The sequence below is a fragment of the Gasterosteus aculeatus genome, chromosome 17, assembly GCF_964276395.1.
Source record: "Gasterosteus aculeatus chromosome 17, fGasAcu3.hap1.1, whole genome shotgun sequence".
NCBI lineage: Eukaryota > Metazoa > Chordata > Actinopteri > Perciformes > Gasterosteidae > Gasterosteus > Gasterosteus aculeatus.
This window is the reverse complement of record NC_135705.1, coordinates 16,411,418-16,554,114: the sequence shown is the minus strand read 5'-3', so window position 1 is coordinate 16,554,114 and position 142,697 is coordinate 16,411,418. Positions and strand designations below refer to the sequence as shown.

The 142,697-nt window shown below is 44.1% G+C and overlaps 6 protein-coding genes, 2 long non-coding RNA genes and 4 other non-coding genes across 17 annotated transcripts; 8 read left to right on the top strand and 4 right to left on the bottom strand.

The window, feature by feature from the left end:
- Positions 1-6,847: 6,847 nt before the first annotated feature.
- LOC144388961 (uncharacterized) lies at positions 6,848-9,900 on the bottom strand. The gene has a single exon (XM_078092351.1). It carries the CDS (start codon positions 9,750-9,752, stop codon positions 7,755-7,757), a length of 1,998 nt encoding a protein of 665 aa, XP_077948477.1. The 5' UTR covers positions 9,753-9,900; the 3' UTR covers positions 6,848-7,754.
- Positions 9,901-10,412: 512 nt separating this feature from the next.
- LOC144388960 (uncharacterized) lies at positions 10,413-12,837 on the bottom strand. The gene is made up of 2 exons (XR_013453229.1): positions 10,654-12,837; positions 10,413-10,545 (listed from the first exon to the last, which is right to left on the bottom strand). It is a non-coding gene; the product is annotated as an uncharacterized LOC144388960 (long non-coding RNA).
- A 2,744-nt stretch (positions 12,838-15,581) lies between these two features.
- On the bottom strand, positions 15,582-42,584 carry fgd5a (FYVE, RhoGEF and PH domain containing 5a). 2 transcript variants are annotated; one of them, XM_040203883.2, is made up of 21 exons: positions 42,291-42,584; positions 37,867-40,591; positions 32,375-32,492; positions 31,366-31,424; positions 31,003-31,033; positions 28,194-28,348; positions 27,543-27,699; positions 23,748-23,838; positions 23,287-23,337; positions 23,027-23,085; positions 22,289-22,360; positions 22,070-22,138; positions 19,825-19,908; positions 19,655-19,734; positions 19,449-19,545; positions 18,911-19,048; positions 18,690-18,792; positions 18,439-18,575; positions 17,796-17,924; positions 17,339-17,490; positions 15,582-17,111 (listed from the first exon to the last, which is right to left on the bottom strand). In XM_040203883.2, exons 1-21 carry the CDS (start codon positions 42,298-42,300, stop codon positions 17,075-17,077), a joined length of 4,554 nt encoding a protein of 1,517 aa, XP_040059817.2. In that variant the 5' UTR covers positions 42,301-42,584; the 3' UTR covers positions 15,582-17,074. The 2 variants fall into 2 exon arrangements, with proteins under 2 accessions (XP_040059817.2, XP_040059818.2); XM_040203884.2 differs by having other exon boundaries at positions 17,823-17,924.
- trnae-cuc (transfer RNA glutamic acid (anticodon CUC)) lies at positions 18,180-18,251 on the top strand. The gene has a single exon. It is a non-coding gene; the product is annotated as a tRNA-Glu (tRNA).
- A 14,197-nt stretch (positions 42,585-56,781) lies between the features above and the next one.
- Positions 56,782-57,949, bottom strand: LOC120835095 (uncharacterized). The gene is made up of 2 exons (XR_005714538.2): positions 57,664-57,949; positions 56,782-57,021 (listed from the first exon to the last, which is right to left on the bottom strand). It is a non-coding gene; the product is annotated as an uncharacterized LOC120835095 (long non-coding RNA).
- Positions 57,950-59,461: 1,512 nt separating this feature from the next.
- uba3 (ubiquitin-like modifier activating enzyme 3) lies at positions 59,462-65,020 on the top strand. 4 transcript variants are annotated; one of them, XM_040203660.2, is made up of 18 exons: positions 59,607-59,720; positions 59,842-59,877; positions 60,563-60,683; positions 60,770-60,850; positions 60,945-61,027; positions 61,141-61,221; positions 61,443-61,486; positions 61,809-61,873; positions 62,205-62,360; positions 62,468-62,570; positions 62,696-62,809; positions 63,441-63,494; positions 63,621-63,657; positions 63,754-63,835; positions 63,925-64,025; positions 64,158-64,221; positions 64,333-64,387; positions 64,481-65,020. In XM_040203660.2, exons 1-18 carry the CDS (start codon positions 59,701-59,703, stop codon positions 64,567-64,569), a joined length of 1,386 nt encoding a protein of 461 aa, XP_040059594.1. In that variant the 5' UTR covers positions 59,607-59,700; the 3' UTR covers positions 64,570-65,020. The 4 variants fall into 4 exon arrangements, with proteins under 4 accessions (XP_040059595.1, XP_040059594.1, XP_077948476.1 ...); XM_078092350.1 differs by having other exon boundaries at positions 59,639-59,720; positions 59,842-60,202; XM_040203661.2 differs by lacking the exon at positions 59,842-59,877 and having other exon boundaries at positions 59,462-59,720.
- Positions 65,021-65,314: 294 nt separating this feature from the next.
- On the top strand, positions 65,315-73,356 carry tmf1 (TATA element modulatory factor 1). The gene is made up of 17 exons (XM_040203657.2): positions 65,315-65,960; positions 66,065-67,428; positions 67,953-68,056; positions 68,388-68,514; positions 68,625-68,730; positions 69,060-69,202; positions 69,366-69,532; positions 69,881-70,037; positions 70,503-70,595; positions 70,722-70,878; positions 70,957-71,149; positions 71,534-71,603; positions 71,687-71,779; positions 71,883-72,005; positions 72,100-72,258; positions 72,415-72,540; positions 72,625-73,356. Exons 1-17 carry the CDS (start codon positions 65,825-65,827, stop codon positions 72,763-72,765), a joined length of 3,459 nt encoding a protein of 1,152 aa, XP_040059591.2. The 5' UTR covers positions 65,315-65,824; the 3' UTR covers positions 72,766-73,356.
- Positions 73,357-73,876: 520 nt separating this feature from the next.
- On the top strand, positions 73,877-84,796 carry eogt (EGF domain-specific O-linked N-acetylglucosamine (GlcNAc) transferase). 2 transcript variants are annotated; one of them, XM_040204776.2, is made up of 17 exons: positions 73,883-73,961; positions 74,087-74,228; positions 75,126-75,378; positions 75,669-75,769; positions 75,964-76,072; positions 76,284-76,378; positions 76,456-76,560; positions 77,296-77,402; positions 77,920-78,023; positions 78,726-78,818; positions 78,991-79,062; positions 79,792-79,878; positions 82,171-82,239; positions 82,548-82,609; positions 82,771-82,890; positions 83,268-83,370; positions 83,636-84,796. In XM_040204776.2, the coding sequence occupies exons 3-17, from the start codon at positions 75,175-75,177 to the stop codon at positions 83,780-83,782; spliced, it is 1,578 nt and encodes a 525-aa protein (XP_040060710.1). In that variant the 5' UTR covers positions 73,883-73,961; positions 74,087-74,228; positions 75,126-75,174; the 3' UTR covers positions 83,783-84,796. The 2 variants fall into 2 exon arrangements, with proteins under 2 accessions (XP_040060711.1, XP_040060710.1); XM_040204777.2 differs by lacking the exon at positions 74,087-74,228 and having other exon boundaries at positions 73,877-73,961.
- On the top strand, positions 77,180-77,252 carry trnar-acg (transfer RNA arginine (anticodon ACG)). The gene has a single exon. It is a non-coding gene; the product is annotated as a tRNA-Arg (tRNA).
- Positions 80,007-80,078, top strand: trnae-cuc (transfer RNA glutamic acid (anticodon CUC)). Its single transcript has one exon. It is a non-coding gene; the product is annotated as a tRNA-Glu (tRNA).
- trnae-cuc (transfer RNA glutamic acid (anticodon CUC)) lies at positions 80,415-80,486 on the top strand. The gene has a single exon. It is a non-coding gene; the product is annotated as a tRNA-Glu (tRNA).
- Positions 84,797-87,838: 3,042 nt separating the features above from the next.
- tafa4b (TAFA chemokine like family member 4b) lies at positions 87,839-122,336 on the top strand. The gene is made up of 6 exons (XM_040204963.2): positions 87,839-88,349; positions 99,245-99,388; positions 100,412-100,527; positions 109,144-109,299; positions 119,042-119,166; positions 121,311-122,336. The coding sequence occupies exons 3-6, from the start codon at positions 100,413-100,415 to the stop codon at positions 121,320-121,322; spliced, it is 408 nt and encodes a 135-aa protein (XP_040060897.1). The 5' UTR covers positions 87,839-88,349; positions 99,245-99,388; position 100,412; the 3' UTR covers positions 121,323-122,336.
- The last annotated feature ends 20,361 nt before the right edge of the window (positions 122,337-142,697 follow it).

Here is a 142,697-nt window from a genome sequence, read left to right as displayed (position 1 = left end):
CTGTCTCAAAAAGAAGAAAAAAAACAACCTTCCATCAAGAGACCTGCCACAGATCAACTCTGCCTTTCTCAGTCTGTCCTCATTTACGTCTTCTTCTCTCATTCGCCTTCCTGCACTTCTCTTTCCTGGAAACTGCTAACAAGAAGGTCATCAAAGTGACTTTCCTCTACAGCGCGGATGAAAGAGCATCTACGTGTGTTGCCTCTGGTTTGAAATGTTTCGCGCTGGAATATCAGAATGCCTGTGATACTTCCTGTCGCGTCCGTTCCTTTTCTATACTGTGGCTGATACTTGTCCTCTATTGTCTTACATATTTGACATTCGCTCTCCTGGGAGCTTTAGAGCACTGTGTGAGAAGAGAGATCAACCCTCACCTCAGCCTGGTATTGTATTTTATTATTGCATTGAGACAGGATTTGGAGATTAGGCTCCTTTGACATTACCTGCGTACAGTGAGTATTACTGTCTTATCACACCCTGTTTGCGTTTCCTATTTATTACTTATAATGATCTCAGTTTTATTCTGAACTTTATTGGCACTCAAGTAGTTTATGAAATGAAACTCAGGCCCTCTATCTTGAATTCCTTATCGCCCTCCTGGATGTGGATTTGAAAGTTTCTGAGCGTGTCCAAGGAGAAGTGCTCCCTTTTCTATTTTAAGAGGTCCTTTTCTTACAATTTGCAGAGACACTGAAATTGAATGCTATTGATCCGTACAAGCAGGCAGTTACCTCATCTCTGGTTCCCTGTCGGCGGAGGGGGGAGGTTTTGTGAATGTGAGTAAGAGACCATGTGACGGAGTTCATCCTCAAGAGGAGAAGTGGACCAAGGTGTCTTTAACTTTTAGATGCCTGAGGGAAATGAACAAATTCCCCATGTTACAATGCCTTTCTCACTTCCGTTTCTCTTTTGGTACTTCCAGGGAGTATTGGGTCACTGACGCTCCTGGGATCATGTATTTAGAACAACCCCAATCTTCCTATTTTCTGTTCTTCCTCTCTATTTGACGTGCACCCACTTCACATTCACTCATCTAATTGAAAATGATCTTCAGGTTTTAACCTCTGTATCCAGTAATCTCAGCAAACACGCCGCTCCATATCCTTTCTTTCTACACATTATTTTAAAATCAAATACCAGTTTTTCAATTTTTCAAAAAGCTTGGCTAATAAATTAAAGCCACGTCCTTTTCCTTTTCTCTTGTGAGCGCTTCCATCAGGCCTTCTGTGGTTAACTCGCTCATTAATGTTGCATCCGTTGAAAAGAAATAGAGCTTCTATACTTCTTAAATGCCTTTTCTTTGTCTTTAAATATGAATGCGAGCACTGCCTTCTTTATTGCGCTGTGCGACTTGGTTGCTCCAGCTTAGGGGACATTTCTTTGTATTACTAAGTCACTTATCTGAGATTGCTCGTATTGCCCAGGAATCTGACCAGAGAACAGAAGCACTCACACTGGTTGATGCTGCTGTTATTTATTGCTAGTTTGCTTTAGCTCTTGCGTGCCCTCCTGTCTTTGGTAGGTTTGACCTGATCAAACTCTTTTTTTTCTTTCTCTTCTGAGGCAAAGCAAACTTGAATCATTGAAACTCTCAGCAGACTGTGACGGTTCCCTGATTAGGGTGACAAAGTGGTTGTTGTTTTGCATTTTGAGGAGTTTCTACTGAGGGCAAGCAACCTTTTGAGGTTGATTTGAACATTTTTAATTTAAAAAAAATGGCCTTTAACTGTTGCTCATGTGACCGGGCAAATGATGTGCCTGGACGCAATGAAACAATGCCACTCTGGGACTTTCACCCAGAGAATACCACAAAGGAATAAAGGTTCTTATTTGTTCAAGAAAGGGGAGCAGAGAAGTAAATTTCTAAAATAACAGTCTCCGTTGAAAAATAAGGCTTTTATTACAAAAATATCTTCTCTATGCTAAAAAAAATGATGTCACTATACTGCAGTGTTTTTACCAGCACAAGGTGACTGTATCAGGGAGGCCCAAAGGAGTGGGGAAGTGAAGGGGAAAGGGGCCACCACCAGGTACCAGAAAGGAAAAGTCACAAATATAAAACATGCCAAATAAACTTAAAAAATGAGGAAGCCCTCCACCTAGTGGACCACCACCTATAGACCTATGACCAGCCCACCTGTACTGGTATTGAGAGGACCTCATTTTAGGACCCACTCCAGTTGGTTTACAAAAGGAAAAGAAAACAAATAAAAAATTAAACACCAACTTGTCTAGGAAGAAAACAAATTTACTATTGAAGTCAAAATACTAGCATAAACGAGGTTACCGTAAATACAAAATACAAAATATATTTGCAAAAGGGGGAAAAAACAGCAGTGGCTAGAGTTCAGCTACCACCAAAAGCAGACATCACTTCCCCGTTCCTGGAAATTGCCCACTGTACAGCCACACATGGCGAGTGCGGCCCGGATGGGGTGGGAGCTCTATGACTAGTCCCCTTTAGCGTTCAGTCCTGCACCTTGACTAGCTGTAGTCATTCCTGAGACCAGTGTGGAGCTGGGAATACCTGGGGCAAACCCTACATTTAGAGGAAACCAGGAAGTAATCTGGCCTCACTAATCACTAATTAGAGTGGTGTGGGCAAACAGGTAGAGGGAGGGGGAGCTCTACCCATCACACTCACACAGGGCAAAATATGTCACGGTTTGGGTTTGTTTCCTGTTTTATTTTGTAGTTTTCTGCCTCTTGTGTCTCTGGGTTACTTCACTTCCTGCCTTGTCCTCTCATCCCCTGTGTTTGTCTCTCGTGTTCCCACCTGTGTTCAATCACCTGCACCTCCCCAGTGTATTTAAGCGTGTCTTTTGTCCCTTGTCGCGTCATTGAATGTTCTAGGTGGACGGCTTGCCTGTTCCTGGTCCCCGTCTGCGTTTTGCCCCTCGGCAGTTTGATTTTGGAATTAATAAAGTAAGTTTTCTTGCGTCTGCGTTGAGTCCTGGCTCCACCTACCCCGTTCGTGACAAAAATACATCTTTCTTTTCGTTTTTGAATGAATGAAGGAAAATGAAGGACTGTGCCGTGTGAGTGTGTTTATTTCCACGCGTGATGCCGTTTGAAGATATGAAGCTACTTTCTCTGCAGGAGAGCAACTCAAGAGCTGATTCAAAGACATCTTCCAGTTTCCAAACATGTTGAGCTCAGCCAGCTGTCAGCCTGCGTAGCAGCAGCAGCCCAGTGTCCAAAAACACTGAAAGGGAGCAAAATGTTTTCTCCCCGAGAGGCGGCCCTGCATTCAGCTATGTGACATCGGCTCCCGTCAGTTCAAAAGGAGGGAGCGAGGCGTCAGCAGGCAGTCAATGCCACCATACACGGATCACAATTAGTTACAACAACGAGAGATCTTTGAGCATGCAGCTATGACTACCTCCCCCAAAACATGATACAAAATGGAGGATTAACTGTAGGGGGAACAAGAGGTGTGCGCTCACTCACGAATGGACTCACCCACAAACTCACACTCGGACTAGGTCGCATAATCCTCCTTTCGGGGGTGATGGTACTGGCTCATTATATTTAAATGTCTCAGTAAGGATCCTCGTGAGCCTACTATCTGCTACAATGATATTCCATCATGGCTGCTACGTAATGCTAATCTAACATTCAACACGAGGGATGAAACTACCTTTATGCGTACTGATATATACTTCATATATTTTGGGGTGAAATGTTGACACAATGATGGACACCAGCATCCCATAACGCCATGAACAATACACAGTACAAGAATCTGGTTGCAACAATAAACACCTTACGTCTCTTAGATATCTACATATATATATGTATTGAAAGTCACAATAGTTCACTTTAAGTACACTGGAACAAAATGGTTTTTTTATAGATTCATGAATAGAAGTTACTGACACCTCAACTCAGTAGAGAGAAATGAAGAGTGACATCAACTCTTCCTTTGAAGCTTGATAAATGTAGATTGGTATTGTGTTATAGATGTTGCGAGAAGTTGGAAATGGATACAGTGCCATGATTAATGATTCAATAAAGCTTCCTCCACAGTGGAGAAAAAGGCTGTCAAGGTACAAACCATCCCTTCTATTGAATAAAACTGCAAAAGTGATCATAATCAGAAAATATCATCTTCTCTCAAGGTGTCAACATGTGTCCTGATTTATTTTGTTAATTCCTTTCTGGCTGCACACAGCAGTAAAACCCCAAAACTTGTTCTTTCTAAAAGTTACAAGACAGGGCCCATCTGCGTCGTAATTGCTCAGGCTGCCGTGTCTGCTCACTTTGTAGCATTCAACGAGAATACAAATATATATTCTATATATATTATCTATATATATATTCTGTATTCGCGGAGACGGTTGGGATTAGTAGACAATTACAAAATGCACAATGCTTCTTTTATATTGCCACAAGAGAACAGATGGGATGAAGACATCTACTCTGAACAGAAGCTCTGACTCTGGGATCCCAAGGCGTGCCCAGGCCAGTGCAGAGAAATAATCTCCCCACCTAGTCCTGGGTCTTCCCCGGGGCCTCTTCCCAGCTGGCCGTGCCTGGAATACGTCCCTAGGCAACACGTAGACTGGATGAGCATACTGGATGAGCATACTCCCAAGCCCCCTCCATGATCCTGGAAACAGTAAAGAGCTGGTCCGTCGTTCCATGACCAGGACGAAAAACGCATTGTTCCTCTTCAATCCTTGGTTCGACTATCGGCCGAACCCTCCTTTTCAGTACCTTGGAGAAGACTTTACCCGGGAAGCTGAGTAGTGTGATACCCCTGTAATTGATACACACTCTCTGGTCCCCCTTTTTGAAGAAGGGTACCACCACCCCGGTCTGCCACTCTTTTGGCACTGTCCCAGACTTCCACGCAATGTTGAAGAGGTGTGTCATCCAAGACAGCCCCCGAAAACCCATTGCTTTTAGCATCTCTGCACGGATCTCATCAATCCCTGGGGCTTTGCCACTGTTTGACTACCTCAGTGACCTCCACCAGGCAAATTGACGATGATCCCTCCTCCGCCTCCAGCTCCGTCTCTACCAAAGAGGGCGTAGTAGTTGGATTCAGGAGTTCCTCAAAGTGTTCCTTCCACCGCCCGATGACCTCCTCAGTCGCGGTCAGCAGGGTCCCATCCTTACTGTACACAGCTTGGATGGTTCCCCGCTTCCCCCTCCTGAGGTGCCGGATGGTCTTCCAGAAGCACTTTGTTGCCGACCGAAAGTCCTTCTCCATAGTTACCCCGAACTCCTCCCATACTCGCTGCTTTGCCTCCATCACGACAGAGGCTGCTGCCCTTCGAGCCTGTCGGTACACTGCAACTGCCTCCGGAGTCCCACCGGATATCATAACCCGGAAGACCTCCTTCTTCAGTCGGACGGCTTCCCTGACCACCTGTGTCCACCACGGGGTTCGAGGGTTACCGCCCCATGATGCAGCTAAGACCTTGAGGCCACAACTCACTGCCGCGGCTTCAGCAATGGAGGTTTTGAGCATACACCACTCTGGTTCAATGTCCCCTACCTCCACAGGAATGTGAGAGAAGCTCCGTCGGAGGTGTGAGTTGAAAATCTTTTGGACCAGGGCCTCCTCCAGACATTCCCAGTTCACCCTCACTACACACTTTGGTTTACCGGGTCTGTCCCGAGTCTTCCCCCATCCTCTGACCCAGCTCACAACCAGATGGTGATCATCTTCATCATTGACAGCTCTGCCCCTCTCTTTACCCGAGTGTCCAGAACATGCGGCCTTAGATCAGACGATACGATTACAAAATAGGTCATTGATCTTTGGCCTAGGGTACACTGTACACTTATGAACATCCTTATGTCCAGAGGAGAATAGAGTCCATCCCCTATCCAGGAATGTGGTTCCAGACCCGAGGCTGTGCGTAGAGGTAAGCCCCACCAGATCCAACTGATAACGCTCCACCTGCCGCACAAGCTCAGGCTCCTTCGCCCCCAGAGAGGTTACGTTCCACGTCCCCAGAGACAGCATCTGCCGCCCACACTGTAAAATGTAATAAGTTGACTTTACTTGAAAAAAGTCAGGAAACCGATTGCCTCAACATTTCTAAGTAAAGTCGCTCATTAATTTTAAGTTGTTAATACTGAAAATAAGTGAGTTTAGGCAACTCATGTAACTGCAGTAAACATTAGTATAGTTAACTTAAAATGATTATGTTGACAATAAATAAGTCAATTCAGACAACTTAAAGATCTGAGTTATATTAAGTAAACAGTACTAATAAGAAAAAGTTAACTTTACTAATCCAACTATTCACTTTACTAAGAAATAATCAGGAAACCGATTGCCTTAAAACTTTCAAGTGAGCTGAACTAGAAACTGTAAGCTTCGAAAACAAAGACAGAACAGTTATAATGCAATGACAAAGTTTATTTTTAAGGAAGTTCCTCACACATTATCTTAAATGAAAATTGGGTTTATTTGAATCAAAGTGTTGTCTTGTGGATCTGGCCACAGTTTCTCATCTACATCACAATGGATGTTTTCATTAGCCAAACATCTTGTAAAAAATCTGACACCTGACACTGGCAATGGCATTGGCATTGGCATGAAGCCATGCTTGCACCATTTGAGCTTGGTGGAACCTAACATTGTCCCACACGATGACATCGGTCACACCATCAGCTCTACAGACCTGATCTAGCTCATCAAGGAAGGTTACAAGGAGAGCTGCATTATATGAACCAAAGGGAGCCCTGCGCCCTGCAACACCATCTTGGTGTTGGCGGAAATGGACAAGTAATTACAAGGCCTGCAGCATGGTCTGAAAAAGTGGTACATGGGACTGTAGAAACAGTGTGATAGAGAATAGAAATAGAGAGATAGAGAGAACAGATAATGTAGTCCAAAAGGTTTATTGTTGGACCATACGATCCACGACTTTATGGGCGGGCGGTGTATGTGTGTGTGTGTGTGTCTGTGTATGTATGTATGTATGTGTGTGTGTGTGTGTGTGTGTGTGTCTGTGTCGTTATGTATGTGTGTGTGTCTGTGTATGTATGTGTGTGTCTGTGTATGTATGTGTGTCTGTCTGTAGGTGTGTGTCTGTATGTATGTATGTGTGTGTCTGTGTCTGTATGTGTGTGTGTGTGTGTGTGTGTGTCTGTGTCTGTGTCTGTGTATGTATGTGTGTGTCTGTGTCTGTGTATGTCTGTCTGTCTGTATGTGTGTGTCTGTATGTATGAGTGTGTGTCTCTGTCTGTCTGTCTGTATGTGTGTGTGTGTGTGTGTCTGTATCTGTGTCTGTATGTATGTGTGTCTGTATGTATGTATGTATGTCTGTATGTATGTGTGTGTGTCTGTATGTATGTATGTCTGTCTGTCTGTATGTGTGTGTCTGTATGTATGTATGTGTGTGTGTGTGTGTGTGTGTCTGTGTCGGTATGCATGTGTGTGTGTGTCTGTGTATGTATGTGTGTCTGTCTGTCTGTAGGTGTGTGTCTGTATGTATGTATGTGTGTGTCTGTATGTGTGTGTGTGTGTGTGTCTGTATGTATGTATGTGTGTGTGTGTCTGTGTATGTATGTGTGTGTCTGTGTATGTCTGTCTGTCTGTCTGTATGTGTGTGTCTGTATGTATGTGTGTGTGTCTGTGTCTGTCTGTCTGTATGTGTGTGTGTGTGTGTCTGTGTCTGTATGTATGTGTGTGTGTCTGTATGTATGTATGTATGTATGTCTGTGTATGTATGTGTGAGTCTGTGTCTGTATGTGTGTGTGTGTGTGTGTGTGTGTCTGGTGTTAAAACATTAGACTGCAGGATTCCTGCCGAAACCAATGGAACGTTTGAATTTCTTCCAGTATGAGAGTTTCACTTTCTTCTTTCCCTCAGAGTCTTTCAGCACGTCCACGTTTGGTGAGTGGTGGAGGTTCTCCTCAGTCTGGCTGGTCTCGGCATTGGTCTCCTGCTCCTTGTTGGTTGAGGCCAGTGGTTCGTTCAGGCCTTCCAGGTGTTTAAAATATGTCTTCTTCTCAGAGGCGTCGTCCTCCAAGGTCTGGATCTGTTTCTTCATGTGGTGAACCAGAAGGTCCTTCTCTGCCATCAGCTGTTTTGTGGCTTCCAAGTCCTTCGACATACTTTTTACTTCAATCTTTAACTCCATTTCATGGCCCTGTTTGGTCTGAAGTTGTTCTTTCAGGTCCTCCAGGTCTTTGAAATGTGTCTTGTCATTCGCAGACAAGTTGTCTTTCAGGGTGTTGATGTCGAACTCCAGTGCCACCACCTTCTTTTGGAGAGCCTCCTTTTCGCTGATTTTGTCCGTGTTCTCTTCTTTGAGCTGGCTGAGTTGTGTTCTCAGGTTCTGACTGACCTCCTCCTCAGCGTGGAGCTTGGTGGTATGAGCCAGGATACTTGAGACGTGTTTATGTTTCAGGTCGTTCAAGAATTTTACACCATCCTTTTCTGTTTCAGAGGCGTTGTTTTTAAGGGTGATGATTTCAAACTCCAGTGCCACCACCTTCTTTTGGAGAGCCTCCTTCTCGCTGATTTTGTCCGCGTGCTCTTCTTCGTGGATCTGGTTGGACTTAAGCTGAAGCTTCAGCTGCTCAAGTTCGTCAAGGAGAGTTTGTTTTTCCTCCGACATACTTTTTACTTCAATCTTTAACTCCATTTCATGGCCCTGTTTGGTCTGAAGTTGTTCTTTCAGGTCCTCCAGGTCTTTGAAATGTGTCTTGTCATTCTCAGACAAGTTGTCTTTCAGGGTGTTGATGTCGAACTCCAGTGCCACCACCTTCTTTTGGAGAGCCTCCGTTTCGCTGATTTTGTCCGCGTTCTCTTCTTTGAGCTGACTGAGTTGTGTTCTCAGGGCCTGACTGACCTCCTCCTCAGCGTGGAGCTTGGTGGTATGAGCCAGGATACTTGAGACGTGTTTATGTTTCAGGTCGTTCAAGAATTTTACACCATTCTTTTCTGTTTTAGAGGCGTTGTTTTTAAGGGTGATGATTTCAAACTCCAGTGCCACCACCTTCTTTTCAAGAGCCTCCTTCTCGCTGATTTTGTCCGCGTGCTCTTCTTCGTGGATCTGGTTGGACTTAAGCTGAAGTTTCAGCTGCTCAAGTTCGTCAAGGAGAGTTTGTTTTTCCTCCGACATACTTTTTACTTCAATCTTTAACTCCATTTCATGGCCCTGTTTGGTCTGAAGTTGTTCTTTCAGGTCCTCCAGGTCTTTGAAATGTGTCTTGTCATTCTCAGACAAGTTGTCTTTCAGGGTGTTGATGTCGAACTCCAGTGCCACCACCTTCTTTTCAAGAGCCTCCTTCTCGCTGATTTTGTCCGCGTGCTCTTCTTCGTGGATCTGGTTGGACTTAAGCTGAAGTTTCAGCTGCTCAAGTTCGTCAAGGAGAGTTTGTTTTTCCTCCCTTTCGAGCTGAAGCTGTGATGAGAACTTATGCTCAAGGATTACATAAGATGTTTTCATGTTCTCATATTCCATTTGAAGGTCCTTCTTCTTTTTAGTCTTGATAGTGGTGCGAGCCTGGCTAGCAATCCCGAAGGTGATCATGGTCTCCGGGTTACTGGCCCTCTTGAGTCTCTCCATCTCGTCACGGGTGGCTTTCTCCCTGTTGATGAACATCTCTTTCAGGCCCTTTTGGCGGGCCAGCTCCTCTCTGCACTCCTGTAGTTGTTGGAACACAGAGCTGCTTGCGTTGGTGTCTGGGCCGGCTTGGACAGAGCAATTCTGCTGCCTTGCTTGGCCCTGGTTCCAACGGGGGCCAGGGCGCCTCATGTGGTCTCTACTGTACTGCATTTCTTAATTACTTAGACAAGTATAAAATGATCTTCTATAAATGCCGTTAGTAACTGATAATCAGTTGTGAAAAAGTCCTTTGAAATGGTTGGTTTCCGCAGAAGTTTACCTCTGTGAAAACTGTGCCTCTCAGTTGAACAGTCCGCTAAAAGTGATTTGGAATAAAGAGCTGGCCCTTATCTAAACTTTTGGTGATGTCATAACACCAAATTTGTCACATCTGCTTGGTGATTGGTTGTCAGGTAGCCATGGCAACCACTGTGTCATATCTGCTTTGATGTCCCTTGATCGTTGATTGGTTGTCAGGTAGCCATGGCAACCACTGTGTCATATCTGCTTTGATGTCCCTTGATCGTTGATTGGTTGTCAGGTAGCCATGGCAACCACTGTGTCATATCTGCTTTGATGTCCCTTGATCGGTTGTCAGATAGCCATGGCAACCACTATTTTTAAACGTGTCATTCATTTTTAGTCCTCAACTTTTCATTGGGGTTTTACTGAAATGTTTGTTTAAGGCAATCTGGATACTGTAATTCAACGTTGCAATTAGGATCAAATACGTGATGATTTCTCGAGTCAGTGTTCACACCAGGAATACACCAGTTTTATTTGTCACGAATCGTCCAGGACGGGAACCCAAAAGCAGACCACACGGAAGAATCAAAATAAAAGGTGGGTATTTATTATGCAAAAAAAAGGTGTGGGGAAGGTCTGGTCCGGTTGGGTGGTGATGAGTGGGGGCTGGAGTCGGGTCAACGGCTAGGCAGGGGAAAAGGGCGATCCAAGTGATGAGCTGTAGGCAGGGAAACAGGTTGCTGGTTAGTGATCCGGAAAAAAAACAGAAGCAAACAAACACTGAATCTTGACTAGACTAGACTCGAGTTTGGAGCAAAAACCGTACGTGGTACGCTAACAATCCGGCAGGGACTGGTTGTCTGGTCACGGCTTAAATGGTGAAGGGGATGGAAATCAGGACCGGGTGTGCAGGCAGCAGCAGGTGTCGATGGTTGAATAATTAGTCAGGATGTGTTTGGGGAAACTCAGAAAAAACAGGTTAGAGTGGCAATGTAACAAACCCGGTTCAGGAAGCTGAATTCCTGACATTATTTGTATATTCAGAAATTCAGATGTTTTAATCCAAGTTGCCTTGCTGCACATACCTACTGATAAAATTTTCTGCTAATCATTTTTATTCCATTGAATTACTTAACAAATCTAAGACAATCACGTTGCTGTTTATTATTTAAAAGCTTTTATTTGGGAAAGGTTTTGGTCCTTTACTATTCATTTGGGAATATTTGAATGTGAAGAACTGTAAAATATTCTTTACTATGTATATTAACTTTCAACATGTATAATGCACGATAAACACACCTATACAGTAATCCCTCGTTTATCGCGGGGGTTACGTTCCGAAAATGACCCGCGATAAGTGAAATCCGCGAAATAGAAAACTTTTTTTTTTTTTTACAATTAGCAACTATTACATGTATACAAATACAGTGACTCGCGTGTAGGCCGTTTCACTGCTCTTCAGACTGGGCCGCTGCATCCTGACTGCGCTCTGCAGTGTTCTCTTCTTCTGAAGCCCGCGGTGCAGGTGTGTTTGTTCGGGAGAAGAACATAGTGATAGGCAGCTGTTGTCGCTCTTTTTTCTTCTTTGCAAAAAGATCCTTGTACACCGACATGCCACCATCGATTACGTTGGAGAACTGTAATGAACGGCTCGGGAGTGAGTTTTTAGCGAATCAGAATGCAGAGCACAATGCACCAAAAAAAAAAAAATGCAATATGAAAATCCGCGAAATAGCGAATCCGCGATAAGTGAACCGCGAAGTGGCGAGGGATCACTGTACTTTACAATTGCCTCAGATAACTGTATAATAAGTTCTAAACACTGATTAGTATTCATAACGGCCTCCCACTTATTTATTTTTAGATTAGATTCAACTTTATTGTCATTGCACAGAGTACACTGAGACTACAAAATGCAGTTAAGCATCTAACCAGAAGTGCAAGAAAGCAGCTAAAGTGCAGACTATATATGTGGCATATATGAATAATAGGAATATGTAAAGTATGAAATATACATGGAGCAGTATATATAAATAAGATAACTGAAGAAATTAAATGATCTTTACAGAAGCATCCTCCTTGGTGCAATTTGTATTACTTTACTGTGATTTATTCACCGAGAAGGAGATTTCCACTGAAGCTGTTGGCAGTGTAGATCCTTACCATCTTCACAAATGTTGGAAAGATGAACTGGCCAGTGTTCTCCTCCACAATAATAATAACATACCACAATATACTGTTAGGGATTTAAGCAAGAAGTGCATCCCCAGTGGTGGAAATTATAATACATGTAGTAATGTTTAGTGTTAGAATTGTAGTTTGTTATTAGATATTAGTTATTACATTAGCATGTTAGATGAAGAGAGTGCACTATGAATCAAAACACAAAGTATAGTCATGTAAATCATATAAACACTGTACACAATAACATTCTTTCACAATGTAATGTTAAAACCTGGGGACGGATGCTAATAGCCGTCCTTTATGGATGTCTCCCAATTGTCTCCCGATTTTTCGAGGGCTTTTCCTTAACATTGGTCTTTTGTTCAAGTTGTGCTAGACAGCCATCTAACACAACTTAACCTTTCATTTCAATAACTGCAAATTAAACAAAAAAATAACCAGTGAACTTGTTTAATTTGTAGAACAATAAAACTGCTTCTTTCTCTGCTTGCCTGTATCTCTCCTCTCACCATTCATTAAACATGACAAGGCTTTGAAATCATGGATTTCGTAAGCCATCCTCCTGTCCAACCTCCCTGAAAACAGCCTTCTCATCCTCATGGGCCGCTTTAACGTCCAGACAGAAGTCATCCGACCTCTTACTCCTACTTTCTTCTTTTGCACTGTCACACAGTCCCTCTCCTCCAACTCACAAAGTCGGCAATCACCTTGAGTACATCTGCTTTACGTCTAACCTCACTGTAACTCCACTTCATGTCTCTGACCACTTCTTCATCTGCTACTCTCTCCCACTCTCTAACTAACGACCCCGCCCCATCGAACTGACTCTGTGATGGTTCGTCGCAACATCCGCTCCCTCTCTCCCTCCTCCGTTCTATCAGCTCTCCCCTCAACTGACTCCTTCTCACTCCTACCTCCGAACGCTGCCACAGAGACTCTCCCCTCAACTCTGTCCTCCTCTCTAGACTCTCGGTCCTCTTACGAACCGTTGCGTGCCGTGAGAGCCTGCCATGTGAGCATCGCAAAGGAAATGGCGTAAATATAAACAACCTGATGACCTGCTTGCGTTTCAATCTCTTCTCTCCTCTTTTTCTGCTTCTATCTCTGCTGCCAAAAGCTCTTTCTACCAATCTTGTCAGGAACAGTGTGTAGGCAGTGGCAGGACCTAAATGCAAACTTGACAACAAAAAGACTTTAATAGTCAAAATCAAAATGTGCCAAGGGGCAAACACGCAGACGGGGACTGGGGACTCATAAGACATTCAGGGCGTGCCATCCAGGCATAACATGTAATGACGCGACAAAGGACCCATGACACACAAGGCTTAAATACACTGGGAAGGTGCAGGTGATTGGACTCAGGTGGAAACAATCACACACAGCAGACAACCACAGGGGATGACAGGAGAAGGCAGGAAGTGAAGTAACCCGTGAGAAATCTAGAATTTTTTTGACCCCAAAAAGCTCTTTTCCATCTTCTCCAACCTCCTCGAACTCCACAGTCCTCCTCCCCGCTCCACCCTTCTTCCGTGAGACTTTGTCAACTAGCTTAGCTGACATACGCTCCCCTTTCTCAAACCCATCTCCTACTACTTGCAAAACAGTCCCACAGCATAAAACTACCACCACCGTGCTTGACGGTAGGCATGGTGTTCTTGGGGTTAAAGGCCTCACCTTTTGTCCTCCAAACATATTGCTGGGCATTGTGGCCAAACAGCTTGATTTTTGTTTCCTCTGACCACAGAACTTTCCTCCAGAAGGCCTTACCTTTGTCCATGTGATCAGCAGCAAACTTCAGTCGAGCCTTAAGGTGCCGCTTTTGGAGCAAGGGCTTCCTTCTTGCACGGCAGCCTCTCAGTCCATGGAGATGCAAAATACGCTTGACTGTGGACAGTGAGGTTCGTTGCTGGGGAGTCACTGACTCATATTCACAAATATATGAATTTAACAAAGTAGCATAAATTCACCATTCAACTGGCTGCTTACCCTTCGACTACTGCTTATGTTTCATATCCCATATCGTATATTCTTTTATAATACTGGGCAGATAAAATCAAGCGTTCTGATTGGTTGAGAGTGAGCCACGGCGTGTACTGAATTGAGCCATAATCTAATGGTACCTGTTTACATCAACCTGAGCGTTCATATCAGCGCGGTGAAATAACAGTTCGATTTTGCGCAATCGTTAGTTGTCATCAGTTTTTAGCTCGGTGGCGATCGACTACAAAAAGTCTGGAAACAGCGCAAATGAGCAGTTTTTGGAAACGCGAGCAACTGATTTAGGACAGCTTTTAGCCAAAGAGGATAATTCAGGTAGACGTCATGAGCCAAGTGAATGAATAAGACACACAAATTAATGTTGATCTCCTTGCTAATCATCAACCAACTTCTGGTGCTAGGCTAACAAACGTGAAGAAGAATTGGCCTAACCTTCTGGAAGAACATGTCTAAGACTTTGGTGTAAAAGTCCTCTTAAACTTCTTTTAGTTTCAAGAGTTTCTTTGTCTCAAAAGACATTATTGCTGTCGTCTTTGGTCGGTGCGATTATGCTTTTATCTAGCAGATGCGAACTATGCCACCAGTCTAATGCCTGAAGAAAAACAACAGCAGAACGAGCCCCCGTGCTCCCACACGCCCCCTTCAGGCAGGGAGAGGTACTGGCTCAAATCAGATTAGCGAGACTAACATACGTGAAATACGGGAGCCAGACTATGGGATGTGAGGACACGTGATAAAACCGTGTACAAACATTACATTGGTGACATATAGATACATAAATTGCATGTGCTCCAATTGAGCAAAAACATGAGAAGCTCAACCGGGTTTATGAGGGATTGCGCAATCCGAGAGGAGGCGCGTATTAGAACAGGAAAATACACAAATTCCGCAATTTTGACTATTACAATAATCGGATTGATTGGAATCTAATAATTACACTTCTATCACAAATCAGTGGACAAAGTGGACAGTGGAGTGCGGGCCACTCTTTTCGTGAACAAAAGTGTCTAATAGAGATGTAGAGCTGCGTGAATCTTAAACACAACCTGCAAAGAGACTGCACCTGGACATGCCCCACTTACACCAACATCGTTCCATTGTAGGCAAATGCTACATCAGTGTGATGAGAAAATCAACTAGCATGTCATCATCCATCTGTGCGCTATATTTGCAGCATAGAAGGGGACAACTCATATAGACAAATACACTTTGATACAGTATACAATAAATTATATAATCCCTCTCCTTCCCCATCCTATTTGTCTAAAGCTATAAATGTTTTTAAAACAACAATGACACAAGTTTCTATTGATTTTCCATTGAAACTGCTTGAATAATTAATACCTGTCATTTAAAGGTGAATGGTACAAAGTACTGCTGCCCCCTTCTGGATGAGAGAGGCATTGAACTAAACTGTGGACAATGGACACCAACAAATAGAGCTAGAGTTGTTATTTCAGCATCACCCCACAATTCATCACTTATACTAAGCTTATATTTAGTAATATATAATAAATAAACAGCCTCATGTTTAAGAACAGGAAGCACAGTACTGTACAAGGGGGTCGAGTACACTTTTCAAAGGAGTTTATTTCTATATGTATCTATATACACAAACATTTACAATGCACTATATGCAAGAGGTACAGTCCATTCAAACACTAAGAAATAGGTAGAAAAGCCAAATAGTATTTGATCAACTCATCTGTACTTACTGTAATAACGTAGTTTGACGTTGAAAGATCACATGTCGTACAGCCGGCGTCCAAATTTAGTAGATAAAGGCCTCTCGGCAGGTCATTCAGGAGATCTTATGCAGGTCGTAGTATTTCAAGCAGTAAAGAAAAGTGAAATTCCAAACAAGACGCCATGATGACCATGTGATTCCCTTTGAGTGCAGGTGTGATTTTATCCAGCAGTGTATGCACAGCATGAAAAGAGCAGTCATCGAAATGGCACAAAAGTATCTTCTCAGTGTAACTGAGACTGTTGCTCCAATCGGTGTTCATCCAAATGGTGAACTGTTGAAAATACTAGAGGTTATAGTAGACGCAAGTAGATAAAAAGCTAATGTTATCAAGGTATCTTCCGGTGATATGACAGTTGTACAGTACTTTGATAATATCAAGATGAAAAAAGGGGGACAGTTTCATTTCAGGCACATAATCAATTTGCAAATAGCACAGCACAACTGGAAGAAATCAATCGGCACTTAAGCACTGGATGCATTTTTTTTCAGACCCTACAGATTCAAATACAAAAAAGTATCTTTGAAAATGTTCATCCTTAGAAATACTGTCGAGTCATGCCAAATATTGTAGATTCGATATAATAGTAACATTGTGTAAAACTTCACAACCAATATAATGTACACACACTGGGATGATTAAAATGACATCTTACTCAGAACATCATGTAACAGCATTTCTAAACAAACCCTATAATTCACTTCATATCTGCAGTGTATGCTTCACAATATATATTCAGAATATTAATCATCTGAAATGGTGACCAATATTTTTTTGTTTTACTGGCTGCCAATACTACTAAAAAGCAAAGTTTGTTTGTGGTGTTATACCCATCAAACTAACAAAGGCTGTAACTGTTTCACGTATAAAAATCGAGCTGGCAATATTCTCCCGCGAACCACCAAAGAGTGGTTCAGTAGTCCAGTGGAACCTCAGGTTCAAGACACTGAAATAAAGCAAAGTTGAAGGAGTTGATTTTGAGAACTTGGTGAATAAAATGTTTTTTTTCTTCGAAGAAGCATTTGATGAAGGCGGAGGAGCTCTTCCTGCTCTCCACCTCGGCTGGAGCGATGTGACTCTTGGAGGTTTCAAATGTTGGGATCTTTCTCCAACGAGAGGTTCTTCACTCTCCCTTCATTCGTTTCCTTCTTTCACCGTCATTCCGTTGGGTCGCGGCCGTATCCGGTGATTAGACTTTCACGTAATATTCCACAAAACAGGTCAATGTGATGGTAGCAGCAGGTAGCCATGTTGTGCTCCACACAGGAGTTCTAGCAGTCACAGGCAGCAGGACGTGATCATTTCGCACTTTGGGCGCTACAAAACCGTGGCCTCCTCCATGGCATTGACCCATCTGAAACACAAGAAACGTGAGGTGGGTCTCGCGGATAGACACTGCTGCATGCGTTATAAGAACCGAAGGGGCCAGTGTTTGTGGAGCTTGAATCACACCAAAGTTCAGAGGTCATAACCTCTGCCGTGGTCCCCAAAATACAACACCGAATTACTTCATATCACACAGTTTCTCATTGCGATGACTGTCCCTTCAAAAAAATGATGAATGCACAAATGAATGCAAACCTGCGTGCTGTCTGTGGGTCGTCGGCCCTGAAGGTGTAATACAGAGTTTTCTTGTGGTAGAGATGGAATGTGTTGCTTTCCTCTCCCTCTGGCCTCTCTGTTAGTTTGACCGTGAAGCACTGCAGAGGAAGGCTCTCTGTAGCAACTTTATCCTGAAGAAACCAGAGTAAACACATCAATCACAAGTGTATACGTTAAATAAACACGTCAATCAAGTAGCAATATGTAAATCTCAAGCATAACACATTTCAAAAGCAGTGCAACACTCAAGAAGCCAAAAGAAACAGAAAGAGAGAGCACAGAGAATCCCTTCATTAGTCACTTGACGGTGTTCTGCCCTGGAGGAGAGGTTGAACAGTGGAAATGGGAGTGTTAAACAAAGGTTCAGAGGACAGGGTTCTGTCATTGGGTGTGCACGTGTTTTGGGGCTGGCGTGGGAGACTCTGTGCCCCCTCACCTCACGGGCCGTGAAGGTGTAGAGCACCTTGTCTTTGAGGAGGAACCACAGACGCTTCCACTTCCTCTTGCTCTTCTTCCGGCGCTGCAGGCTGCCGCTCATTGTGGCTCCCTCCACGGTAAGCGACACCTGGTGAAATGCATGAAAGATACAAACCTTAATTAATGAAGGCTGTCACCGGAATGTGGGTAAGTACTGAAAACTTCTAGCCCCCCAAAAAATGGAACCCAAACAAAACCCCGAAACTTCAACAAGAATGGAGAACAAGTTTAGTACATGTGTTTTTTATTACAGGTGCAGGATTGCTGTTGAAATGTGAAAAAATAGTGAACCCTAGTGGCAGGTCTTGATTTTTCAACAGTAGTATTCACTCCTTGGTGCAGGTCCCTGGTGGTCTAGTGGTTAGGATTCGGCGCTCTCACCGCCGCGGCCCGGGTTCGATTCCCGGTCAGGGAACGTATCCTTTAACTTAAACTGACTAACACCACTAATGTTGCACTGCGAACTAAAACTATAAAACCAGTAATTAATTAGCGAGTCTGCAGGGCTTTGCATTGTAATTAAAATCATTCCAGTATATTGTCAGTCTTGTCATTTGCTTGTTTGGGATGAAAAAGTGCTCCGGATGACACATTAACGCCACCTGGTTGAGAGCGGAGGAACTCTTCCTGCTCTTCCACAAGCTCGGTGGCTGCAGGCTCTGGAAGACAGCTGAGAGCGGACGGCTTGCCCGATGTGTCCGAGGACTGGAGCTTCCCCACGCCGCTGACACGCTGCCACCTACACACACACAGAAAGAGTTAATACCATTTCAAAGGGGAAGAGCAACACCATGAGGTTTTCCTTCCCGCTGTACTGCCCCAGGAGTGAGACACTACTAAAGCTGAGATTCACCTCTTTTCCTGAGCTCAGCATGGCAGTGGTCACAGACTTTGGCCACCCGGTCTTTAAGGTACTTCAGTGGGTACCTGTTCCTGGAACAAGCACGACACACCACCTGTTCACAGAGACAGAATTCAAAGATTTGCAACCAACGTTTCTTCCTTTCCGTTCTGCCTCCAGTCAAGGTCAGTGACACACAAACAAGTGACAGTGTTTTGTCGCGTGGGTCTGACCTTGCCGCAGGCGTTGCAGTGGTGTCGTCTCAGCGTGAGGCTGAAGTCAGAGGTGCAGTTCATGCACATCATCGCATGAGAAACTGGCACCAGCACGGGAGCAGCCTCGCCCAGGGCCATCCACAACTTCTCACGGGCCTGTGGACACATCTACTGCATTAGATGATGCGAGGACGGCGTTGACGTTTCATAAGCACGCGAAAGATTGGATTAAAACACAATTTCTCAATGTACGGCCCACTTTTTTGAGAGGGGACCAAGCATGAAACGCTATGATTTTGAGTCTTTGGCGTTTTTATTAGTAGCATTCTGAAAATACAGACGAGATGCAGAAACAAAGACACATTTTTCAAACAGAAATACTTATTCTGAAGACAGCATTAACTTATTGTCCTCACACCAAAGGGCAAACTTCCCATCATCGTCTTCGAGCTCTGAGTTTAGGTGATCTCATTGACTATAGGTGCATTGTGTGATTGATAATTAAGTGTGGTGTTTTGATGGCAGTGTTTAGCATCCATTTCTTTACTTTTCTTACCTCACTGCAGGGTCCACCAAACGTACAGAGGCCTGCAGCATGGTCTGCGATGGCTCGACTCAGAGTGTGGAACCAGTCCTCCCTCTCTACCACCGAGCTGAAGACGGAAGCAGACAAACTATCACACCCGATCGAGAGCCCTGGTAAAGTCACAGACAAATTCACACAGATATATCCCGAGGTTATGTGGGTCATCCGATGCTCACCTTGCTGAGAGTGTTATCGTGATGTCGGACACCTCGATCTTAAGACAGTTCAGCACGTTGTCTAGAACCGGTTTGCTCACCTGTGTTTGAGGGGCGAAAAACGCGTCACAGGTCAGCCTAAAGACACTGATGATGTTGGAGATGGTCAGAGAAGAGTTAAATCAATGTACCTTCATCCCAGACAGAGACAACGTGTTCTTAAGCCTGTATTTCCCATCCTGCTGAGGGTAGGTGTACAGCATTATGTCGTTCATCTGATCCAGAACGTAGAAAGAATATTATGTAAGATTCGAAAGGAACATAGAAGATAAATGTTAACGGTACAAATATTAGTGATATTTAAGAATGTAATACCCCCTAATTATCACCAGGTGGTGGTATTACCTTGAGATAAATATGTACACAACCACACCTCTTTGTTTGTTCTTGGTTTCTAGAAAGAAACTTTTCTGGGCCCAACTACTTTGTTCATGTTTCCTTTCACAGAGTTCCCACATCACGTCCGTGCAGCCCACCAGTGCAACATTCCCATGTAAGCACACGACAAAATAGGTGTTTATTTGGTTGTCAGACCCAAAGTATTGTGATCGCCTGAACACAGTGAGAACTCCATTGTGTTGTGAGAGGCATTTCGTTTCTTTCCAGACAAAAGAGGTGACATCATTGGTCACACCTAATGTGTGCTCTAAACATCCGGTGGGGCCGTTAAAGGCGGCATCCAGTAATTCTCCCCCCTGCTCCGGGCTCCTGGCGTCCCCTCGCCCTCCCAGGCTCCTCAGGCAACACTGAGAACCGGGACTGGGTGGAACCGGCAACAACACCAACAACAACAACACAAACGGCCGTGGTAACTGCTTCGCTCCCTCGACTGGACTCAAAGAACTCAAAGATTCCAAACCCACCCAAGTGCCGACTTAGTGTATTTCACAGGCGACCTTCCCAGATTACACACAATATGCACCTACTTGACCCCCCCGGTATCAAAGAGATTTAATTCAACCTTGACATTTCATCTTGTCCACTAACCTGTCACCTCAATCACCTGCCTCCTTCACTCATACTGCCTCTGGCAGCTGTTTTTACCTCCATCCTCCTTTAATCCCTTCCCTCACTCGTTCGCCCCGCTTGTCTTTCTTCCCCGAGCCCAGGCTTGTGACATGGCTTCAACTTCTCCCCGTCGCTTAGGTGAGTGATGGCTTTCATCTTCGTGTTGTCTGGTTTCTCTTTCCTTAAAAGCCCATAAATAACACCTGAAGCACTGAAGCCGTCAACTTCAAGGAAGCAAATGGCTTTATATCCCCGGATAGTCTCAATAGTATCAACCAGCAACCCTTTTTAGTTATGGCCAACTGCAATTCTGTTTAGAGGGACCGGGAGAATGATGAAAAAGAACAAATTGAAGAAAGATTGGAGAAAAGAAATCCATATCTTCACGCTATATTGTATTTGGATCAGCTGGAAGAAGCCAAAATCATAAACGCTGCTGCAGCGGATGTGCAGCTCCGGCATAATTCATAACATGAGACAGCACGGATTGCACATGGAACAATGGAGTGGGCTTCTCTATTTCAAATGATGTGTTTGTGTAGCAGCACCACCCCTCCCTCCTCCGCCACCTCCTCCTCCCCTGCATTCTACAGGGTGTCTGGCCTTCACTTTGCTGTCAGTCCCCTCCCAATACACAGGAAGCCGGCATCCAGTGACCCACACCAAACATCCTGTCAGGAAGTGGGGCCCTGGAAAACAAGTCCTGAGAGGGGAGGAGAGGAGTGTAGCGGAGGGGGAGGCCCTCTCTGGATAGGTGTGGTGCCAAGTGGAGGTCTCACAGTCTTGGCCTCGTGACCCCCGTCCTTCTCGCCCCTCCCAATTCCACCTACCTCACCGACCTCCACCCAACATTCCCACATATTTGCTTTAACGATATGGCAGGTGTTTTCTACTTGCCAGATTTAACAACCGTTTATACCTTTGTCATTCGCTAAGTTACGGTGTTCATCCAAATAGTGAACTTTATCTCCCTCAGAGATCCAATGCTTTACAGAGTTAACAACTGTGTGAGGTTACATTTTTGGGAAGTGGGTATAACTTAATGCAAACATGGAGTCTTGAACTCCCGTGCTTTAATCTTGTTTTTGAATTGGACACTTCAACGGATAATCTCAATGAATAGATGCATCAAGATAATACAGAACATGATGTGACAGTGAATGCTTTTTATCAACATAAATAAACGAACAATAAGATTACGAACAATAATAATTGATTGTTTGCTTTGAAACATGAGGGTGGCATGGGTCTTCTCACCAAAGAGAGCTGATGAACATGTTTCCAAAAGGGGGGAAACAGTTCAAAATCCTAAACGACAGCAAATACAGACCAATAACGTCTCTGACAGTGATATGGGAAGAATATTACCAGAAACAGGTGTCGTGGCTGCCTGCTTTTCCTCGAGACCTTCATGAGTGTGCCTTCTTTCACAAAAATCTGCCAAACGAAATAAAAATGTAGTAAAGTAAAAACAAACTGCAGTTTACACACACCATAATTTAGACGCCGTAAAGGCCTCCACATCCTGTTCTACAGATGGAACAACGTGTTTTTGCGACACAGTAACACAGGCCACATGGTGCTCACCCTTCCGGGCTTCAGGAGGTCCCTCTTGCCCCTCACGCTGTACTCTATGTGGACCAGACGCAGCAGGTTCTCCTGAGGGGGCAGAGAGAGCATGGAGATGGAAGGAGATTATCCAGTGATGGACGCAAGAGGAGACAAAGAATGAAACCGCCCCTGTTGGTTCGTGAATGAAAGGGAGGGAGACGGAAAGGGATGTGATACTGAAAACTGAATAAGGGAGGCGGGGGGGGAGATAAAGGGGAGCCTGTTTATCTGTCGGCCTGTGCGTGTGTATTTTGCCTCATGTGCACGGAAGAGGAAAAACACGATAACAGAGGCGAGAAAAGCTTTCTAAATGATCTCCATGAACAGCTCATCTTTGAGAGGGGGATGGGGGGGGAGGGGGGGGGTGTAAGTCATGTCCACCCTCACACTGCTCCCTTTGAAACGATACACCTGGGACTTTCTGGTGACATCATCTTTCCTACACCCAGGGCGAGGCACCCAAAGCTGCGGAGGCCGCCGCCAAAGACAGACGGACCTCCCCTTTACTCCAGCGCGTCGTTTAGAAGAAGGATTCACACGCGGTAGAACCTCGGCTGTCTACATTCTTCACGCTTGATCTCCATCCGAAATTTGCTCTTTCATTGCCGAACCAAATATAAAAGGGCACGCTGGGCCATGAATGGATAGAGACTCAACGGGAGCCAAACAGTCCGAATGTTCTGAACTCACGGAGCGTATCCAGAGTAAACTCACCCCCTGCCTCAGATTGTCATTGGCCTGGTCCGCCACCTCGGACACAATCACCAAGGCAGCTGCAACACAAACAGCGAGAGAAAGAGACAGATTTATGCGCAGCCCAATTCAATTAGGACACTCTGTGACTGTGACTCAACAAATAGGGTCTGATACATGTGGAGCAGCTGCAGTGAGTGTCAATATCGCTGTGACTGCTGAGCAAACATCACCGCCATGGCTGTGATTATTCATTTCTTGTTGTATTTTGCGGGGGTTACCTTGCGTGTCCTCGTATTCTTTTGAATCAGGAGAGAGGTTGTTTAGGTAATCTGGAGAAGACACAGGAAGATTGTGTGTGTAAATACCATTTCCATGCATTCGGCTCACATCTCTTGAAGCCTCGGGTAGAGAAATGAGAGGCCAAACAGGATTATAAAGCTACAAAATGAACAGACATGGGTGGGTCCCAAACCAAAAAGTAAATGTCTGTAAAAGCACTGTGGTGTTACGTCTAACTGTGCTTATGTGCTCTCGCGTTGTTGTATCTACCAATCAGAATTCTGAAGAGATCATTTCGCTCACTTTTATGTGCTATTTATGTGCTATTGTGGTTATTAGTTTGAGCCGTTATCAGTTTGCCATAATTGCTACTACTGGCCCTCAATGTCTGTTATTGATCAAAAACCGGCACGGACTTGCTTTAAAGATGACTGTGTGTGTCTGCGTGTATGTGTTTTACCTGTGAGTAGCATTCGATACTGGAGCACTCTGACAATAACCTGCAGCAGTTGGTGATTCAGCGGGACTTCAGCTTTCTCTGGGCTTCTTTTCTGCACACACACACACACATAAAGAAATCACCACTATACCTGGGTTACACAATGTCTGACAGATACTGTAAAGACCCTGATTCTATGCTTGAACGTGACACATTGTGTCCTGTTAAAAAAGGTTTTCGTATGTTTAAAAACTTTCCACTGAAAAAAAATGATAATGGCAAAATAAAAAAATAATAATCATTGTTATTTCCAATCCTCGGACCTCGCAGCGTCCCCGAACTGCACCCAGAAAAGCCCTACCCCGTGAAGGTCACCTACACAATATGCCGCTGCTGCAAGTCAAGGTTACAAGTGAACCATGGGGACGCTATCGGACTGGGTGACCTTCACACGTCTCTCCAGCACACAAAAACCCCTGAACAACTCCCATTCTTCCTCTCGCAGTAGTCATTTGCAGGTGAAAGGGGAAAGAAATCCGCACAATCAAAGAGAGCTTTAGAAAATCAATCAGGATCTAATTGTCTCTGACAGGTATTTATGCCCTGAGCGGTGGAGGAGCAACGAGGGACAGGGCGCACACACACACACACACACACACACACACACACACACACACACCGTCTTTTGTAATCCAATGAAGTCCTATCCTTCATTAGAGAGGCACAGATAGCCCCCTGCGGGAAAACAGCCGCTTCATCTTATTTACACTGCACACACACACACAAGAGCCCACGCAGCCACATTCACAAACACATACAATATATTATTGATGATGTGCCCCTCCACACAAGCTGACACAAACACGCACAGACACACACAGAGACCCTGGACTGGCGATGAGATAACACCGATGGCCTGTAAAGGGGAGGGACGAGTTAAACACACCAGCCTTTGTCTTTATTATCAGAATCTGGGGCGGAGGAGTCAAAAGTAAAACCGAGAGCCGGCGCTGCTTCTAATGAGCAGGCCTCGCGAACACTTCATGTACTTCTCTGTCGCAACGTCCTTTTTTCCCTTCGTCTTCGGTCTCCAGCAACAACCTCTGATTAGAGTTTCCTCCCTTCTCATGACTGTACGATCAAGTGCAATAATGACCAGCTCTCCATTATCATTCCCGCTTGGCTTCGGCACTTTCGTTCTCCTCAAGCGTCCCCTTGTAAATTGTCATTCAATTGAGACTCGTTCAGAGGAAGTGGCTTTCCAGAGATGGTAATTAGCGTGTGGTTTGTTTGGGTGAGAGAGCCAAATTGGAGGAGGAGAGAGGAGGGAGCGTGTGATGCCTCGTGCTGGGAGACACACACACAGACATGCACGGACAAACAGACACATCTTTCACACCCTGTCACAGCCAGCTGATTTTCTGCACACACACACACACACACACACACAGACGCACACACAGACACTGATCTAATTGGGGAGTTGTAAAAGAGGCTGCTTCTCTAATTAGCTTCTGTCTGCCTCATTGCCCAGCTGCCTTTACAACGCATTCCCTCCATTGCTCTCTCCCCCTATCGCTCTCTGTCCACCTGCCGTACAGCCGCCTCCTTCTGCGCTTCTCACACACAGAAAACACACAAAAACTTTGGACAAACGCCGGCATGAATATAAATCTATAAGATGTTGTGCTTTGAAAATATGTTTCATCTGTACATCCTTTTTTTTTTAATTCTAAAGAATTTTACAAGATCAACACAATTTGTGTAAGCGCATTCCCCTGCAAAACAATCAGACACCAGGACAACGAGGAGCAAAAAGGGACACACAATGGGACACACACACGGCACTCTGTTGGCCCATGTGTGTAGATGGTTGGGTAAACAAGCACCTGGCTGTGGAGATGAGGCTTTAAAGCCTGTAAGGGTCTAGCTGTGATCGGATCAGAGTCTGTGGCTACTTCATCACTGTCATCACCCCCGTCCACAATGAAATTACTATCACTTATACTTCGGGCCAGCGGAGGAGCAAGAGGGCAAGACGTGTTGAGGGAGCTAATGGCTTAAGTCTTGGAACAAAGCAAGATAATAAAATGGGAGCTATTGATGAAGAATTAACATTTTTCTTAAATTCACAAATTCACAATGAGTCAATTAAAATAGCCGAATCGGTACGTCCAGTCCTATGAAGTGTAACGACTTGTGAAGCGTCACACGGCCAACAGACAAAGGACCGCCGTTCTCTGAGCAGTAAATATGTGGTCCCATGACTCGTCCCTCGTCCCTCCTTCCCGCTCATTACAGTTGGGCTCACACACACCGTGTCATTCCCAAGGCAGCACTTCCATTCAACGCAGCATCCCTCTCTCACACAAACAAAGTCCAGGCCTCAAATAATACGTACACTTATGTGCAATATGGGAAAGGTAAATACAATCTGCAGTGTGGTGAGTCAGAAAAGGTTATTAAATGTGTCTTTGGGTGTTTCACGGGTGTGAGATGAATCACAGTCGTTACATGGACACAAAACAGACCAACACCAAAAAATAAACTTATATCCTTGAACAAGAGGATTCATCCTTTGCAAACCAAGCAGTTAATGGCTGCTCCAGATAGCAATTAGTGGTTTATGGTGTGAGAAAAGAGATATAATATCCACTTCATGAGGCTAAAATGAGGGGGCACATTATTGACTTAGATCGAGGCTATCAAGGGCCACATTGTTAGCTGACTTAGTTCAGGTGTGTGTAAGACACCAAAGGTCAGTGTGACGGTTTACAGTCTCCATCTTGCACCTCCACTCCCTCCTATTTACATTAGCTCCATTAACGTCTGGCGGAGCCAAAGCTTTGCTGCCGAAGGGCAGCTGCCTCTGAATATTCATGAGCAGAGACAGTTGGGTCCTTGTCCGCTAGGTTTTCTTATCAAACTGGAGACGCCTGGAACCATCGAGTCAGCCGCTCACGTGAAGCGTGCAACTCTTGATGTGTACATTCGGGAAGAAAGGTGCCGAGTTGAGCAGTTAAAGCTTTCTTTTAGTCTTTCTTAGCCTTACTTGGCGGTCTTACTCAGGGTGACCTGTGTGCCCGGCACAGTGGTTTTAAACTATGTTGATTGGTAATCAATTCCACAGAGCAAGACACAGCCGCATGAAATGAGAAATCTATTCGAGTAACTCTGAGGTCTTATCTATTGGCTCTCTTAATATCCTGTCTTTTGGATAAAAATAGTCAATTTCATTATTACCAGCTTGGACTGTGTCTCTCCTCCTCAACATCAGGATGAAGTGTCGTTCTGATCTGTGGGCGGCTTTAGAATGAGCTTTTGTGTGAATTTTAATCCCTGTACCAAAAAAAACACTTCACTTCTCCCCAGAGAGCAAAAAGGGATGAAGAGATCCACGCTGGACAAACGACGAGTAGTTGGTGTTGAGTGGATATAAAATATGCAAGCGTAAAGTGTAAAGGTCAGTTCCCTGGAGAGGGGCGGGAATGAAGGGGGTTCTGGAAAGGCCATTATATCCTTCGTGGAAGCTGGGTGACAAAATCGAAACAGCGAGTTGCTGAGAGAGTGCCAGGAAAATACCAGGTTCCTTCTCTGTTCCATGGAAACAAGCACAAGGCTTAACTTTCCCTCCACAAACAAAAGTGACCGTCAAAATACTTCCACCCAGCTACCATGTAAAGGGGGGATCTTTTGGCAATGATCAGGCTCTGAATCCAAGTGCGGTACGCTGAATAATAACAGGTAGAAACACAAAGGGCGGACCCAAAGAGTCTCTGTCCGCTCAGGTTTTAGTCTAACTACTCAGTGTTTTACCTCAAACGTCTTGACGATGTTGGCGAATGCTAAGTTCTCCCTGCAGCTCTCCTCCAGTAAGGACATGCTTCGATCATACTCTGAGATAAAGGTGTCAAACACCCCAAAGTCCTCCCGACGTGACAGGATCACGTCTACTACCCTTTGGCTCTCCTCCCTTCAAAGAAAGGACAATCAGAGATTTAGAACATTTTCTTTGAGTCATTTTCATGAAAACACAAAGTCTATGATACAACCCAATTCTCTGCAAATTGTGAGTTAAAGTTTACGAAAAAACGCTATTAACTGAGCTGTGCTATATTATGGTCCTTATGGATTATCGTCTGTGAGGATTGTGGAACAATTACGTAACGTTTAGAAATAACGTATTACTGCTTCCAAATACCGAAGGACTACCATGGATGTTTTACTTTAACATATTCAGAAATATTATGAATTATAATATTGGTTCCTCTCATATACAGGGCATTTGTTATATAAAATTAGCGTAGACATGGGAGTCTTACAGAATGTTTGATTCCTCTAAGAAACCAATTAGATGTTTATTTCCTAAAACATAAAACCATCCCATTAAAACAAAATCTAAATCCCACAACTGAAGTGTACAACAACGCTGGCCAAACCATCAGCAATATCTGTGGTGTTTCTTACCACCGACTGATGCGTTCCTCCAGCTCAGTGAGGATGCTGCTGTGGAGCGTGTAGACCTGGGGGAGCACGCCCAAGATCTCTCCTAACCTCTGCTCGTCCAGCACGGGCTCCCCGTCCTCGCCCACCGCCGCCTCTGCCACTGCAGACCTAAAGTCCTGCACAGGGGAGGGAAACAAGGATTTTAGAGCACAGCTTTTTAAGAAGACAGAAGTGTGGGGTGGAAGGGGGGAGGAACCAAGGGTATGGTCGGTTCATAGAAAGGAGGGAATGAGCAAGAGAACGAGACACGAAAGGCATATAGGAATGAGGAACGAAGAAATGAAAGGAAGGAAGGTCAGATCCTCCTAAACATCCTTACTGCCAGCCTCCCTTCAAATCACCTCAGCTTCTCCTCGCCGCTTTGGGCTCTGTCCAGGCATTCCGGAAAGGCGGGACACTGTTTGCACACGAGTTACACGCCAGGTGCTGTTTCATAAAAACCTTGGAACTCAATGACACAATGCTCATTTTGTACGCAGTATCCACTTATCATTTCTCTGGAGGCACAAGATGAAAAACTGACTCATCTAACTATGCCATGAATTCAGGTCCACTGAAGTCCATTCAGCACACATAAAACATAAGCAAAAGGCATGACTAGCTGCAGTGTCAGAGACTAAGAGGACTATCATGAGGAATTATAGCACATCGGGGACAAAAACAAGGGAAGAGGTCAATTTTCTACTCATAAAATCAAGACAAGAAATGGATAAAAGCAGGTGAATAGTGTCTCAAAATGCTTGAAGAAGTCTCTGTTTCCCCTTTGGGGCAAAGCTGTCTGGCAAATATGTATAAATATCTACACCTAAATAAATCTGTGTCTGCAGCCCAGATATGCGAGTTGTAAATAAAGAACATACATAAAACGAATGTTGACGGAAAGATAATGTGATGACATAGGGCACATCAGAACATACTGTTCATCATGCACAATCACTGCCGTGAGTTGAGGACAAGAAGAGTAACGGCTCTGCTCGGCTCGGTTTCCCAGGTGACACGCAGACAATCAGATCCTTCAACGAGAAAAGCTTTGCTCTCAATTTTGCCGGTCGACTCTCCGCCTTATCCCTATTTCCCTCACGTGAGGTTCACGAGGCAACACAGACACCATTTGGTCGAGCAGCAACTCGGCACAGAGAATCAGTTCAGAGGTCACGGGCTGCAAACAACAACAAAAAAAAAGAATTGTTCCGAGCCGCATATGTTGAATCTGTTGCGGGGAAAGTCCTTAGAAAGAAGAGCACGGCCTCCTTTCCTATGTCGAGACAGGGTCTGGAAATTCTTTGTATTCTTGTTATTCCTTATCAAACAATGGAACAATAGCCCCTATGTGCCTCTCACTTAACGCTGACCCCCCCCCCCAGTGTTTGTGCACGTTGAGCCGCTGGAGTGCTTGCCAGCTGAATTGCTCAGTTTCATGCTAATTATGACATCAGTCTGGATCAAACATGAACTCATACTGTACGTTGACACATCACGGTTATAAGACTCTATATGCATTATGCAACGGAATGATGACATTTGAAAGAGATGAAATTAGATGGTGTGGTAACACTGAGCAAGCCAAGGTCACTCAGATCTGTTACTATAAAAAATGAACTTGTTGGTTTAGGCTACACTATCAGAATGTCACTGATCCCCATATTGACTTACAACGGATGTTTCTCGCTGTGTTTTGGCATGCAGCACCTAATTAGTATAATTGAGCATCATGATGAGATTGCAGATTCATGAATATTAGAGCCGTCCATTGTATAATATTTGCATTACTTGCTGTTTAATGGCATCACATTAAGGAGTGGCTTTTGAAATGCACAGCAGGTGTTCATAAATCATGGTGAGGGGTACACGTACGGCATTCAGGTGAGTCCTTGTTGAAGGTTATACGGTTCAGGCTGACTGATGGGCTTCTCTGGGTTCAATGACTCGACCTGTCAGATTTCCACTGGCAACCATCATCTTAATAGCAACTCCGCCACGCCATTCTTTAAGAGCTGCTGCCCACCTGACCTCTCCTCTACGACTTTCCCTTCTAGTTAGAATTAATTAAATGCATTAGGTCTTTCAGTGACATTATGTTTTATTTTTGGTAAATATGCGTCTTTGTTCCTAACTTTGAATTTGGATCTTCTTCGGACAACCGGTGGTACCGGTGCCATGACAACCTTGAGAATCTTACCGCTGCTCACCTTTGCATTATCTGATACGCTTCTTAAATGAATGAAATAGAGGAGTATTGCTTGCAGTATTTTGTACTGTATAACAAAACTTTTACATTTCTTGGGGTTGTGTTAATCACAGAGCTTATTCCAGTCACCCAACCAAAAACACGTACCGTCAAACTGTCATCAGCAGTCCAAACGGGGATTTTATACCATGGAACCAATACAACCACTATACAAATTTCATGAGCCTGAACCTTTAGGTGGCAGTTCCCCAGAATTCAGTATCAGAGGACGTGTTTCGGTGTAGTAGAAGGACGCCACCAGCCACAGTGCCTGGTGAACGCACATTTTACAACTGACCACTACACAGTGCAACATGTCCGCTTTGTCACGACCAGGAAGTAGATCCTGCTGCAACAACACTGATAAACCTGAGCAGAGCCTTATAACAGGAGGGGGAGGAGGAGGAGACGGAGACAGAGACTAGGGAGCAGACGCACAGGAAATACGATGTTATCCGTGCGGTTTTCGAGAAGGTTTAATAAGCGAGAGACACATAATGCCAGCGCGACCCACTTCTGTGGTGTCGGCGGCGCTTTTCTCACCTGGTGAAGGTACTTGAGGGCGCTGACGTGGCTGCAAATACAGTGCAAAAAAACAAGATTTAATTACGTGGTGAAAAACAAATTTGCAGAGTTCTCCCCAAATAAGGTAATCTTTCTACTACACTCATGAAATGATCTAAATTATGCATGATGAGGAAAACGCTATCAGAAGTGAAGTGCGTAGCAGCGGCAATAAATTACACGAGGCGCTCGTGTAATTGGCTGTCAGTTACCCTGCACACACGATGAATTAGCCAAGGAGCAGGGGAGGTGCGTTTGGAAGGAATCGGAGATTAGATACAAAATCACTCGTTTGTAATAACACAAATGGCAAATGGGGAAACCCCAGCGGGGGACACTCACAGTCCTTCTGAGTCGACGAGCTCTTTGGCGACGTAGAACGCTCGGGACCGGCCATCAACCTGGGGGACGCCGAAAGATAAATGAACATGAGCTGATGCTTAAAAGCTCTCTGTACCTCTGAAATATGAATAGGAACCACTACGCAGCGGCCAAGAGCGCTGGCAAAAAAGCACATTCCCTTAGTTTTTAAGAATTTCTTATGTCAAAGTAAGACTGATTATTCCATTAAAGTACTGCATGGACATTACAGCTTTCTCCAACAGAGGACTTTTAAATGCAGTTAATTATGTATAAGAGGCTGTGTGTGTGTGTGTGTGTGTGTGTGTGTGTGTGTGTGTGTGTGTGTGTGTGTGTGTTTGTGGCGACAGCAATGCTGCCCATTGATTGGGAGGCTAATCACAGCGTTACAAAACATCCGGCCCAAAACATAACATTGAAGCCATTTGGGGGTTTACCAGCAAGGTTCCGCTTATTTGTTCCTATGTGAGGCATTTCACAAATGCTGCATCAAAAGGACGCTGACCCCCATTTCCTCAAGAATAAAAACGAGCAACCGTTCCATTTAACTAAACTGTTCCTGAGGCCAACTCAAGTTTCTCTTGTCTTCTTTCCTATGCTTTTATCTACATTTTATTGTGTTTTTTATTTTTTGGAGAAAAAACAAGATATACGCTTATCACTCAGCTGCTGTAAATGTCTGCCATCTACCGTGCGGTAAGTCTGAGGGGCGTGAGGAGATTCATTTCAACTAGCTTGATGTCTCTGGACCTGCGAGTCCTAACGCTCTCCCGAAGCAATGTAGAATGCGAATGCGAGCCATAGCTTTCATCTTCCACATGAGCGCAGTCATTTTCATTAGGCTTTGTCGCTCGCATGCCACGATGCCATTTTTACTCAATTTATTCCACAACAAGTGCACACAATCTAGGGCCAATGAGAGCATCATCGCAGCACCGTCCTTTGCTCGTGCTGAACTGTTGCAGTTGGGAGTCTGGGAGGCACATGTCACCTGTCTGTCATAGCTCTGCTCAGACTGCCCCTCTTCCTCCTCTGACGTCCGCCCGTGGTCCTCGTCCGCTGACAGCGCAGCAGAGACGGGGTTCATTGGGAAAGGCTCTGTGTAGGCACTGCCGAGAGAAGAAAAGGCAGCATGAACACAGCAAAACAGGACCAGTAAATATGAATACTGACACCATTTGGGCTTCAGCGCCTGGTTTAAATGTATGACACACTGACGACACTAATTCCAAATAGCAAATTTACGGTAAATCTCTGTAGCAGCGTGGTCCCAAAACACTGAGCAATAAGTCACCTGTGCTCTAAATATGCTCTCTTCCTGCGTGTGTCTCTGAACATTTCCACTTCTCACATGGCCTCCTCCAGTGGCCCGGGGTAATCCCTTCCATCATTAGTTCTTCTCACAGATGGCACAGTTGTGTTCGTACACTTGTAATCCTTTTGCTTCCTGCTGTACCTGAGGGGGACCCGCTGTAGGTCATTTCATATGTAATCCCTTTAAATGCACCTGTGGTAATTATTAATGTCCTCTGACCCACTGGGACCTATTCGGTGCGTTTGACCAAACTCACATTGCCACAATAATAACGGGATTACAGGTGCAGCTACAGGAGAGCTTTTCATATTTCGCAAAAAATGCAAAGGATGAATCGCAACGCCGTGTTCTCTGATTTGATTAAAACGATCAAAGACATTTTACACTTAATTGTGTCATTTTATCTATTTTTGATATAATATCCACAGAATTACAAACAATACAAAAACAACAAAATATATAATACTACTACTATACTACTACTATATCAAAAATATGGGGACTATCAAATGATTTACCAACTAACGGATGTTACTCTATGCATGAGTCCATTTATCGATCAAAAGAAACATAATAATCCGAGACATTCTTCCAATCAATATAATTATAATTATTGTTATTATTATATATTATTGTTTTTATGTTCTTTTTAAAGGAATGCCAAACTCTGTCTGGTTCCAACCTCTCAATTGTAAGAATGTGTATTTTTTGTGTATTTTAAAACTACTGTTTTATTAAAGTGAATATATTTGAGTTTTTGCATTCTGCGCAACAAAACAAGTACAATGAAGACGTCATGTAGGGCTTGGGGAAATGTGATGGTTGACATTCATTCAGGCCTTTTATAAATTGTAATGTCTGCTTGTCCTGATGTCTTAAACGGCTCCCTGTGTTTGGGTGTAGAGGGTCGACGGCTATTACAAAAGGTTAATAGAGTTACCCAGTGGACTTAATTTCCCTTCAGCAACAAACACACACTTAGAGAGACACCCATCAGCCCTACTGGGTGGGCTGGAGAAAGCACCTACAGGCTATTACTCATGGCTGACCTGAGAGCAGACAGATCAACCTGGTCTGGGCTTCTGGGGAATGTTCGGAGGCCTACAGACCTCCTACAAAACTCTTTTTTAAGGTCTGATTTATTCTGCGAAATTCCTTCATATGTTCAAGAAAAATGCACCACGGATTCTCACCTTCACCTTTTACCCGTGACCATCTACAGGGGAATGTCAGAAAACACGCCTTCTGTGCTGCAATGGAGGGTTGTGTCCCATTTATAATAATGGCTTCAAGAAAGGCACAAAAAACTGAATTGCTACAAATAACTGGATTGCAATAGTTTCCTCTTCAACATACCCGTACATATCCATTTTATTTGACAGAAAACAATAATGTCAAATGTATTCTGTGCCAATATAGCTAAATTCCTGTCATGAAATGCCAAATATAGTGCACATTTAGCTCCAGATGATAACGTTTCCATATTCAAATCTGTATATATGTTATAAGGTAATCCGGGGACCATTAAGGTAATTCTATTACTCCAGCAGATTGCAATGTCTTTTATAACATGGCAAAGTTAAATCTACTGTGTCAGATTCAGAGAAGGACACAAGGACTCTGTGAAAAACACCTGTATCCCACCATTCTCCCGTGAACTTGATGATGCCTGTAATAAGTTACTCAATTGAGCTCAACACTCAGTATTGAAATATATATTGGGTGCAATCAAAAGGGCCGTTTTTAAGTTGTAATGGCACTATTATAAGAAATAAGGAGAAGCTGAATAGGTCCATTAGCCTGCTAAATAGAAGATTGTGATACTGGTGGGTAGATGAAGAGATCGGGGCTAGTTTTAAATTGTTTTCCCCTTTTAGTGACGATCATCACACGTAGCCCGGGGCTGTCGTGCTGCTGCTTTTGCGGCAGCGTGTGATGAATTAATTTGTGAAGACGCTGTCAAATTCAACAACGTGCGATTCAGGGCCTCAAATGCAACCGCGTTGTAACCTCTGCACGCTCGTCCAACACACTGGAGGCATTCCTAACAAAAGGGAGCAACATTAACAGCAGACCTGGCATTCCTGGTGGTACCACACCTCCTCTTATTGTTCAAGGGAGAGTCTGTGGGAACCCCTACTCCTCCACGGTGACCCTCTTCTCCTCCCTATCTGTCCCCTCCCGTCTCCACCTCCCGTCTCCATCTCCATGCCTCCCGCCAGTGCCCCGCCCTCGCCCCGCATTTCCTGTAAACAGACTGGTGGGAAGCTCCTAGGCTGGACGCTTCCTCCCCGGGGATGACCTGGCAATGACCTCAGGGCGCATGGCACCAGGCCTGGCGAGCCAATGAAACGCCCTGTTCACTACCTCGCCACGCAGCCACCACCCAGTACAACAATGTACTTAAGATGGCTCCCTCATCACTACTAACGCTAACATAACAGTGGGGGAGGAGCTGTTTCAGAGGCCAACGCAGGGCTCTGTCATCACTCTGAATATATTTGTGTTGAAAATTACACCAAGGGGTGCATTATTTGCACATATTAATAGTATTCCACTGAACATATCACCATATCGGTGTTTATTACCAGGGACAACAACGCATCTACATTCTAGTTGTAAGTTTACCAATTACAAAGTTGACAATACACTAAATGGTCTCAAAGTTGATCACCATCACCAATCCTTTCTTTGCTAAAACGCCTCATTTGCTATACAAGGCGTGGGCAATTCTGCTGAGACTGCATAATCAGGAGGAGCCTCATCTTTGATAAAGCAGCACTAAGTTGTAGCTCAGTGTGCATGCGCATACAAATGGCTGGGTTTGAGATTAATCATTAGTGCGCCTGTTGTTTTTCCAATGTACACTGCTTGCTAATGAACGTTTCTTTGCGTACTCTGCATGCTTGTGCTGAAATAATGTCTGAAAGGTGCTATACTTTAATCACACAAAGTGGAAACAAGCACTGGGAATAGCAAAAATCTGCATCCTTTCCTCTGTGGGTCTAAACCAAGTTGTTGAATGCGTTCTCAATAAATCACTTCCATCATCAACGTATGGGACAGCGGCAAAGTCAAGCTTTGGACAGAGTTCATTGTAAGATGTACACACAGAGGCCGGGACACATCTACACTACACATGACTTGCATTGAGTGTATATACACACTCTCAAATAAACATAAAAAGCACAGTATAGACACACCAAAGAGCGGCCGTGGCAACAGAAGCGCCTCCGGGGGGAATGCGCCGAAGGCCACAGGATAGATAGGTTCTTTGCATCATTGTGAGTGGCGTGAGACTTCTACCACACAATGATCCACACCGATAACATCACTGGGAGAAAAAGAGCCCTCACTGAGGGAGCATTGTCTGGGAAATGGAAGGGTTTCAACCGTTGGGATGTGAAGTGTAAAGTGCACTGTAAATAAACAGGAAGGAATTCATGGTATAGTGGTTACTGCTGCACAGAATGACAGGGGAAGAGCGGCTTTGTGGGTGTGAACCGTTGTATAAATGATTTTAACTACAAGCTAAAACATTTTCGACCTGATGAAATAGTTATGTCACATAGAATATATATATACACATAGAATATAAAAGTGTAGCAGAAGAAGTAAAAACAAATGCAGAAGCATTTTGCTCCAAGATTATCTTAAGCCTTTCAAGCAGCTCTCGCTATTGGCCTGTCTCTTTGACTACACACAGGTCATCAAACACAACTATTTTATTTAGACTTGGGAAAGACTGTAGCCCGGAGTGGCTAAAGCTGAGGCCTGAGCTCAGGAGCGCGGTGATACTTCACTCTATCACACATTGCAGTAAATCCTGCGGCCCCTTTAGGGTCCAATGAAAGAGAAGCACTCGGGAGAGAGCTACTTTAATAAAAGCCCTCCTAAACTTAACAATAAGTGTCAGGTACAGGAGAGCAATTACACCAGAACTGCTCTTGCTCACTTTCTTCTGTTCTTACTTCACCTCCCCCTCCTTTATACTTTAAAGCTTTTCTCTCTGTGTTCTTAGTCTTCAGCACCTTCATATTAACACATCCCCTCCCTTTGCTGTCTCACAATTTTTTCATTCGTCGCCACCTCCTTGTGTGAAAAGAACTCCCCCATATTTCTTCACTTTTAATTGCAGCCCTTAATGACTTTCTCTAGTGTGAGGAGCAACCTGCGCTCAGCGAGCTGCGCATTCGCCCCGACCTGTTCTATCACCTCAGACTTTCACGGGAAGCAGCGGTAGCAGATGCGACCTCTTAATCCACCAAATGAAAAACAGGAGTAAGCTCTCCCACAAGCACTGTCCATCTTTCCAACGCCAGCGATGCCTGACACGGCAAGCTGCTCATCTCTCACTGAACAGTTTTCTACAAGAGGGAGATGAGATTCTACTCAGCCAGGGGCCCTGCGCTCTGCTGAGATACAGTGGGACAGCGTAGGAATATTCATTTGGGAAGGACGGGGGTCAAGATTGCCCTTCGGGTACCCAGTACCAGTCAAACGTTTGGACACACCTTCTCATCAATTGAATGAGAAGGTGTGTCCAGACTTCTATGGAGTATAAAGTGAACATGCAGCATATGCCGCTTGATTATTCATAGTCTTTAATCCTAGCATCTATGAGAAGATTAGCTGTAGCACCATTACATTGTAAACAAAAAACACATGTCAGCCTTATTATGTTGACGATCTAATCTAAGAAAACTGGAGACTTTCTGGAGTTTTCTTTAATGACATTTATGTAGATTCAATTGTGCAAATGTTATAATATGGTGAAAACGACCATTCCAGTTACCAGGTGCTGCAAGCTGATATATTCAATTTAAGCTTTAAATAGCGTGTTTTGTACAACACGTCCAAAACCCAAATGTGTTCAAGCATATTTTGACATTTGATGAGTCACGCAAGTTAACATTTAGCACCTTTGGTGTAAAATGGTTACAAACAACTATCTCCAGGTATTGTTATGGATGCTTCTGATTAACATGTATTAATGCGTAGGTGTCAGTACACCCAGATCTCAAAACCCAGGATATTGTCTGTATGGCTAGATACCACGAGAGTCACACATGAGGTAATGTAATATGTGCTTTTGAGCATGAGTGAATCCACCTTTTCAAGTGAACTTCAGAAGAAACATTTTTAATCTTACGGAGATCTTACTATACCTTTCAGTGTCGTCTTTTGATGTCTGGGTTATGCTGTCAATCCCAGGGAAACTGTTCATATCTACATAGCCGTCATTCTCATTGCAAGCGATAGTGGTGCGATTTGGGTCCTCAAAAAACTCGGTGACAGTGTGGGACCTGGTGGGTCTAGTTGGGATCTGAATGTTCTCATAGTCTGAGCTCATGGCCGGGATGTTTTCATAGTCTGATGTGTCGGCACTAGGGAAGGAGATGGAGCGGGGTTTGGTCAAAGGCAGCGGCATTGCGGAGCGCCGAGAACGCTCCTCGAAGGACTCAACTCTGGAGACACTCCTGCCATAAGCTTTGGGGTCACCTTTCCTCCTGTGGTGGTCTTTGTATAGGACAAAGGGGGATGGCAGTTCCATAGGGTGCTGCTGAGGGTTCACAATGCGGTTCGGAAGCTGAGGAGAGCTGCCGGTGCTTCTACGATCAAGCTCTATGACCCTCACGGGGCCGTGGTGGCTGGACTCTGAGGAAGAGCGAGAAGAGCGGACACTTCCATCGCTGAAACCCTTCGAATCTGTCTTCCTCTTGAACTTGAGCGCCAGGAAGCGCTTGAAGGAGGACTTCTTCTTTGTAGATATGTCATTGGGTTCATGCTGGATCAGGAGTGAGGGGGAACTCTTGGTGACTGGTCTTTTAGTTATGTATGCCAGCTCAAAAGGTGGTGGGATGTCCACAAGAGAAGTTGGCGTGGAAATGCCACTGGATGATTGATGGCTACGCTGGGAGAAGCTTCCAGAAGAGGTTATGACGCTTGGGAGAGAAAGGGTATCATCTTTCCTCTTCCTCCTAACGTCATCCTTCAGAGAGTGGTTGATCTCTGTAGGACTGGTCATGGTCAATGCTGGACCCTCTGCAGATTGGGAATAAAACAACAAACGTTGAGACTTCTGCGGTTGGCTGAGAGGTTCGTTGGTTTTATCTAAGGCCACTGTGCAGTAGTCATGAGTCTGATACTCCGTCCCAGTCTCCTCAGGTACAGTTTCTGGAACATAACCTGGAACTTTCCCAGAATAAGAGCGCGATCGCGTGACAATGGACTTCAGATCAATCGTCACAAAGTTCTCCCCTTCGGAGTCAAACCCTGCCTCCTCATATATATGCTCCTCGCTGTCTGAGTCTGTGTCCTCATTGTAAGGCACAATATGGCAGTCCAGTTCCTCAATGTCTTCTTCAAAGGCTTCCGTTGTGTGAGCAAACACCACCCGATTGGTGAGCTCCGGGGTGCGGCCCACATCAAGGTCTGATGGCACTGTGATGTTGCACAACCTGAGGCGAGGCTGGCAGCTTGTTCGCTGGCTGAGGAAGGCCTGCTCTCGTTTAGCCGTTCTCTCTTTCACACTTTTTCCTTTAATATGTTTCTTTTCCGTTTCTTCGTCTTCGTCATCATCACCTATCTCAACGTAATCTTCCGATGAGACACACTCCAGCTGCTTGTCCTCTGCTTGTAAGCAGAGGGAATCGTCAATATCTGCATACTCGTCTGCTGACTCGCTGTCCTTCGCTTTGTCTTTGTGCTGATTCAACTGCTCTGTCCCCTCCTCAATCTCACCCTGTTCTAAGAGGACCTGCTTATCCTCCAGCTTGTCCACGTCATCTGATGACACATAGAAAGGTTCCTGGTTAGAAGCACCTGCCGTTTGCAGTTCATCTGAGGGTTTTTCCTCTGTATCCTCCTGAACCCACTCTGGGTCGGCTGTGCCTGTAACATCTGGTGGAAGAGATTCGATAACCGAATAAGGCCCAAAAACATCCTCAGTGCTGGACGTGAATCGGAAACAGCCAGAGAGGTCCTTGGTGGCCCGTTCTGGTTGCCATACCTCTGTTTCAGCTGGGTCACATGACTCATATATATCACTGCCAACATCTGTGGGGCCAATCACATCGTAGGGATATTCCTCAGTTACAGTTGGAAGCACACTGAATCCAAATGCAAATCCTACGGCTTCCAACTCAGTCCCATCTGTCTGTAAACAGTGCACAAAGTCCTCTCTTTGTTCACTATCTGTTCCATTCTGTCCAGTATCATTGTCCTTATCACCCCGGCTGAGGGACTGTGGTGTTTTAAGGTTCTTTTCCTCTACATGTTTGGGTCCTGAAGAGTCACAAACTTGCCTTTTTGCTATACAACTTGGTTCCTCTTTTTCCTCCTCCTCTCCCATTTTATCCTCCATCTCAGCAGGATTGAGTAAAGGCGTTGATGTTCTCTCATTACCAGTGTCATCACCCACTTCAGACTGGATGAAGTTATTTTCAGTGTTTCCATCCTCAGGAATAGTAACATTAGAACAATCATCAGCTTTTACGGTGTGCTCAGAGTCAATGCTGTTGCCATCATTATCTAATATATCTACACCTTCTTCTGTTTTACAATTACTTTCTTCTTCTGCCAAGTAATCTTTGTCGTTGTCTTTGTGTCCGACGTCATTGACCTCATCCTCGCTTTTCCCCTCTTTGTCGTGGTTGTTTGTAGCCACTTCATGAAGATCTTCTGCCTCCCCATCAGAGTGGGCCAGGTCTCCATTACTTAGGCGCTGAGAGGGGCAGGACTCCCCTGGTGCATGGGGCTCACACAGGCGTCTGGGCTTTGGGGCGACAGCAGGTTTTGGAGCACACGGCCTGGACATCAGCTTGGAATGCACTTTGATGGTCAGGTGACTGCGAACCTTTGGTCGAGGGACTTGCAGTGTGTTTTGAAAATCTGTAAAAGGAGAGTCAAAGTTTATTTAAAAAGTAAGTAAACGATGCTTGATCATTATTAAACCTAACATCAATTTACACAATGGAAAAAGTAGGTCCTGCTTTGGTAGAGAATGCTGAGAGGGGGTCAGGTCATGTACAAAAGTCAGTGACATGCAGAATGCTGCAGGGGACATTATCAGCAGGAAAAACAACAGAGCCACAGCGTACTTAGAGGAGGAACAATAACATCTCCCTGTCTGGGAAATGAGGACATGCAGGTTGCAGAATTAACAAATCATAGCTAATTTCCATTAAAAACTGAAAGAGATGATTTTGTCATTGGTCCTTTTATTTCCTTCAACATACTCGATATTTAGAATGAAGCATTATTTAGCAGATTTAATCCGACATCAACATACCCTTATCCTTGTGTGTGTTGCTTTTGAAATTTGAACTCATCAAAGAGCACTTACACAATGTGAAATGGTCATGAAACACACCCAGTGCTGTAAGAAGTGTGTACACCCCTGTTCTCTTCCTGTTATTTCGTACCTGCCCTGACGCACATCCTTTTAAACCCTGAGTGCACTCTGTGTGTTTCTCTCCCTCTCACTGTCAACGGCTCTCTCTAACTCTCAGTCTAACATGAGCTTTTGAAGAAACTAACCGTATAGTTAGTTATACGTATTTGTCCTCCATCATTGTCATCATGTTCTTTCTTTTAATATTTCAAGGTTCATTAGGTGCCCCATTAGGAGCCTCATTGGACTCTGGACACAGGATGTCCATGGGCCCCCCATCAGTCTTCCATGAACTTCTCTAGGCGTGCAGATTTTTTCACAACACAAATGGACTTCCTTCTCGTCATTCTTCGACGATTCTCATGAACACACACGCATTTTCTTCTGAAAAGGTCTTTTGAGTGCGTCAAAGAACAACTGGAAGAGAAAACAAGGATCCCGGTCTGACAAAGCGCCCAACTGCAAACAACAGGATATGAATTATGCAACAAGAATTCAATTAAAATAAATGTTTAAAAACAAAGGAAGAGATAGACACTGGGGCCTTGGCTGTGCCAAACACACAGGATATCATTTTTTTTGATAATTTTCATGAAATGTCAGTGGTTGAATCTGAAAACCTGTCTAAAATGAAGTGGCTTCAGAACCAAACAAGACATGTCAAGTTTTTGAAAGCAATGTTTCCTCCAACAGAAATCACATACAATATAACTAATTTCAACTATTTTCACTGAATACATTCCAGGGCACTGCACTTGTAAAACTGACGTGCTATGTGTAATTTCCCAAACATGGATTATACTGTAATCCTAAAAACTAATCTCTGTACAAATTTCCCCGGTGGAGTCTTCCACGGAAAGCAACGTCATCCGATGCTATGGATTTAAATTCACTAAACATTTCTGAGTTCAGACTTCATCCCATATAGATTTTTGTAAAGCGAAAACTAACCACATCATTTCCACGAAAATTCCAGTACCTGTATGATCAGTCTGATATTTGATTTTACCTAAGGCGTGACCTGAACTGTAAATTAAGTTAGATCATTTTTTACGTGAAAGAGTAGGGAAATAAACAGATGTGTTTAAATTGTGATGATCCTGTCTAAATAATTAACATTTAACACAAAAACACTGTGAAACCGCTTAAAGTTTACTTTAAACATGAACACGACGTAAACATATATATAAAAACAACCTGTGTTCATTGTGGGGCATCATCATCCAATCATCCACGGGAGCCGACAGTTATCCTCATGTTTCCACACCGACCGCGTCGCTCCAAATGACGTCGAAACTTAATCCGCATATACAAAAAAAATTAAAAAATCAAGCAGAAAAGGAAGAATGTTTGAGTCTTGGTTTCAACATTGAGAGTCGGCTCGTGGAAGACGTCGGTGTTCGCGGAGTTGCAGTTGAGCTTTCAGCCGACGTGCATCATCTCCACTGCTCATGCACCGCTCCGCTGGTGCGCTCTTGTGTGGAAACGGGAGGTGCTGCTTAGCGCAGGACCAGCCTACAGCGCTGAGCGCGACCCCCCCCCCCCCCCCCCCCCACACACACACCCTCTCCCACCCTCTCTCCTCCTCCTCCTCCTCCTCCCTGTCTCTCTCTCTCTCTCTCTCTCTCTCTCTGTCACTATCGCAATGCACGGCGTAACATCTGGGGAATTGTTCATTCGCATCTGGTTATCTTCTGTTTTAGAACACTTCTCCACAGATGTGGGGTCAGAGTGCCACAATAGCAGTGGCACGCCTCGACGCCAAATCCACTCAGTGTGAGGGATTTTGACATAAGCCATGATTAATTCTGGGCATCAAATCTACGGTTGTGTTTTTGTACATCATTTTGTTAATTAGATCTTTGTGGAAAGGTGTTTATATGGAGGATTATACCGTTCGTCAGAGATTGAGAGCTCAGAGATTGAGCATATATCCTCCTTGGTGCTTCTTCGGCAGCCTCTGTATGTAGGCATATATATTTCCTGAAACATAGAGGTTCCCAAATACAATTTTTCTAGGACACCAAAGCTTTTGCTATTGGCAGGGCTTCCTGGCCCGGAATCTGTTGCATGATTGAATGAATGCAATTCTTTAAAAACCTCTCTCTTCATAACAGGAAACCGCTCTCCCTGTTTCCTGCACAACAGGCAACACTTCCTTAGCAACAGATGGGAAAGGTTGTTGGTGTTAACCCCTTAAGTAACCTCTGATGGATCTGATCGGGGCCAACGGTTCGGGGGAACAGACAAACCTTGACCAGGTTGAGCCTGGGACTCCATGTGGGCTTTCAAGGACAGAGGCACCTTGTGCAACACAGGGGGAGGCTGATCGTCTCCCACTTGGAGTCTTTCATCTGTCAGCTCCCCATGCACGATCGAACACCCGCACCTTGAAGGTCAAACAAAGTTGCAGACTTCTGGTGGAGTTTTCCAGCTGAGTTGAGTTGAAATGCAGAGACGCTCAACAGAAGTATGAGCTGCGCCGGAGCACCGCGGGGCTCTGCTCCTGGCTGCTGCAGCGGCAGACATCATGCACAGCGAAATTCCCACTCCAGGAATTTGGTGCAGGAAGAATGAAGCTCTGCTGCAGGTGCAGAGCTTCGGCGGACTCAAAGAGGTAGTTATAGATAGAGTTCATGTCACCATTACCGGATCTTGTCTTTGCAGTATCTCATTAAATGCTCAGTATAATGATGCCATTTCTAAATTATTAAGCATCTCACTAAAGAGGGTATTTAATGTGAAATCATTCGTGTTGAAGATGCGGCAAATGTGTTTGCTGCAGTAATTAAGCTGTTTATTTGTGTGGTTAGGATGCTGAATCATGTAGTTTTTTGCACCAAGAGAATGAAATCACTGTGAGTCGATTGTTTTGCTTCCACTTGTTACAATGGGAAACTGTAATTACCATTACGGAGTGTTGATGCCAAGACAGTTTTTAATGTGTCAGTAGTAGCACATTTATAGTGGCCATAAAGTCTTTTGTTTTTGAACTGCACGACTAAAGATAGCTCCAATCTGGACTTTTGGCTGTGCCAGATTCCCTCTCTCAAGAGTATTCCACTCACAATTGCTAAATACGACCTCTTTTTTTTTCAGTTTCATTTGTCAAAAATATGTTTTGCTTTTGCAGAGTGCGCAAATAGAACCTGTCAAGAGTATTGTGTCATGTGGCCGCAGAAAAGAATGGCTTGCAGAATAAATATCCCTCCAGATGTGGCACAGGCGGTCAAAACATGTTTTTTGGACAAAGTACTGAAAAATTTCCTGGACTGCCTGTGGTTGCGCGCCGTGTTTGTCACCCCACCTGGAACATGACTGGACTGGAGAAGAAAAAAGGGGAACGGAGACATTAGGAAAAACATGCTGTGCTAACTGGGGACAAACAGACTCCATCTCCCCTCCACTCGGCTGCACACGCAATGCCAAACAGGAAAGGGATCAGGGAAAGGGGTCAGCAACTTGTTCCCAGAGCCGAGGCAATCTATAAACACCTGCATTGCCAGCCGCTGGACACTGGACTCAATGGATGTGCTGAGTGTTTTTATTCCCCTCTGAGACTACAGCTATGTGACAGCACACATCAATGCGGCCGATTACTGGAATGCAAATGCAAATGTTTCGGCCCATCAGGACGTAACGTGTTCTTTAACGTATGTGGCAGCTTTGCAACAGAAAAAGGTTTCTGAGAAAATAAGGCACTAAATAAAACAGTTATGCAAAGTAGCTTTAGTTTAATAAGTTCAGGTATTGATGTGATACACAAGGGCAATCAGGCTTTCACTCTTTAAGGTGACCCAAAAACCTTTGTAATTGGACGGCAAAGCGCTTGACTGCTGTAACGGATCAAATCACTATTGGCATGTTTTATTGATCCCTAGTGGGGGGAACACAGCCCCGAGCTTTAGATTCTGAACAAGGAACTTTGGAGCAGAGGGTATGTATAAAAGTGGACAATAGAGAGCAGACTTTATATATTTTATATAAACTTTATATCACAAAACAACATCAACCGCTGGTGCCCACGAAACTCAAGCGTCTTTATGCAGAAAAACAGTTTTGCGTAACCTGAGAGAAACTAGAAAACCCTGTTGTCAGCACTGAATACTCCGATCTCCCAACAATATTAAGCAAGGATCCCCTCCCACCAAACCCCCCGGAGACACACACACACACACACACACACACACACACACACACACACACACACACACACACACACACACACACGCAGCTTTGAAAGTCAGCACTCCATCAAAAAGCAGCAAATACAGATTTGATTCCCCACAGGGCCTTCAGAACTCTACAAGAAATCAATGAAACCGACCCACATCATTGTTGTCATTTGAATAACAAAGACGCTGTGTCCTGGACGTGATATAATCACAATGTGGATTTCCCCGATGTCAACTGATCCAAATAATCGAGAGGTGTACCCATGGCTCATGTGATCACATACACGCCATTTCAGCAGAGCTGTTTGTGTTAAGGCCGTCCTATGAACCTAACCCAAGGTAAAATGCCCGCAGTTCTCCATTATAAAAAAACAAAGTACTGTTGCTCAGCAGTAAAAGGCCACGGCTACAATAGCTGTCACCCTGCCGTTAATTACCCACAAGTCAAAAGAGTAGGTCACACTCTGATAACGGATGAATTTTGTTATTCTTTTTCTTTTTTCGCCAAAGAGACAATCCACCGAACTGCACTGTAAAAACAATGATTTACTGATTCAATATAAAACTCCCAACGAAACACAGCATTTATGTGCTCTCCAAATTAAGCACAATGGCACAGTCAAAACATTTTGGCGTCAGAGATTAACGAGCGCTGTTGGGTCTTTTCATTGTGAGGGGCCGTTGAGTTAATGTGGTCCGTATCTATGAAGGGTTTTACCGTGTTCTATATTTACACAATCTCTGCGGTGTGTTTGTGTTTACCATTTTAATGGCCCTGAACACTCATGTCCCACGTGGCAATATAACACATATTTCCCACATGGAATCTGCTCTGAACAAGTGTGTGTGTCCATGTGAAGTGTGTGCTGTGCACAGGTTCTCCAAAGAAGCCCAGAGCCTGGATTTACTCCAGTGTTTTGCGACTGGGAGGATGCAGATCCTCCTGCTAACGAAACACACTTCTCTGCCAGAGCTGCTGTACAACTGTGGCTGTATTCAATTTTGTGTGACCTATGTAACAACATGCAAGAGAAGGAACATGTGCATTGAGCCCACGTGTAAGGCTGCGTCCACGATCATGCTGGAGTGCATTAATTCCTTTGTGATTCTTCATAGTTGAACAGTGAAATATGGACGTTGAAGGTATCACACAAATGAAAAACAAACACACAGACAAAATCAGAACAAGACCTCAGATAAATCAACACCATTCATTGTGAGCAATGTGCATAAATTGTGTGCGCTGCAAAAACAACGACACTCCCACGCACACATCACAGGAGAGAAAACATATCTGGGGGCTTTCCAACTTCTTCTGACAATGCATGTTTCATCACAGATATGGATGAGCGATGTGATGTCCGTGTGCATGTGTGTGTTCACTCAGCCCGGCTGTCCGCGCTCCCTGGATGGACGCACCAGAGTGTGTGGAAAACACAGATGGTTGTTGCTTTTGCTTCTTCCGCTAGACCTGTGTGACCTTTCACACAAAGATAACAGGGCAGTCTCTTATCCCCAGAACCCCCCCACCCCCCCTCACCCCTCCCTCCCCTCTCTTCCCTCCCCTCTCCTCCACTCCCACCAAAAAAAAAAAAAAAGCCGAGCCTGGCAGCTCAGACGGAGGACTTCCTCCCTTCGAGCTGTCTGATAGAACAATATCAACAGCCAGCACCACAAGCTCCCTCTTTGTGTCTCCACAGGCTTTTGTGTTGGAATGATTAAGTCTTTTCTAATCAAGACGACTTCATCAGACAGGAAATGAGAGATCTGCATGAAAATGAGATGTAGCCTTTGCAACAATGTGAGAACCCTTCTAACTCACTGGTCTTGTATATTTTGCTTGTCTATGCCTCGCAACACATGCGCTCTGATCATGCTGAAGTTTCAGCATATTTAAAATCAGATTTTTTTTTTTGTTTATTACAACATCATTTTCATACATCATTTTAGTACAGTTCATAAAAAATTTAAAAACAAAATGATACAAAGTAGTCCTCGTCTTGGGATCATTGTGCTGTATTTGTGCTCACGCTGTGCATCTCTGTACTGTGTCTCAGCTTCCCCACAGCAAGGGTAGATAATGACATTTTACTCCAGAGAGAAAATCATTTGATCACATATCTTAAAGGATGAGACTGCCCATGAAACAAAACTAACGAAAACTGATGAAGACTCAAACCAGATCTTTTCAAATGTGTCACAACATATGAAAACTCAATATATTCCATTAGCCGCTGCGCTCTGTAGGTTCAGAAAATGTTACTCCAATGGCAGTAATGAACCATTTCTTGAGGGTTATTTTTAGCTGTGGATCAATATACCTTTGAATTTAAAGTATTTTCAGCATCTAGACAGTGTAAGTGGGGATCACGGTGATGAAGTAACATGTCACCCAGTGCAACAGTGTCGCTCGCTGGTGTGTTTCTAGTTTTGTTGTTTTGGACGACAATGGAGCTCTATGGCACAGAGGAATAAGCTGTGCATACACAGACAGTACTTGTTAGTATAGTATCAATTAATTGTTGATTTTGTTCTGTTTTTTTGTTGACAATACAACATCACCAGACTTTTCTCACTTTTATCAGTTTTAATTTTGATCTTATTTCACTTTTAACTCCGGCTCATTTTGTCCCATATATTCATTGGGTGTTTGTTTTTGTCACCTTTCTGGATGTATGGCGTGCAATGAAACAAGAGCGGTCCAGCTGTCCTGTCTCTGGTCAGACACTTTGCTGAGGTGGTTAAAGCCAGGCTCTCATGTATTCTCATGCACAACCAGCCTCGAGGGAAGAAGGGTGTGGCGGAGGGAAGGATGCTTCATGCACAACCTGGTGGGTTTTCTACCGGCATCAGCACAAACAGCACGGTCAATTTTCATTTATGGAAGAAGCAAAACCACCAAAGTGTGTAATATGCTTTAGCGTGTATATTTGACTATGCGATTTAACACGTCAACAATGCGCAGGCCACAGTATTGCTCCGGTGTGGTTTAACTGTCTCTCGATGGGAAGCAGAAGAAAGGGTTTGCATTTATCTTTGGGTAATACGTGCACCAAGTGACGGGTGTCATTCCTAACGCTGCCAATCAGCAGCTATCACTCCTATTGAGAAGGTGTGTTTCCATGGCAACCTAGAGGTCAAAAGGGTCAACTCTCATACAATGGACCACAACCAATCGTTACTGTCGTCTCAACACATTGGCAGGGTCATATTGCCCGAGTTGTCATTATTTGGTGCAGCGAAAATCCCTCTTGCTCCGTCTCCTGGGACTCACTTTCTCTCCTCACCCCTCATTGACCCAGTGGCCATTGTCTCTAATGCTCACACTTGTTTTCTTGAGTGGGGTCTTGCTCTGTTGGATCATATTGGTTTATGAATTCAGCTGTGTGGCACCAGTGCACTAACCGAGATTTAAATGTCAGGTGATGGAGCCACTTAAAGTGTGAGTGGCTAACAAAGATATCCGGCTGTAGAGAAAGTGTGAAACATATCTGACTGTTATTGAGAAAAACATGTTGAAATAGCAATAACAATTCAGATTAAGCTAATGAAATGTGGCTTATTGGATCAACGAGATATGTGCAAACGACATTGCTGTCACTGGACTAAGTTAGCCAGCAGACTGTAATGAAACATTATGTCAGTAATGTCATTAAAACCTTCCCAGCTCTGTAGAATGTGTCACATTAAACTGATCTAAAGTTGGCATAAGGAGGACAATATTGCATGCCCCCCCCCCCCCATACCTCCCCTCCCCCTTGTTTGTATAGATCACTTGAAAATGTAGCTGTCTGAAACCAATAGTATAGTGAATGCAGGAAATTAAAAAAATATAACATTCAGAAGAGAACAAGCATCACTGCTCTTTCCACTGTAGCCAAAAATAGATCCCCACTGTGAAAAAATCTGTACCTTCAAGCAGTATGCACATTTTATGACCTCCATTACAAAGTTTGTGCAAACACAGACATAAACAGGCCATAAAAGCAGATATATCATCCTTAGGGGAACAAACCCACTATTGGATTACTGTTCTTCTCAGGATGGACATAAGCTTACTGTGCTAAACAAAGCCCTGCTCCCTTTAGCAGACAGACATTAGTATGTATTAGCATCAGTAATTTGAATTGTTGCCATGTTTTGATAACGTATTTGTGTGAGTTATGGATGTTACATTTAGGTGTTTATTTTTGCAGATGCTTTTTTCTGCCTTATTTTAATTGGTGCGTCTAATAAAGGTCGGCAGGTGCGTCTCTTATGATTATATGAAGGTTTGACGCATCGCCCCTTGAAAGGCATTCAGGAGTTAGTGCAGCGTTGATTTGAACGCAATTAGTATTAGCTATATTCTATTAGCTATATAGTATTTTAAACTTTATTTGATGACGAGATTTACAAATCCGTCCGCTATTTGGCTTTATATTTGTAAGCGCCTCGTCATCAAATTTATGATTTTATGATTTTTTAATTAATATTAAATTGTCCTTTTAAATGGGCTTGTTTTTAAATAAGAGGTGCATCTCTTTTATTTGGTTTGCTGCAGACTTTTTAAATCATTTAAGTAATTTTAGGCAGTGTTTTATATTGAGGTTGACTGTTTTTACTGTAGTGTTGTGATCCTGAGCGTAACCTATTATCTAGCTTTTAAATTAGTTTGTGTAAAACTGTGGCACACACAAGCTGCCTCACCGTTGGACACTTTTAGTTACACGTGCACAAGGAGGTGCTCCAGAATTATCCATAGCTGCCCTTTTCATTTCTCTAGAGGTCAAGGGTCGGGGTCGGCTTGGGTCCTTCAGCCGGCACAACTATCGTGTCAGTGAAATGAGATGTAATATGTGGCGGGTGGAGCGTCTTTTATCAAATCAATGCGTCCTCGCGGCAGACAGTGAGCCGCGGTGACGGGTGGGGAAATTAAGCTTTCGCTGTCCGCTGAGATGGAACAGGAGATGTCTCCGTCAGCTAGATAACAGCAGAGCCCCTGAGCTTCCTGCAGAGACTCTTATAGCGTCAATTATGAGACAGCCACATTTGCAGCAGTCGGCTGTACGCTACGGTAACTTCAGGCTAAAAGGGCTGCACATAAACAGGTAATTCCATTAGCCTGTTTTCAAGATTGAAGCATCAAATCTGATACAATCAAAGCACATTTGTGCAACAGATTTTTGTTTTGTTCAGCTGTCCTCACCTGCAGAAGACAAGGCGGTCACAATCTCATCTCCGATGTGCATCCATTAATGTGTGGAGTTGTAATGGGACAAAGTCACTACAAGGACAGAGCCAAACACTAACATGATTATGGTAATGACTGCCAAAAGCTCCACCTCTTGGTAGCAGGCAGATGCGCAACGAAAAGGCAATACCTAAGAATTAATCAAACGCATAAATAGCTGTGATGTCATTGACTTTCGCTTCTGACAGACAAGTGATTGGTGAATGTTGTTGATGCCTCCAAATGTATTAAATCACTGTGACGCGAGGAGTTGAAGGTGTGTGGCATTTGGCAGGCTACAATATAACATTGAGTTTTGGCCAACATTTAGTTCACACTCGTTCAGCTAATGTAATTAGCTGGAATCAAAATGTAACATGTTGCAGAAGATAATTCTACCGCCCAAATGGCCTGGTTCAATTTCAGATTAAACACGCCCAAGTGGTTCCCTTTGTGATGACTAATAGAGCGTCAATCATGCAACGTGGCACAGAGTCTAATCACGAGCGAATGTATTCAAAGAACAGTCGCTTTGCTTGTTAAAGGCTTTGACTAAATGTCCTCTGTCTTAGTTCTGTGTGTTAGTACAGGAGGACAGAGATTCGCCAGTGTAAAATGATGACTTAATATATATTAATATTAACTGAATACATGCAGTGATTACAGAATGAGCTGTATTATTAAGTAAGTAAGTAAACGCATATTATAACGGTACTTTACATGCCAGACTTTTTCCTACTAGTCCCGCACTGCTGAAGGGAGCAGCAGTCACCCGGACAAATGTCACGCCCCGACACCTCCTGTGAGCCACCAGCTTTTCACAGCAACATCCCACCTCAGCAAACACACGTAGTGATCTAATATACAGTACGTGTGATCACTCGAGCATGTGCTTAAATGCCAGTGCTCAGTACCACTTGTGCACAAGCACAGATGGTGCCCCCCCCCCCCCCCCTCCTCCTTTCCACTACCACTTTCCAACCCTCCTTTTCAGAAAATACACACGCTTGATTTATGTTCTACCCCATTAGCAACTTTCTCTTTTGCTCTTCTTCTATTCTTCTAATTGCTACAGTCTCTCACCTTTTCTGCTCTAACACACGGAGGAGAGAATTCTGCGAGCCGGTGTTGCCTCTTTGTGGGGCAGGAGTAAAGCGGTATCATGTGGAGGCAGGCTTTGAATCAAGAGACAAAGGAAATCCTGTGCAGATCCACCTGAGGCTGGACCAGCATGCAGGGTTGGCCCTTTGTCTGAGACCATGATATATATGCTTCATATAAACTGCAATGGAAATCTCTATTTCTGTTAATGTTACCGGTTTGAGGCAATAAGAAAAATCCAAATCCGCAATAAACAATGATCTCCTCCGTTTTACCCCCATTTATGTTTTTAATCGCTTTCCCTTCAACGCGTGGTGTGATTTCTCACCGCAGTATCAGCATGGGAAGAATATAACCGAGAAGCCTTATCACACAGTGGCTCAAGCATCCCCGTATTTCAGCAAGGACCTGCACCAACTGACACACACACATAAATATATAGCTACATATGCAGTATATACCTTGCATTATCACATAATAAAAATGGTAGTGGTACACTGGCTTGTTACCAATTGTCTTGAGGCAAGAGCAGTAGGCCTTTGTTTTTCTTTTCATACGGAGGCTTTAGTTCAACACCAAGACGTAGATGTGAGCAAGGAATCAACTGCTGGGGAACTTTTGGGATGGATCGAGCAAAACCACAAGATTGGCACCTGTGATATGCGTGAACACATAATAGCACTCTGTTGATTAATCATGCCCCTGACTTCCAATGTGTGTTGGATTTGTTTTTTCCCTCAACACCATAAAGGGGGGGGTTTTGTTGTGATTATTAGTAGAGAGGAATACTTATATAGCAATGATGGAGATGTATTGATCCTCCAACAACAGCCCACATGCTAAATCTCCATCGTGACAGCTGTGATTGAACACCGTACACATATTTGCCTGTGGGTTTTCTATGTGATGACTAAATCTGTGCCGATGGTCAGCGATTAGTGAAGAGTAGAAATGTGAACATAACGTTTTTTGCTGTTGACAGCCTTCTCATATACAAATTCATTATTCTTCAGAGGGTTAATACCTACACTGAATTAAATTGATCTGCTGAAAATGTAGCTTGATGCCAGGCATTTGTCCCCTGCTGTGTCCATCAATTAATTCATATTTACACAACCACAACTGCAGGAAGACAATGTGTAAAATACAAATAGATAAAAAAACTTCAGTGGGCTGTTTACAATGTGCTTGCTGGGACTTTAATGTATTAAGTAGAAATAAGTCGTCAGATTCTTCCTTCACCTTTACACAGTATAAAAGAATAAGAGGGATCTTTTAGCACATTTGGAGTATGATACAGTACTTGTTTAAGAATCAACACATGAGATGTGCATCAAGTATGTCAATTGCAAACTTCATCCAAAAAATTAAGCCATGCAGCTGAAGGACATGCATGACATGCATGTAGATGTCCCGCCCAGAAGAAGAGGAATTGACGGCACAGCAGCGAGACCTTCATGCCCAAATGAGACCAAAGCCTAAATTTTCTTTTTTCAGAAAAGCAAAAGCTCTTGTTTTGCTGTAAAGTTCATACATTCTTAATTACTGACTTGATTTTTGTTGCAAGACATTTGCTCTGTGTTTGCATAATAAAGACACAAATATACCTTCATACAGAACCCTTCACTACTTCTACAGGGGTTTATGAACTTAATGGATCTGCTTAATCTCATTTCCTTTTTCATTATTAATCTGTTCCTCGACAGCTGTTATCCAGAGGGGAAATCTGTTTCAAATTAATTATTTGATGTTGGCCACGCTGTTCATACTGCTAGCTGGACAGATAAAACCTCTCCAACGTGCCTCGTGCAGGAATTTCGCAACCAACTTCAAAAAAGAAGAATTAAAAATGAGAAAAATTCACAAAAATAAGAACTTTTGTGCTAAACATGGACTACCTGGCACATGATGCACACACAGCACTGACTAAAACTACAGCTGCGTACAAGCTGTTTCGGTAAAGCGGTAAATCCCCGTTAGATGAGGTGTAATGAGGGAGTGCTGGGCTCTGATCCCTTCCCGCCCCGGGCTTAATATGGTAATACCTGCCCCCACTACACCCCGGCCGTGGGCCGAGAACACGACCAGGATTTACTCTCTTTATTACGGAACATTACATTTCAATGGATATTTGGGTGGGTGAGTAGTACAAGCAGGTGAGTGTCAGGACCGGCAATCACTCGGGGTGATGCTGGGTGACAGTGACGTACGATGGAGAATAGAGGGGGTGCAGGTAGAGAGAGAAAGAGAGAGAGTAATCATTTGCTTGGTGATGATGAGGTGCCAGCTGGCCAGAGTTGAGAAAAGAAATGTGTGCAATATGCAGTGTGATCACTTCCATTGTGTCTAATTACTTTACCTTCACTGAAGTAGTTGCTCGGATCCAGGAACACGTCACGATGAAATGGGGATACCCAAAATGTTGACAATGAGTTATCAACGGCTAACAAATACTGAAAACATAAGTGTGTTCGATGAGAGCGGTGACAGTAAAACCTAAACTGTGAGTTAAGTGACTAAAATGCTCCATTGAGATAAATATTGATTACAGAAGCTTTTGCTGCATGTTTGTGAGTTTTACTGAATGATTACCAAAACTGCAAAAAAAATGATATCCACGTTGTAATAAAGCAAAGAACATTTAAAAGGCATCAGTCTTTTCATTTGAGGGATAAGAGGAATTCAAACTAGCTCAAGTTAGTCCACCACGGAAGTGTTAACAAGCAGTCACATCATATGATCATTATGGCTGTTTAATGGGGCGATACATTTGTAAGTGTATTCATAGAAACAATTATGACTCTACAGTGCAGGCTGCAGATGTACAGCAACCATAAAGATAAGAGGAAAACCCAATGAAAAATCTAATGTTTGATTAATGTGTGCAACGTCAACATGAGAAATGTTCTGCTAAAGTACTCCGCTGTTGTCAGTATGGTTGACCACTTTGTATGAATCATAGTGAAAAGTAAATAAAGAATGTTACTCTTTTCATTATGTGATTCAGTCGTGCTTTAAACACCCTCATGGCTGCATATAAAAATGAGTTATGGTTCAGCAGGAGAGACAACAGCATTACGAGGCAGCTATTTGAATAAACTATAATGCAACGCAATGGATTTTTTGTGACAGGGAAGCGTGCCTTCTCTTTGAGGTTTACAATGCAAATCTGACAAGCAGCTTGACTCTAAGGGCTGCTAGGCGCACTGCTGTTTATTTCTGGATTGAGGAAAGATTTCAGGATTCTTTATCTCCTGTGACTGTTTCATACAAATATCCCTTGTAAACATGTGAGTCCACTGACAGAGGAGATAAGTTAGTAGTATTTGTCGTCCTCTCGTTGGTTCAGAGGCCCAGTCATCCAGGCCTGCAGCCTCTCTGCTCATTCTCAATGGTGAGGAAGGATGTGCCCCACTTCCTAAAGCTCCACCCCGCGCCATGCTCTGCAGAGCAAAGAGGAGAACACAGGGCTGAGACGCTCTTTATGGGATAAACCTGAGGGTAGGACCAGCATGGACAGTCTCTATCAGAAATCATGGCTGTTTATAAGGTTGGTTGTGCCTTAACCCGAGTGACTTCAGGTTTGGTTGGTTTGATTTGCATTCGGTGCACTCGATGAAGCGAAACCAGCACAAATAAAACTAAATTCCCCGAATCAAAGTTCCTCCATCAATCCAATGATTAAAGAGTCATTGCTCTGCTGTATCACCTCAAAACGTACAGGATCAATGGGAGGTTTTGAGATTTTGATGGAAAAGGAAAATCTCATTCCCCGCGCCGCAGCCTCTGTCAAGAGCACGGATGAGAAATGGACCCTTGGGTTATGGCTCCACTCATTTCTACCCTGAGGTGACATTTGAGTGGTACTTGATGTGAGCATGGGGGTATTTGGGCTGACAGAGTGCTGCTGGCCTAGTGTACTTTTACTTTGTGCTTGTGCTAAATGCTAAAACACATTTTAGGAAAAAAAGGGAGCTTGCTGTTTGATATTTGCCATCTCTGTCGCGCTGCCTTGATGCAAAAATGTAACCTTGAGGAGGATGTTGTCTGCCACTTCATATCTAGGTGTGTTTTGGGTGGCTGCTGACAAACTGGATGTTGTCTTCACAATAAACAATGTCTCTTTTTAGAAAGGAGGGGACAATAGTGATAGAGGAACAGTAGGAATGGTCGAGCAGGAAGCATGCCGAGGAGGACAGGAAATAGGAAGCGCAAGCAGGAATAAACGTTGTTGAAATAGCCGCGGGGAAATTTCCGTTCACTGTCTTCAGGTTCCCCTGCGAGTCATTCCTCTGCTGTCCTTGAACGACACAGAGAGAGAGCCTCTCCCAAAGTCGGCCGATCTGATAGGCGGAGCATATCAAGGTCGATATTAACACTACAGTGATACAAGCCAGCAGAATGGAGACGTGGGGTCGTCCAATTATTGGTCTTGTGACATTTGAGCGGCTCGAGCAGTATGTGGACATAAGTCTGAGAGACAAAAGCATGAGAAAACAACACTGCTATCAGTCCGCTGTAGAGAATGGGACTGGACCGACAAACTGGTGGATATTCAAAAAAAGGTGCAGCTTTCAAGAATTGGGTTGAAACGTAAAGAAAGTAAAAAATGCATGCTATTTCTTGCCAGGAATTTGATCAGACATATGATCATGACATATCTGCACTCTAAACACAAAGGTGCTTCCGGCAGGTGGTTAGCTTAGCTTAGCGTGACAAAACTTACCTGTATTTTCCTGCCTTGTCTCTGTCTCACCAAACGTTATTTCTTTAGTTTACCCTATTTATTTGCCAGGGTTTATTTTAGGTTGTTGGAACTAATATCAATGCACATATAAAATGAAGATACATCAAAGTGCTTTTTTCATATTTTCAAATGTCCTTCTCCGTGAAACAATATTCACTAAGCAATGGACATGTTTTTATGTGAAATATAACCGCAGTGTTTGGGTCAAACTGTAACCTTTAATACACACTATTCAATGCAGAGGCTGCATTAGATGAACACACTGAGTTACACCATCTTCTGTGTGTGGGGAGTAACCAGGTGATGGACACATTCTTTTCAGGAATCAGGAACATTTATTGCCAAAATATGTTATATATATATATTACGAGGAACATGAGAATAATTTGACATGGCGGTTGATGCATAACATCAGACAGTAAGATAATAGACAACAAGACAGATGAGACAACATAGTGCAAGTAAATGTTTAATTTACAAATTTACAATAACAGATTCTAGAATAGACAATTTAAAAGTAAAAGATATGGATTTTGTGCAGGGAGAAGAGCCGAGGGGAAAGAATGCAGCCTTGATTATTAATGTCTAAATCATCTTCAACCATTGAAGGCAAAAAATAAAAGAAGGGCAAGTTCTCCACCCCTTTGGCAAGTGTCGGGCACAAATCGTCAGTGGGGCTCTGCCACACCCCTCCTGCAAAGAAGATGGATTTGTGTTGTAGTGATGTTGCAACAACCCTCCGTAAGATCTGGTCCGGCCTCTTCACTTAAGCGGCATGTGACATTTGCGGTTATAATAAACTTGGAATAAACACATTTTACAATGAATTTAAACCACTCAGCTTTGTGGTCTCTTAGTCAAACGAAAGGGATCGAGACAAACCAAAACCCACAGCCCCAAACCATGAAGCACATGGTTGCATTTCTGCATGAGACTTATTTATCGCTCTTCTTGGCAATAGGGAAACAAATACAGTCCAGGCAATTTCCTTTAAAGGTAGGCACATCCATCACATCTTAAATAATTTAATAAATACCCCACATGCTATAGGTCCTGCGTTAATAGAAAAAAAGTGAACAGAGTGAAATTTCTTCCCCCTGCAGGTTCAGACAGATGTGGGAAGCCTTTAGGTGCAAACCGTGACAAAACATAATGTAATAACATATAAGGATAAGAGACGAGGATGTGCTCAAACACACATACATTGGTGTCATATAGCAATGCAACACTGTTTAGTTGAGTGTATATGGAGTCTAATTGAATTTTGAGCAGTGGCTATAAATCACTGCAGCCCTAATCAAAGCACTACAACAGAGAAAGTCATCAATCACTTACTTCTGCACAACGCAACATCGGCCGGTAGCGTCTCCTTGTCTTCTGGCCGGGAAGCTCCGCTCTGCGCCTAACACGCCGCACATTGCTGACACATTATCATTAGCACAATCAACACCACTTTGGACGTCCTGACAGAGAGCCGTCAGATGGCAAATGGATATAGAGATATATGAGGCTGTTAATCTGACAAACTCTGATGACCATGTCGATGCATGCCAAACGAAAAAAGGTTTTCTCAGAGGATGGAAGGCTGGATGAGCAACAACAACAGCTCCTTTGAGGTTCTGCGTCTGAGCGAGGTGTCACACTGCAATGAAGCATTTCAAGTAATGGTTTATTTACCTCTGGACTCGTCAATCTCTGCGTGGACAAGCAAACTGTAGTTGGCTATGACGGATGGCAGAAAGCTGGGTCACCTCAAAGGCACGGCGGTGACATTCAGAGTGCCTGCTTGAGGTGGCGGAATGACAGATGGCATTTCAATGGAATCTGTAAAAATGTGTCAGCAATGGGGGATATTGTGACTTCTACCCTCATTCTGCCCTACTTTCGATTCAACACTTGATGGTTTAAAGACCTTTGAAATAATGCTTCAGGCAAAACCAATAAAGGAGAAATAGTTTGAAACTGAAATTTTCTGGGCACAATCAGACCTGCCGAAGTGCCCTTGAGTAATACTCCCAGAGCGATCCTCTTCATTTGATATATAACTGATATATTTTAGTGTCTTGATGAAATTTCATTTAATTTCCCTTTTGTTTAAAAAAAGAGCATATGTTAAAATGAAAGAGGACAAGACAGACGGAAGAAATAGAAAGTGAGAGAGAGGATGGCTGAGATGCCAGGCAGTCAGCTATGAAGGACATGGCCGCAGCAGTTATTTTTAGTTATCAGTTTTCGGAGCCTCTCAATCGGAACATCTCATTAAAAACCTGAAAAAAACCTTGATAATCCATCGAACCAGAAAGACTGTGGAAAGTAAAGCTTTATACTACCAGCCTGCTCCTACACAGAGGAAAACCCCCACACAGGATCCATAGCATTCCCAAATAATTTCAGAGCACCACTATGCAACCAGTGCATACATTCGGGTGACATTCGGTGACCTCTGCAAAAAGGTATCTCATTTATTTCCCATGATATCAGAGGAGTCGCAGACAGATGGAGGAATTAAGTTCATGTGCCCACATGGATGTCTCTTAAAATGCAAAGAAGCCTGTCCAAGGTGTATTAATCATTATATAATGAGAGATTGAAAACACCAAGATTCATTAGACCAATGTGGACACCGTAAATCAGATACGTGAGGGGGATGCACTCACTGGTCATTAAACCTAATAATAGGATCGAAATTTCATGTCTTATTGATGCTGTGCCTCATGCAGGCTTTCACAATAAATAAATCCAAAGCAATAAATCTGTGATAAAGTTTGTTACAAGTAACAGATATCGTCAACAACACACAAGAAGTCCCATTAATTAAATGAAATATTAAATGCATGATCGAGATACAGTTTGATCGTAAACAGGTTTTTATAGATAATCACTTAAGTTATAGGACCATATAGAGCAAAGCAATAACCAAGTAATTACTAATCGAGTCAATTTTTTAACTGGCTTTGATATAATTAAACTCACTTCTCTGATGTCTTACATTCCTACAAACATTACTATTTTTTATTGAAACTACAATCATGAAATTAATATTTGTGACAGAAGTACAGCGTAATACCTTGCAGTGCAGTAAAATAAAAGGTAAATGCTGCCACCTGTTGGATCGGTCTCTGCAGTGGACTGTTAACAATGCTGCCTTCAAAACTATCGGAAGTATCGCAATTCAGCTAGAACTACACAGCTAACGCCACATTTAAGTACATGCCTTTTATTTTCTCCACTGCCTAGCTACAAGTAGCAATTTCTCTGTGGGGATTAAATAATCTATATCAGCTCTTGGGACAATGTTGATATGATTGTACCTGAGGAGTTGCATTTACTACTGTTGACGTGTGGGCATTGAATGCACTGAAGTGGCCAAACATGGCGGACGCGGATGAGCCGTAAGTAGCTGCAGAAGAAACCAGCGAGAAACAGTCATTAACTGCCCGAAAGATGCTTTCAAATCTCTTTAACCTACGAAAGCACAGCATGAATGAACCTTCTGTTCTTCTCTCTTTTTAGGGAGAAGAAAAGGAGAGTAGTGGAGCTGACTGAGAAGTTAGTGATGAATTGGTAGAACTGGCGGCAGGTTTGAGGTTGCGAGGCAGGAGGAAGGTTAACGTTAGCTGTATGAAGAAGCTAATCTGATATAACTTACGTTATAAACAGTACAGTGACTCCGGGATAGGCTTGAAAAATACAGATCAGTGTGTCGTGAGTAGCTAACGCGTCTATACAGTAAAACATCGATGGTATCTTACACCTCTATGCAAAGTTAGAGGTTTTGACTCTGTTGACATGTTAGCTATTCACTTAGCCTAGCTGCCAGGAACTGTCCAGTCAAGGGGTTTAACGCGCTTGATTACCCGCAAAAGGCCAGAGGGTGAGAAACGCCCACATGTCAGACATATGCTATATGATTTATATGTTTTTCACGGAGCTGTTCAATAACACAATGTTCCCGACTTTAGAGCAGACACTACTAATGACTGACCTCAAAACACGAGTGCACGTTAACTAATTACTCCATGACCCGTTAATGTCGCCCTCACTATGTGACAGATAATCACAGTATTGTGTTTACATTTTGACTGATGATGTTCTTTTTTTAGCATGAGCCCAGTCAAAGAAGCTAGACGCGGTTTGTGTATTAGTATATCAAACAAAGCAACGTTATTCATGCTGTGAGCCATCAAATACTACAGATGTCACGTCCTGAATGTACTTGTGTTTTTGTCTGCAGGATGGTGGTCGATGGAGGCAGTGGACGTACCTGTGAGTGGGAGGGTCGGTGGAACCATGTCAAAAAGTTTCTGGAAAGGTCAGGACCCTTCACGCATCCTGACTTTGAACCCAGCACCGAGGTAACAATCATGCAAGATTTGTATTTGTCAACTGTGCCGACTTGCATTGCTTTAATACATGATGTCTTCGTCGCTTGTCACCGCAGTCATTGCAGTTTATGCTGGAAACCTGCAAAATCCTGGTCATTGGTGCTGGTGGTTTGGGATGTGAGCTGCTGAAAAACCTGGTAGGGTCACTATGGTATTTTAGAGATATTTGAAGGTGCAAGTTATGCTTTAATGAATGGCCAACACTTTGTTTCCGTTCATCTTGTGGCTCAGGCTTTATCGGGATTTCGCAACATTCATGTTGTTGACATGGACACCGTCGATGTGTCAAACCTGAATCGACAGTTTCTCTTCAGGTCAGAACAATTATGTGAAGGTTAAATGTAAATGATGTACCCGTATTATTCGATTAATGTTATGGCTGAAGCAATACTAATTTTCCGTTCTGCGTGGGTGTGATGTCGCACAGACCAGACGACGTAGGTCGACCCAAGGCGGACGTCGCAGCGGATTTCGTCAACAACCGCATACCTGGATGCTGTGTAGTCCCGTATCCTTTCGATCGAACAGCTATGGCAAGATTTTTGATGCTTGATATAACAAACAAACCACAATCCACGTGATTATATAGTGTAACATGTTGCACGCAGCTCAACCCATGTCAGAAAATCACCATTTAAGAATATCAAATGGACATTTCCTTAGTTGTTGAGTTGTGAAAGCCAGCGGACATTCTGTTCAAACTAAACTTCTCCTTAACACTTTGTGCAGACATTTTAAGAAAATTCAAGACATAGATGAAACATTCTATAGACGTAAGGAACACTAACACCTTTCCGTTTTCCAAATGTGGGGTTGGAGACTTTTTTTGTCACTTTATAATTCAGTTTAATGCATTAGTGCATGCCAAAATTTTTACTTGCAAATTGCTTGTCATTTTGGAGAATTCTTTGCCTTTACCAATTACTGCTTCACAGCACTCCTTACCGCTGATTACATCTCAAATAAGAACTGATGTGATTATTTTACATGATACAATATTACTAACTATGCATTTAGTTTTTGCATCATAAGATTGCTGCTTTGACTTTGCTTTAATCAAGTAGATTCAAATGAATGTTTCTGTCTTTCATCTAGAATTTCATATCATCGTCTGTGGACTGGACTCTATAGTTGCCAGAAGGTGGATGAATGGAATGCTGGTAAGTTTTTTTCCCATCATTGCAATCTCGCAATGTCACAGTACTTTTGTCTCATGACTTTGGCCAATAGTTTTGTTCCACTAAAGTGTTCTATGCAGAAATCACCTTCATTTAAAAAGGATAAAGCTGCACTATTCCCCACTGCTCTGTATATTGTGCACACACACACGCAAATGCGCGCACGCATGAGCACACTCACACTAGTGGTCAGAGATTGCACGCCGGAAAATGTGTCTGTGTCCCTCAGTTCGCATCTACCTACCTCCTCCCAAAAGCTGGAAACCTAGGGGAAAGTCTGCAGCCTGCATTGACCCCGTGTCTTCCTCTGCAGCTGTCTTTGCTGGTGTATGAGGATGGTGTCCTGGACCCACGTTCCATCGTTCCTTTAATTGACGGTGGGACGGAAGGCTTTAAAGGCAACGCCCGAGTCATCCTCCCTGGCATGACCGCCTGCATCGATTGCACCCTAGAGCTTTACCCTCCTCAGGTGAGATTTCTTCAACGTGGAATACTGTTTACTAAAACAATATGTGTTACAGAATTTTTTCCCGGTCAGTTTGTTACTAAAGGTAAACCGCTTTTTTTTTTTTGTAGATTAACTTCCCCATGTGTACAATAGCCTCGATGCCTCGTTTGCCAGAACATTGCGTCGAGTATGTCCGGATGCTGCTCTGGCCTAAAGAGATGCCCTTTGGAGGTACGAATCACACTGCGATTATCGTTTACGTTTGAAAGTGTTTGAAATGCTTAGAAGGAGCACTAAGACTGCTGACTTTAAAGACATTTCAAAACTTCTCTCTTGTGTGTGTGTGTGTGGATTAGATGGTGTCGTCCTGGATGGGGATGACCCAGAGCACATACAGTGGGTGTACCAAAGATCCCTGGAGAGGGCAGCGGATTTCAACATAACGGGAGTCACATACAGACTAACCCAGGGTGAGCACATCTAACCGAGCACTGCTGGTGTACTTGGAACTCCCGCTGAAAGACGAGTCCAAGTACGCAAGACAGCAAAGATTGTTGTCTAAATCAGTGGTCCCCAACCACCGGTCCGTGGGCCGTTTGGTACCGGGCCGCACCACAGAAAGCTTATATATATTTTTTTTCTGAAAAATGTTTTATTTTGAAAATTGACCGGATTTTCTCCCAATTATGTGCGCTCGTCCCTCTGACATATTCCCCACGGGTCACCAGGCGTTTTTCTTGTCCTTTTACCGTGCACGGCAGTTTCGCCGACCAGCGAACACAGAGCGCGCGACTACTTTTCCCCCCCCCCCCCCCCCCCCCGTCAGACCTTCTCGACCGGTCCGCGAAATATTGTCTGACATGAAAACGGTCCGTGATGTAAAAAAGGTTGGGGACTACTCCTCTAAATGATTCAGTAAATTTAATTCCTTGTACCCGTGTCTCTTGAGTACCGTTTGTTATGGTGCAAGAAGAATTTAAAAACAACGCTAGATTTTTGCGCTGCCCAGCAGATGCATATGCTTTTATATCATTGATTGTCCATCTTTAGAAGTACACAAAATGTATACAGTATTTTCTGTATTCTATTTCAATGTTGCAGGTGTTGTGAAGAGGATCATTCCCGCTGTAGCGTCTACAAATGCTGTCATAGCCGGTAAGTAGCTTGAATTGTGCAAGTGTGTCCGAGAGCTGTGGACCGTATGCACTGCCATTTTATAGTCAATCATTTATAGTTATAATATATATACACTGTTTTTTCCCCCTTGTTTCTTTTCCCCAGCTGCTTGTGCAACTGAGGTTTTCAAAATAGCCTCAAGGTAAGTTTTCATGTTGTGCTTGGCAGCCAAGTCAAGATCTGTAGGCACCATGTGTGCCTGTCATTATTTCCCTTAGTATTCCTTTGTCTTCTGCAGTGCCTATATACCGCTCAACAACTACATGGTCTTTAACGATGTTGATGGTCTGTACACCTACACCTTCGAAGCAGAACGGAAGGTTTGCCCTTTGGATTTCATCTGTATATTTGCCACGGTGAAACATTTGCTTGCTTGTAAAACCCATATTATTGTTCTCTTCTGATGCAGGAAAACTGTTCAGCCTGCAGCCAAGTACCTCTGAACTTGCACTTTTCTCCATCTTCCAAACTCCAGGAGATGTTGGACCACCTGACAGAGAGCGCTTCCCTGTAGGTCTAGTTGCCATATTAGGATTTATTACGGCGCTGTACCACCCTACTTAACTTCTGCCTGCTGGAAGATTTTTAGTTGTTTCTTAACAATTGCGGTCAACAACCAAATATATTGTATTTTTATTTCAGACAAATGAAATCACCTGCTATAACCGCAACAGTGGAAGGAAAGAACAAAACATTATATTTACAGGTAAAGGACTAATGGTTTCACTGTCTGTGTGTGTTTCTGTTATAGTTTTATATAATGAGGCAATCATTCACTTTTGGTTTGAGCTTACATTGAGTTGGTATTTTGTCTCAGTCTGTAGCTTCAATTGAACAGAGGACCCGTCCAAATCTGTCCAAAACCCTAAAGGGTGAGGTGCTTTATTTACTGAATGTGTTTCCTAGCAATGACTTTGAATATGATGTCTCACTGCTGTTCTGGACATGTTGTTGTTTTCTTTCAGACCTGGGGCTGACTGATGGACAGGAGTTGGCTGTAGCTGATGCCACCTCACCCCAAACCATGTTATTCAGACTCCGCTTTACCTCGTAGGATGAACTCAAGCACCCGCACAGCCAGTTGATGTCATTCTTTTTTCTTAGCCAACTATGAATGCAGCATATTTAAAATGGCCTAAAAACTGGAACAGTTTACAGTGTTTTAAGTCACAGTGTAAATGAGTATACATAATTTCATTGTTTTAATGTAATTATTGACTAATGTTTTGCACTGAAAAGCCAAAATCATAATTCATACCTTTGTATTTTCTTTTGGTGATACAGTACCTGCAAATGTTAAGGATTTCTGCAATAATGTGTTATCTGCACTATAACATAATGTGTGCTATATGCAAGCAAAGAGACAAAAATGGTTACTTTGGTAATTATTGTGTACATGTTCTGTTTTTGAATATTTATTTATCCCAAAAGTTTTTTTAGGTGCATAACCACTGCAGTGGTAGTGGACAGATAATAATAATAATAATAAAAATGCTTTTCCTAAAGGTTTTTTGTATTTGGTTTTTGTACTTGCATGAATTTGTGGGAATAAAAGTGCAATGAGTCTAGATTAACGTGTACAATTCAGGCTTCAAATAAGGTCAATTTAGCTTCTGATGCCGTTTGATTCCATCAATAATAACTGCATATGTTTAACGAAAGAAGGTTGAAACGCATTCATGCACGCATCCTTAATCACTCCTATTGACATCTTAAGTATTTTAGCAATTGAATATGCCCTTTTGTCACTCATTTGTATGCAGCAGCTCAGCCTTTAGTCTGACCAGTAGACCGGCTCCAAGGGGCCGTGACGTCACCCTGCTACGTGGAAAGGAAGTAGCGAGCAGGCTAAAGCTAACGGAGCGACAAGTTGAGAGGGACCAAAACAAACGATGACAGACGAGCAAAACGGACTAAAGAAGCCCTGACTGTTTTGCGCTTAGCTATTCTAGACACTGTGTTGGAGATAGCTGCATTTCTACGTGAGAAATGATGTGACAACGAGCGCCGAGCGGGCGGTCCGCGAGCTGTAACTAACTATCTGGGATTAATGTCGTCCCTTTAACGCGATGCGTTGGCTAACTCGCAGCGCTGCTAGGCGGCTAAGCGGTAGCTAGCTGTCAACAACGCTTTGCTGGACAGCACAACATATGGGATTTGCGAAGAATTGTTCTTACCATGCTATCGTAGATACTGACAAATGCCTTGACGGTATTAAGTGACTGTACTTTGTGTGCTAACGCCACGTTCCCCGTGAGATCCGTTTCGCAACTTGGCGATTGCTAGCCGACGTTAGCCCAACTGCCAAAATGAGTTGGTTCAACGCATCTCATCTGTCCAGCTTCGCCAAGCAAGCTTTAACGACAGCTCAGAAGTCCATCGACCGAGTCCTGGACATCAAGGAAGAGGACGGGTGGGGCGACACCGTGGTAATGCCCTTTGACGGTGAGTAGTGGTACACAAGGTGCTATTAGCCAATGCTGCCATATGCTAACGTTAACGTCGGATGACTGCAACAACCAGTTGTGAAAATGTATTTTTGTGTGCAGATGTCACCATGTCTGGGAAGCTGTCATTAAGCGGAGGATGGGGCATGTCGCAGTGGGAAGCGCCCCCCGAGGAAAAGACCGTCACTCCCCCTCCCTCCTCCGACGCCATCACCACGCCTGTGACTCGCACAGTCGTGGATGAATCCGAAAACTTTTTCAGTGCCTTTCTGCCTCTCGGTGATGGACATGGTGTCACCAACACCCAAGTGGTGTCTGCACCCCCTGCTAAGTCTCAAAGGCAACCTGAGGATGAGGAGGAGGAGGCGGAGGAGGAGGAGGAGGAGGAAGAGGGAAGGGAAAACAGCGAAGACTGTGTGGCACAACAAGAAGTGGAGACTCAAAAGTCAGCACCGGCTGACGAGAGTCGCGACAACCCGACACAAGTCGAGCCCGAGTCCTCGGCAAGTTACGCAGACGCCATCCTCCTGCAGCCCGTCTCTCCGTCGTCTCCCAGCGACCTCCCTTGTGACCCCGACGGCGACGAGAGCCTCGATAACTCAAGTGCTGCCGCTCCGGTTGCTCCAAACACAAAAATAGAGGAGTCGCAGACCGAGCAAGATGCCCCCGATTCTGCACGACCTGCGGCTGTCGCTTCTGAACCCGAGAGCTCTCCCCCTCCTGATCCTTCGCCCTCCCCGCCGTCTAAAGAAGTACTTGCAGAGCGTAAAGACTCAAAGGGGGAGGACCGTCAAAATGACACCCCCTCTCCACCAGTCAGCGCTTTCTCCTCAGGAACATCGACCACCAGTGACATTGAAGTGCTTGACCACGACTCCGTGTTGAGCGAAAGCTCGGCCAGCTCCAGACAAGAAACCGGGGAGGGCAAGGCCGGCCTTCACCTAATGCAGGGCTCCTTCCAGCTTCTCTCCGCCTCCACCTGTGGAGACTTCCCCCGTCTGGAGGACTATTCCAAACTCACGGAGAGCTGTGGCTCGTCCTCGGACGCGTTCGAGCGCATAGATTCGTTCAGCGTGCAGTCGTTGGACAGCCGGAGTGTCAGCGAGGTCAACTCGGATGATGAGATCCCCGGCAGCGGGACACTGGCGTCGGTCACCGCGGACCCTCCTCCTCCCTCGGTGTCGTCCGCTGTATGCCAGAAGCAGAGAGATGGTGGAGTGGTGGAGGGGGAAGAAGGGGAGGAAGAGGGCTTTACCGAAAGCATGAGGGAGCAGTCGCTGGATGAGATGGAGGAGAGTGGACGGAGTGCCACACCTGTCAACAGCGAGCCGCCTGAGGAGTTGACCGAACGGGAATCTGAGGCGGATTTAATTCCGTCCGCCCCCGGGGCTGAGGAACGGATCACTCAACCAATCACAGAGGAGATGAAAAGTGTTACGACAGTTCAGATTTTGGAGCTTCAAAAGGTAACGTGATCCTAGTCAGCCGACAATCAATTGTAAAAATGTGTTTGTATGTAAACAAAGAACATGGGGACATTTTAGTTTTTTATTTATTGACTACCTATAGTATGAGCTGTACATCCATGCCACACTCCAGAAAATAAATATAATATTTATATATGAAAAAATAACACATACTTTTTGGTAACAACTCCACTATGCAAAATCTCTGAAAAATAGTTTTGCTAAACTGTCACGTCACATTTCCATATCATCTTAGAACTCCTTCTGACTTGTCGTCCGGAGCAAGACTTTACATTTGACCCTTCTAATAGCTTCAATTGCATATTTTGCCATTTGGTTGAAGACAACTGAACAAATATATTAATATTATTTCCATTGGTCTATGAATTACTTACTTACAAAGAAGGCAACCATTAAACCTTCGCAGTATATGTGAATACAAACGCACTATCCTTTCATATTAACGGGCTCATCCGTGCAACTTTTGCTTTGAAACTAAATGAAACGTTGCCGGCGTGTCGTAGGTGATTGACGAGCTGTCGGGCCGCCTTGAGAAGAGAGAGTCTCAGCTGCTGGCAGTCAGCAAAGACAAAGCCAGACTGGAGGAGAAGTGTGACAATCTCAAAGAGTGAGTACACAAGTGGCTCTGTGAATGATGTTGATAAGAAAGCTGCTTTTACTCAGGTGCTAATGTTCTTGCTGACGAGGTAACGCAGCAACAAACGCAATGAGCTTGTAAATTAAGCTCCAATCATGTTTTAAATGGTCTTTATCTACATACCCTTTTCATGCATTTATGCAATTATCGTACCGACGCTGAAGAGATCGCGCTCAAAGTTTTAAGTGATGTTTTTACATCAAGTCCCAGTGATTGTCACAGGCTCGAAATAATGCACTCCTGCCGGATAATTCAAGGGTTGCATCGTTTATGACCGCTAATGACTCTGTTTATCCTCTAGTGAAGTGATAAGCCTGAAAGAGGAGAGCTTGATGGTTCCGTCGCTACAGAATGAGTTCACACAGCGCATCGCAGATGCAGAGAGGAAGGCTCAGCTGGCATGCAAAGAAAGGGACATAGCCAAGAAGGTAATTCGCATATTCCTGATCTGAGGCTCCATTCTCCCTCTACTATATAAGTCAATTGAGAATCCAGCATATTTTTCCGATGTCATAAACAACATGTCTCTATGCTACAGGAAATAAAAGGTCTGCGAGAAGAGCTTTCCACAAGACTTCACTCCAGTGATACATTGGAGATCATCAGAGAGAAGGAAGAGCAGATCAGAGGCCTTTTGGAAGAAGGTAAGACTCATTCATGTAGCAGATTATAATTCCGCTGTAATAAGCTGTACAGTCAAGTAAATGATCAACATAAAACTAAAGCTGCTTTTATTACATCAATTCATTTTAATACGGTGGAACAGGACTTACTCCTGAGAGACTTGTCGGTAATTATCTGACTGGGGTTATGAATTAATGGAAATTGTATTGCAAATGATATATCGGGGGAGAAATTCTGCTCACATCAATCTTGAAGCAGAAGAGTGTGGAAAGAATAGCTTGTCACTGATATAATGCTGAGCTATAGCAGGTTTCATCCCAGCATATGTGTCTATTGTTGTCACTTTAAGGCGAAAAGTTGTCCAAGCAGCAGCTGCAGCACAGCAACATCATCAAGAAACTGCGCGTGAAGGAGAAGGAGAGCGACACCAGGATCTCCAAGCAACAAAGGAAAATCAAGGAGCAGGAGGAGGAGCTCAGGCAGCTACAGGAGGTCAGATTTAAGTACCAAATCAGCCAAATGAATGAATGTAATGTAAAACTATTTATTTATAGTATTACATCATCATCATATCACATTAGATAGTGATGGTTATGATTAGCTTCAATAACCCAATGCAGTGTGATCATGGCTGAGGTTTTTTTTGTGTGTTTAGGTCCTGGATGGGAAAGAAGAGGTGGAGAAACAGCACAGGGAGAACATCAAGAAGCTGAACCTGGTGGTGGAGCGGCAGGAGAAGGAGCAGAGCAGGCTGCAGACGGAGTCTGAGGAGATGCAGGAGAACAACAGGAGCCTTCAGGCTGCTCTGGACAGCTCTTACAAGTAACGCTGACACACCCTTCCAACTGAATACCACCAGCGAGAGCTCTCACTGTAAATGTAATCTCACAAATGTATTATTGTAACCGCGCAGACTGAAGTCTTTGAAATGCAACTCATTTATTGTGAGGTAGTTGAGTTTATTGGATTTCAGGTAATGGAATGAAAATTGAGGTTAACATGTTGGGTTCCAACACTTCTTTTGGAAAGATGTGTACATTCCCTTTGGGTGAACAACAAGGGAATTGTTACCAATTTGATACATAATCCCCCCCGTTTTAAGGAGACACAGAGTATTTCTACATATACTCAAGTAATGCTAAAGTTGTGCTTTGACATCTCTGTTGTCAGGGAACTCGCTGAACTTCACAAGGCTCACGTCAGCAGAACGAGCGAGGCCGAAGAGGCAGCCCTCGGCAGGGAAACGCAGGCCAAGGAGAAGCTGAGCCTGGCTCTTGAGAAGGCCCAGGAGGAGGCCCGTATCCAACAAGAGGCTCTGGCCAACCAGGTAACTCAGGCTGCGGCTGCCCACACAGAGTTCTGCTGTTCATGCGAGTAAGGAGTTGCTAAAGCTGCACCTGGCAAACGTAACGGTGCAGCTGTAATAAACCATAGTCAGCTATTTGCTGCAAATAATTTCCTGTGCTCCTGGAAGTTCTGTGGCCTGTAACCAGGCATTTATGTAACATTTTCCTATTTTCTTTACTCACTCACAAGCACGTGTGGTTGCTGCTATGTGATTCCTTCACTTTCCCCAGTTTATTTTCCCCTGCACTGGTCTCGACATCAAAATTGCGTTTGTGTTGCGAATGTATGCATGTTCTTGGTTATTTTGTTGAAGGGACTATTTAAGCCAAAAAATAATGCTAATGTGTTTATTAATTCACACATCACACATAGCCTCTGTATCTGACATCCATTCATTCGAAACACTGCAAAGTTTAACAGTACATCCTTTATTAACTTTGTACAGGTGGCAGACCTGAGAGTGGCTCTGCAGAGAGCTGAGCAACAGCAAGCGAGAAAAGAAGATTATTTAAGGGAGGAGATCAGTGAGCTGCAGCAGGTAACCTAGCACGCTGCTTAAAAGATGTCCTACCAATCTGGTGCCCTTTGACTGGAGGTAGAAACAACCAGTATTTTGATCATTTAAATGAAAGCATGTCATTCGTTATCCCTTCATCTCCCACAGAGGCTCCAGGAGGCTGAGACAAGGAACCAGGAGCTCAGTCAGAGTGTTACCTCAGCAACACGACCCTTACTGCGACAGATTGAGAATTTACAGGCCTCATTGGGCGGACAGACTGCATCCTGGGAAAAACTGGAGAAGAACATCTCCGATAGGCTAGGTAAGATGAGTTCACCAACATTCAGAAATGAGGAAAGAAAGCAAAAACCTTTTTTGATCTCCCTTTTCTTCTCAACAGCAAATGCCCAGGCACAGCTGGCTGTTGCCGTGGAGAAAGAGAGATCTGCAACAGAAGACCTCCTGTCCGTCAAGTCCCAGCTCGCCTCTCTTGAGTCCCAGAACTCCCTGTTCCGTCAGGAGAAGGCTCGACTCCTGGCACAGCTGGATGCTGAGAAGAACAAGCGGGAGAGACTCGAGGATGAGAGCAGCAGGTAACAAATTGCAACTTAAAACTTAAGCCTACAATGTATAGTGATGAGGTGCCTTCAGCCATCAGCGGGTCATCATCACTTCTCTCATTCTCTACTTATGCTATGTTTTCCTCAACGCTGCTGTGCATGCCATTTGGAATGTGTGACGATAAGTAATTTTTTCCAGCGCAGACTGAAAGGTGTAAATTATGTCTGAAAATAAGATAATAATAAACATACATTGTTTACAGTTGGTAGCTGCTTGGGAAACAGTATTGCACATTTTACTGTGCAATGGATCGTGGATGATTGTATTATATTGCATACTTTTATTTCATATTTTATGTTTGGCACGTCACTGGGTTATTCCACTGGTTTTGTGTCTGTCCCATTATCTCAATGTAGAGAGCACGTTGATTTGGAAAATCTGCGAGGAGAGCACACCCGCCTGCTAGAAGAGGCCAAGAAGGAAAAGGTACCTTCACGCTCCCTCTTACTCTGATTTTTCTCCTCTATGAAACAACTCCCTCATGTGCATCGTTTTGCTTCTTCCTCCAGCTGCTGCTGACCAATCAGTTAGAGATGGAGAAGATGAAGGTGGAGCAAGAGAAGAAGAAATGCTACCTGGCACATGAGGCACTCAAGGAAAAGGTTCACAATGATTTCGAGATTTTCTATTTTTATTCTGTTTCATCACAATGTTTCTATTTAGACAGTTAAATTGTTTTAATTGTGTGAAATGTTTTCCCGTTAGGAGCGCAAGGTCATGACTCACTCTGTGGGAGAGCCTCCAGACTCATCCACACACTCCCTGTCCCGCTCGAGCTCCATCAGTGGGGCAGACAATGCCGCTCTACACTCCTCAATTCTCTCCCAGGTACACGTTGGGAATAATGGCAATTAGTCTGTCTGTACGTTTCTTGATTTGTGCAGCTTTAGCAGCGCTGTGCTTTTGTGTCATTCATCCACAGGACGACTGCATGGATTACTCTTTGGGGAGCATGTCCATGTCCACGACAATGAGCGGGACCAACCTGTACGAGGCCGCCAGGCTGGCAGGAGGCTCGAGCATCATCGAGAACCTCCAGTCTCAACTCAAACTCAGAGAGGGAGAGATCATACAACTGCAGGTAGCAAAGCCACTTAACGGTTCTTTAAATGACAGAAGGCTGGCAAAATCTACATTACAAAACAAAAAGTATTTTAATGTGGTAAAACAAAACATATCAACAGCATTTAATAGAAAAACAGGTTATGATCAGAGTTCCCTCTTCCTGTTTCTGCAGCTTGAGATCTCTGGTCTCGAGAGGAGTCGTTCAGTGATGGCAGAAGAGCTGGTCCGACTCACCAATCAAAACGACGACATGGAGGAGATGGTGAACGACATCCCCAAGTTGAAAGTTCAACTCAAGGTATAAGGGCTGCATAAGCCGATACAGGTACTTGAATGTCGTACATGCAGAGGTCAGTCTGATTTGTGTGGCTGTGGATTGCAGGATCTGGAGCAAAGGCACAACACTATCCTGCAGATGTATGGAGAAAAGGCTGAAGAGGCGGAGGAGCTGAGACTGGACCTTGAAGATGTGAAGAACATGTACAAAATCCAGATTGATGAACTGCTAAAGAACCAGAAGTAAACCAGTTGTTACTGGTTCCCCCTTTGGGACTCTCGCAAACGAATCAATTGACCATCTCAGCCACACATGCATTCACAGGAAAGGAATATGTGGAGAATTTAGTTAAACTACTGTGTCAAAAGGAAACCCTTATCTTTCTGTATTTTATTTTAATTCATTATTACATCCTATATTTGAGTGGGGATGTTGGGATTATGTATAACATACAATACATTCTTACAGAATCAGCATGAAGGAGAGCTACAGGTTGTGATGTTGGTGTCCACATTGAATGAAATCTTCTTTTGGTGTAATTTCACTTGTTTAAACCATTTCATGGTATTGTATAAAGTTTAAAGCTGCTGGGGGATGGTCAAGCTTATTTTGCACTATACAAATTCATCCCTGTTCATTTGTTAAGCCATAATCAGAATGGTTTGAGGAATATATAAAACAATATTGTACAGAGAATTTTATTAATTACTCTTATCTCCGCAAAGTGATTTTTTTTATAGACGTGGGAGTAGTCTGATTAAAATGCAGGAGAAGAAGATTTTAAACCTTATAAATATGTAAAAGAATAAACATGTATTTGGGTGGTGAGAAATACAATGATTGTTTATGTAAGTGATTTGGTTTAACACAATAGAAATCTGAATTTGCATTATATTCATACAAAATACTAATTATCTTAATGCTGCGGCAAAGTCTTCATCCAGGCCAAACTTTCTGTTCTTAACTATTTCAGACATTTGTCCAATCCATATTTTTGCACAGGATTAGCCATACTTGTCACAGAAATCCACTATAAGTTCAATGTGAAATGTTGAACGGATAATCTTCACGAGAACAGAAATATTTAATCGTTTACATTCTGATACGAAACATTTAAAAAAGGTTTGTAAAACTATCTGACACTTTTACCATTTGTTTTTTCTCTCATTTCTGAGCTCAGCCTTTCCTCTACCTCCTTGTTACATGATTCATCTCAGTTTTGATATCCCCACTTACCCTATAAGGGCCTTTAGAATAATATTCCGAGGACTCGTGACAGCATTTGGGCTTCTTTTAGGGTCCTCTCGGGACAGCGTGCGGGGCACAGCGCCCCCCTGCGGGCGTCGCCGGCTATTACAACCCCGCCACAAGGTTTCCGGTGTTATGGCGACCACCGGCAACATCATCGCTTCAGTCTGGAGACTTTCAGTGCAAGCATTCGGGTAAAACGCTTTCCATTGCGACAGAAAGTACCCAGATCCAGTCAACCATCGATAGTTAGATATATGCACGTTTCCCGTTTTTTATACCGGGGACATTTTAATTATATTTCCCCGCTTCGCTCCAGACGCGTCGGTGTTCATTCACAGCTTGAGTCGGGGTCTTAAGCTTTGTCAAGAAGTGACGTTAACGGGACGTGTCAGCCGCCGCTTCACACACCAGCCCCCAACAAACTATCGGCATATTGCCCCCCCCGAGAAAGCAAAAGAGTAAGTACTGGTTTATAATCCCGGCATAACTAACGTGTATCGTGCGTGACCATCGAGTCACTGGCTCGCGCCCTTAACGTCTATAAGCGGAGGTGATTAATTGACGCTGACGTTGGTTCAAGGCTTGATTTCTGCATATTTGAGCTTTTATCAGCGCTGTTTAATTTCATTTAAGTGGTGTTTACTTCCGGGAGAGCCGACGCACGACGAAGTAACGGGATTATAACGTTAAACGCGACCGGCGCCCCTCGCCCCCTCGCGCCCGAAAAAGTTGGAATAAACTGTCAAACCTTAATTGGCTGAAAGAAGGGCCTCGTGTTTACATTTTCTCACAGGTTCTAACATGTTTCCACATGTAACGTTAGCTTTACCCCTGACGCATCTCAAATAAGCACTGTCGTTTCAGAGTGTTTGTACCGTTACTTTCCCCCAATAAGTGAGTAATACTCCTGTGAGACGTGCAATTGATGGCTGGTGAGTACATGGACCACCTGTTAATTTATGTGCACCACCTGCAGTCCTTCTCAGCTCCGTTAGATGTGCAAATAATCAAGAGCCATTGTTACAAAGCGCAAGCAGTTTGATAACTGTAAAACGGAAGCTTCTATAATATTCTTTGATATTGCACTTTTAGCTTCCTGGATCTGCATTGGTCACATTGTTACCAGGCGATTTTCATTTTTCATGTTCCTTCAGGCTCAGTTGCGATCGCTCACACGACAGTTGGAAAAGGGTCAGTGAGTTTTCCTCCTCGTGAGGCCCTCAGATCCCCCTGCAGCTACTTTCCCACACACTTGCTTGTGTCCACGCGCTCGTAAACTGCAGTGTTGGGATTTTAATTGCAGAGCGGCAAGTCTGAGTCTGAGTCTGAGCCCTTTTTTTCTTTTTACTCCTCAGAGTGCTGTAAAGAGAGGCAGCTATTTCACATGTCTGTGTAATTCTGACTATGATGCTCTTGGTCGCGCTGGGCATCATTTCTTCGTTTGCTGTGGTCGCCGCTGAGGAGGCCGAGATCATCGACCACGGAGCACCGGCACCGCCGCTTAACCGCAGCAGGATCTCCCTGCCGCCAGAGCACGTTCCCTACTTCCTCTACAACAACAAGAGGGTCGCCAAGCAGTGCCGCCTGGACCCGCTCTGCCCTTTTAAAGTAAAATGTGCAACTCGCCGTCAACTAGAAGCATTTTTGTCAGTGTTGCTTCACTATCAGGAAAATCTCTTCGAGCCATTTTACTGCCAAGTGCCTTGAGATTTAAATCATGACTCATAACCACATGAAACCTGTCTAGATAAATAACTATTATTGAGAGATGAATTAGTTCTCCCCTAACTGAAGTTGGATTTTGTCTGGAGTTTGTAGTGACAAGATCAGAGAAACGCATGTTTTAGATACCTACACAAACCCCCATATTTTCCCACTTCATACACTTTTTACAACAGGATGCACTGCGGGATCTGTCCGCCTGTTGGGGCTACGAGAAGAACTGTGATCCCGGGAAGCGCTTTAGCTATCCAGCCTGTACCACAGCTGACCCTGCATGGTACGGCCCCTCCAATCACATCCACACTTTAAGTTCTTATTTTGTCCATCTCATAATTCATGTTACACAATTGACTTTCCCCACTCTCCTCGCAGACATCCAGGATGTGCTTTCAAAGTAAACGTGTTCTTATTCATAGCATGCGTTAATGAGTGACCATTATAGCTGATCTGGCTAAATCTGTGGTCGGTCAGGGTCCGTTCTCTGGAGGCAGCCCAGGAGCTTTTCTGGAAGCAGGCTGATTTTGGCTACGTCAAGGAGCGCCGCTCCGAGCTCAAAACGCTGTGCAAGGCCAGCAAGCCAGTAAGTCTGCCCGTTTCCTCAGTTCCCACAGGCCCACCGAGTCAACAGGAAGGAAAACAAACAAGCAGAAGCAGTGTTGAACAAAAGAGTCTCCAGACAACAGGCCTGAACAGTAATGTCAAGGAAGAATAGTACAGCTTCCATGAGCTCTAAGGTCCCGAGTTAATAGCACTTGAACATTAAATATGTTTTATTCCTAATATTTTTCTAGGGGGACTCATCGTTGCGATGTAGTAGCCACACTCGCTTCTGTAAGGCGACTAACCTTTACCTGGACCTCCGAAAGCCTCGCAGAAGTCACGAGAGGTCAGTGGATATGAAAGTGACACGTACACGAAATGAACAATAAACTGACACAAACTCACTCAGTGTTGACGTTACAGATACAAGGAGGACTTCATTCAGACGGGCGAGATTGGTGGTTGTTGCAAACTGAACAAGCGATCACTTGCTGCCGGGGGAAAGCACAAGAGCCCCTTACAGTCTTGGTGAGGCAGGACACGCACACATTGACACACCGAGTTCAGTCTTTTGACTTTGGTATGAGCTCTTGGAAATTGGGAATGTGAACATGAATATGGAAATGCTTCCTCACCGGGGATAGAACCCGGACCCAGCCGAGTACACAGGCTATAATAAGTACGATGAAATAGTGATGTCTGAAGATGTTGCAGTGAAAACGCTGTTTACCGTTAGCATCACACATTTTTAACAGGTATAGTTTACGTCTGTATAGCTCACCTGACTGTTAATACCACCTTAATAGATGAACATATATGTTTTGTTTTCCAAAAATGTAGGAAAAACCCTTTATATATGCTTTCATGTTTTGAATGAATGGAAGAAACCGGCAGCCATTGTGATTTAAAAAGATCAATGACACAGAAGTGACTTGGTCAAACAAAAGAAATGACGTCCGTCCTTCTCACGTCAGTGATATGAATACAATGTAACTGCTGGATCACAACATACAAATGATGTATTTAAGTTATTTAAGTCAGCAGCGCTGAAAGGGGAGACAGTCAGGAATGTCGGGGGTGGAGAGGGGGAGTCAGGGCCCCCACGCCTCTCTTTTGTCTTCCGTCTTTTGTCCTCTAGAGGACATGTGGGCCAGTGGCGCAATGGATAACGCGTCTGACTACGGATCAGAAGATTCCAGGTTCGACTCCTGGCTGGCTCGTACTTTTACAATCCCGAACGGATGCGCTGTGCTCTTTTTGTAGGTATGCTGAGCTGCAGACGTACACAGAGCTGGACTTTCATCCCATACAGGATGGACACTGTGATGTTGTCATTGAAAAGCCCTCCGTTTTCATGAAACTGGATGCTGGTGGGTAATTAACATTTGCATGACTTGAGGTCACATACCGTGCGAATTGTAAGGTAATTGTAAGTTCTGTATTACATCTCCATCATGGCCTCTGTTGGCCCAATCTGGCTTGCAAGAAAACTACGGTGGCAATGAGCATGATCACAGATCTCTAGTTTCATTTGCACCCGGTGCCCCCCTAGTTAGGGTAGTTCTCAAACCGTGCGTGGTATATTCTAATGTGCCTGCATGGGTCATAAAAGGGGGAGCCAAATCTGAATAGCTTGTGGAATCACATGCTTTCTGATTTAAGAAGCCAATAAACTGTCTTTTTTATTGTATGCACAATATATGCCGCCGTTAGATGTAAGTCCTGTAGTCCTTAAGTAGCTAAAACCTTTACTCTTATTGTACATCTGTGAAAGAAAACAATACACAATGCGGGATAGCAAGGATTCTACTCACACTTGTAAGTATTCTTTTAGGCCTGAAACAGACCGACATTCAGTGAAATAACACTTGTGTGTTTTCCCAACAGGGGTGAACATGTACCACCATTTCTGTGACTTTGTCAACCTCTACATCTCCCAGCACATAAACAACTCCTTCAGCTCCGATATCAACATCATCATGTGGGACACGGTGGGTACCTGATGTCTCCCATCGCACATTGAGTAGAGATATTTCTTAATTTGTTGTTTCTATTTCATATTAATCAGCACATACTGTACCCTGTGGCAATGAAGCACAAGGCAGCGTTTTACATTTGACTCCCTCTTTTAGCTCACTTAAGAAATACATGAACAGTCACATATTGGATCTGTTTCTGGGTCACAAGGTGCAACTCTAGATCTCAAAATGCTGTAAAACACTCAAAATAACATCAAAACAGAGTGACACAAAAGTTAAGTTCTACAACACAGCGGGAAAGCCAAACAGCATTTTGTCTCTAATTCCGTCACAGCTTTTGTTTAACGAGTCGGTGGCATTGGTGCCGGATGTAAACATCGCGGGGCAACAGCAGTTTGAAAAACAGTGCTTTGCAGACAGCTTTATCCGGCCGTGGTTCCACAGAGGGAAGGAGGAACAGGGGAAGACCTTCCAGCACGAGCAGCACACTGGAGCGGCGGCAGCCCGTCGGATAATAAACAGCCTGATAGCAGATTGTGTGTGAAGCCACGGCTTCGGAGAAATGCAACCCACAGAGTTTGAAAGCAGATGTCACAGCCTGGCTCCGCTTACGGCTGTAGTTGATTCAAATTTTATTGGTTTGTGTTTTGTTTCAGACGTAACATTCATTTGATTAACATTCGTTCCTTTCCTTTTTTTAACGTCTCTTCCCAGAGTGTTTATGGTTATGGGGATCTGTTCAGTGAAACGTGGAGGGCCTTCTCAGAAGATGACATCATCCACTTGAAGACCTATGACATGAAAAGAGTAGGTGTGGTGTCACCTGTGTGGGGTCATTGTTCACTCCTTTTTTATATCGAATATTGAAGTACACGCACATCATCATTTCAGTATATTGGAAAGCGTCACGTTTGCTTCACACACACATTCCTGTGCCACGTTTTGCTGACTTGGTTGATCTGTTCTCTCTTTTCCACAGGTGTGTTTTAAAGATGCCTTCTTCTCCCTCCTTCCAAGAATGAGATACGGCCTCTTTTACAATACGCCTCTTGTAAGTTCCACCTTTCATGTACTGATGTGTGTGTGTTTCCACCAACCAAGTCTATTTTACACGTACTTGCTTCCAACAAATAGTTTCACTCATTATTGCCTTCATTGTGCTTTTGTGGGTTTTGTATCTCACATTTTGTGGTCGACCTTTTAGAAACAATATATTGCTCTCCCTTTGCAGAATCCGCTTTAGTCCTAAACGTGCATTCCAAGTCAAATATGTATGTGATGTATTCAAAGGCTCAGCATGTGCTTACGTTATTTAAATGATAATTTCAAGATGATACCATGTAAATATGTGTTGTCCTGTGGTTCCGGCCTTGGGGTGTGAAATATTGATAGCTCCGCCTCAAGTTCATGCTTTCGATTGCCTCTGCAGCAGCTCATGTCATGTTTACACTCATGTGTTCATGTTTACGGCAGCAGTGCAGCAGTGTATTTGACTCGAGATATGCTGAGGCTCATACCGTATTAAACCCAGGGGAATCAGAAATATTTGTGCAATTGTCAGGGCCCCAGTGTGTTGCATGTTTTTCATCTCAACCCAGTGGAATGTGGATGTGTGGTCTGATTCAATTCATTTCAAAACCACTCAATTTTCTGCAAATGAAAAATCTTTTTGCATGATCATATACAAACAAAGTAATCGTTTGAATTGTCTATTTTAAATTGAATGGACGTATGCAAAATAAATCGCGAGTACAATGTACACTTTCTGTGTTGATGTCAGGTGTCCGACTGCTACAGTGAAGGGATGTTTAGGGCCTTCTCCCAGCATGTCCTGCATCGACTGAACGTCCCGCGAGAGCGGCCTAAGGTACGGAAACCGCTTTTCAGTCTGCTATAATTTCATGGACACATTTATAAATACAAGAGTAAAAGAGCTACACTGTATGTTCACTGATGAAATGGGAGCATTGAAAGCCTTCCCAGTGCTCTGTTAAGTCCCTGGTGGTCTAGTGGTTAGGATTCGGCGCTCTCACCGCCGCGGCCCGGGTTCGATTCCCGGTCAGGGAACGACTTTATTTCTGTTCCACTTGATGTTAAATGTAAGTAAAATTTCACCAATTACTGAAATAGATATGTGTTAACCTGATACACGCTACATCATCGTAGACAGTTGGCCACAACTCACTAAAGTAGTGAGTGAAACAAGCAACTAACTAGTAGTAAGCTGTTGGTTGTGATACATCTTTAGTTACAGCAAGTTCGGATAACTGCTCAGTGTGCAAGAACAAAATATAACCGTTTCCCTGCTGTATCTTAATATTACTAACATAAAAATGTTGCCTTCAGTTTTTCTTGCACGTCTGATTTCTAATTCCTACGAGTTGACTTCAAAAGAGCTTTATCTCCCTGGTGGTCTAGTGGTTAGGATTCGGCGCTCTCACCGCCGCGGCCCGGGTTCGATTCCCGGTCAGGGAACACATTTTATATTTTTAGTTATTTAGTGCTTCTTTACTGCAGGGGAAGGTAGCTTGTCACCTCACTGACCTCAAATGTGTATGAACTGTACATGAACGGAACTGTTAAATAACAAAAGTAATGGAACTAGTATAGTGAAGATGCCTGCTGATTTGACGTCTTCCCTACGCATGTACCAAAATAACATGAGTGACAGTAGCAACTGGTTAAGGAAAAAAACATGAAGCAGCTGTTCATGTTTTTTTCCTTTTTTGAGAATGACAGAGAACAGCAAATAAATAATCAATATCTGTCCGTTAATATCTCTAACAGCCGTTAAATGATGTATTAACATCTTGGAAATCAATTTAATCAGAAACAGCACATGTCTTTTTGTTGAAAGTATTTTTGACATGAAACTGACTGTTAAAAAACAACAACAACTAAAAAATGAAATACATCATGATATGCTCTGGTCCAGCTTAATGGTCTGTAATCAATTTACTCTCCATGCTATTTTGGTATATTTCAACAGAAATATAACAAGGCAACTCTTTTATGATTTCAGAATATTTTCAGAGGAAAATAGAAAAACAACTTATAGTTTATAAGCAAAGATCAGGTACTTAAAATAAATATTATGCTGACGGGCAGAATGAGCAACCGCGTGTGATGAAGAGCCAAGTCACCGTGCTCGCCACGACTGCAATCTGACTTCACTGATTTCATTGCTACGATAAACCCCAGGGAGGAACTCCTCAGCAACTGTACCCTTCTAGGTCTGAAAGATGGATGTGCACACTTGAATGCTGCCACGGCCACTTCCTCATTCATCCTACCTCTATAACTCTTCAGCACTTCTCAAAGGTGTCTTATGATCCCTGGTTTGAAGCACCTGAATGTGTCTTTATGACCAGCAGAGCCCAATAACTTCTCCCTTCCTGTAGAGCAGCTCATTGGGTATTCATGGCAATATGCTAAGAGGCTTTTTTTCGGCGAGACATGCGGCTGACGGCTTTAGCAGGCCTGCGACTGAATGAGAGGCCATCTCTGCCCTGACCTCCTCCTTTCATCTCTAGATTAATGGCACAGCCAGAGACTCACACTGCTGCTCGCCTCTATTGTGTCCGATTCATCCGCCTCCACCGCCCGCTCCTCCCGCCCCACACTTGTCATAATCTGGTCTTTTTCAGAATGGAACCCTTTGTTTTCAATACACATAAAAGTATTTAAACATAAGATAATAAATGAGGCCTGTTTTGAATATATTTGTGTTCACTGCCTCGATAGTGAAGTGCTGCAATTTGGCTCCTTTATTGTGTAGATCAGATTTGCTGTGAGTGTCATTCATTCTGATTTAAAGATAATGAAGTCATGATCACTATGGTTTATTCCCATATGTCATGAACATTGTCTTAAAGTGTTTCAATTATCTTCTAGAACACAAGGTGGCAGTAGAAGAATATATATATATATATATATATATATATATATAGAAACATATTTACACTGTATAAACTAATAAGAACACATCAGACAAGAAATCCAATGGTTCCACTTTTTAAAATACTAATTGATGGGATTTTATTTCATGCGTCGTCTCACGTGTGCTGTACAAAAGACACATTTTAAAACGGGCCTCTTACCAGCCGCCTATCTTTTCCGCCCTTGGCTGATTTATTATGGGGCGCCTTGCTGTTTTCAGGAGGGGCGTGTTCGTGTCACCCTGCTGGCACGCAGCACAGAATACAGAAGGATATTAAACCAAGTGGAGGTGAGTGAAGCACCACCTTCCCTCCTCCTCTCTGTCCCTCAACTTTCTTGTAGTAGCTCTTTTTCCTCCATCCTGTCCCTTTTCTTCTCTTCTCCCTCTGTGTCTCCTTTTCTTTCTACTCAACTCTCTCACGCCCTCAGCCCCTCCTTTCCACCATTGATTTACTGCTCACATCTGTTAAGTGCTTATTTAAAATCGTATTTGCCATAAACAGTTCAAGTAAAAAGGCTTGTGATTGATATGGTCCCTGCCTATATTTGTTTGCCGTCTCACTGATCAGAGAACACATGCCTCCATTGTTGTTACAGCTGGTAAATGCCCTCAAGACTGTTCCTTTACTGGAGGTCAACGTGGTGGACTACAAATACAAGTGAGTTGCAGGGTGCTTGTCACAGTTCCACGGGAGGAATTCAGTGCAGCTCAGCATCGGTCAGCAATGTGACGGTGCTGTACATGAACACGTCAATGTAATATCAACAGTGTTTCCACAAGCAAAGATGATTGATGTGTGATCCACCCACTGTCTTTCAGGGATGTTCCCTTTCTGGCGCAGCTGAGGATCACAAGTAACTCTGACATCTTTATCGGGATGCACGGGGCGGGTCTCACGCACCTCCTCTTCCTCCCCGACTGGGCAGTGGTCTTTGAGCTGTGAGTGACATTTTGCGTGTGTGTGTTTGAGGGGGGAAAGCAGGCAGCGCGATGGCAGCGTGCTGCGCCCCCAAAGTGGCCCTCAGACACTCATCTTGACTTTGACATACTGTCTAATTAACCAGTCATTCATCACACCTGACTACTGCGGGGAGAAGAGTTTTCGGGAGGATGCGTGCGTGTGTCATAGAGAGAGAATGATCATGTGTGGGGGTATTTTGTGTGCACTTGTGATGAGTGGCACAGAATGAGAACCCCAGCGTGCATACAGCTATAGAGAGAGAGAGAGAGAGAGAGAAAAGATTGAGCACGAAAGAGGGAAAGCGGGGCAGACCGGGGAGAGCACGAGATAAAGTGTGTGCATCTGTCCCTCACAGATATAATTGTCAGGATGAGAGCTGCTATCGAGATTTGGCTCGACTTCGGGGCATTCGATACGTGACTTGGCAGAAAATGGACAAAGTGCACCCACAGGACACGGTAGGGGAACCTCCCGAACCAGCCGTCAGCTCTCAGGGCCCCTCAGTGTGAGCCGTCTCAGTTCACCTCACCTTCATCTCCACACACTTACACTCTGATGAGCTCATCTCTTATGGGCAATTAACGGCTTTGTAAGACATACAAGCACATTCCTCACGTATGGTCCGCATGTCCCTCGTCACCTCCTGGCAGTACAAAGACACACATTTAAGTGCTTTTTATGTGTCCATTTACTGAACACACGTCTGTGTGTCGCCTCCCTCAGGGTCACCACCCAACCCTCGGGGACCATCCAAAGTTCACCAACTACTCCTTTGATGTGGGGGAGTTCATGCGCCTCGTGCTGGAGGCAGCGGCTTACGTCACACACCATCCCAAACGGCAGCGCCGTGGCCTCCGGGATGAACTCTAGAGTCGCTGTGAGTGTAGGACGCAGACGTCCGCCCACCGAAGAACCAGGAACACAAACCTGCCGTTCTTCCGGATCCGAAGACCTCTTCCCGTTGAGTCATTTTAAATGTTTTTTTTTTTTTTCAAAGTGACCTCTTCCGACAGTGGTTCTGGTAGTTTGTCACCTCCTTTTTGCGCTGCTCTGGTAGGTCTGGTTGGGTGAAAGTACGAATGGCGGAGGACTCTGGGTTGGACAGCCTCCACCAGCTCTTATTAGTGTCACATCAGTTAAAAGACGAGGCGTGTGCAGTCACAGCATCTGGAGAGCGATAAGATGTGTCCTATGTTTCCTCATTACCGCTGCTGCGTCTACTTCATTCCACGCCGACAAAGTTAGCTAATGAACAGCTGTTACTGCGTCCCTTCACACGCGACATCTTGTCACATTTCATCAGTGTCACCTTGATGCCAGCCCCTCAGAGCTATTGACAATCCCACCAAAGTTTCTGAGCATATATCCAGCATTACTCCAGTCTAATGTGACGAGCAGTATTCACACGCAGGATTCACGCAGCAACAGCTTTTTTTGCATTTAGTTTGACATTTGAATTGAAGTTCTTGAAGTATCTCTAATGGTGATAGACAGGATTGTGTCTTTCTTTATAGTTAACATGTTCTCCTTTGAAAATCGTTACATTCGTTATTTAAACGTGTATGTTTGTTGGTTTGATACATTGTCAGTATTGGTAAAATGACCAGGGTGCTGCTGGTGACATTACCTTTTTTAGACCTGTGAATGTTAGATTTTATATTTTAGGTCAATTTGACTGAAGTGGAAATAAGCACAATCGGCATGCGGTCTGATGCAATGCACAGGAGTATTTTAAGCGAACTGCTTTCGTGTTACCTGCCCTCTCTGAGTGTGATGTTTTATTTATCAATAAACCCTCTTTGGTCAGGTCATAGCTTGACTCGTAGGCAATTTCATATTCAGAAGCTGTGAAATATCATAAAATAAATTATGCTTAAAAATGCTGCAGAATGTCTTCTTTTCTGTGCTGGCCATATTTGGCATCAGAAATGTAATCCATCTAAATTTAGTCAATCATCTTTCGAACTCTGACCTTGGAGGGGAAAAACTAGAGGCCGTTTCTTGGTGACACCAGACAGCTCTTTGCTGTGCGCTTCATTATTTCAGTGAGTTTAGGTCAGAGGAGGGACAGGCTCCCCGCAAAAGGGCACTTGTCCAGTTTTTACTGTCACCATAATAAATCTGAATGACCTCAAAAACGACTCTGCCGAAAAGTGACTCATTGGCGCCACAGGGGGGCAGTACAACATCACATATGAGTCCTGCGCCGAATGCTCGTCCCTGACAGACTTGTTCCAAACAGTGTTGAGGGTGAGAACAATCCATTCCCAAAACCCATCCAGCGGGTCATGAGAAGTCGCTGTTTGTTTAAGTGTTTGCTCCAATATCGCAGGTTTGATGTCAGCCGCCGCGCTTCGGTCCACTTTATTGGGGGTATTGACAGACACCGGGCCTGTCTGGGATGCACACTATTTATGGCCGTGCTCGGGTTTCTGCCTGTGGCCTCGTAAAGGAATGAAGAATATCTATGCGGGAGGATGGGTGTGGGGATCAGCAGAGGAACCAAGATGTCTATTCTCATTAACCTCCATGGCGGCCTTTTTTTTCTTCTTCACATCGCAAAGCCTTCCTGTATCCAAAGTGGAGCACTTGGAGTGGAAGAGATGACGTGAGAAACCCATCGGGTCACCTAACCCACCTTTCAATTTCAAGTGGAAAGCGTGAAGAAGAAAGCTTAGGTTCAATGCCATCTCCTCTGTGTGGTCCCAGCAATTCGTCGGCGTGGCAGACGGGCGCCTCTGTGAACCGGCGCCCGTTGACGCGTCAGGACAGAAGAGCTGATTGTAAGAAAGGGCCGAGGTGTAATCACCGCGGTGGAAGCTGTGAGTAAAGTCATTATCGCGTTTGAGCTGTAATTCACACTTTGGAATTAGGAGTTGTTTTAGCGTGCTGTGATTTCATAATGTGATATATCTCACTACAGCTGCTTGGTTTGACTGTTTGTGCCCTATTTTAGGTTTGTTTGACATCTTCACTGCCCCTGCAGTGCTATTCTGAATATTCTGCTCAGTGCACACCAACATGTGTTGGCTGTATTTCTTTAATTATAGCGCAAAGGTCATTATTCTTTGCGTTTTACAATGTGACCATTGGCATAATTTAAATAAACTCAAAAGAAAAACGTGTTTCACAGCTGATCTTTTACGATTACATCGTGGCTGCTTTTCCAGGCGTCCCACCTGCACAAAGGAGATCAGCGTCTCTCAGAGGGATAAATACATGAATATCGATTCAGGAGGAAGAAATATGCCTCAAGTTGTCAGCAGATATTTCCTTAATGTTTTCCCCACCTCTGGGTGAAGGTTATTGGGGGAACAATCCCAAAGGAGATCCTATAACCACAGTTCTCTGATACCAGACACGCCAAGAAGACGTTTTCCCTTTCCACAACCTATGGAATGAGACCAATAATAAGAGTAAAACCCTGAAACCGATACATGCTGTTCAACGTGAAGGAAGCGGATGGTTCCGTAACACTTACAAATGTGACAGGAAGTATTAGAAAGCAAATTGCATTTCAATTTGCTTAATCTCGCACTTTCAAGCCTGTGTTCACGTCATATGATGTGGTTTTCTCTGACACCACCTGGCCCCTCTGAGGATGGACAGATGAGTTAAGTGCTGTGGGCCGTTGGATCCATTAGCTGCCTCACTTTAAGATAAAAAGCCTCAGATCCCCATTGTGACACACAGGTTCAGTAGACACAACCACGGGCCGGTGCAAACTGGTTGTATTATGTTTTATCAAGTTGCTGGTGTTTTTTCCCCTCTTCACGCACACTTGACACAGTTCATCTGCTTCTGTTTGTTATGCCTGCAAAACCGGATAAGCTACTTGACAGCAAAGTAAGCTAAGAGAGAAGCGCACTGACAGGAAAGTCTGGAGCTGTCCAGCGTCCTGAATTTAAATGCAGCGCATCTGGCCCTGTCCATGGTGCTGAAAGTAGGATATTTACTTTAGTTTATTGTTTGGTTTGTTTTATTCCATAGCTGAGTCCCGCTTCCACGCCTGTGAGTAACATTGTCTCAGCTCAAAGTCATGCAAGCACAGGTCTAGAAAAACGGTCATAGGGGAAGGATTGTGCCATAGAAATAAGATAAATGCCATGTTTCAGTCTTATAATTTGTTCTATTTGTAATTGGCGAGTTTTTAAAGGAGGGTTGGTCGTGCAATCCTGGCAACAAGAAAACAAGGAGGACATCTGAACGCCTCGGATACTCCTCGCATTGGGTCGTTAGCAGGCATCGACCTCCTTAACGACTGCAAATACAGCGCAAAGCAATCAATCGCCATCAACACACTAGAATATTCTAGGGATGGAATAATTGATAGGCTGTCTCCTGGTGCGAAACGGAGAAGCGGCGGTGATTAAATTCTGTTTAACATCGCGGTGGGAGGGGGTTAGATTTACACCGGCCGCGCGTATTAGCCGAGGACAAGCCCAAGTATTGATATCCAGACACCATCGGTAACATGACCGAAGTGTGGTGGCGAGGTGGACTATTGTCTGATGAGCAGGGGCCACATAGCGCTCATCGAACAGGACCCGGACCCCTCCTCAACCCAACGCTCACAAGTTCAAGTATGTCTGTCAGGACTTTCTCTATTAGCGAAGACCCTAACAATTTGATTAAACACCAACAATATCCAATGTAAAATGTGAGAATGAAACGGTGCCCGAAAATACTGCAACCTCTTGTACTTTTTGAGATGGATTGACCATAAACCATAACACGAACTAATAAAAAAAAAATCAAGCATCCCACAATGACAATACATGACCTGTTAAGATACCTACCCCCCCAAACATTTTCTACTTGTAAACTACATGACATCAGTGAGAGAGAGGGGGTGTGCGTGGGAGCTGGTGAACAGGGCGGGCACTGTTGCGCGTGTCCTGAATGGGGAAGACAGGCTCGCATCCCATTTCTCGTGTCCAATCGATCCCTGCTCGGGAGGAGCGACGGGAGCGCAACTATCACTCCGGCATCACCATCAGTAGCTCTCCGGCGACTTTAACGCCTCCGCGTGACAGTCACGCGCAGAGGGGATGAACTTGTGTGGAGTGGTCGCGAGAGACATCAGCCCGGTGTCTCTTTGGGGGAATTACGCACTTTTGACGACTTTCTCCCCTGTGTGGTTTTGAGATGGGACGCGGCACGACGATGGCGCACTGGAGCACATCGCTATTGCGCGAGTTCTGTTTCCTCACCCGGCTCCGGAGGGCTGCTGATCTGGCGCTGCAGTAGCCCCCCCATCGCCCCTGCATCGGTGTGTCTGTGCGCGGGCTGCGGGAACTAGACGGGAGGCTCAGAAGGATTGACCCGCTCAGTGGAAACACCGGGGAGTTGAAGCAGAAAGTGGCAAAGCGCTCAACTATATCACCTGGATCCTTTACAACACCCCGCGATCATGACATCGAGTTTATAGATTTGGGTAAGATGGTGCTTTTTAATTTCAATTCAATCAATATTTACATTTTAATTCCGTGGCGCACGGCCAGCAGGCTGGTCAGAGGGGTACTTTGGCTTTCGAGATGTGGAACATTTTATTCGACCAGCAAAGAGAGAGGGTGGGGGTGGTGTGTGTGTGTGTGTGTGTGTGTGGGGGGGGGGGGGGGGGGGGGGGTCTGACTCACTCCAGCTGAAACCAACTTTGATGTTCTTGTCAGCGCGCAGCAGCACACGCCTTTGCCGAGAGGCGATTTTTTTCAGGATTCCCCAACAAAACCTTCTGCGATCTCAAATTGACTCCTGCGGCGCGTGATGGCCATGCGTAAAAATGGACCACCCGATGAGCCGATTAAAACGTCTGTCCATTCCCGCTGAGCGTGTAGCGCGCGCGCCGTCGGATGGGGATTGATGCGGTGCTTTTGCAGGTTTGAGGTTAAATAAGCAATCGGTCGAAGCTCGGCGCTGCTCAGTACCTATTGAGTGATCTCCGAGGCGGATCCGCTGACTGGGTTCCTTTCACGTGCCTCTCTAATCGCTTTTCATGGATCCTGACCGGCTGGGAATGGAGAGCAGAGCGCGTGGAGCTCAGACATATGGGGTTGGAATGTGGTGCCGCCGGGGTCTCCGGGATTGCGCACGGAGGCATAGAGGTGTGTGACAACATGAACGAACACTATTTTGCTCACACGCACACGCACGCTCTCCCCACCCTTTCTCTCTCACTCTCTCTATCTCTCTCTCACACTTATGCGCGCACACAAGCTGAAGGGGTTGTGTGTGTGATGGGGGAGGGGGGGGGGGGGGGGGGGGGGGGGGGTGTACTTGGTGCATCTTAATAGGCGCAGTAATGAGAGCCAACCCCATCCTGTTATAATTGTTAGTCATCCTTGTCTCAAACCCTCCCTCTCCCATCCTCTCGTAACATCCCTCTCCATTCGCTTACACCTCTCGTTGTCCCGCTGCTCAACTCTGCAATTTGTACAGTAAAGAGTGCAGTTATTTCCCCATTGTTTTTGGCGCGTGGCACTGGCAGAAAATGGTGCCATTAGTGTGACAGGGCGGACCGAGGAGGGGAGAGGAGGAGAGGGGAGGGGAGTGAGGGAGAGGAGAGAGAGGAGGAGAGGAGAGCCGGGTGGAGAGGATCGGTCCAGGGACTTAATTCTCATTGACAGTCACATTAACACAGGAACAGCACTCTTAATCCTGGGGAGATTACTCTTTCCAACCGGACCCCCTGCCACACACACACACACACACACACACACACACACACACACACACACACACCTGTACGAGAGTGGCAGTCTGTTGTTTGGCGTCCGCACTGGATTTCTCTGTATTTGTCACCCTTTTCCATCTCACACCCCACCACCCTCCCACTTTTTGCAGACCCCCTTCCCGCCAACACACACGCACAAATTCACACATTTGGGAATTACTCCTCAATCCTCCGTGCACCCCTGAATGCCTCCCCACCTCACTGCCATTCGTCTCTACATGTCTCAACGGTGTCCTATACTCACCCCACAGAGGGCCGTTTGGGATGACTGCATGGGAATGCGGGGGGGAAATGGATTGTGTGCATTTGTGAACGTGCATGAGGACACGGCCAAGCAGAGAGGCGATGGACGGCAGAGAGGAGACCGGAGAGCAGGGGAGGCGAGAGAAATGAGCTGGAGAGACAGAAAAAATATTTGTGAGAGACGAGGCAAAGGAGAAAGAGAGAGCGCGTCGGTCTGTGTTTAAAGAAGGGACCTTGTGAATCTATGTGTGCTAGATTGTGTGTGAGGGAGAGAAGGAGAGAGAGAGCCGTTCTGGGCGATCTGCTGGATGAATAAACCAGCATCAGGCTTGTAGGACTGATGAGGTGACAGCAGCATGACAGATTGGAGATCACCTCCACGCACACACACACACACACACACACACACGCTGGCATTAACAGGTTGACTGGGATGAATGGATATTTCCCAACTGAGGGGAGGGTGGAGGAGGGGCCTGCTTTCATGTCATGGACAGAAAGATGGAAAAAGGCGTCCCATTTGTAAATGACAGTGTCCTGGACAGCTTTTCATCTCTGAGTGCATTGAGTCAGAGATCATGAACAGGCTTCAAGCAGCGGACAGTAACCTCTTCACTCATGAAATCGGGTTCAGAGAAAATGTGCCCATGCAGGGTATGATATCTCTTCTCAGAAAGGTGATACATGACTCTAATGGAGAAACAAGTGATGTTAGATCAATTGATTGTGAGTGTGGTGTGTATCTGTTTCTTGTTTCAATCATAAAACCGCAGTTGGATAGAGATAGAGGTCACCACCATACGAAAAAAAAAAAAGGTAAATGTACAGATGTTGCTTACAGTGGTAACGTATGAGAACGCCACACCAAGTCTAGGCCTCCAGAAATGAAGAAAATCCTTTCCCACCTCCTCCAGCCTGATCTCCAAAACCTGTTCGTAAAAATGTATACGAAAATCTTGAACATACAAATTCGTAGTGATACATACGAAATAAATACGGACTGCAACTGATGACGTCACCCTATTCATAGTGAATGGGGACCTGCACCCTGTAAACACACTTTGTGAAGTCTAACCATGTAAAATAAACGTGTTATGATTGCATTTTTAACGAGAAATCAACGTTAACTTGTAAGAATAGAATACTAACCCTAACCCCCTCAAAAAATCCAACATGGCGGAGAGACGTTCACTCAAGAATCCAACATGGCTCGCCATGTTGTTCACTCAAGGGGCGTGGTTAACCACCGCCAGTTCGTATGTATTGTTACGAATTTGTGTGTTCAAGATTTTTGTATACATATTTACGAACAGGTTTTGGAGATCACGTTGCCTCCTCGGCTACATTGTTGCACGTCAGCAATTAATTGACAACTTGCAGCGTGGAAATGACAAATTCATGGGTTGATGAAAACATCACTGTTGGCCAAATATAAATGTAATCGTAGACACAATTGCAACAGCTATCCGTCAATATTTGACATACAATTGCAATCGTCCTTTTTTCATTATCACAACCGTCGCTGCAGGAACATCGTGCACCAAACAATATGAGCGCAATCGAGTAACTACATATAAGGTCATAGTTTACCCACATGACCGCGCACGTCAATATAAATGACTAACGGTTGATCCATCCTAAAAGCGATCTCTGGTGTCCTTTAAGCAAAGGCGTGGTGATGACGACTTTGGCCTTTACTTTCACTCAGCAATCATTTTGTAAGAGCAGGGGAGGTCTCATGTCGCAGCGCCACAGCTGTGTGTGTGTTCCTTGTCTTCCATTCTCCCCCCTGTCAGTAAGTCATCAGTGAGAGCAAGGCCCCCCGCCGTCACACCCTCCCTAATGAAGTTGAAAGCAGCTGATTGTTTGCGAGTTTGTGGATCGAAGAGTCCATCATATCCCGTTGGGGATATTGTTTTTTTTCTCACCATTTCAATCATAATTTTTGTACTAATTCATTTGTAATTCAATATTAGTTTTTTTTTAATCGAAAGAGAGTTTTGGGGACGCCTTGGCCTTTTTGCGAAAAAAATGAGAAAATGACACCACTTCTCTGGGCTCAAGGTGATTGCTCCACAGCTCCAACTCACTCTGACCATGACAAATCTCCCAAAGTGGTGGTAATGATTGTAATTGAACAGGCACAGTTCCTTCCCACGGTGCTCCATCCATCACCTTGGATGTGATCTGCTGTGTGTGTACGTATCCACGTGTGTCAGTCTGTTCGCGGCCCTCTGGCTGCTGGCAGATGCGCTGGTAACCGTGAGCGACAGTGTTAGTGTATTTGCGGGATTATGAAAAGCTCCCAGCATGCTCTGCAGCGCGGGTCCACTGTGAAGTCGTAGAGGGGAAGTGGTGCCGTGGTGGCAGAGCCCGGGGCGGTCATGACAGCAGCCCCCAAACAGCGCTGCGCCTGTAGGCCATGAAGTTTGGGAGGGGGGGGGGAGTAAACAACAAATAGGAAGTCAGGGCCTGTGTGCATTAGCTGAGGTGGATTGAATGGGTAGTCAGGACTGAAGGGAAATCTGTCAAAGCAGTGAGTGAGTGTGTGTCATTGTGTATGTCAGTGCACACATTTTATGTTTGTGAGTGAGCGTGTGTGTGTGTGTGTGTGTGCTAGAGGTGATGGTTCTGTAATAAAAACAGCAGGCAGCCAGTGGTCGAGGGTCCCTCTGGGTGTCCGACTGATGTCAGTCACCAGCACACGATAGATTCCCTTGAGGACGGCTGCTCGGATGAGGAGGAATTACAATTGTGTGTGTGTGTGTGTTTTTGTCTTGCTATCTTTAAATTGTATTTTAATGTATGTTGTTGAAGGTCAATTGTTGTTTGTTTATGTTTCACAGTGCAGGGATAAAAATCACTTCATATGGTCATGTTATTGAGACTCACCTCCCCAAACGGAAAATCCAGATGTTTTGGCCCGAGGTTTATGCATGCCGTAGTTCTGAATAAGGTTGGTAGGTCTCCTACCTCAATGTCAGTCAATGCAATATTCTTCTTAATGATTAAAAAAAGGTTGTGCGTGTGGTGAGAATACGCATCTACCAGCAAGGGAACATCTGGATTTTGTTTTTGCGGTTCCCGATGTCCATGTGCGATCCTTGAACGGAACTCTTTTGTGTGTGGATGTGTGTTGTGTGTGTGTGTGTGTGTGTGTGTGCGTGTGACAGAGAGAGGGTTAAAGGCCCTGCTTGTCTCAGGGGAGCAGAGTGATCCGGTGTCATGCTCCGGAGACCCACAGACAAATTAATTCACTTATTGACACTGCTGACACGTCTCAGTGACTTTGTAAAATGAACAATTGATCAGTCTTCCTCTCTCTCTCCCCCAGCGCTCTCCGTCTTTGCCTCTCTCTCTGCACTCCATTTCCCCCGACCTCGCTCTCTCTCCCTCCTTTCCTCCTTCCTCCTCTGCCGTTTCCCCCACGGACCACTCTCCAACTCCCCCCTTCTGCAGCGTTGTCCCTTTCCCCTCTTTTCGCTCCTTTTCACTTGTGTCAAGCGCTTCCTTTTTGGGGGGGGGGGGGGGGGGGTGGGGAGGGGGATGAGGGGGGGGAGGGGGGCAGCCAATTGACAGCCGTGGCACGTAAGGTAATTAATATAATTACGCGCAGGCTGGTCATTAGCAGCAGAGGGGACTGATATCATCAAGATGTCGGTTTGTGTGCATTCATGAGTTTGTGTGCGCGTGTTCCCGACGTGCAGGGAGGCGCCAGGGGAAGAGGGGACGCGAAAGCAGCTCGTTTGTCTCATTGTCCGTTCATTTCGGGCTGTTTTGTGAAAGCGACGTGGGGCCAAGAGTCGAGTGCTGGTCCAGCTCTGCTCCCTCGGCCAGAGGAGCAGCGGCTAACTACAGCCCTGCCAGGGCTCACGCAAAAATCAAAGCAGGCTTCACATCAAGGTTGTTTATTTTCCATTAATCATAATTTGGGCACAAAGCGCAGTGAATGCCGCTGCTCCTGGGAGACTCACACTCAGGGCCTCGGCGGGCTGCTGTTTGGCTCCGGGCCGACCTCCGATACCAGCAGGGTCCAGTCGGGGAGGCGGGAATACGCTTTCTTTGTACAAACAGGAGCAAGGAGCATCGACATGGCGAGGAGAAACCACGTTTTATCACTTGGCTATGTGGTGCTGTGTTTCTCCTGCCCTTTATGTGTTCACAACATCTCTCCTTTATTCCGCTCCTCCTTTTTTATCCCCTGTAGATGTGGAGAAGGGGAGAAAAGATACGAATAATGAAAGAGTGAAATGAAAGAGGGAAAATAAAGGAAGGACAGAAAGAAGCACAAAAGAGTTGGTTTGTCATTACTGGCAAACTGTCAGTTTACTCTCTATTTGACTTAAATGATATATTTAGCATTATTGTTGCAGTAAATAATTCCCATCCGGGTACCAATAAAAAGATAAGGTAAGCCAGGAACGTCCCATTTGCATTTGTGTTGGATGGTGTGTATGAAATCTGGACTGGTTTTTACCTCGTTGTAGAAGGAAACGCTGCCATAGTCCTCGTAGGGAGGAAGGCAGATCAGTGGCGCAAACAGAGAGCTTACTGAGTGAACGGAACAGTACATAGAGATTTCACCTCACTTCTCTAAATCACACTGTTTACTTTTCTTCTATTTTTATTTTTATTTTTTTCATCCCAAAAGTGAGCTGCAGTCAGCACGGATAAAAGAGGAGTAACAACATTGTCAGAGCACAGGAGGAGGAAAGAAACCTGCTACGGTGTGTGTGTGTGTGTGTGTGTGAGTCTCCTTTACTTTCCACCTTTCCATCCATCTTCCAGTGCTGAGGGACACTGACTTTTAATGGCCCTTTATTGCTTTATTAGAGTGTGCCGGATTTACAGCGCGGGCGCTGCCCCTGTCTGTTAGCGGCTCTGAGGAGGGTTTCTCTGATCTACGCCGCCCGATGCTGCCTTAAAACCCAGACGGTTATGAAGAGGAAGCCAGGAACTGGGCCCCGGCCGCAGACCTAATATTTATCAGCCTGTTAGCGGCCGTGCTTTTCTCCCGTTGCATTAAAACAACCAAGGGCCTCATCTGAAACAAATACTCCAGGGGACGGGGAGGAAGAGTGAAAGAATGCCAGAGGAGTCCTGAGAAAACACACTTTTGGTCGCCGGATCCTGACATGACGGCTTGTGCAGCAAGGTGGGATTTGGATTTAAGTGCAGGCCGATCAATTGAGCTGTAATGGTGCCGTAGCGCCACGGCCGTTCTCTGAACTCCTGCAGTCAATACCAGACTCGGGTAACGGCCCCGAAGTCCGACTTTCTCTCACATCTGCTCTTCTCTCCGTCTCCCCACCTGGCCATTCCACCAAACACGGGGTCGTCCACTTTATTGCTTGTTGCTTTATTGGAGGAAGCAATACGGGTGGGGGAGTATAGACGCACGGCAATAAACAGGCGCAATGTTATTTTGTGTCTCTCCCATGACTTCTGACCTTTCACTGCCTAAAGAAATTTAAGAGATATGGTTTCTACACCTAAATATTTGTTCATGCTAGTTTGAAAGTATATATTTGTGGCACGTCTGACAGAAACAAGTATTATAATACAACATGTTTTAGTGTGTTATCAGTATTATTATTTCATATTTCACTAATACTATTTATTTCATGAATAGTATTATTATTATTATAAAACTGTGTGATATCAGCGTTGTTCTACACATATATTGCACTTAATGCCATTTATGTACTATTTAAATATATACAGTGTGTATGAGAGTACATGCAGAATATTTCGCAGTGAGCAGCCTGCTGTACTGGATGAAAGTCTGATTCAGACAAATTTATAGCAGCACAACTATACACATTCCTCACTGAATGTTAATACTCTGCATATCGGGGGGAATCTGAAACGCTTCACGTGACGTTCCGTTGGGCTTTGTGCCTTTTGTCCGTTTCATTTACAATATCTTTCTGCCTTAGGGATGTGCACTTTGTTTCACACTGATATGCCTTTTTGTCTGCTCCGCCTGCGTCTGGGCACAGAAGAATCGGCGTACAGAGATGCGGCCGTGATGCTCGTGTGATCTCCAATCTCAATGCCTTTCGGTTTTTCACGCATGCAGACTGGAGCTTAATCAAAACCTGTGTGATCAAAACACAAATTAAATCACTTGTTTCAGGGTTTCGGATCCAGACATTTGTTTAGATTTATTTAACTGTATTAATTGCGAAAGTTTTTCCAAATAAACCGTTAATATTCATTACTTAGAATTATTGTTGTCCGTGTAAAAAGGCACCCTCAAAATCAGCCTTCTGGCCACATCAATCATTTGCGCAAAACACAGACCAACTGATGTTGTCAGAGTGAGCTGCTGTTACGGCAGATGATCCTCTCCATCTGTCCTGTGGTGGTGAAATAAAATTCTGGACCAAACAAGAAATCCTTTGCTAAAATTTGCTAAAAGTGTATATATTTTGCTAATGTATATTTAATGTACAAAGGAAATTGAAGTTTTTCAGACTGCTTTCTCTCCCTCAGAACACACAAACACCAGAGTCATCACATATTTAAAATACCCTAACTATGAGTATACATATGCTTAATTTATCAAGTCGTCTTTTTCCTGCTTTTTTAGACTTTGTTATGTCATCGAACAGTGAACGTAAGACAATCAGAAAGCTCACAGTGTCACCAGTAGTCTTCCTTTTTTCTTTTTTTAACCTTGAGTAGACAAAATAACAGAGGTCACCACAGTCATCGTCCTGGAGCTTCTGAAGGACCTTAAGAAGTGAAGACGGTTTAGCGAGCAGTTGTTAAAAAAAACCCTTTTCTGTGGCCCAAAGTGTCGAATGAATCGACCTAATAGCCAACATCATCAACCTGAGGTGGCCTGTGAGGCTAAATCAATCCCAGATTAATGCCTGGAATATATATATATATATATATATATATATATATATATATATATATATATATACTGAACCAGAATACATTTGTCAAAGTCTTAAATAAAGTCTGATAAACAGCAATTTATTTAATTAGAGATAACGTATTGATTTAAGAAAAACAAGGCAGGGATATTAAATGAAGCCCAGTGACTCACACTGTCACTCGCTGAACAGGCGGCACGGAGTTTATCAAGTGATGTTGCTGTTTCTCCTCTTCGCAGAAGGTCAGTCCTTCCTCAGTAAACCTCCTGTACCGTCCCGACAAGTGATGCAACGCAGCAAACAAAAGTGTCAGCAACATCCCCCGTCACGCAGAAAGCGGCTCACTGCTTCACACTTGGTGCAGAGCGTGCACACATGTTTTCTACTGTGACGGGGTTAGGTCACAGAGCGTCTGTGAGTATCAAATCGTCAAATTTGCCGTTTTGTGCGCGCATGTTTGTGGCCGTGCATGTGCGCTCGCTGAGTGCCGGGTGATGATGCTGTTTGGATGCAGGGCACACAGATGTATTTGTGGCCGAGGTGGGATTGTCTGGTTGCATGTCAATGAGCGCCAGTGTCACTCCTGTGTGATTACTCCAAGGAATGACACAAATCAGCCCTTCATGCCCACAGGGACACACACACACACACACACACACACACAGATGAGGGGGCGACTGGGTCAAAGGAGGAGGAGGGATCATTTTAGAAAGAGCGAGACTTGATGTTCCCGGATAATCTTGAGCATGTCTGTGCTCTGTTTGTTAATGCTTGTGCGTGTGTGTGCACACTACTGCCGACCAAATCCAACAGCTCTTCACAGCAGTGATGACCAGCTGAGCCCCCCACACACACACACCTCTGCTTCCACCAACATTCTGCCCTGGGGACGCTTGAGACTTTTTGGTTACATGGATGTTTCGTGTGAGATTGTATCTGATTCATGCGCATCAGCAGAGATTGTTGTTGATTTGTATCACTTTGTTTGTATGTGTGAGACGCGGGGGGAGGTGACAGCGCTGCCGCTGTGACTGATGGGACGTTTTGTCCCTGAAGTCCTGACGAGACTGAGCTGCATCTGGAGAGTGCACACACGTATACACACACACACACACACACACACACACACACACACTACTGTGCTCTTTTAATGAGTGTATCGCAGAACAAAGCTGCTAAAAATGTGTGCCACGGTCCGGCCTTTAAAAAGAGAATAAGCAATGGGCTACGGTGCTGCTATGCAGCATGCTTAATCAAATGGCATATGCACCTTGCATACTTTCACCTACTGCACTGGAGTGAATCGCACACACACACACACACACACACACACACACACACACACACACACACACACACACACACACACACACACACACACACACACACGGACAGGCACGGGTATGCATCATGCATATGCTTTCCATGTGCACAAATTCCACTCATGCAGAATGGTCTCCAGACCCTGAGGTGTGTCTTCTGGATCTTGTGCTTTGTTGGTGGAAGCTGCTGTTGGTTTGGTCGCCACCAGGGGGCAGTGGCACCACACCGCCGGCTCGGCCGGGGCGTCGGGCTCGGATGAAACTGACACATTCCCAGGAAGTTTCTGAGCATTGCAGCGGACAGAGCTGCATGTCAATGAGTCATGATGAATAATGAAGGTTCGGAGAGGAGAACGTTTTGTTATTAATGTGAATCTGTTGTCTTTCATTTAGACCGCGGGTTCGTCCTTTTGTAAAGAGAGGTGTGTTGACATTCTCTTCGGTGGCATGGTAATTTACTTGTTAGTGTGCGTGCGTGTGTGTGTTTGTGTGAGAGAGAGAGTGAGAAGAAGTGCACACACACACACACACACACACACACACACACACACACACACACACACACACACACACACACACACACACACACACACCAGAAGCTGTCACTCAGCTGTAATTAGGGAGAGTCTCTCCTGCTGTCCTTCAGCACTGTTTTAATTTACCTCGCAAACACTGCAAATGTACTCACTGTGTGTGTGCGTGTGTGTGTGTGTGTGTGTGTGTGTGTGTGTGTGTGTGTGGAACGTCCTTATGGCTTGTTTAATCATCTGATCTGCTGCTGTTTAATGTTTCAGCTACAAAGCTTTTCTGCAAGTGTGTGTTACATGTATTCATATCAATTAAAGTTTTCTTCTGTTGATTACAATGTGTTAGTGTGTTCATCCGAGTGTGCAATCACGACACAGAATGGGGGAGTGTGCGCATGAGGGTGTGTGACTTAGAGTGGGGATCACATTTGGCCTGAGGGTAGGTGAACCTATTGTAAACAATGGATCTAACAGAATCTAGACCTTCACATCTCTAACTCGTGCATGTGTGTGTGTGTTTTTGTGTAGACCTTCATACAAGGCCATTGGAGGCCACTGAGGAACCCCAAGGCAGGCTGGCCTCTCTGACCGGGTGTCTTTGTACCTCCTCTCTCCAGGGTCTTCTTCTGTTTGAGGCGAGGAAGAGGAGAAGCAGCAGGAGGAAGAGGAGGAGGGGAGCCAGGGTGTGAGTGTATGCAGCCATGGCCTGTGTAGCCTGTCCATAGAGGATCTACTCAGTGGAAGACAGAGACAGCCAACAGGTGAGACGGCATGCACAGCAGAGGCACACAAGAAAAAACATTTACTGCCTCATCATACTTTCATTATCAATTAATAAGTCATTTCTTTCTGAAAGGGTTCATTGTTTGGGTGATGAAATGTTAGGAAAAGAGTAAAGGTGCAGGCTTGATCTTCAAATAGCTTGTTTTTCTCCAAGCAACAGGCGCAAGGATATAAAAGCAGCAAATATTCCCACTTTAGGATTGATAACCGTCAGTTATGCAATATTCATTTAAGAATAACTTAAATGCTTAATAGTAACTTCCGAATCGCAATAGACCTGAAACAATTTATTAAATTAATATTTTGATAATTTATAGTTCATCACTTCAGTGATATGCTGACATTGTTTTGGGAGGTAGGTCAAACAAACCAATTTACAGACGTCCCCTCGGGGAAAGTCATGTGATGGATGATTTTTTAAATCTTTTTTACACACAAACGATACGTCAAAAAAATAAATTGCAGAATGATCAATGATGAAATATAATGTAGTTAGTAGCAGCCCTAACCCAAATATTTCAATTTCTGAGCTGAGCTTTCTGAGCCTCATGTTTCTTTGTAAACTATCGTGACTCATAAAGTCGACTTTTTTGTAATTGTCTGCCGCCAGAGGGAAATTGGAGGAGTTAATCCTTATATGATACTAATAGGCATAAAAGGATGCTGGCAACATCCTGTCATTGTGCCCCTGGTGAGTTAGCTCTACCCACATCATGTGTGTCTGTGCTGGCTGCAGGAATATTCTTCTCAGCTCTTTTCTGTTCTCAAAGTTGTCCTTCTTTTCTTTGACCTTTTACATTGTTTCAGCTTGTTTGAAAAGCAATGTCTTCTGTTTGCTGTGCTCTTTTGCCTCTTGTCGCTTTTTCTTATTGACCTATGGGGGGAAGGAGGAGAGTGGGGGGGGGGGGGGGGGGGGTGTTGTCAACTCTTCTCATGCCCTCTTCCTCCTCTCTTCCCTTGCCTTCCTCTTTGACCCTCACTCTCCTCTTTCCCTCTCTCAGGATGAATCTGTGGGGGAGGTCAGCTTGGCCCGTGCAGGTGGCCTTCCTCGTTGCCTTGGTGATGCTCTTCGTCGACCCGGTGTCCGCTGCCAGCCGTAACCATCGGGGACCGACAGGTACACCGGGGTCTTGCTCTGAACCCTTCCTGCAAACACCCCGAGAGGTTAATTACACTGTCACTGCAAAGGTACAACACATGCTCCCTGAGCCCCGTCGCTGACTGAGACGTCCCGATCCTGGAGGAGGGAGGCTGAGCGGGGACACTCTTCTCTGTCCCTCGGTGTGACATGATCTCATCTAGACAAAGAAAAAAACCTCGCTTTGGGCTCGGATGGAAACACACCCCTGTTTGAATGATTGAGCCCTTCCAGATACAAATGGCGCTTAAGCTGTCAGGAGCTGTCAACTCGAACAGACCAGAGTGAGCGTGATCTGATCTCTGCCGACGACCAGCAGTGCAGGACGGATGCTGTTGTTCTCCACCGGCTTAATTCTTAGTGATTTAGTGGTTGCTATAAAATATTGTCGTGTGTCTCGTGCAGAAGAGGCCATGAAGGCCGAAGACTTGTAATCCTCGGGCCCTAATTACCAGTGCCGACATTAATATGCGTAGCTCTGCAGGGGCCCCGTAAACCAAAGCACCACTTCACTCATTCCCTAAGAAATTCATGGAAAAAGATAGAAACCATAACCAACGTTGACTTAATTTGATGCCATGAGCTAAATCTACTCTCTATCTTTAAATCATGGAGACATGCAGCCAACCCAACTAAAAATGACCAGCACGGTCTTATTAATATTTTCTCGGCACTGGCTGCAGGGACAGTTGTGCTGAGTCACAGCATCTTGCGCTTCAACTTGTTGGCAACAACCTCCCAAGTCACCTCGTCCTCCTCACATTTAATTATGACAATTTCCTTAATTATCTCTTGGTCTCTATGCTCTCACTGCTGCCGCTCTGAAAGGTGACCTTTATGTGCCACAGAAATGCTACCAGCATCCAGTCTGTGCAGTGAGTGATGGTATTAGGTTCCTTTTGACGGAGAGGAGGCAGCCTGCTCACGGCGGGGACACTACTAATTGCCGGCCTTGTGTATTGTGAAGGTCAGCATGGGTTCTGCCCCTTTCTGATTTCCCCCTCGCTGTTAAACAAAATGACTCGCTTCCAAATCATCTGGTGCTTTTTATTAGAGGGTTTTACCCTAATTGGTGGAAGTTAAAGATGTGTGAACATGTCACACACACACACAATGGTTTCAGGGGCAGAAATAATTGGCAGTTCATTATAAATGCTAGATATGTTTTTTTGTTGTTTTCTACTTCAGTGTTTTTTACGGTTGGTCTGTTTGGTCATTTGTTTTACCCGTGATTGTGTAGATGTACCGTTTACCGCCACATGGTGGCTCTAGAGGTCAAAAAATCCTCCTCTGGAAATATTTTTTCCTAAATGTCATTCTCTCAGGTAATTTGTCATTTTACAAAAAAAACACCAGAAAAACAAATCTATAATGGGAGTGGATGGAATGAATGCCAACTAATGAAGCAGACATCATATGACTGACAGCTGTCACCGATATATAGATAGATGTGTACAAAAATAGCATCTGCTTTCTTTTTTATTTTCTGGCAGAAATGGGAATGAAATATTTAATATTTAAAAGTATCAGATCCATCTTAAAAACAAATATAAATAAAAAATACAGGAAATAGCTTTAAGGTCCACAGCTTACTTATTAAACCACGGAAACATTTATCACATCAAAATGTTCAACACATCTTCAGTGCAACAGTGCAAAGATATGTAGAATGAAATGAGACCTAGTGCCAAACATGCAGCACCAAATACTTAATAACACAATGACATGTCTTAAGCTATTTAGGAATCAGGAATCAACATTTATTACCAAAATATGTCAGAAATACAAGGAATCTGACTTGGCGGTTGGTGCATAACATCAGACAGTAAGACAATGGACAACAAGACAGATAAGACAACATAAAATAAAACGTTAAAAATAAAAAGTTAAAAATAAAAAGTTAAAAATAAAGTGCATCAGCGAGCAGAAAGTGACAAGTGAAAGTGCATGTGGAGTGTGAAGGGGAGTGACCGGTGGAATGACGTCAGTCAGTGGGGGACCGGGCTCTGTTGATGAGCCCGACTGCCGACGGGAAGAAACTGTTCGTGTGGCGGCAGGTCTTAGTCCTGACGGACCTCATTCTCCTGCCAGATGGAAGGGGCACACTGGCAAACTGTTTTTTTCCGGGGTGAGAGGGGTCGGCTACGATCTTTTTAGCTCTCTTCAGGGTCCTAGAAGCGAACAAGTCGTGCAGGGACGGCAGATTGCAGCCGATCACCCTCTCTGCAGAGCGGATGACACGCTGCAGCCTGCCCTTGTCCTTGGCTGTGGCTGCAGCGTACCAGACGGTGATGGAGGAGCAGAGGATGGACTCCATGGCCGTGTAGAAGTGCACCATCATCGTCTTTGGCAGGTTGAATTTCTTCAGCTGCCTCAGGAAGAACAACCTCTGCTGAGCCTTCTGGGTGATGGAGCTGATGTTCAGCTCCCACTTGATGGAGCCCAGAAAACAGAAGGAACTTCAGGAGCTTGACAGACTGGTGGCTGGAGGTGCTGCTGTTGGTGTACAGGGAGAAGAGCAGAGGGGAGAGAACGCAGCCTTGGGGGGAACCAGTGCTGATGGTCCGAGAGGCGGAGACATGTTTCCCCAGCTTCACGTGCTGCTTCCTGTCAGACAGGAAGTCTGTGATCCACTTGCAGGTGGAGTCGGGCACGTGCAGCTGGGAGAGTTTGTCCTGCAGCAGAGACGGGATGATGGTGTTGAAGGCAGAGCTGAAGTCCACAAACAGGATCCTGGCGTAGGTTCCTGGGGAGTCCAGATGCTGGAGGGCCATGTTGACAGCATCGTCCACAGACCTGTTGGCTCTGTAGGCGTCCAGGAGGGGGTCATGAATGAATTTAATAATTTACTGTATGAGAATATGAAAAAAAATAAAATATGATATAAAAAAAATAATAATATTAAAATATGAGAATGATTACTCATCAGCAGGTCACACAATAAATTGTCTTCCAGGAGCTGTGAATGAAGACCATCACAAATAGTTATGTACTCAAACCCCCTGTGCGGTTTCTCGAATGAACATCAGACTTTAATCAATTTCTTATACTCTTACAGCTCTAAGAAATTTTCCCCTTTGTCTTGACATTTCTTCCCGTGTGCTCTTTTTCTTTTCTTGTTTGAATGCCTGAAATGTGATAATCTGAGACCAGCAGTTCAGTCGGTAGCTTGCAAAAGTGTAGCAAACCCAAACCCATTTCACCTCCTAGAATCAATTTCCAAACCATGTTTCAACATACTTCGCATCGCAAATGATATCTTCAATTTCGAGACACATCTTTTCAAGTGTTTATTGGGCCATCTTTGGTTCATGTGAGGAAAAACATACTTCTGTCTCTGCAGAAAAAGGCCGACTCTTTCAATACAGGCAAGCTTAAATGTGCGACCTTACAGGTTTATGTTCTCCTGCACGCCAGTCTGCCTTTCATCGTCGATGTCTCCTTAGAGAGCAGGTTTTATTGGGGATGCTATACATATACACACACACACACACACACACACGTACATACATACATACATATACCCATATAGAGGACCCGTTATGATAACTAGCATGAAGCCTGACGGCCTGTTAAACACTGATAATGTCAGCAAGATTGATGGCTTGCGTAACAGGGTGGGGAGGAGATAGAACAAGGCGGGAAAGTGGAGGTCAAGGAGAGCAGGTGCAGAAAGAACAGAAGAAGGGTTAAAAAATGTAAACATAAAAGCGAGTTTCAGTAAGTAGGTGTAACGTACTCATATGTTAATTCGCAGTATAAAGAATGTGGAAAAGGTGTTTGACATGGTTTCTAACTGTTCCACACAGCTGATCTCGTAATATTTGTCCCCCGAGACCCACCTGCGTGTCCCTGAAGAGACATACGCTATGTCCCGTTCACATTGACTTTGCAGCCACTGACAGATTTTCTAGTTATCTGGCCTTTCATAGCTGCGGACACGCTTGTCAGGTATTGACGGGGGGAAAGACACAGCTTTTTGATAAATTGCACGATGCTCTCGCTTGCCTGTGTCTGTCAGAATACATCAACCGCCTGGCTAACCCATCAGTTCAAGGTAGCTGCTTTGTCGGCTGCCCGGCTTCTGCTGCCGCCCCGCACCACCTTTCCTCGCACCCCACCCTCCCTTTGCCGACCGCGGGAATAAAAGCATTTAGCCATGCTCGAGAAGCCTTTTCATCTCGGTGTTTGCTGGGCTCCATTACGTTGAGACGGCCATAACAAAATGGTTTAAAGGCAACGTGGAGACATTAGACACACTGTTATTGTGTGAATATAGCTGGAGGCTGATTGCTCAACACGTGAATCTTGAGCAGAGGAGTTGTGAGAGGAGCGCAGACCGGGAGGACTCACAGTGAAGCCGCAGCATTTCAGTTTGCCGCTAGAGCACTTTGCTGATGTTTGGGACATGTTCTGGTTTTACACGATTATTTCAAATCTTGGTCCAACTTTATGCTGTAATTGATGGAACATCTTCTGAAAAATGATTTCTCAACAACATTTCAACTAAGAAAATCGTTTCTTATATACCTAAATACAATATCAGAAAAATCATAATATAACAATGTATTTTACAGGTTACTATGGCTGCAAAAATGCATTTCTAGACAGTTCATTAAAATCTATATTTATTAAAAAAAAAAAACATTTTCTCTTTAATTTTTATATTTTAATGTTAGAGGCGGGAGGAATAGCAACATGTGTCTGTCTGTTAACCCACCACAACTCAACATAACATGTTAGTATCACCAGTTTTGGCATGCTGTGCCAATGCACAGACTTACTCCTGTTACTTTAGGCTCCTATAGTCCTTGTTGATTGAACATTTGGGTTAGGGAGAGACCCTACATTTGTAAATTGAACAAGCCATGTTATCTTATCTCTCTTGTTGTTCATTGTCTACTTTCTGATGTTATTCAAAAGCCGCCACGTCAAATTCCTTGTAACATATCATTGGCATTGGCATGTTTCTGGTTCCAGATGAAATCCAGCCACATCTGTGCATAATATTACACAACAAACATATGGAATACATGGAAAAATATGTAGGTTTTGTGGTAAAATAAAGAAGCGATCTGGTCAATTGCAATTGTAATGTTAGTTGCAAGTTAGTAAGTATAGTTTGGCCAATTTCTCAGGTAAAAAGCAGGCGTGCATAACTATGAATTGGATGAACTGGTGTTAACTTTTTAAACTTCACTTCAACTGTCAGCCGAGTATAATTTAAGTCCTTTAAGGCTTTAAGTTTGGCATGAACCCATGAGGTGGGAGTTGCTGTCCTGTATTGTTTAAGATATTTTTGACAAACTCCCTTTCCCATTTTCAGAACACCATTTTTAGGTGGTATATAAAGACATGGAAAGTGTTTTCAGCCAAACTATGAACCACTAAAATCTTTGAAAATGTCCTTTTGGCACAATGAGTAGTTTTGAGTTCACTTCTCCCACACTGAATAGATTTTGGCCTCAATCTCTGTATGTGTCTAACCTCTATTGACACCGTGGATGTACATTTCTGCTTCGAAACAAGCCCACGCTCAAATAGTCAGACATATACAGTAAATTCATGCACACACACACTAATGTAGCTCAGACTTCTACTCAAGGGGTAATTTATTCTCTGCTCACGTTCATGTGACATCACATCGAACCAGCGCACGGCAGCCGACCATCGCTTTCCCCTGTGAGGCAGTTCAAACCAAATACACATGATATGATTAATACTTTTATTTTTAATAAATTAATACTTTTATTTTCTGAGGTTAGTTAAATCTATATTTTGAGTGTGGTGGAGGTCTGAGGAAATGACTCTAATTGGTTGGGGCTTTAAGATGCACACAAGAACAAGTCTGCACTCACACACAAGCAACAGCCTCACGCACAGGAAAGTGGACTGTCGCGCAACCCACCGTCTTTTACAGCCCTCTCATCTGCATGGCGTGATTTACTTAGGGGTTTTTAGGCCGATAAAAATCTTTTCGAGGGAAACTCGTTATCCAGATTGTCATCATCCATCACGTGTGAAGTCGTGTGATGATGTTTCAGAAATATTTTGTCTCAGGGAAGAAAAGGCCGTATTTTGCACAGGATTTTTATTTCAACTAATGATCGTTATGAAGCAACGGATCGTCATCACTGTAAAGAACGGTCTCTCGCACGCGGTGTCCTCTTTGATTAAGGACACACAGACCACATCTGAAACCCAGTGAAGTTGTTTTGAGTTCTTTTGAAACGGACAATGAAAGAAAGGCCTTTAAAACATTTGCTTAAAAAGCCCCTTCAGCTCTCTTTATTTCCGTTAAGCTGCGGCTTTAAACCAGAATAAAACCCCACCGGAGGCCCTTCAGCCTGGTCACCTCAAATACGTTACACCAGCTTGAACTATACCCACTCAAGTTAGATATAAATAAGCATACACAGATGGACAAATACAAAATAGGAGCCTAAATCAAGTTCAGGTTGGTTTATCCTGCACTGCTCACACACACATACTCATAGCTTTACGGCTTTGAATTACAAAACAGGCCCGGCCCAGGTTTGATAAGCAATAAAGAGAAGAGACCTGCGAACCCTCTGACCTCATTATGCTAGCAGGAGACGAGCGGCGCTTTCTTCTCTCTGCTGCCAGTGACACTGCTTCTCCTCCTCCCTCTACCTTTTCTCCTTCTTTCTCGCTAACAAGCTGCCTATTTGTGAGATGGGGGGCAGACAATTGGCCGGTCTTACCCATTCACCTCTCTGCACGGGGATTTTCGATAGAGATTAATAACAATGAGGGCACGAGTCGGAATGAGAGAAAAGCAACTCGGCTGTTTTTAAACGACACATCCTTAGTTTTTTATTGTCACTCTGCGCTCTAATTGCGATTATTACGGTTATGATTACCACGGCGCCGATGGTTCTCGACCCATTGAGTTTGTTTCAATTTTGTTAAAGTCCTTATTTTGATCGGTGGGCCACGTGTTTGTGGGTGCGCGGCGGTAATCCGGCCTCAGGAGAGCCTGAGACAGAGGAGTGAGGGAAATGAAAGTGGAGGGATGATAGCGCGGGGGCGCCCTCGGAGAGCCCGGGATCATTGATGGGGCTCTCTGGAGAAGAGAACAAACAAACTTTAAATCAGAAAGGATGAGAGGGGCCATGGCCTGCAGAAATGGAACCCTCGACTGAGTGTGTGCGCGCCGCGCTGGCCGCTGTGTGTCTACCCTGAAAAGCTCATTCATCCGAGCATGAAAAGTTTGTGAGTCTGGGTAAAGTCACGTACATAAACGAAATCTGGGCTTATGGTACAGTATAACCACGTTTTTTTTTCCAGAGCCGTAAAGAGGCTTATAGGTAGTAATGTCGCCAGCGGGCCTCGCTGTGCTCGGGAAACGGTACCAGAGACGCTCAGGAGTGCACAACAAGCGCTGAGAGCCGAGATAAGGCAGCTGGGATCTGTTCAGGAGCCATAAGCAAAGATTATTCAGGTCCCCCTAACATGTGTGACCGGCAGATTTAGCTTCAGGTGGCCACAAAGCCCTCTTCTTATTAGACGAGTGCGTTTAATGTGCTGAGTAAAAAAAATGCATGGACATAATTCCGTGAACACCTCTGAACAACACTCACGCGTTGTGCTCGTAGCATCCTTGTTGTACCGAGCATCAACAAACTGCAACACATGCAGATGCAACGATGATCAGGTATAGACTGCTGCATACACCACCGTTCCCACAGGAAAGCTCAGTGTTTCAGTATCGTCACACATACAATCATTTTGTTTCTAGCTGGAAAGCTTTGGGTGCAAATGTACTTACACGTGCCCCTCTATCCCATTACTGTCAAGAGGCTATGATAATTAACCAGGACAAGGTCCCAAGGGAAGTGTGGAGATAATCATGGAAGATTAAACGCAGTTTGTGTGTTGGAGGTGTCAGCTGAAAAGCGATTATCCTCGCTCAAATCATAGCTTTGAGAGTCACACACAAAGACACACAAAACACACACACACGCGCATAGAAACAAAAAATGGGCAGAAGTGTGAATAGCGGGTGCAAACGTGCAGTAGTCGATACACACAAACACACACACGCACAAACACAGATATATGTAGACACACACTCATAAATAAAAATACGCATTAATGGATCCAAACCACAATGTGTCCTACTAGTGGTTTGTTCTACCACACGAATCTTAATGTATGAATGTCTGTTCTTTGCTTAGCTCAAGTGGTGTATTATGTCTGAAAGGAGTCAAAAGAAACTATTTATTTTCCGCATGTTGCACACAATGACAACAGAGGGACGTCTGTTAATGAGTTAATGAGGCCACTGTGCTGAGAATAAAAGCAAATCATCACTGAGGAGTGTTTACTTATGAATCAAAGACTGGAATATATTGGGGAATTTATGCAAAAGTAAATCATTCATCAGATTTGTTTAATCCTCAGATAATCTGCTGTGGTGTATATTTGATTGGTATTTGCGGCACAAATATATTTGCGTATAATGCCAATTCTTTTGCAGCAACAAACTGTCAAGACCCAAATAAGTCTGTGAATATCTAGTAAATATTTCCCCCCAACACTCATTTGTCTCTCTGTCTCTCTCTCTCTCAGTCTCATACCAGGTGAAGCAAGGAACATGTGAGGTGGTGGCCAACCATCGCTGCTGTAATAAGAATAAGATCGAGGAGCGCTCTCAAACCGTCAAGTGTTCCTGTTTCCCCGGGCAGGTAGCTGGCACCACCAGAGCAAGACCCTCCTGTGTGGAAGGTAAAAACGAAAGATATCAGGTGTTTGAATTTGCAGCCCCACAATCCGGACATTTCCCACAGTGCAAACGCACACATCACCAATATAGGGTGCACACGTGTGTTCCTCATGTCAGTTTTTTATGCGTGTTTGAGAACGAAATATCAGAAGTTGTCGTAATTTATCAAAACTATTGTTAAAAAACAGAGCTATGCTGTGTTTTGAAGGACAATTTTACCCCTTTGGACAGATCACTAACAATGACTTTATCAACCCACAAGTTGGTCAGCTGCAGTTGCACCAAATACTATAACTTGAGTGCTTTAACAATTCATTATTGATTAAATTCACCCCTAAGTAGCAATGGTGACGCTCCACACTGTGTGAAAACATACTGTATGTTCTGTTCCAACATTTCATTAAAGCAATGCAGTTCAACAAATGACAAAATTCAATATTCAAACGCAAATATTGTGTTTTTCTAGTTGACAAGCATTTTATCAAGTAGAAATAATGGAGCTGTCTAGTGTATTATTTCTTACACGTTTCCCACCAAATTCTCCAGCAGGACAGTTCTGCGTTTTTATTATCCATTCGATTCCATTATGACAAGAATTCTGAATTAGGTGTTTGTATGGTTGGACTTTGCTTGGCTGAACCACATGTTTTTGTGATGATCAACGCTCTGCCGAATCTCACTGGGTCAAAGAGGCTGAAAATGTTTTTAATCTTCTTGCATCATTAAATTTGCAACATGGATCTTCTCACATAAAACAAATCATTACCCGAGTCAGTACGACATTAATTAATGAGTCCACCACGGGAAAGATTAATAGGTTGCACCTTATTTTGAATTGCCGCCAGGTTAGATTCCTGTGTGGAAATTGATTTTCTCATGGCACCAAATAGCAGGACCTTCTTCTTCGCTCTTCTTCTTGAACAGAGCTAAACCTTTAAAGCTGGTCGAAAACATGTAACGCTGATGGAAAAATAACACCTGGTCTTTCTGTCCTTCTTATCCAAGCCACACAATAAAGAATCCCACAAGGAGAGGGGGGGGGGGGGGGGGGGGATGGACAAATATCAGAAGGAAGGAACAACAAAAATAATGGCTAAACACGGAGCGCCAAGAAAATAGGCGGCTTGAAATTGACACAATGAATAAAAGTCCACCATTGCGATACTAATATGCTTTTTTGAAAATAAGTTAATTAGTATGTTTTATTGGTTCATCACATCCCAAAGAGATTGTCTAACAGGTTAAAGTCACTGATAGAAGCACCGCCACCAGTGTCTGCTGGCCTCCGTATTCCCCCGTGCTGTATGAAAGGAAAAGCAAAAATACAACAGCTGTCGGCCAAGACTGGAAATTCAAACTGCAGATTAAAAGGCCTGATTTTATTTGGGACAGCATTCCGTCTCATATCTAAACGGGTCACTTGAGCACACAACGGTGGGGAGGGAGTATTTTCTTTTGATATCAAGACATAATGAGAGTTTGAGCCGAGGAAGACCAGTCCACTCTGTAGAAAATCATAGGGATCCAAATAATTTACTAAAAGGCCAAGCATTGGCATGTAGGTAAAAATAACTAAGAAAATAAACTTATTATTATTATGATGTAAATAATTATAAAGAACATGACAAATGTATGGCAGAGATACTTTTTAGCTCACACATACACTATAAGCATACTCATCAGTGTGTCTGTCTGTGTGTGTGTGTCTGTCTGTGTGTGTGTGTGTGTGTGTGTGTGTGTGTGTGTGTGTGTGTGCAGCGATGATGGACGGAGGAAAGCCGCTGGTCGTTTTCATAAACCTTTGTTGCACCCGTCTGTCCGCTCTGCGAGCTCGTGCCCAGCAAGAAAACAAGCAGTGTCACTGACCCCTATCATCCGCAGTGGCTCCGCCGAGATCACAAACGCCCACACACACACACACCGTGTCGCCCGACGCGATCCTATCACGCTGTATTAGCCCCCTAGCAGAGGAGAATACATCGTTTTCTCCTACGTGAGGCGAGCAAGCGCATCTGTCGAAGCACCGGGGTTATTTAAACTGTTGAGGTCAGCCGGTGGGGTCGGACGCCGAGTCCACGCTCGCACAGAGCTGAATGACTAATGGCCCAATACCAATAGAGACTTTGAGGAGTTGTGTGGGAAAAGATGGAGTTATACTTGTTCTCGAACTTCATCAGAATGGCAGTTTTTTTTTCTTTCTATGCAAATACGGTATTGGGTACAAAAAAATGCTAATGCTGTAATTTAATGATGTGGTAATTATCAAAATTACACAGCAAAACAAAAAAGTCATTGCACCAGATTTAACTTAGCACAGTAATAAGAAGGCCTTATTTAGCTGGATGATCACATTACATTATTACATTACATTACATGTCATTTAGCTGACGCTTTCATCCAAAGTGACTTACAATTTGCTGTGCAAGTGCATTCAACCATAGGGATACATACTCAGAACAAGAAAGTGCACTTTCATCAAATAAGCCAATTTACAATTTGCTATAGATAAGTGCCATTATAAGTACGGTTTAAGTGCCGCAATTTAGATCACAAAATGTTTTGAGAAATTGTTTTGGTGAGGATTTAAGTGCTTCTTGTATGATCCCACAGACCCTTCTGCTGTAAAAACCTTTTTAAACTGAAAATCTTGAGTATTTAGTGGTAAGATTTCTCTTTGCCACAACCTGCATGTTTATTAAAGTAACAAAATAGCTATTGTTGTTATAAATAAATATTCTATTCTTTCAGTTTTACATCAGTTTTGACATTTACGCCTTGTTTTTTGAGGCTTAACTCCCTGTTACACTTCTACAAAACTGTTATAAAACTGTAACATGAATCCAAATAGATTTAATCAGGATTCGGGTGAGGTAGTGTTGATAAAAAGTACTGTCAACGTTAATCACAGACATAGACAACGTCATTAAGTATAAAACAGGTTCATTAGAATTTCTCATAAATTAAGGAAAACTCGGGAAACATCAGGCTGATGAAATAATATTAAATGTGTTTTTTTGCGTGTGTGTTGAAAAGGGGCCTGCGTCACCACAACTCAAAGCCCAACAATTCATTTTCATTCATTCTTGTTTTTCAGTTGCATTCATTTCTTTCCAATGAAACTAGCATGTGTTTGTATCTTAGTGTGGATCACCTCTGACTTCCTGTGGTGCAGGAATATTCTCTATCTGTCCAAGCACCTTCAATATTTAGTATTCACAACCACCGATCCAGCGTACTGCCCACATCCAGTGAGTTGCTATTCTTGCGTGTGGCCAGTAGACGGTGCTTTTCCCATTCAAATGACTCAGTCACAGACTACTTGCTAGATCATTTCAGTACTATTTTCACCCGATAACGAAGTAGATTTGTTGTTTAACCTCTTTGATGAGTTCCTAAATGGGAACAATTGTTGATAATGATAAAACCGGGCAACCATAGCAAAGATGATTGGCTTTGTAATGAAACTTGGGATAAATTAGGAATCATGTGATGCTTTGCCAACCTCTCAGAAAATGCATTGCCTTGGTGCGCTGCTTTTGTTAGTTAACTTCTCCTTAAAGAGTTGGTAGAGAGGACGGAATTACACTGACGACAAGTTAATACTTATTACTGGGTTATTAATGTGTTACTAAGTGTTATTGAACGATTGTTTTTGATGGTTTCAGTCACATTCGCACGTCCACCCTCTCACATTTTCTCACACACAAACAGCTTGGTTCTTCCATCACACTTCTCATGAGGTTTTTCTAATTTCCTACTTGGATCTCCCCTCTGTGTCACACGCCGCCTCTCACTTCCAAAACCCAGCGCTCAGCAGCATTCATCGGGTGAGTCATGCCTGACCTCCGAGTTCACAGATACAAAAAATATCACCTCATCCAACACTGTCATACACACACACACACAAACACAGATGCACGCATTCCACTCTCACCTTGTAGGCTTGAGCGCTGTTGGAACAAACCCCTCTCTGAAGCCACCTTTGTAGAAAAGCCACAGCGTAAATGGAGTTACATTATTAATGCCGGCTTGAAAGAGGAGTAAATGGTCGCCGGTCCCATTACTGGCTGCCGCATGGTGGGGCCCATTACTGTGAGACTAACTTTTTCAAGCAAACTTTACTCCTCACAATTTTCTTTTCCTTTTATTTTTAATCACGCAATAGACTTCTTCTCTTTTTTGTCTGCGCTCTGTATCTGAATCATTGGAGCGCGGAAAGAGTTAGTGCTGCCAATTGTGGGTTGATTTGGAAAAGTCTAAATCTGAATGTAATGGGTTTTTGGACGAACAATTGATAATAAATAGATGTCAGGAGGTTGATCTATTTCAGGAATATTTCACAGGAGAAATGTATTTGGTCCACGTGTTTGTGTGTCTCTCATAGATTTCCCATTTGGAGAAATAGCTTGTTTGAGTGCAGAGAAAACGTGTTTTTATTTTTGCTGCAGTTGCACTCAGGTTCTGTCAAATTTAGTTTGGCTCACACTGCTGGTTAGGAACTTGTTGGTTTAAGTCTTTTCTAAGTCAAAAACTACTCTCAAATAAAGTATATAGGTTGTAACCCCTCGCTCCGTTTTGCCAAACATTGCAGAATGTCCGAATAAAAAGACTCTTATTCTGTACCAAATGTCATTAACAGTACAATAATGAATAAAATACTTTATAATTCAAACATAATGCTACTCATGTAGCGCTAGAAATATGCGTACATGTAGTGTTGTAGCTGATACATGCAGGAATAAATGAAGGTGCTTTATACACTGCTTGGTAGTTTATCCTTTAACAATTATTCTGCTTTCATCTACAAAGTAATACCTGGCACAATTTGCTCTGAATGTTTGAAATGGCAGCGCTATACTTAACATACCAACTGGGCATCTACGTGTGTCTCAGAGGTTTCTGAGCATCAGTTGAAATCAGACTTTAAATCATTTAAATGTGGTGGTGTAGAAAGATGGAGCACAGCGACGAGATACAAACCATTGACGAGTGCATGTATTTAGGTGTGTGATTTGCTGGGTTCTGCGACGGACAAACTGGGTTTTAACGACTGGCAGAGGAATCTAGTTCAGTGCTTTAATACACACCATCGTGCTGTTGTTAACTGTAAAATCTGCTCTATAATATCACGCTTTTTGTCATTTTGCCATTCTGTTCAGGCGTTGGGCGACTATTCCCTGTGCATCCTTTTATCACACTTTCTTCACACCGTTTTTCCTGCCTGTGTTCTCTCGTCATGCCTACCTGGCTGCGCTGGCACGGCTGTGTGAGCCCTGGAAACAGAGATACAGTGTGTTACTAAATCACCGTAGAAAGAGATGGATGCCTCTCTCTACCTGCTTCAGCACTCCAGGATCACTGAGTGGAACAGTTACAATGCCTGAGGGTATCCATACCTCCGGGTCCGTCCCCGATGGATGTGTATGTGTGTGTTTGTGTGTGAGCATCAACGTCCCGTTAAATAGCAACGGCCCGGTGGGAGCGAGGGCGTCGGCCTGCTTGTGATTTGGGCTTTTAAGGTTGACACTTAATGCGAGATACATGTACACACACAAAAAGCACAAATGATTAGAAATGCGCACAACATGCGCACATGCAAAGTAAAAGGAAACTCCCCTTTGAAGCACGTGTTGCTCCGTAGAGTGATCTCCGGGAGTGCCTTCGTGAAGTATTAATGGGCACTCTAGCAGGCACTGGCCTGAGTGCAGGTATTGTGTTAGTATGGCCAGCCTTACATCAAACAAAGGAAACAATCCACTAAGTGAATCGAGAAAAAAAAATCAAATCCCATTTTCTTACCTTGTGACATTACGCGGTAGGGTTGAGGTTGAAGGAGGTCTCTTTGAATATGAACGAATAGTTAGTGGCGTATTTAATCACGTTACTTGAGATGGAGGACGTGGGCTGATCTAATGTCACAAAACGTTATGTTGATTATGAATATTCACAGATTGAATCATACTATTTTACAAAGACCGGTAAAACAGATTGGTTTAAGACTGCTGGATGTCTTTCCATAATAATATGGTGTGACTTGATTTTGCTCCTTTATTTCTACCCAAAGTGATGATATTACTTATGTTTTACAGCTCAGGCATTCTGAAAGTGTTGATTGGGCAACAACCAGCAGGCATTGCACATACATAAGTGTCAAAACAGTTTAGCACGCAGGCGTATCTTTGGTCACAGGGGTCTTAACATTGCACCAATTATTTGTGCAGACAAGAGAACAAACATGTGGCTGTGGGGACCTGCAGTTTCAACGTTGTCCACTTGATGTCACAAACATTACAATGACGAATCCGGTGCCGTGGCAGGGAGAAGCGGACAGAGGCTGTGTTTGGATGAATGCTCCTCCGGGCCACCTTCTGACCACCTTCTGGTCAGAAGGTATGAGCGACGTTCATCAGGTGTTGCGTGAGATTGACGTGATCCGCAGGAGGAGAGACGGAGCTGTGGGCGTCCTCGTAGCATGAAATCTAATTTGGAAAGCCCCGGAGACTAGACGGGAACCTGGGGAGCAGCATCGCCTCAGTCCCTCTTGTTGCCTAATCACCTGCTTCTTGAGCAAAGCTCCGTCTAGAGGTCCCCCCCCCCCCCCCCCCTTCAGATGATGCCGCTCTAAAAGTTTGAGAGAGAACTTAAAAGAGAGCCATTTTGGGAGCAGATTCTGTTGTAATGAGCCAACAGTAACTGTGATGAAATGTATGCCCGAGATGTAGACCTGTTTTAATTAGCATATTCACCTTTTGGGAATTTAAATGTAGACTCTTAATGAGGATGAGGCAATTAGACCAGAGCAGGCTGTGAGGTTGTTACACACAATTTCATCTGGAGAATATGCATCCTCTTTCAAAAAAAAGTGTGAGGAAACGTACTTTTAATGTAAAGCCATCAACGTCAGTCACTTCAAAGCAATTGAGCCTATAATGTGTTACTGCTGGCCAACAGTTGAGGATGATTAACAACTTGTGCGTATGAGTTGTGGCGGTCTCCGTAAATGAGAAGTTGGGATTTCACACCCCGTCACCCCCCCTCTCATTGTTAACTGCGATGTGTCAATTTCACACTTTGTTTTATTGTTAGCTAGATCTTAATTGGGGAGCTTTAGAGGTGCTACTGTGTGGGTTTGATGCCCTTTGCTCAGAATCAACCGGCTGATGGAGGTGGCTTTATACCGCACATAGTGTACGTAGAGTAGTGATGTGTCGTTTGTGGAAGATTTGTTCATTTTGAATGAATCCTTACAAGGACTCGGGAGTAACGAGTCCTCTCGAAGAGAGATTTGTTCATTTTCTCGTGGCCGCGCATCGGGACTGTTTTGTTCATTTCCCCACTGGGTCTCTGTATGAGCCTCATTACAGGTTTCGTTATTTTAACTTTCTTGCACTTTACTTACAGTTCAGTGCAGCGTACTTGTTTGCTGTGATAATTAAGTGTTCCAATCATCCAAACTGTCATGATACATTATTTTAATGCAGATACTTATAATTTAGTATCTGCTGGTTTACATGCACTAACCTACATGAGAATAAGATACGTGTTTGCAGTGAACGTATTTAGGCCAGGGAATTGGCTATAAAATGGTGAGCAACCCCCCCCCCCGATTCAAAGACCTGAACTTCCCATCACCAGTACGGAGTGCAATTGATCTTCCCATTTTACTCTTCATGAAACACAATGCTCAGAATTAACCACAGCGCACACCGGGTAGTCTTTTTATTGATGACCTGTTGACACCTGTCTTTGAGTGCTGCCAAAACATCTGAACAATTGATTACATCACAGGCCTTGAACCGAAACAAGTCCATTTTCTGACTTGACAGGCAGGTGCTTTTGTGTCGTGCTCGCGCAGCCTTCCCAGTTCAGCATGAGATAAGCTGAAGGGAACTCTTAACTCCATAATAGCACTCACAGGCCATGCCCATTAACGCTCTTGCAGTGCAAAGTACCGTCGTCAACACCATAATGGCCACATTAACGAGCATTACACAGCCATTGGTTTTTAGAACCGTTTACTGCCACTGAGCTCATGCATCATAGGAGTGTGTTCAACACTGCGCCCCGTGATGGCTGCGAGTTCTTTATGTTCACTTCCTGCTTCTCCCAAAATGTGTCTTCCTGTCTCTGCAGTTGCATTCGTGCTGCCAATTTCCCCACAGCTTCAGTTCTTCACTAAGCTTCCCTCTGCTCATATGTTTAATCTGCTCTTTTCTCTTTTGAACTCGGCCATGGTCGTCCTCAGACGGCCTTCACTCGTCTGAGGACGTCTCTCTGTGTTCCTCTCGCTGCTCATCTCCGCAACACAAAGACGTGTTTTCTTGGTGAACATCTTTTCTTTAGCCTTGTCTTCCTCCCGTGTCCCTCAATTTCTCAGAGGCAGTTTTTCTTCCTACATGAATCTTGAAAAGATTTTTCCATGTTCTTGAGCAGTACGCAATTGAGAGACCTTTCTCCTGCCAATATCCCCTAAAATTCTCCCATTGTCAGAAGCAGTAGTTTTCACAGATCGTAATTTCAATCCATCAATCCAGTTAAATGAAGTTGGAGGATAGGTGGATGATGAGTTGGGAGAGGAGGAGTTATTTTCAGCCATCAGGCTGTTGAGACACTGGGTCAGATGATCTGGAAGAGTCAGCTACTAAGACTTTGGGTTTTAGCACTGGATTCATTGTAGATTATGCCAAGTTCTGAAGCTGAGTTGTTGTTTTTTCCTCTTTCTAGACAGATGGAAAGAGGGAAGTTTGTTTTAAATCATTACTGAATAAGAAATCCGACTGAAAAATCTCCTTTTCCTATTTTGTATTGCAAGAAAGACGAGTTTCCGAAACAGCGTTAATGCTTTAAAAAATAATACAGTAGATTGCAAACATTAGTATTTTTGCTTCAAATAATCAGAGAAAGCTAATTTATAATTCATAGCATTGCTTCATCACAATCTTGTTCTTGCCCTCTGCATTCCACATTTGGAATATTAGCTCGTTGTCTAAATATGCCTTGTTTTTTGCTGATTGTATTAGAAACAAAAGGGAAGTTCAATCAGTCATTTTCTTTTAAACTATCAGAGGTGACTCACACATCGGCACAGATGACAAAATACAAACAAAGCCACCTCTGACTCTTTTTTCAAAGATCTTCGCTGCTCTGTCAAAACATCAGCAGCATCTGATTGGTTCATCCAGGACGGTTTAATGACTTGTCAGTCATCGCTGCCTCGGTACGACACAGGCGTCGTATTCCCCACTTCTACCTTCTTTCATTTTGCTCTCCTGTGGTTGCCAGATTCAACCATTCAGCACAGGCTTTAAGATCCCATGTTGAGGGATTACATTAATCTGATTAAAATGAAAAAAGGTAACTGCTTTACAGTTTAGCTTCTTGCACTAATCATATTACAGATGATAAAGCCTATGGGTGGTTTGTCACAAGTGCTTTCTATGTTGCTGGTTCCAGTGCAGTCCCAGTTATAGGATCAGCACCACGGACAGCGAATGTGAATGCTTGTTATTATGGACAATAATAGTTCATGTTGACTGTGGATATGAAGTAAATCATTACCTTACAGAGTTCTTGTGTAGGTAATGGCTAATTATTGTCCACAGTGAATAATATTTGTTTGTTTTGCATATACCCCTTTATTCTTTCTTTAGTTTAAGTTAATGTCAGTGTTTTTTATTACATCATAAAATCTATTTATTAACCCGCTGTCTTTCTCTGCCTCTCAACCTCCATCTCCTGCTGCAGCCTCCATCGTAGTCCAGAAGTGGTGGTGCCAGATGCACCCGTGTATGGACGGAGAGGAGTGTAAGGTCCTGCCGGACCTGACTGGCTGGTCCTGCAGCACTGGCAATAAAGTCAAAACCACCAAGGTGAGAAGAATGACTTTCTTGACTGTCTGAGCTTGCTTAGTTGTATAAAGTGTTTGCATGCCTGTCTCTCTTTCTCCCTACGTCTGTCTAGAAGTGTCATTTTCAACACTGATCCATTGTCCGTACATTGGATGCACATCTCATTTCGCACATTCTGAAGCTCCTTTCTGTTTTAATTTTGCCTGTTCTAGTTTTTTTTAAATATATGCACAGTATCACCTTCCGGCTGAATTAAATTACTGCAGTCTTTGATAACTTCTTATTTCTAAGCAACAAAAAAGTAAATAATCTGTGTTCACATCAAGTGTTCATTTCAAAAAGCCAATTTAGAAACATAAGATCGACAGAAAGTACAAATAACAATATGACTGATATTGTCATTGTTATTGTTATGATGAATAATTTGCCTTGATCTTCTATCAAATTGATTACTTTTATTACCCGTGGAACATCTTGCATTAATCACTTTTGGGAAACATTTTTTTTAACTTGCTGCCCCTCAATGATGTTTTTCATCCTGTATCTCACTGCACAAGAAGAAGTGCCACCCGAGCAAACTAATCTTATAAACAAAGGTTTTTTTTGATCTTCAAGATGCCCACAAATGAGTGTAATCCAATCTAAGCACTAGTTTCTAACGTCAATGACACGGATACGGAGCTAATCAACAAGCAAGCTCCCCCAGTGAACCTTATTTGTTAATCTGCTGTAACCGTGTCTCCTCTGACGAGGCTGACAATAAACTGATGAGCAAAACACCGGACCTGTATACACTCTGTACCCCAGAACACCAGTGTGTGATTCCATGTAAACTGACACTGTCTAGATGAGACAAAGTGATTTAAATGAAAGTCCTTCATGGCCCTTTGTAAGCCGTTGAAGTGTGAAAGTTAATTTGCGGGGTTGACTGCTGGGCTGTGTGTGTGTGTGTGTGTGTGTGTGTGCACGTGTTTGTCGTGAGACTGAGCAGGTGCAGTTTGTTTACAGGTGAAACATAAAAAAAATAAACATTTGTGAGGAAAGCGGCGCCGGCGCCATAAGAGTAATTGCTCGGGAGATGGCGTAACAGCGCAACATCTGTCGCGTTCATTAGAATGCATTAAAGCTGGGGCCCTTCCGCAGAGGCTTTACAATTAAGAATCATAATTAAATTGGTGAGTGGGATGGACTGAGTAACAGAGGCACCGCTGGGCTCAGTAATAGGCAGTGGAATTAACGACCCTCTTGCCTAACACCAACTCTGGGACTGCTAGGTGCAATTATCCTCATTCTGTTGCATGGTGCCATCTCTCTCCTCCTTCTTCCTTTTGTCTCCCACCCTTTCTGACTAGTCGCTCAGGTGAGAGAGAAATGAGGAGCCAACGGCGGACGGCATCGGTGGGCATTAATTGTGCATTCGCAAGGTGCCTCCCTGCTGACCGGGGAGCAGTTATTTGGAAACTTGGTTGCAGATGTCACTGAAGATGGTTGCAATGAGACAACGATTCCCTGGCAACTGTGCGCGCGGCCCTGCTCTCCTGCTCCCTTTGTGTCTCTCTTCTTTATCCTGCGTCTCGCTTTCTACCCATGACCTCCTTTCACCATCTCAGCATCCCATTCACCATGATGATCTGTCTGTGTCCATCTCTTTGCCTCCCACACAGCGTAGGAGTGCTGTGGAAAGAAGCCTGACAGAGAAACCACAACACTGTTGAGCAAAGACATCAGACACATATCCTCACAAGTCCCATTTCATATTGCTGGATTTATGGTGAAATGTTCTCCGAATGGTCAGCATTCTCATGACTATAATGACATTTTCAATACACGAGCACATCTCTTTTGGTTTGTTGATGGAAAGCAACCTCTGTACATCTCCAATTATATGTTTTCCACACTAGGTGTAAACAAACTATTACAGCTCCCAGACATGTGAAATCCAGCTCGAGCAGCCAAGACACTGTTGGTTCCTGGAAACAGTCAGACGGCAAAGAGACATTTTCAATCCTAGTCGGAAAGTCTGGAATATTCACCCATGACCTCTGATTGACTCTTACTAATGGGAACATTCATTCACTGGCAGTGAAGTGGGACACTTGTATGTAATTACATTTCTTTGTGACACTGATCCTCCTGTCTTATCTGTGATATTTTCTCTTTTTTAGGTCACACGATAGCAAGAGAGACAATGAGCCACGAGGAAACCTGAAACTCTCCATGTGAACATGCTGGATGACTCACACATATTCGCTGCACGATGGGGGGAATAATAAAGGAAAGGACACCGTCAGGCCATCCATCACAAAACAATGGAATAAAATGCACTCATCACAAACTATGTACTCTCGGCTACATGGAGCCACATGTACAGCTTGCACAGTATGCTGTGTGTTGAGAACAATGGACTACAATCATGGAAACCCAGGGTATATCTGGACACCAGTGGATTCTTATTTTGCAATAGTGGACAAAATGTGGACTGATTACAAGAGGAGGCTGATTTTAAAGAGTGATTACGCATTTCAAAGTATATATTTCAACAAAGCATTTGTGGATTTTGAGATGTGAACTAAAAGCTGTGCTTTGAGTCTGGCTGGACACATTGGACGAACTGGCGGTCAATATGTAGAGCTTGTACTGGAGACAATGGAGATGATAGCAGCTGATAACTAGCAATTAGCAAATTAGCATCAAATTGCTGTAATTGGTCAAGTCACGACCATGAACACTGCTTTACAGGAGTAACTTTGCAGTTCTAATTAGGAATGTAGGATCATAATGGCATATTTAAATTCATGTAAGATATTTGCACTAGTTGAAGACGGGGAAATGTTTTTGTGTTTTTCTAGATATCTCCCATTTTTTGCTGTGGATGTCACATGGAACTGGAGGTGAGCATTTTGTAAAATGTCTTAACACTTGGAGTAGGTAAAAATATATAAATATATATCACGCCCCATTATTCCTGAGTAGTAATTGGTTCAAAATGGCTCTGACTTTAGAGCCTTACTTACGTAAAGCTTGACACAATATGAACTAGCAAAGTGTGATTCATTCGTCTCATTTTTGCCCAGAAACATTTCTGAGCTCAGCCTTCAAAGTTATATACCTTTGATCTATTATATTCAATCTGTGACATCTCTTATGTTAACTGTTAAAAGGAGGCCCATAAAATGTTCAAACAAGAAGGACTAATTGTCTTTATGTTGTTTATTTGGAATGCTCTCTGCTGTCTCCCTGGTAATATTCACGTTTGATATTTGCAAAGGCACTGTAAACACAAAACAATCCTATGAATAGGGCTATTTTTAATTACGTTTATTTGGGAATGCAATGTGTTTTTGTGCGCACATTGCCTATTGATTGCCGCCAGAAGCACCCCCTCCCCCTGCACACTTCACATCAACCCTTCAGTAAGATATACTGAAATAATTACCATCCATAATGGCAGTTCAGCCATCCCTTTGCAAACATGTTTTTCCTCCCACAGGGCTCGATCATTACTGCGCAGAGTACAATAACGTAGCGGCCCCAACAACCACCTTAAATCTCTCAATTATCTCCATCCATTCTTCTGCTCACCGTCGCCTCTTCTTTGAACCCTTCTGTCGCTCTCTTGTGCCCACCTCTCTCTCTCTTTCTTCCGTGCAACATTGCATGGAATACAATAGATGGCACAGTTGAAGTAGTTTTCACATGCCGTAGTTATTCTTTTCTCAGCCGTTTGTGCCGGTTTGCTGTTTCATGCTTTCTTTTTTTTTCCTCCTGTGGACACACATGCAAGTGCTGCGTCGTTTTTTCGCAAACTGCATCTGTCTGCCTCTCTGATATGTGAATGTGTAGGGTCAGTGTGCCCAGGGGTTAGCTTGCCCGGGGGGCGGGCGGGGGGGGGGGGGGCGAATGCGAGCCTCTGCTTTCAGACATGCTGCTTTGTGCGCTAGGATAAATCTGTGGGAGCTTGAGCTGCTGCCTCTCCAGCTGCGGTGCGAGAGCCGTGAGCCAGAGGGATCTGGGGGACAGCAGGGCTACCAGTGGCAGGCAGCTCCACTCTCTCATTACTGAGAGGCTCGGATAGCACCGGGCTTCTCTCGGGACCACTGACATGGAATATTTTTAGGCCCGCGGTGCAGTGCTGCAGTTAGGCCAGTCGCCCCGCAATGCCCTCTTTCCTTCAGCAGTGGTCCATTTAGAGCGGGAATAAGACGACATTATGCAGCCGCATCCGCAAGCACACATTCACGCAAAAACGTACCTGCCGTCCGACAGCTCCAACCACTCCCACGTACAAACATAATAATGAGTGACAACATCATCGTCGTCGTGGCGCAAGGTTGGTGGTTCGGGTACCGGCTGCCCCATGTCTCAAGTCAAGTGTCCCTGAGCAAGACACCTAACCCCTAATTGCTCCCCGGGCAAAATGTAGAAAAGCCATGGGTTTAAATTGTAATGTAAGTCGCTTTGGATAAAAGCGTCAGCTATATGACCTGTAATGTAACAAGAATCAGCAGAGGAAGTGAATATGAGGGCTTCCTCCCCTCTATTTCCATCTCTCCCCTAGAGGCTTCGTGTTTTGTAGATGAGGCTGGTGCCTCTCTCCCTCCGTCCTACATTGCTCTCTTCAGCAGAATCAATATTTGAGGACAATTTGCGCTGCGATGCTCCCTGGTGGCTGCGGTCTGACGCTGCGGCTCCCCCCTCGTAGTTCCTACGATGCTTAGACGGACGGATAAGATCTGCCCGGGACCGATTCACAGCTCGTTTCAGGTCACCGCTATTCAGCAAGAAAATCTGCAAAAGTTTACCATGGTATGTGTGTTAACGAGTGTTGTACGGCCTCGGCCAGCCCTGAAGCATCCTGTGAGAAGGAAGATGACTTGTTAGGAGGCCTCAAGATAGCTTGGAGGGATTTCGTATTACCATATTCATACACATACCATGCAATTTTAGCATCAGTTCTGTGATCTGTTTTGTAAAAAAAAACACTTTTAACGTCCTTGTTACCAAATGCTTTCAAATAAAATATATGAATATGTCTATGAACGTATGGCTTGTGCTTACAGGCCCATTCTTTTTTCTAACTGAAAGGGGATGCGTCTTTAATGTGTCGGTGGGGAGTCGAACCTCCCACAGGTCCAATAGAGACTGGTTGCATTCATCTCCACAGGGTTAGCAACTGGTGGGACCCGGAGAGCAAGACCTGCAGAGACAAACAAACAGCATGGAGGACATGCCGGCAGAAGAAAGACATGCTAATGAGAGATGTTGGGCGGCTTGAGAGAGACGGAAAAAAAGAAGAACAACGAGGTGCCTTAAAGTGAAAAAGAGAGAGACATAGCTGTTGTGTTTGAGAGAGGGGACGCGTGTGTGTGTATGTCTTTGTTTATGCGCTAAGCCCGGGTGGCTCCCGAGAGGCCACTTGCATCGTCAAACCTCCAACAGTCCATCATCACACTTGTCGGCAATTCGCACAATCGGTTCCTAGAGAGGGAGAAGTATGAAGAAGAAACACCGTTGTCTTGGCTTATGCATCATCATTTGTCAAGTCCAATTTGTATTAGCCTGCAGCCATATACTGGAAATATGGGTTCAGCATTGGTGTTCAGTGAAAATGGTAATCTTCAGATCAGCTGAGTCAGAAACATGTGTGACAACTTGAGTCAGATAAAATAGCTGTCGGGGAAAGTGGCTGCAACCTCCCACTGTCTGAATCGGACATTGATTTAATATAAGTCAGAGGGAGATTAGCTGATGAGGAAGATCAGTGTAATCAGTGCCGGATGGCAGTCATTGTTCTTGTCGCTGTCACTTCGCGGGAACAAATCAACTCAAACCAAAATGTTTCCTTCTACAGATCAAATCTCTGTGACATGTAATTACTCAAATGTGTGCACAAAAGCTCTTAAAAATGCATTATTAAACCTCCGTCAAATTGCATCTGTTATCATTCAGTCAGTCCCCTTTACTCAGTATTTTTTTGCAGCGCGTGGGGCAAGACAGTCACGTGGATTTATTGGCTACCGCAGCTGGTTAGCCATCCGGTGATGGTGTGATTAATAGCATTAGCTCCACTCTCTTACCCAGCATTGCATATGTGACAAAAAACACCATAACATTAAATTCAAGCAAACAAACAAAACTGTGTTTAATATTCATTTCGCGGCAGGCCTGCGACGGGCTGATATTGACGCTGGAGTGAACGGGGGGATTTATTAACATCTCCTCACCCCCCCCCCTCACTGCGTCCTCTCGCTGAGCCGTTCCTTCTAACTCACTTATCTCTCTGAAGCAATTAGCCACCGGAGGCTCCATTGACCTGAGCCTTTGTTAGACTAACGGGCTGCATTACCATGGCCGTAGCCTGGCAGTCTTGGCAATGCATGTGTGTGTTTGCCAATGTGAGCAGCACTGATAACAGAGGAGCCCCGTGGTGTGCACATGCATGCGTGTTTAGAACAGTTCAAGAGCAACATGCGCATTAACTGTCAGCGAACATTGTCCGTTTGTGTTGAGCAACTGCACAGTATATACGTTCTTTATGTATCTGTGCGTGATACATTATGTGTGTGTGTGTTTGCTGAGGTACTGTTCACACAAGAGGTTGTGAATAACTGTATGGCCGATGTCAGCAATTCACATCTGTGTGTAAATGAAATTGGGTCTACTTTTATGCAGCAACATGCAGAAAACCACATCAAGATGTGAATGCGTAGTAACTCCGATAACGCAGGGAGCAGCTGTCCATCGACATGCATTTCAATGCACGATATCTCCATTGCATTCTCCGCGCATAAGTGACAGATGTAATTTTGCTCACTGGAGCTATACGATTACAAACATATACACATGATAATATGAGGAGTTTCACACAGTGCTTGCAGAAGAACAACACCGCCATAGTGTTTCGAGTGGCCTTTGGCACTCAGCTGGTGAATTTGGTGTTTGTTTCTGATTTGAAGCAATTGCATTTACTTTATAGTCACACTGTATTTCAAATATGTAGCCAGCTTCCTGACATCGGAACACGCGATCGAGGGTTTGCACCAATACAACAACAAAAGTATGCATCCATTATTCAATATTATTTATCAAAAATGTTCTACTCCTTCTTTATTTACCAAACTAATGATTTGTTTTTCTTGAGAGATGTCTCCTGCCTGCTGCATTGGGTGAAGATACAACAGCCTCTTACATCTCCCTGTTAGGTGGGATGGGGGGAGAGAGAAAGAGGAGAGGATCAAACACACAGAAGCCATTAGTCCCAGTGTCTCTGGGGCGGGCTGCTTCAGATTTAAAATCAGTGCAAGCAAAGACCTCACAAGCTTTTAAATATGGATTCAGAGAGCCCCACTCCTGCCCCCTCAACCAGCTAGCTTCTGTTACCACCAGCATTCTTGTAAAAGCCTAAAAAAAATCTCTGTCCACATCTCCAGCTTGATTGGCCTTTGCTGCTGTAGTGAAGTTTTGTGATTTTTAAATTAGAAACAAACATGTTGGTGCAGTGGTTATGGAATTATTCTTTTTCTCCTCTCGCAGATAGCAAAAAGCATTTAACTTAGCTCTAACAGGGAGCTAAAGCCAAACCTGTGTCTGCGTCTGCCTGCCTGTTCTCTTTAATTTACACCACGTTCTTTGATTTTGAATTTGCACTAGTTTGATACAAACCGAATATGTTCTGTACAATTAGCTGATAATGTGGGCGTGTTTCATAAAGGGGCCCTGTGTCAAAATCCTGTTTGTTTGTTCTCACCTGGTGTGATTCATTTTCCAAACTGACTGGCACATAGAAGTATTAGAATAGAAGGATTGATTGGTCTCCCTTCTGTAGTTTAAGGTGGGACGGACAGGGCCAGCTCCGATCTTAGCTATAAAGCTGAAAAACAATTTGTGTGTGTGTCTAAATATAAGGGACCTACAGTTTTTATACAAGAACACACCTGCCGGGACTGGCGGCCAGATGCCGTGCCCTCAGCCGGACCTCGGCCCAAACGACAAGCTACGCAGGCAGTGACTGGTGTCTCGCATCTCGCTCGACCCAGTCCGCCCCCTCAGAGCTCAGGGCTCTCCGCCTCTACGGCTGCCTCTGTGCCAGCCTGACAGATGTCCCGTCAGCGCAGATGTGAAGGGGGGGGGGGGCGTCAGTGGAGAGCAATGTAATCAACGTGTGTGGTTGGGAGGTGATGGGGGGGCTCAGTGGGCAGGCAAACATTTACAATCGGCCAGGCAGTCCTTGTAAACAAGAGTGGTTGTACAAAACAGGCAGGTTGAATAATTGATAGGATGTAAGAGGATCTGGCTTTGGGGGATTTTGGAGCATTGATTCTGGCTGAGAGCAAGCGAGGGAGGAGGGGGGGGGGGGGGGGGTGTTCCTGGTGCTAACCTTTATAAATGCTTCTCTCGTTTTCTTGAGCCCCTCAGCTCGCCCGGCCACCGTGATTCTCTACACGCCAGGTAGAGTTTTCGCTGTCTGCCTCTGTTCCCTTTCAGCCTCTCGCTTTGTAATGTTTTTTCCGTGTGAAATGGTGGGTGAGCCTTCGTGCCAGCATGACGACAACATAGCCAGAAACAAAACAAAAGAGCAGATGGCCGCAAAGAGAGAGAGAAATAAAAATGACAAAAATGATAGAATGGGAGAAATGGAGGAGAAACTAAAAAATAAAATAAAAGAGGGAACCAAAGTAGACAAAAAGAGGATAGTCAGAGAGAGAGAGGGGAGCGAAACACTGTCATAGCAAAACGTTTCATTCTGTTTGCCAATGGAATATAAAACTACTAATTCAAGTGCGCGACATCTCCCCAATTTACCTGGATGAAAGAGATTAATCCACCCTCACACACACACACACACACACACACACACACACACACACACACACACACACACACACACACACAAGCACACACACACCGCAACATACTATGCACACACAGGCTGCCTGTGTGGTCCTCATCTCGTCAGCTGTAGGGCCCATAAAACGAGCTGATATAAACAAATTCACCGGCCTGTTTTCAAGCCTCAGTCTACCAAAAAACAGTCCACGGTGCAGATACACACGTGCACACAAAGCGTGCACTGTTTCACAGCCTCTTTTGACTTTTCCCCACTTCGCATTCGCGCCGTGTCCCCAGAATGAGAAACAAGATTATCTAGTGGCTGTTTCAATCATGTTGTACTTTGCAGGAGTGGTAGAAAATGTCTTGAAGTCTTATTCTGGTCTCATCAAACAGAAGAAGTGGCAATATGTAACACTCCTCGACACTGGTCACCGCAGACGCTGCCGCCTTGTTAGGTGTTGTGTAAGTGATGGGCGCTCACTTCATACAAATGCAAATGTCTCTCTGAACAAAGTCGTACAGAGGCAGAGTGAGGTGATTTGAATGCATATTGCCTGTTTTTTTTTTTAATATCACAAACATCGCATTAGCATATTGTACAGTACGACATAGAATCATTTCTACCACAAAGTCGTACACATTCGCATATTTCTTCGTACCCAACTGAGTGCAGTTGATGCAGTAATTTGAAGCCCTAGTTTTGCCTCACCGTGAGACAATTATCTATGATGCCTATGCTAATGATTTCCCTCCTCTTGGCAACTCTCTCCTCTCTCCTACAGAGCCCGTGTGTCTGGGGAACATGAATGGAGATGAGGGGCCTTTTTTTTCTGGACTGTCTTGCTCCAGGATTTGCTTTATCTTTAGTTCAAATGAGTCCCGTTTTTTTTTTTTTTTTCATATGAAGTATTGGAGCACAGTGGGTGGCTTCTCCCAGACAAGAGACATGTGTTTGTTTGGCACTGGGTGGGTGGGTTACATCATCTAGTTGTCCGCCTCGTGGCCGTGCGCTCCTCTGTGCCGACACAAAGACAACGCGCTAAGACCATCATCAGAGGAAATTAGCTCAGTAGCGTTGAAAGCGCTCGCTTCTCACAATAGCCAGTGGCCATGCTAAATCATTAGCCTGTCACTTCGTTGGGGTTGAGTCCAATTATTCTCTCAATCCGCCTCCGAACCAAATTGCATTACTGCAATTATATCCGTTGCATGACATATTGTCTCGACAAGGGTGTACGAGATGGAAAAAGCAGGAGAGGGATAGGGACGGGATAAAAGAAAAACAAGGGAGATGGAGGGGGAAAATAATTTTGGCCGCGTTATCAGGCACAGGGAATGTCTCGCTGTTTACAAGCTGGCAATATAAAGGGCATATTGATTATGTGTTCTGCTCTAATGTGTTTTCCAAGTCTCATCCAATCCCCCCTTTGCTCACGTTTTATTCCATTTATTAAGATGTTTCCATGCCGGACTTTGTTATGGGACCTATTCTTGTGACAAACTTGATCCTCTCCTTTCTCCGTGTCTTTCGCCCCCCCCCCCTCGTCCCTTTCACAGAGTCTCTCGCCACAGCTTAAGCCTTCACAGCACTCTTGTCATTAGGCTGTCAGTGCTAATTACGGAGCTACTGATCCTGATCGGTGCGCATCAGATCATTATCCAGACCTTCAGATCTGATGAAATGCGAGGCGTTTTACTGCGTGGTGCCGTCAAACCAATGCCGCCGGTTCTGTTGGTGTCACCTGCAGCCGCTGATCATAGTTCTTACCAAAGAGGGTCAGTCAGCCGCTGCTGCCGCTGCTGGGATGTGAACGCATCATACCGAGGTGCTCCGTAATTAAACTGACTGACTTCATACTTCCTACCAATCAACTTGATGCAAATAGTGTTTCTACTGGTTATGGTTATGATCAGCACTCTAAGGGGAAGGAAAGTTCATGTTTGTTGCTATAACAGTGCATAGCTCCCTTTTCTATTGTCTTACTGTAGCCATGGTTTCTTTCACTGTAAAACAAAGGGTGCCCTTGTGAGAACGCCCGTGTCTGTATGCAGCGAGACCTTGAACCCAGATGTAATTAGACTTGGTAATGATGTGGCCTGTTTACAGCTTAAGCCCTCTGCAAAGGATAAATGCACTTGACGCATGTGTAGTCCAGACTACACTTCAAACAAAGAGTGTGGGAAAAGCTCCATGTCACTTCGTCAGCCAGCGGTGATCTATCACGGATTTACATGCGGGACCTCGTGCACAGCGACCCGTGTCCTCAGAGATGTTTTGGATCGTCCGCAGTTTGGGCAGCTGACAAATCACCATGGAAACATGCAAACTGATGAAAAACCTAAAACTCAGTGAGGAATCTGTTTTAAATGATCCAGCTATAATGACTGTCTCACAGCTGTTGCTTTTTTGTTGTTTGTTTGTTAAAGATAGAATGAATACTATGTGGATTGTACTGTGCTCGAAATTGTAATAAATAACGTTTTCCCCTTTGTCACACATTAATGTCCCGGAGACAATCGTACTAATGGACTGCATTATACATTGGCCGAAAGCCATCAGCTTGACATTAGGAAAGAGGGAAATATATGTATCCCTATGGAGACAGAGAGAGAGAGATGGGCGAAGAGGGTGGGGGGGAGAGGGGGAGGGGGGTCCAGTGCTATCGTGCTATCCAGACCTCTGACCACCTGCTCTCCCTCTTTGCTCGCCATCCTGTCTTGGGGTCATCATGGACACCCTCAGAAGACCTCCAGTTAAACTCCTCAGAATCTGACTGAAATGCATGTTCCCCCTCATTAATCCTCTCAGATGTGTGTGTGTGTGTGTGTGTGTGTGGACATGTGTGCACTTGAGCACATGTGCCACTGTGTAGCCAGCAGTGCAAGTACGGTCCTGTGTGTCTGTCTGTGTGTGTGTGTGTGTGTGTGTGTGTGTGTGTGTGAGGAAGCTGGTCAGGCCCCCCCGGGGTGAAATGGTGGGGGTGGTCAGTGCTTGGTGGGCAGAGATGTGACAGCACTGAGGCAGGCCAGGGCCAGTTGGTGCAGCTCCATCTGTGGGCCTTCTGTTCCTTCAGTACCTGACCTTTGACTGTCTTTAGGTGTTACATGACAAGGATATGCTAGTGCTGCTGGCTCAGTACACTCAGAGGTTAGCTTACTAGCAGGAATGTGCATTAAGTAGCTCCAGAATATACCACACATCCTGCCAAAGGTCAAACGACTGTGGAATTCAGGAGGACATGTACGGATGGATGAATCTGAGCATAACTGAGAAGGGATTTTATAGAGGCTTTGATTCACACTTGACGCTCTGCTAATGTGAGAAAAAAAACGTCACTTCACAGCGCTAATTTGGGTGTAATATCCCAAAGTCAGCCAATCCACTGAGGAGAGGAGAAAGAGAAAATTAAGCATCTGCTTCATTTCCCTAACTGGCCATAGCCAGACTCATTAACAAGAACTATGCTCATACAGGGAGGCTCCGTTGAAGCTATCTGCCTCATAGAAACATGCGCACAGCCAGTTAAGTAAAGCACATAGCAAACTATAAACTCTGCACCATCTCCATCCTAATCAGAAAGAGAATCCCATAGAGAAATCATAATACGGCAGCAATGACGTTAACTTGAAGGGACCCACGGTAACGTCGAAGCCAGACGCGTGCTTCCGACGTGTACTAACATCCTTCATTAACCTCTGTGGTGATGGTGGTGCGAGGCCAGCTGAAACAAAGCTGCCTGGAAACATTTTGGGGTCACTGGAAGGGAGAGCTGATATCAAAATGGAGGCGGTTGTCACTGTGGAGCCACAGAACAGATGGGGAGGGCAGACTGCTTATGGCCACAGCTTTGGTTTTCGGTTAAAAGGTTAGCGAGAGTCAGATCAATCAATTAGCTTTTGATGGAGCGAGATTCTAAAACTGAATTAGTGACAACCCAATTAAAGACGAACAATGGCCTGATAATTACATCTGCAATAATGAATACACTGATTGTAACAAAAGGAATGTGGAGAACACAATCATCAGCTAATAGCCTTTTACTGAGTTGATACAATCAGCTCTTTTGTAATGAGAGACGACAGAGCTTGAAAACGTGAGCCAAGTGAGGGCAAAAGAATAAAGCGTGCTGTTACCGATGTTTGAAATAAAAGGTTTTGCTTCCTACAGGAACGTTTCAGAATTGGGGTTCGAGGTCACCTACATGAGCATTTCAGGAGTAAGGCCCTGGAGATTTTCATGTCCAGGCTTTTAGACAATGGGTTCAATGATAAAATAACATTTACATCTAAATAATGAAAAATATCTGTGGATGCTTCATATAAGTATATAAAAAAAGATGCAAATGATGTGTTCCAGTGGTTGCATCAAATTGAATTAGACCTTTAACGGTCCCAAACCATCACAATTGTGTCTTATTATAGAAAAGGACATGATGGGGAGAGCAGGGTTGACTGATTCTGGATGGAGAGTGCACACACACATCGTAGAACCTTAACAGGCAGGTCCGAGGGAAGCGCCCGTCAAGCGCCACAGCGCCAATGAGGTGGATGTCATGCTGGACTTGGGCGGGAGTCAAGGTCAGTGAAGGTAAGTCACCTCAGGTGTTTTTCTTTTATCTGAAAAAGACGTTGCTCCCGTCTCACAGATGTTTCCACAGCTGGTAGTCGCTAGGGAGGTGGGGGCTTTGTGCTGATTTGCCAAACGAGTAAATGCACATTTCAGCGGCCTGCAAAGTGACAGAACAAAAGAGGATGGAACCGGTGACAAATAAACCATCGCACGCTATCCGTTGTTTCTAGTCTGAGTTTGTGAAGTGAGTAGGCGTCACTCCTTTGTTTTGAATTGTTGGTTTAGTCTTACTGTATTATATGTGTGCTTTCAAATGAGATTGAAATAAATACAATTTCAAAGCACACAGCATGACCACAAACCTTCCTGTGTATCTATAACAAGTGGCAAAAATGAGTTGTACAATAGACACCAGTAATTATCATGTATTTATGAAACCCACTGTTCCACTATGCAATATCCGTCTCGCTGGTGTTATTAACACATAAGCTTTCCTTTTTAATGAATTGTTCTATACTTGGCAGGTAATGACAGGATAATACCTGGGCCATGATCAAGGGAACAATGAACGCTCATTAGATGTCGTAATAGCAATATGTTCACAGGGGAAGCCGTGGACGGTCCTCTCGTCATCACTTCCATACGTTTGTGTGAATTGGTGTGGCCGGCAGCAGCGTAAATGTGCGTAAAGATCACGCTGTCCGCCCTCTTCTCGGTTGCCATGACAGACGTCACCATGTGAACGGTTGTCCTTGGGTTAACCTCCGGTGGGTTTGGGGATATGTGGCAACGTGTGATGTAAGACGCAGGGAAAGAAGAGTCCTTGAGAGAGTTTGAGGCTTTATTTGAAAAACTGTTTGCTTGTGATCGCCAATGTGGGCGTAGTTTCACATTCAACATTCAAAAGGGAAACACGTCAATGTCTACAGCAGAGCAGCACAAACAAATGCAATGACCTTAACGTTCATAACAACAAGGGTCACAGCAGAGTGAGAGTGTTGAATGTTGTTTATAATCCAAACATCACATTTTTCTATTTTCTGTTAGCACATTTGCTCTGCTGTATCTGGTATTAACTGCATGAAACATCAGAAATTGTCCATTTCCAAGGCAGCTTGAGAGGATGTTAGTTGGGGGTCGTCCAGGCGCAGGGGTAGAGAGGGTGCACTGGGAACCACAAGGTTGGCGGTTCAGGCCCCGGCTGCTCCATGTCCCATGTCGAAGTGTCCCTGAGCAAGACACCTAACCCCTAATTGCTCCCCGGGCAAAAAAGTCATGGGCTAAACATGCAATATAAGTCCCTTTGGATAAAAGCGTCAGCTAAATGACCTGTAATGTAATAGTTGCATAGACCTTACTGGTTGTTCAAAACATATTTTTTATTAGACACGAGTGTCAAACTAACTTCCATACCCATTCCTTTTCTCTGTTTTACATATTTTCAAACGCTTTTTCCCCAGCTGTAGTAAGAGCGAATAAGACATCTCTGTGTATGATGGTTTTATGCAAAGTGCCTAAGAGAGTTCAAGATACTTGAAGCATTCACTCAAAACCTGACAACAACGTTGTGGTAATGAAAATACATTTTATGTAGATTTATATTTGCTTAGCTGACTGCAGGTCATCGCATACGTTCTCATGACACGTACAGTTACTGCGTGGGAGGGTCTGGCTGTGCACACTGTTGGATTCAGCATCCAAACAAGTGTACTTCCATCACAGCTACTGTCTGAAAGGATTTTACAAGCTTGCATTCCACAAGGAAACAATATCACAACCTCTTCACAAGGGTGAGACAAACATCCAAAATAACCTGAAGGCCCCTCGGGCACGACAATGAGATAGAGGAAGCCATTCAAAATTTAAAAAGTGTGAAGCCTATAAGAAAACAGCTAAATAAACATACCACATGACAGCGTAACAAGTGAGAAAATGAACAGCAAAAGAGAATGAACAGCAGAAGAGAACAAACATAAATAGTAAGAGCTTCCGACGAGGTCACAGCACAACATGCTCCTGAACAACAACACTAGTGTAATCATGCGAAGGCTGGCAGGAGGAATAACTTTTGTAAGCGTCAGTAAGGGCAACACCTGCAGCCGCTGCCAGGAAGGGCACTGTGCTGTTGAAGGACTTCAGCTGGCGGCGGTGGCCAAAGAGTCAATGGCAGCATCTGCATCCACTGCCAAGCGGCAGCCCTGGCGTATGACATCTGGGAGAGGGAGAAAGAGGGGGGGGTATAGACAACACAGGCATAGCCATTCAGCCCTGTTCACACTCAGATAGTCAGTAAATGTAGAAATGCAGGGGAAGATGCTTAGTGTCAAAGGGGCTGTCTTTTTTAATTATGCCCCCCCCCGCCCCCCACCCTGTATTCACAATGTCTCTGTGCAGCCCACGGAGTCTGAGGTGAAGCAGATGCAGCTTAAAGTTTGCTTTATTTTTTATTTTCCTGACAGCCCCGTTTGACGCACCGGCGCTCCCGGCTGCACTGAAATGAATGGAAGTCATTACTTATATTGACCTTTCAGTTTCTCTCATCACATCTTGTGCATCACTGCGGGAAGCTGTTGGAGGCGGTGGACTGAGTCACGGCTGGATTCGGCTGTGTGTGAGACGCTCCGCATATCAGGCGGGCATATTGACTTTCATTCAGAGAACATATCTGGCCGTTTGCTCAGGAATGAATGCATTTTGCAGGTTACAGCCAGGACTAAACTGATGCTGGAGATCTCTCTCAAAAGTAAAAAAGTAAATATTCCCCCCATGAGCAACCCTGTCCAGGTACTGCCAGCGGGACATTCACGTCTCTATTACAACTGGCAGGGCACGACACATCTCAGCCGGATCGCCTGACTGCCACCTACACCCAATCACATCCTACATGCTGTATTCTCTGACAGCTGGAGCTGTTCTACCTCCGGCGTCGTCCAATTCTTGGGGAAAGGTATCGCCATCGTGCCGGCTATACACAGCTAATTGTGACCATCGTTGGCTCAGAACGTCAGCCGTATTTTTACACGTGGTTCTAACCCGTCCTTCTGTTCTTGTCAAAGGCGAGCCCACACTTCTGTCTCTCAGCTCAAGACGGATCAAATTGGAAATGGCTTGTTTGACATGTGAATGATGCTTTCAGCTTTTCCAAATGCATCTGCAAGATCCATTCCTACATCCCTTTGGGTTAAATAGACTTTCATTAGTCTTGGCGTCCAATGTTTGAAATGTAATTAAACGGTTTGGTCCTAGCATCACTATGTTGTAAACGCCCAGACCTTCTGGGTAGTTGCTGTGGTCACTGTCACTCACCTTGCCTCTCGTTTCCCTTCCTGTGTGCCGCCGCCCTGTGTGATTGCAAGCCCCGCCCTCATTGTTTCCGCCTGTTCCCCTGTGTATTTAGTCTGTGTCTACTACTCATTCTGATTTACCAGAGTGTGCCTTCCTGTGTTTTCGACCTGTTTCTGTCTACCCGTGATTCTTTGCCTGCTGATTTGGATTCCGTCGCCTGCCTTGTCCGGATGCAAAATCAGGAAAAAATTTCCACATACAAAATTTTCACTCAATATGAAAAAATATGAGGCAGTTGGGTTCGCCACTGTCTAAGCTCTCCCGCTGGTCTTCTGAATGATCACGGAGAGGTCTGACTCCTTTAAATCAACCCTTTGGTGGAGGCTAAACTCATGAGCAAATCAATTCATAGATGGTCTGTTTACGTGACTCAATCATACTTACGGAAACATTTTCCTTTGGCAGTTCAACTGTTAAAACATGTACAAGTTGTACAAGTTACAAATGGACACATTATAAAAAGTGATTTTTTATGTTCTTGTGTGGTTACACCAGATATGCATCTCATTTGTTTTGTAAAGGAGTTATATTTCTAGGATTCAATCGACACACACTCTTAATCGGAGAACGCTTTTATTCAACTGTAATAAATGTTCTTTATATAAACACCCATGAATATGCAATCACAACATACGGTAAGCCTGTTCCAGCCCATACATTATCATATATGATCATGACATCATATATGTGAAGTGGATAAAGAGCTGGCGTTGCCGTGCATGATGGGCTCTGCTCGTGAAATCCTAATTAGCAGCATCTGCTTTGGATCACTGCAGTAAGTGTGCATTACAAACTCCCCTAAGTCACCAGTCTACAGGGACTTTGTTCTAATGGCTGCTGGCTCTTTATCATTCTGTGGCAGTCGTCCAAGGGTTGATTTTCCCCACGTGCACACTCGCTGGTCGGGCCGTGACACTGTAAGGCCCGACCCACTTGGGAGATTAAACCGGAGGGGGACTAGTAGTTTGGCAACAATGGGAGTATTCTGGCTCCTAGGGGAGTGTTATGTGTTTGGGGTTTATTCTTGTGTGTGTTTTTCATGCATTGCGTGTGAATTTCGCTGCTCCTGCATGCATGCACATGCAGGCAATGCAATGAAATCAACATATGCACAGAAGGAAACCACAAACTGCACAATGGCTTCAAACATAAAGTAGGTATAGTGTCTCAGCACCTGTGGGTATAGTACACCTGTGATATATTTATTAATGATTCAAAGGTAAAGGGTTTAAAGTTGAAATTAATGATCTAATATGAGGAATCAGGATTGCGTTACACATGTGTTAACATGTCCACCCTCTAGAGCGGTAAACACTACAGAATATACATACCTGCCCAAATGTAGGAAAATGCATTTAAATTAATTCCGCATGACCTTGAGAGGGCCCAAAGGAAAGTTAATTTGGGTGTATGAAGCCTTCCTTCATACACCCAAATCCCCGTGGTCGTTGTACACCATCTTCACCTCGATAAGAGAATATCCTGGTCAACCCTTGTTTATTCATGAAGGTGTTGAGTCCAATTACTCCGTGATAACAATAATGTAACATTAGAGACGTTAATTAACTTCCAGTCAATCTCTTGTCAGTGGCTCTGTCACAAGGCTATCTATCCAAAGTCCCCTTTAATCTGATCACTTCATGTGGATCGCGAGTGGATTTTCGTTCCTCTCTGAGGGCCCACTATTCATGTTTTATTAATGTCATATGCTGTCAAACTGGGCCCTCCTAACGGACTCACCCAAGTCGTCCCTTTCCTTGTCACAAATCAAATTAGCCCAGTCTGTGATTAATCATGAGGCGGAGCACCCAGTGAAAGGGGGCTGGCACCTTATTAATTTCCTTAATTAGATCTTGTATTAGGTTTCAGAATCGTCCCGTCTAATTACGCCGCCTTTGACTCCCAACTCTTTCAACCTGGCTACACAAATTATTTGTGCAACCAGGGGTATTTAAATGGATTTAATTTATAGGTGAGTATGATTAATGCAATAAAGAGGGGGTCGGTTCAGGTGGAACCTTTTTCATTTGGTTCTGAGATTACACGCCATGTCAGGCGCCGCGGCTGAATGTTTGAATCCCTCCTGGGAGTCGATTATTGCAATCTTGGCTTTTGCTTTACAAAAGTTCATGAATTTGTCGCATCTTTGAGATTCGAACAATAGTTTGGACTTCATGTTGTGTGATAGTGTCTCTACACAGTGACGCAATATCGCGCTCTTACAAATACCATCCTCAAAGGATATAACGGCAGTTTCTCTCACTGGCTAATACTCATTTTATATCAGTAATATAGTTATCCGACTGCTGCAGCACAGACCCATGCTTCTGCGTGGAGAAAAAGTTATGAATCAGCCAAATGATCCACACATTTCTATGAGCTTGTGGATAGGCTCGCAGAGCTTTGCTGCCGCTGTCATCATTTGTGTTTAGAATGCAATTCTGGAGGCGCTCAATCGAAAAAGGGAGATTATGTGGCCGAGTGCACGCGCCCTGCCGATGAATCATAGGAGAAGGACTGCGCTGTTTAATCGATGACATAGCCCAGACATTCATTTACTAAGTTGTTCATTTAAGTAGTTTTTTTTGCTTTGAGCAGCACAGAAAAAGGCGCTGGCGGCGTTATGTGAAATGAGAGAGGGAGGGTGGGGCATCCCCGCGCCGGCCGACCGGCAGCGTAGCCGTTACACTTTCACTCCAGCTGAACCTTCCACATTAAAGCTTTACTGTAGTGGAAATGACTCCAGCAGGACTGCCGTCATATGTGCCCGATGGCTTCATCGAAGCATAGTTGTTGCAGCTGTTAGTGCTTTTTACATCACCGTGACTCACACTCTAATAGGCAATTAGTAGCTTTAGGGCAAATTGTCTAAGGTTCTTTGACTCAAAAGAACTTCATGTGTGAGGCTTTGGGGACTGAACAAATAAATTGAACACCTGGAGCTTCATGTTGAACACGAGACTAAACGCGGGAGCAATCGCTTACACTTTCGATGTATCATCCTAGTGTATATTATTGTTGGCTGTACAAAAAATAGGACCATTAAGAGAAATAATTGCCAACTAAATGTTATTTCTTCTGTCACCAAAGGTTTGATAGCTGAATGCAAGACTTTTCGAGCGGGCTTTGCTTAATGTGAGTGGAGACACTAAAAGCTGACTGGCTCTCTATGAACCAGCGTGAAAAATAAGTCAACTATACATTTCAGTGCGTCTGTTGAGTTTGTGAGTTTGGGCAAAGGTAGCACAGTTCACATTCTGACAGCCAGCAGAAATGCTCAGTCTGAAATGCTTCATGAATCACCTGACTGCCGGAGTCGGACAATTTTTAACCTCTGGAGTTAGCTTTTTATGAAGAAGTTGTTCTTGGCAGGTCTGTTGTAAAGCACTGGAGGGAAATTGGATATTCTCTTGCATGTGGGTGTGTGTAACAAGATGTGACTGTGAAAGTGCTACATGTATACTTGGAATATGAAACTTTATGAGATAATGATGAAACGTCCTACTGGGCTGCATCCATGCAGACGGCTGTCAACAATTTCTCCCTAATAGATCCATGAGGGACGAAGACGTACAGGGCCTTTGTTAAGCATCCCGTGTGTTTCCCATTGATTCTTATGGATCCACGCGCCTACGAATACCACTGCAAGCCTGTATTATGATGTTCACTAAAGCCGTTTATGTGCAAACATATAGCAAGAAGGACCATATTAGAGCTGTTGCAGTATAATTCAATAACATGTATTTCCTATCCATAGGACATTATTGATATTATATTGTGATGCACGCCAGCGGTTTAAAAAAGGCCTGCTGGCTTTTAAAAGAATTCGGTCTGTCTGTCTGTCTGGTTGCACTCATCAATGTGGCCAGACGTACAAAATGCAGTGTGCTGATGGCTCGGGCAGTCGTATCTCACTTCCAATGTGGATCAATGGCCATCGCCTTGAGACACAGACACCATTCTATTTGGGATGATAGCTTGGGGAAAAACAAGATGGGGAAGGTAATACAAAATAGAAATACCCTGAACAGTTCTACCCAGACACTGTCATGGGAATAACATATAAATTGATTTCTTCACAATGCTCAGGTTAACCTTACATTCCAGCAGCAGGGTTTCCTATACTGGATACTTAAGGAAAGGAACTCTTTGCTCTTTCGCACCCTTGTGTATACTTGTTACTAAGTCGTGGTGATTTGCCAAAAAGTCAACCACTGCTGTGAGTAGTAGGCAGATTGGGCCTGGATTGGACATTTTTGATAATTCATTCCTGGTTTGATAGCCTAAACTATATTGCAAAACCAGTATAGGTCACAAACATGTGTCTCTATTGCTTTCGCAAGGAAGCACCTGCTGGTGTTCCTGGCACGGTGTGCCCTGCATGCATGGCACTCAGATTTCCCCTGCCTAAGTGAATATGATAGTGTTGAATCTTAATGAGGCGTGCCCTCCGGGGCAGCTCGATCTCCTCCTGGTCTAAAGAGCGTGTCCTTCACTAGCCATGCTTGCTTGCCCTTGTGTCTCTCATTTCCATTCCAGAGGACTAAGCAGCTCATTGGCGGAGGGTTGAATTGGGAGAAGCAGTTTATTTCTGCGAACATAAAAAAAAAAAAAAGAAAAATCACTTTTACCATTAACCTAGACGAAAAGAGTCTGCAGAGAGCCATTTCTAACTATATTGCATCTGTGTGGGAATATACCAAGTGTGACGACACAAGCAAATAAAACATAAAGAAAGGGAAGTCAGTAACAGTCAACAATCAAAAATGATCAATGTTGATGTAGCTGAAGTTGAAGTGTTATTTAATTTCATCTTTTTAATCAACTTGTCCTTTGTGTAATTATGTAAGCTTAATAGTGTTGTTTTTGTTTTGATATTTGTCTTATTTTGTCCTAAGAAAAGAGACGGCAATTAAAATATTGTGTGTGCTTTTATGCTTTACAGTTTTCCTCTGTGATTTACACTTCTGCTGTTATAGCAGCGATTTAGCTATAAGGAGTTCACCAGCAGGACAGGTCTCTTCTGTTACAACTTCACAAGGATTATTTCTTACCGTTCAACATTAACGGTTACATCTGCAAATGAATGCATGACGTCTCAGCAGAAATATTGCTTGACATTGTTAGCGAAACAAAGCGAAAACACTAATTAGGTTAATTAAACGTACTGGGATAAAAGCTATGAACACGCACATTTACGGAGGCATATCAAACTTGCCTAGTTACCACTTCTCCCAACTAACAAAGAGAGATAATAACAATGTTGTATTTTATTGCACCGATGTGATTTCAGTGAGGTCATTTTAAAGCATGGGTCATTAATAGGCGGTGGATCTGCACCCAGACGCCATTGTTTCAGGACCCCAAACCTACAATCAACAGATAATAAAAAATTATTCAGTTTTGACGGAGCAATTCTTTTTCAACAGACTTATTCAGCGGTACGTGAAACAAGCCGACCAATTATAAAGTAAATCACCTCACCTAATAACACTCATTGAATACATGTATTGTGATTACCTTATGACGTCCAGTGAGAGTTACACAACAGGGGAGAGAGACAGAGTAGTAATAATACTAATATAAGTTATTTCCCATGACGTTCTTCAAATAGAAAGACCAGCGTCTTTAACCAAAAATGGACAAATTCTCAAATGTTAATTCTCCCCGCGGGCAGTTTAAAACTCATGTCTCATGTTCAGAGACCGTGACGATTATAAAAAGTGCCGTCTTTGGAGTAAATCAACCCCTGACATCCGAAATTAAGGCACAGAAAATAAACATTCCAAGAGTTTAATATGATCAAAATCCTAATACAAGAATTCACTGTTCAACGGTGATGTAAACAGAAGAGAATGAGGCTGAAATTAGATTAAGTTCCTGCACACAAATTTCACATATTAGAAGATAACAAGAATATAATATATTGTGGTTTTGATTGACCTCACTTTGAATGAGTTGAATTTAATCCTGCGGTACAATTCAGTTTTAAAATGTTTAGGTCGTGTAAGGCCAAATCGTTCTATTATGAAAGTTATTATTTAATGTAGTTCACAATGTAAAAATAACAAGAGAGAGATTCTGTATTGGGTTATTTATTATTATTCATCCTGTTCAACTTAAAAAACTGATGAGAAATATTGTTGAGAATTAATTAGATTAAACTTTCGCATGCTAATACAATTGCCAGGCTACTTAAATATTCATGGCACAAAATCCTTACATTATTGTGATATGCGGACATTTGAGCATGAGGAAATTCTCCATAAATGGACTTTGCAAAATGTATAATTGAATACTTCTATTTTAAATGTTGCTTGTCCCATATGAGAGGTAAGGAGAAAAAAATGGAAATTTCAAAATGTCTCATCAATGTGACGTGTTACCTCGCTAAGCGAGAGACAGCCTTTGGGGAACCTGACCGGAGCGGTAACGTCAGCGCCTGCCGGCCATGGAAATGATGTTAAAGCGTAGCGTTTGAATGTTGAATGTGTTTGCCCGAAAAACATGACAAGTTAGCCTCACGTGTAAGCTGAACATCCAATCGGATTCGGAGCTTCCAAATTATGATATCCCAATATCAGCTGTGCTGATGTCAGCAGTGCGAGTGAGGCCAAAAAGCCTTTTTGGGGAAATTCGCTGAAATTAAAGAGATTTTTCAGATAATTATCTGATCTGATCTTATACCAATAGATAAAAGGCCCATGGTCTTCAGCAAATAAAGTAAGTGCCCCCTTTACATTTTATATATATGTGTATATTTTCACATTCAAACTTTATTGTAGATAATAAGGGTAACAGCTTG

What these genes read in the sequence shown, in the direction of transcription:
- uba3 (XM_040203659.2), top strand. Translation starts at nt 59,813, where the DNA reads ATGAACCTTCTGTTCTTCTCTCTTTTTAGGGAGAAGAAAAGGAGAGTA. An exon ending in AATCGACAGTTTCTCTTCAG is followed by an intron (nt 61,028 to 61,140) that starts GTCAGAACAATT and finishes GATGTCGCACAG; the next exon opens with ACCAGACGACGTAGGTCGAC. An exon ending in ACAAAACATTATATTTACAG is followed by an intron (nt 64,222 to 64,332) that starts GTAAAGGACTAA and finishes ATTTTGTCTCAG; the next exon opens with TCTGTAGCTTCAATTGAACA.
- tmf1 (XM_040203657.2), top strand. Translation starts at nt 65,825, where the DNA reads ATGAGTTGGTTCAACGCATCTCATCTGTCCAGCTTCGCCAAGCAAGCT. An exon ending in CGTGGTAATGCCCTTTGACG is followed by an intron (nt 65,961 to 66,064) that starts GTGAGTAGTGGT and finishes TTTTGTGTGCAG; the next exon opens with ATGTCACCATGTCTGGGAAG. An exon ending in ACTCCTCAATTCTCTCCCAG is followed by an intron (nt 72,006 to 72,099) that starts GTACACGTTGGG and finishes ATTCATCCACAG; the next exon opens with GACGACTGCATGGATTACTC.
- tafa4b (XM_040204963.2), top strand. Translation starts at nt 100,413, where the DNA reads ATGAATCTGTGGGGGAGGTCAGCTTGGCCCGTGCAGGTGGCCTTCCTC. An exon ending in TAACCATCGGGGACCGACAG is followed by an intron (nt 100,528 to 109,143) that starts GTACACCGGGGT and finishes TCTCTCTCTCAG; the next exon opens with TCTCATACCAGGTGAAGCAA. An exon ending in AAGACCCTCCTGTGTGGAAG is followed by an intron (nt 109,300 to 119,041) that starts GTAAAAACGAAA and finishes CTCCTGCTGCAG; the next exon opens with CCTCCATCGTAGTCCAGAAG.
- fgd5a (XM_040203883.2), bottom strand. An exon ending in GAGGAACGCATCAGTCGGTG is followed by an intron (nt 27,700 to 28,193) that starts GTAAGAAACACC and finishes CTTTCTTTGAAG; the next exon opens with GGAGGAGAGCCAAAGGGTAG. An exon ending in ACGATAACACTCTCAGCAAG is followed by an intron (nt 19,546 to 19,654) that starts GTGAGCATCGGA and finishes TTCCGTCTTCAG; the next exon opens with CTCGGTGGTAGAGAGGGAGG.
- eogt (XM_040204777.2), top strand. Translation starts at nt 75,175, where the DNA reads ATGATGCTCTTGGTCGCGCTGGGCATCATTTCTTCGTTTGCTGTGGTC. An exon ending in CCTCGCAGAAGTCACGAGAG is followed by an intron (nt 76,379 to 76,455) that starts GTCAGTGGATAT and finishes TTGACGTTACAG; the next exon opens with ATACAAGGAGGACTTCATTC. An exon ending in AGACCTATGACATGAAAAGA is followed by an intron (nt 78,819 to 78,990) that starts GTAGGTGTGGTG and finishes TCTTTTCCACAG; the next exon opens with GTGTGTTTTAAAGATGCCTT.
- LOC144388961 (XM_078092351.1), bottom strand. Translation starts at nt 9,752, where the DNA reads ATGCAGTACAGTAGAGACCACATGAGGCGCCCTGGCCCCCGTTGGAAC.